General features: G+C 38.0%; 10 protein-coding genes across 19 annotated transcripts in view; 8 read left to right on the forward strand and 2 right to left on the reverse strand.

Moving 5' to 3' along the window:
- Positions 1–650: 650 nt before the first annotated feature.
- Positions 651–19,392, forward strand: slc6a16a (solute carrier family 6 member 16a). Of its 4 annotated transcripts, XM_079612968.1 has the most exons (14): positions 5,251–5,565; positions 5,640–5,805; positions 6,017–6,248; positions 8,108–8,265; positions 10,739–10,865; positions 11,477–11,652; positions 11,969–12,079; positions 12,187–12,428; positions 13,146–13,326; positions 13,463–13,664; positions 13,750–13,909; positions 14,008–14,170; positions 14,771–15,096; positions 16,601–19,392. In XM_079612968.1, exons 3-14 carry the CDS (start codon positions 6,017–6,019, stop codon positions 16,872–16,874), a joined length of 2,352 nt encoding a protein of 783 aa, XP_079469094.1. In that variant the 5' UTR covers positions 5,251–5,565; positions 5,640–5,805; the 3' UTR covers positions 16,875–19,392. The 4 variants fall into 4 exon arrangements, with proteins under 4 accessions (XP_079469092.1, XP_079469095.1, XP_079469094.1 ...); XM_079612966.1 differs by lacking the exons at positions 5,251–5,565; positions 5,640–5,805 and adding an exon at positions 651–1,070 and having other exon boundaries at positions 16,601–19,391; XM_079612967.1 differs by having other exon boundaries at positions 5,251–5,805.
- Positions 19,393–22,228: 2,836 nt separating this feature from the next.
- Positions 22,229–45,686, forward strand: slc17a7a (solute carrier family 17 member 7a). 3 transcript variants are annotated; one of them, XR_013800316.1, is made up of 14 exons: positions 22,229–22,367; positions 34,515–34,767; positions 36,366–36,484; positions 36,896–37,010; positions 37,630–37,717; positions 37,895–37,981; positions 39,426–39,568; positions 39,701–39,850; positions 41,951–42,083; positions 42,637–42,747; positions 43,431–43,558; positions 43,657–43,726; positions 43,865–45,246; positions 45,423–45,686. XR_013800316.1 is itself a non-coding variant. In XM_079636110.1 (13 exons), exons 1-13 carry the CDS (start codon positions 22,306–22,308, stop codon positions 44,152–44,154), a joined length of 1,749 nt encoding a protein of 582 aa, XP_079492236.1. In that variant the 5' UTR covers positions 22,237–22,305; the 3' UTR covers positions 44,155–45,686. The 3 variants fall into 3 exon arrangements, 1 of the variants encoding a protein (XP_079492236.1); XR_013800317.1 differs by having other exon boundaries at positions 22,237–22,367; positions 43,865–45,234; XM_079636110.1 differs by having other exon boundaries at positions 22,237–22,367; positions 43,865–45,686.
- A 1,619-nt stretch (positions 45,687–47,305) lies between these two features.
- Positions 47,306–53,669, forward strand: LOC307009131 (GTPase KRas). Its single transcript, XM_079632617.1, has 5 exons — positions 47,306–47,681; positions 48,323–48,434; positions 49,596–49,774; positions 50,154–50,313; positions 51,679–53,669. Exons 2-5 carry the CDS (start codon positions 48,324–48,326, stop codon positions 51,790–51,792), a joined length of 564 nt encoding a protein of 187 aa, XP_079488743.1. The 5' UTR covers positions 47,306–47,681; position 48,323; the 3' UTR covers positions 51,793–53,669.
- Positions 53,670–53,681: 12 nt separating this feature from the next.
- pold1 (polymerase (DNA directed), delta 1, catalytic subunit) lies at positions 53,682–67,204 on the reverse strand. 2 transcript variants are annotated; one of them, XM_079632598.1, is made up of 28 exons: positions 66,970–67,038; positions 66,166–66,197; positions 65,840–66,037; positions 64,814–64,927; positions 64,581–64,721; positions 64,363–64,488; positions 63,425–63,593; positions 63,196–63,310; positions 62,974–63,103; positions 62,225–62,391; positions 61,293–61,397; positions 60,992–61,132; positions 60,793–60,903; positions 60,476–60,667; positions 60,296–60,384; positions 59,327–59,443; positions 59,071–59,184; positions 57,798–57,945; positions 57,622–57,717; positions 57,399–57,536; positions 56,658–56,833; positions 56,305–56,457; positions 55,038–55,140; positions 54,827–54,959; positions 54,484–54,597; positions 54,341–54,393; positions 54,137–54,234; positions 53,682–54,012 (listed from the first exon to the last, which is right to left on the reverse strand). In XM_079632598.1, exons 3-28 carry the CDS (start codon positions 66,024–66,026, stop codon positions 53,925–53,927), a joined length of 3,318 nt encoding a protein of 1,105 aa, XP_079488724.1. In that variant the 5' UTR covers positions 66,027–66,037; positions 66,166–66,197; positions 66,970–67,038; the 3' UTR covers positions 53,682–53,924. The 2 variants fall into 2 exon arrangements, with proteins under 2 accessions (XP_079488724.1, XP_079488723.1); XM_079632597.1 differs by lacking the exon at positions 66,166–66,197 and having other exon boundaries at positions 66,970–67,204.
- A 1,023-nt stretch (positions 67,205–68,227) lies between these two features.
- On the forward strand, positions 68,228–82,562 carry gys1 (glycogen synthase 1 (muscle)). Of its 2 annotated transcripts, XR_013799964.1 has the most exons (17): positions 68,228–68,357; positions 69,739–69,857; positions 70,974–71,155; positions 71,702–71,893; positions 72,786–72,971; positions 73,574–73,718; positions 73,969–74,086; positions 74,183–74,303; positions 76,084–76,190; positions 77,318–77,377; positions 77,456–77,648; positions 77,750–77,876; positions 78,320–78,415; positions 78,516–78,679; positions 78,844–78,924; positions 80,629–81,352; positions 81,597–82,562. XR_013799964.1 is itself a non-coding variant. In XM_079632633.1 (16 exons), the coding sequence occupies exons 2-16, from the start codon at positions 69,740–69,742 to the stop codon at positions 80,839–80,841; spliced, it is 2,103 nt and encodes a 700-aa protein (XP_079488759.1). In that variant the 5' UTR covers positions 68,228–68,357; position 69,739; the 3' UTR covers positions 80,842–82,562. The 2 variants fall into 2 exon arrangements, 1 of the variants encoding a protein (XP_079488759.1); XM_079632633.1 differs by having other exon boundaries at positions 80,629–82,562.
- Positions 82,181–85,481, reverse strand: aspdh (aspartate dehydrogenase domain containing). 2 transcript variants are annotated; one of them, XM_079632658.1, is made up of 8 exons: positions 85,140–85,481; positions 84,709–84,759; positions 84,192–84,336; positions 83,960–84,044; positions 83,685–83,834; positions 83,301–83,524; positions 82,981–83,120; positions 82,181–82,689 (listed from the first exon to the last, which is right to left on the reverse strand). In XM_079632658.1, the coding sequence occupies exons 2-8, from the start codon at positions 84,755–84,757 to the stop codon at positions 82,652–82,654; spliced, it is 831 nt and encodes a 276-aa protein (XP_079488784.1). In that variant the 5' UTR covers positions 84,758–84,759; positions 85,140–85,481; the 3' UTR covers positions 82,181–82,651. The 2 variants fall into 2 exon arrangements, with proteins under 2 accessions (XP_079488784.1, XP_079488785.1); XM_079632659.1 differs by lacking the exon at positions 85,140–85,481 and having other exon boundaries at positions 84,709–85,052.
- Positions 85,482–86,005: 524 nt separating this feature from the next.
- On the forward strand, positions 86,006–88,365 carry tmem86b (transmembrane protein 86B). The gene is made up of 3 exons (XM_079626364.1): positions 86,006–86,173; positions 86,449–86,692; positions 87,489–88,365. Exons 1-3 carry the CDS (start codon positions 86,123–86,125, stop codon positions 87,941–87,943), a joined length of 750 nt encoding a protein of 249 aa, XP_079482490.1. The 5' UTR covers positions 86,006–86,122; the 3' UTR covers positions 87,944–88,365.
- A 915-nt stretch (positions 88,366–89,280) lies between these two features.
- On the forward strand, positions 89,281–90,756 carry lrrc3cb (leucine rich repeat containing 3Cb). Its single transcript, XM_079627997.1, has 2 exons — positions 89,281–89,384; positions 89,816–90,756. The coding sequence occupies exon 2, from the start codon at positions 89,817–89,819 to the stop codon at positions 90,615–90,617; it is 801 nt and encodes a 266-aa protein (XP_079484123.1). The 5' UTR covers positions 89,281–89,384; position 89,816; the 3' UTR covers positions 90,618–90,756.
- Positions 90,757–105,418: 14,662 nt separating this feature from the next.
- LOC307006744 (uncharacterized protein) lies at positions 105,419–107,235 on the forward strand. Its single transcript, XM_079628011.1, has 2 exons — positions 105,419–105,466; positions 106,045–107,235. Exon 2 carries the CDS (start codon positions 106,092–106,094, stop codon positions 106,974–106,976), a length of 885 nt encoding a protein of 294 aa, XP_079484137.1. The 5' UTR covers positions 105,419–105,466; positions 106,045–106,091; the 3' UTR covers positions 106,977–107,235.
- A 17,413-nt stretch (positions 107,236–124,648) lies between these two features.
- stk17al (serine/threonine kinase 17a like) overlaps positions 124,649–131,052 on the forward strand; it is a 16,715-nt gene continuing 10,311 nt past the window's right edge. Inside the window, exons 1-2 of one of the 2 annotated variants that reach the window (XM_079618146.1) lie at positions 124,649–124,766; positions 124,987–125,133. In XM_079618146.1, the coding sequence (XP_079474272.1) occupies positions 125,036–125,133 (98 nt within the window). In that variant the 5' untranslated portion in view covers positions 124,649–124,766; positions 124,987–125,035. Of the gene's footprint in view, positions 124,767–124,898; positions 125,134–131,052 lie in introns of those variants that run through there. The other variant, XM_079618147.1, reaches the window with a different exon arrangement.

Below are 131,052 nucleotides of genomic sequence, written 5' to 3' on the forward strand. Positions count from 1 at the left end.
AACTGTAGATGTAGACCATTGCTGTCTTATTCAGTGTTGTACTATGTTATTGTTTTGAACTTAAGTTTAACAGTTTTGAAAACAGTATATAAGCATGTGCAAATTGGCCTGTAGGTACACAGAGTTTTGGCGGTTGTTGTGTCGAAGTGAGAAATGAATGAATCTAATTTGAAAGATGTAGTCATTGAATGCATTTTGTGCCAAAGCAATGATAAATGATCCACAGTTTAGCCCACATATACTTCTGTTGTGCTCACTGTGTTAAGAGTTTTGAAAAAGTGACCTAAGTATTAAGAAATGTGTCCTCCTAGCGACTGTAAAATGTAAGAACATTAGGTCCTCGGGCGATGGCGCCCTCGAGTGTTAAGAAAGTGCAAATAGGTCTTCTAGGCAGAAACTAGTTATTTTATGTAGGCCTAACTGTCACGTCACGTGTAGAACCATTTGTCACTGCTCTTTATTGTAGCAAATGCACTATATTTACTTACCCACAGCCTATCTATAGTCCAGACTCGAGCTCTCAACGCACGTGAAGAGCAGTGCGCTTTCGCAAAATATAAACAGGAGGCGGGGCGCGAGGTGGAGCCTAGCAGCAGTCATGCATTACCATGCATAACTCTCGTTTTGCTCCCCATAATACGTGATATAATAAAAGTTTAGGAGGCTTTATACACATCAATCATTATTTTATAAACCAGATATTAAAGGGACGAGTGCAGAGACCCCAAAAGGAGAGCTCCGCGTGTTCTGTAATGTGACAAAGAGCTGTCAAGAAGGGGGAGGGGCCTCGTTCACGCGTAGGTAAAACAGCTGGCGAGGTGGTCTCCAATGACAGCGCGCTTAACTGAAGGGTCTGGCGTTACATTTGCCTTCTTACCAAAGTTGTGGACTCGGAGCCCTCCAACGTGGCGATCTCCTAACCACCCGAAGAGTGGGATAAATATCGCAGTTGGTCTGAACGACTGGATTGCCAGCAGAACCGATAACGGTGCAAAGCCTGTCAGTTTAAGATTAGCGATTTAAACAAAAAACTACAACAGGGCAACTCCCCCCTGAAAAGGGCTGCCAAGGTAAGACTCGAAGAATTTGTTGCTGGCTGCAAGTTTTCTTCTCTTGAGCTGCAACCGAAAACTTTTCAACTGAGTTTCAGGAGTTACTTTTACATAGGCTAATGCATGTGCTTTAGAGGTTCTAGTTATATCCGAAAACAACAACAACAACTAGCAAACTGTGTCCTGTTGCAGTTCTTGCCAAGTATGCCAAGGCTACTTGCCTTGGCATAAAAGTTTTAACTTGGTCAATGCATTTTGTCCTGAATACATTCAATTGGTCATATGTTTGTTTATCTGATCAATGTCCTTTAGTTTAATCAGGTTTGACTGTTTATTTACAGTTGGATCAATGAATGTAAATACATGGGGCGGGTTGTGAAATATATATTCATGGTTGATTGGCATGACATGTTCCTAAAATACTGTCAGCTGCCAAATTTACACCAAGCGGGTGATGTTGCATAAATTTCAGCCAAAAATATACCCTGGGTATTAGTTTACAATTAAAGCTTATTGTAACATTGTTAAACAATCAAGTGCCAAAACGTATTAAACGTAACCAATTGTCAATTTATATAGCACTATGTATAAATGCCACATAAATGTGTGTGTGAGCAATAGACATAAATGCTTTATATTTCAAAAAATTTCATAGCATTAGACTTGTGTAGTTTGGGAATAAAGTGTTTCAGGGTAAGTTAGAGGAGATAGGCTATACACAAACCTCTGCTTCTTTCAAGGTGACATGAATATAAACAGCAATATACTCCGGCATAATTTGCATATTTTTAAACTCTCTTGACGTCACATGATCCAGAACCTCACAGCGAGTGGCTGCCGTCCGACCGCGTTCCCAGCAAACACATTTACGCTGTGCCAACGTCTCTGGCACGTTGCATTTCTGCTATGGCAACGTTGCTGTATACGTGCTCGCAACATTGTAACGTAGAATTGTAACGCGACAGGGCTCAGGCTGTAGCAACGTTGTTACGCGACATTCAGCAACTGAGAGACGACGTTCTGACTATTTTTTTTACAAATTCATTTAGCATTTTGTTAGATAATTATTATACTTTTTAAATATTGTTTATCCTTATTATTTAACGGGGCTATCAGTAAATTAGCCTGATTATAATCAACACCTGCAAGTGTACACTTTGAAGAGTAAAAATTACAGGAGGTTTCGTTAATTCAACTTTATTAAAACTGCATATGGTAATCAAATTGCACTTCCAAAAGTCATACATTTGTGGGGGAAAAAAAAGAAATAAACGAATATACACATTTATTTTCAGTATAATAAATAAAACATAAAAAGCAAAGGCAGATCAGAACATTTAAAGAACAAAACCGGGCAGACAGTAGCCTAGTTGAAAACAGGTGTTCTGACGGAACACCATACCCATCAGAATGGGATACCTTCGGTTAATGCGCATGCGCAGCAGTGGAATTAGTGGAATTGCGCATGCGTTAAATTTAAACCATCATTTCAGCATACCAGATTACAAGCGGTAAGTGTTGGTGTATTATATCGCATATTATATACACATTACCTAATTGCATTTGTATTAAACCAGGGGCCATCAAAACAGCATACCCCTTTATAAACTGTATTTTTTATTAATATACCCCTTTATAAACTGTATTTGTATTAAACCAGGGGCCATCAAAGAAGCATACCCTTCACAAACACTGGTATGCAGTTTTGACAAAGTAGGCTAAATTGACAGACCCCGCTATAAAACTCAACTTCCGGTATGCTATTCTGACAAAGTATGCTACATCGACAGAACACCGGCCGATAAAGGTCGGTAACCGGGGAAACATCGGACAAATCAAAAACTAAAACAGTGCGAGCGAGGCTACATAGTCACATTAAATTAAAGTTGTAGGCCTATGTTGTGTTTGATAGCTGAGGCTAAATTAAACGCAATACTCACGTATCCTTGCTCGATTATGAATGAGAACACAACAGGTGGAATTTAGAAAGCTGATTTTCCCGCTTCAGGGCAGTGATGAGTGACGAGTACATTGTGTAGTCCAGTGGTAGACACCCTAAAGGCACAACCTTAAAGGTGGGGTATGTGTGATTTGCAAAATGGCTGGCAGATTTTGAAAATACACAACTCAAATGGTCCAACCTTCTTTCCTTTGACTCCACCCGTTCAAAGAACATGGATATGGATGGGGGGAGGGGGGATGGTACAACTGTTTGATTGATGCACTTACTGTCCAATGATTCTAGGTGGTCTTGGAAATGATTGGCTGGAGTTTTTTGAGTCCAATAAAAATTAAGCAATTTAATCATCTGTGGAACGGGCAGTTCCACAGATGATTAAATTGCTTAATTTTTATTTCAGTGCTTCTAACTCAGTGGCTGTAAGTGGGTTAAGTGGATTTTAAGTGATTCTGAAAAAATGGCCAAAAAAGAGAATTACATACCCCACCTTTAAGCAATGGCCCTGAACGGTGGTTTAATGTCAACATTGTGACAACGCTGTAACAACCTTCACCACACAACGTAGTTAAAGCAACCTTTTGGTCATGTTGATAAAACGTTGTTAGAAGGTCGGGTAACAGTTACGTTGTACCAGCAACGTTCTGTGTTTGCTGGGTTTTTCGGTTGATATTTGGAACTGCCCAATCTTTTGACGCTCTCAACGCTTTCTCCGGTCCGCTTTCAATCCCAAAATGCACTGCGCGAGCCTGAAGCTCGACTTCCATAGGAATGAATTGAAAACGCCATGTGGACACGCACCGTCATAATAATTTTTATAACCGCGGCGAAGAGCTGTGCTCGTTCTTCGCCGCTACTAGAATCGCCTGCGATTTGCCTCTGTGTGCCTCTCGTCTCTTTGAAAATAAACTATTCCTGAGAGAGCTATATTTCAATGAAATAATCAGTGGCTTCGACACTAGATTCTGTCTGCATGTAGGCTATAGTCATGTGTTCTCATGCTTAGTGTGGCATAAGTGAAATCAAAAGAGAAGCACAGCCAATCAAATAACGGGATGAGTGGGAAGGTCACTGGCACTGTGAAAAGGCGTTTGTAGAATAACAGAGGCAAAGAAAATCTGTTCACTTTCCCACTACTTTCAGTTGTCTTTTTGTCTTTGTGTAATTTGACAGTAGCCTATATTGCCATTACAAACAACTTCCTAGACAGGGCACAGAGATGAGAGAGATAAGAAACATGTTTATTTTTCACCTGTCACAAGATCGTCATAGAGGCATCGGATACTTTGAAAACTTTCCAGCTCACAATGTCCCCGTCAGTCAACTAAGAATGACTATCCGCTCCAGCTCTGACGCAGTAACACACCTCTTTCTCCTTCTCTCACATGCTCTCTCACTCTCTTTTTGCTAGAGAGGGTTCCGGACGCCTGTACTTTTCCACTTACAGTGGAGAGCAGACCCCTGAGCTGGGCCCTTCCTCACTGACGGTGGGCAAATACTGCTGGACCCGAATGTTTCAAGTCTGCATTATTTACCCACATGGCCTCTTTAGCTGTGAAACAGACGCATGACGTTATTTCATGCCACAATTCAGGGGTTTTCAACCTTTTTAATGCCTTTTAATACTTGCAAATATGATCCCCTTTCATAAAGGCATGCTATTTTCCAACCCGATCTCACGGCAATTTGTAGAGTTTTACGAGGTGGCTAATTCGTACCAATTCACACGACCTCACTCGTACGAATTTGTAAGATTTTTGCTAAATCGTACATATTTTACGAGTTGCCAAATTCGTACGAATTACCTACCCCTGACCCTGCCCCTAAACCTACCCATCACGTTGGTTTAGACAAATCGTACGAGTGAGGTCGTACAAATTCGTACGAATTAGCCACCTTTTAATCACTCGTACAAATTCATATGAATTGGTCGTGAGATAGCGTTGATATTTTCATGTATACAGACAGACCCGTTTACACTTTTTGTGTAAATCATTGAATTATAAAGACATGTCTTTTAATTTCTTAACTGGCCTAAAGATTCTTGTACAGGCCTGGTTGTGTGTTTCACAATCACAAGGAGCTCCTCTGTATGTTGAAAAAATGTAAATACAATTTTTTTTGGGTCAAAATTAGTTTTGAACCAATGGGACTCTGGTGCTGTAGTTGTGGTTGCCCTCTGTTTGCTGTTAAAATTTGAGTGAAAGTTTGCACGAAAAATTAAATGAAACAAAAATTCTAAAATAACTTGTTTTTTTACTAATAAAAGAAAATACGTTATTTAAAAAGTTTTTAAAAATGCAAAGAAAAATAAGTAAACCAGATTTAGATTTGAATTTGTATTTGTACCTACTGTAACATCTTGATGTTGAATAAAACAAGTACGTATTGTGGATATGGCAATAATGTATAAAGACAACTAATTTATTTATTATTTCTACATTCTCTTCACACTGGTTTTCTGCTCTCTGTGTTGTACATTCTACACCACGATCTTCTGTTTACCTTGAAGTGAGAAGAAAAGTGATAGCTGGAAGGAAGGAGGGAGATGGCAAGGTGGACTTGACTTATTGACTTTACTAGCTCCAACTTACATAAAGAACACAATGAAACTATTCACTTCTCTCCAGGGAAGAGGGAGAGAGTTCGAGCGAAACGAGAGAAGTAAATACAGGGAAGCGAAGAGCTAGATAAAGGGTTAGCGGATCCCCGTGGTTTTCTGCGAAATGGGTGTACTTGTCCAAGAAAGTGTCTTCACACACTGTGCACGTTAACTCTGAAACAAGTTGAACACAGGTACTTTTCTATTGCATGTTACTGTTTTAGATCTTATGTTGACATAATAATGGTTGAGAACCTGTAAAGAAAAGTTATAAAAATGAATCGATTCACCATTTACCCATGATGGTTAAAACAAGGCGCTATACTGGAAGCAGTGTTATTACTGATAACTAAAACTTTTCAAATTGTTTGTTAAATCTGAAATAAAATACTGTGCCCGTTCTAGATGGAGAAGCCACCATTGACCAATGAGAATGGGAGTGTGTTGGCCGAGAGCCGATCAGACATGGCTTTGGTGTCGGCAGATGATGAAGTCGTGTCTGCAGGTGTTGCTGGGCAGGAGGATGGCAGGCCAGCGTGGGACAGTAAACTGCAGTATGTGCTCGCCCAGGTGGGCTTTAGCGTTGGCCTGGGAAATGTCTGGAGGTTTCCCTACCTCTGCCACCAAAATGGAGGAGGTGGGTACTTTTATTATTCATTTACACTTAAAAAAAAAAAACGTTTTAAACGTTCCCACACGAACCCTGACATACCATTCCTCTTGTTCTATCTTCTGGCCTTTAGTATGTAACATTGATGTTAAAGGGGTGGTATAATGCCCATTTTTATGTATGTATATGACGGTTTAGCTCAAAATACCCCACAACATTTTTTTTATACTTGTTTTTGAGGGTGAGCAAAAACACGTAGTTTTGTGTGTGTCCCTTTAAATGCAAATGAGCTGCTGCTCCTGCACAGAGGGCAGAGCTTCAAGCTCAAATGACCTCACACAGACACACACTAAAATGCCTTTTATGTTTAAACCGGAGTTGGACAATGATGGAGAGTTCACTACTGCTCACTTGCACCTCTAAAAAGGTTCCTAAACGTAGCTCACGTCCATGGTTCAACCATCATACCCTGTGCTCTCAGGCAGGAGTGCCGTAAAGCAGAACGTAAATGGAAAAAAGATAGGCTACATGTCTCCTTGGAGATTTTCAAGAACTGCCTGTTTGCCTATCAGTGCGCTGTCAAAGCAGCGAAAATGTAATACTTCTCAGATTTTATAACTAAAAATTCACATAATCCAAAAGTCCTGTTAAAACCAACTAGCGGATATTATGTATGATATATTATTTTTAGAGAGCTGTTAGGTGTGATTGGCCCATCTGTTTTGACTATCATGAATGGCTCATTGAGCAGTGGCGTTATTCAATCCTGCTTTAAGCACACAGTGATTAGGCCATTTCTGAAGAAGCAAAGTCTCGATTCGTCTGATTTGAATAATTTTCGACCCATCTCCACAATCCATCTCTGTCAAAAGTGTTGAAAAGATTGTCTTTCTTCAACTCTCTGGATTCTTAACGGACCATCATCTTTTTTCGAGTTTAGGGCCCGCCATAGCACCGAAACCGCCCTCCAAATGACCTCTTGCTCACTTTGGATTCAGTTCCTCTGCTATTTTACTTCTGCTCGATCTAACCGCTGCCTTTGATACCATCACAGGATTCTTTTAGGTCGTCTACAGCAGGAGGCTTTGCTCAACGGCATGGTTTTGCGCTGGTTCTATTCATATCTCTCCAATAGAATGAATGAAGTCATTCATCACCCTCTATATGTTACCTTTGTGGTCTATCTTCAGGAAATATGACATTACATACCACTGCTATGCTGACGACACTCATACAATTGTATGTCCCATCACATCCACTTGATAAGTCCTGTTCCAACATTAAGTGTCTAGAATAGATGATGTAAAATGCTGGATGGTTAAGAATTTTCTCCACTTAAATGAGAGCAAAACTGCTGCTGAGAATTTTTTTTGTTTGTTTTTCGCCCTCTTAGCTCTTTGCCACTTATCTCTATTTATTAGCTTCACATCTAACCAATCATGTTCTAATACTTGCAGTATAAAAGATCGGTACTTAGACATGTCTGAGATGCTGACGCCATCAATTACCTCCATCCTCCCCCAGCACCAGGATGGTCCCTGTCCATACCTCCCAGGGGGTCGGCTGCGCTTACAGGACAGATTCCGTTGCCCTCGGATTGCGAGCTACGGACGGGGCCTACGCCAAAGAACTTTATAAATACTTGCTTTCTGGGCTGTTAATACATTTATGTTTTGTTACGTTATTTTGCCTCATAGAACTAAATATTAATTATATGTTGTTGTGTTTGTATTCTGTTTTTTTGGTTTCCTTGATTGCTTTGTAGAGCACTTTAAGCTGCCCTTGAGGCAGTAGAAATGTGCTTTATAAAAAACTAAACTAAATATTGTATGTGTGTGTGTGAAAATGAATGATTGGCAATGTAATCACACACTCTCTTTCTTCAGGTGCATTTATGTTATTGTACGTGATGCTGTTGCTCATTATCGGGGTTCCTCTGTTCTTTATGGAGCTGGCTGCTGGTCAGAGCATCCGTCAGGGCAGCATTGGGGTCTGGAAACACATCTCACCTCGCCTCGCAGGCATCGGCTACTCCAGCTGCATGGTAAAACACACATACACTCTCTAAATGAGAATTACAAGTATTATTCTTTTGCATTATAACATGGGGCTTATGTTCATTTACATATACAGTACTGGTCAAAAGTTTGGAAACAATACTTATATCTTTTTATGTTTTTGAAATAAGTCCCAAATGCTCATCAAGCCTGCATTTATTTAATACAAAATACAGAGGAAAAACCCCAGTAATATTGTGAAATATTATTTCAATTTAAAATAATGGTTTTCTATTTTAATATACTTTCAAATAAAATGTATTTTTGTGATGCAAAGCTTACTTTTCAGCATCATTACTCCAGTCTTCAGTGTCACATGATCCTTCAGAAATCAGTCGCTGATTTATTATCAATGTTGGAAACAATATTTTTGCTGGAACCTGTGATACTTTCTTTAGGATTCATTGATGAATAAAAACTTAAAAAGAACAGGATTGATTCAAAATAGAAATATTTTCTAACAATATAAATCTTTACTACCACTTTTTTTATTATCAATTTAACACATTCTTGCTGAATAAAATAATTAATTTCTTTAAAAAAAATACAAAAATAAAATTACTGACCACAATCTTTTGAACGGTAGTGTATATTGTTTCAAAAGATTTCTATTTTAAATAAATGCAGTTCTTAAAAAAAAAAAAAAATGTTTTATCCAACAAAGAATCCTGAAAAAAGTATTACAGGTTATAAAAAATATTAATGTTTCGGGGTGGGTTAGTGAAGAAAGTATATGTCAGTCTTCAAGGTAATTTAATTTAATTTATATAGTAAAAAATAATAATTAATGACAGTTTAGTATATTTGTTTTACAATTAATCATTATTCAGCATAATTCATTTGACATAATTTAACATTATGAAGTAGCATTAAGAGGTTCACATCGTTATTTTTATTGCCCGTTTGTTTTTTTCCTTCTGGTGCATACTAGAGATTATAACAAAGATGGACAAAAATAGTGTGTTGACATTTTTTCAGAGATATTATTGGTGAGTTTATATTTAAAATGAGCTGAAAGGTATCATGTTTCGTCTGGTGGTTACATTGCATGGGATTTATGAGCTTCAGCTTCTGTAATGCCACAGGGGTTTCAACAGGGGGAAATGTGTCTTGCACAAGCAAAAAAGCCACAATTTTTTTGTGGCTGACTCAAAGTAAAATTAGACATTTTTGAGAAAATATTTGTATCATGCTGGTTGGAACTGTCAAATCAGAAGTGTCAGTTTTATTCTGAGACTGCCTTAAAGAATGCAGCCAGCTTTTTATGTACTTCTCAGAAATACACTTTATGTACTTCTCAGAAATATACTTAAAATTACACTTAACTGTACTTGACTTATACTGAGAGAAAAGTTCAAGTAGGCTATATTTGGCCTTGTATCTTTTGATCGAAATATACTTAAAAGTATAATTAAGTATTCAAAGTATACTTGGCTTGTAGTTGTGTTAACTAGCCTATTATATAAATATATATATATATATATTTTTTTTTACATAGTTTTTCATATACAGTCTTATGAAACTTACATTGTTTGAAAATATTGATTAGAATATTGGTATAAAACAGATATGTTTCTAATTCTGCGTATCTGAATTTTTTTGTAGGCTATTCCACTGGTAGTGTACATAGGAATTTACTTTAATTCTACTTTACTCTTTCCCCACTATTGACTGAAATTTCCAGCTATCCATGTTTTCACTGTTATACAGTAGGGGGCGCTATGACACATCCTCTAGTACATAATTTCCGGATCAAAACAGAAACACTGGAGAAGAAGAAGCGGCAGAAACAAGTGATAAAAAATTGCTCACGCTAATGTAAAATAACGTGATCATCAAACATTAAACCGTGTGTAAATCAAAACTGCTTAATGTTTCCAAATGAAATGAAGCGAAGCTAATACAATGTTTTTTTAAATGAAAGTACAGTTAAAGGTATAAAAAATAACATTTGAACATAGTAGTATAGGCCTACTGCAAGTGCAAAAATAATATATAAATAATAAAGGCTATATAATGTTAAGTTCACTTAAAGAAACCTTTTGGTTAACCTTGGTTAAAAATAACCAAGCAGTATTAAAATAGTACACTTACAAGTTTACTATACATATTGACATTAGTATACTTAATACATAATCTATACTTAAATATACCTGAACATAAAATGACCTTGAAGTATACTTCTTTTTCGTAAGGGTCTGTATGAGTATAAGAGGATTTCCTGTGAGCATTTGTATATGTGTGCTTGTATGATTAACATTATCAGCTCGTCAGTAAGATCAGATGGCATATATATATATATATATAATTTTTTTTTTTTTTTTTTTTTTTTTTTTTTTTTTGCTTTACACAGTCATGGAACAATCAAAGATATTGACAGTGTGTATTTTATCTCTTTTTGTTTTATAATCATACACCTATATAGACATAAGATGTCATTGTACTCTTTTTCTCTCTCAGGTTTGTTTCTTTGTGGCCCTGTACTATAATGTGATCATTGCCTGGTCTCTGTTCTATATGGGAAATTCATTCCAGTATCCATTGCCATGGGAAAAGTGTCCTGTAGATATGATCTCAAACCAGACAGGTATGTTGTTTACATGCACAAAATCACTTGGAATCAATTTGTTAAAGCAATTAATACTTTTATTCACCAAGAATCCTGAAAAAAATTATGGTTTCTACAAAAACATGAAGCAGCACAACTATCATCAACATTTATAATAAGAAATGTTTCTTGAGCAGCAAATCATCATATCAGAATGATTTCTGAAAGATCATGTGACACTGAAGATTAGAGTAATGATGATGAAAATTCTTTAACATCACAGGACTATATTACTTTAAAATATATTCAAATAAAAAACTATTCTTTTAAATTGTAATAATATTTCACAGTATTACTGTTTTTACTTTGATCAAATAAATGTAGCCTTGGTAAAGGTTCTTTTAAAAACATTACAAAATCTTACCAACCCCAAACTTTTGAACGGTAGAGTAAGTAAAAAAAAAAAAAAATCAGACAAATGCAGAAAGGAAAATTATCCTTCTTTTCAAATAGTTTTTTTACTAGTGTCAAATAACTAGTTCAGAATGAGCATTCCACTTGTCAGTTACTCACGCACATCCCTAATTATTACACACTTTACAGAGATTTACAGTATGTACAGTTGTTTTGATCTTATCTTCCTGTCTTAGTGAAGGAATGTGCCGCAAGCTCCCCTACCTCGTATTTCTGGTTCAGAAAGGCTCTGGATATCTCAGACTCCATCGATGAGTCAGGAGAGTTTAACCCTATCGTGACCGGTTGCCTCCTTGCCGCCTGGGCTATAGTGTGTCTCGCAATGATCAAGGGCATCAAGTCTTCTGCCAAGGTACAAAATACAAACACGTTTGTTTTTCAATCATGGTAGAGATGTTTCTGGTACATCTACGTTTGTTACTGAGCTATTGATATTTTCTATCCCCTAACACTCACAAACCTTTTAACGTTTCTACATAGTAAGCCATTTTCCTCACAATGTAGTGCGTTTCACTATCCTTGTGAGGTTTTACAATTCTTGAAGGGACATAAAATTGTTTCCAAAATGTAAAAATAAAAAAATAAAAAATCAACAGATGTTCTTAGTGAAATCAATACATTAAAAAAAAGTTTGTACAATTTTTGATCTGTCTATTCATTTTCTCCAGGTGATGTATTTCTCCTCCGTGTTCCCTTACGTTGTGCTGATCTGTTTTCTCATCAGAGGGCTCATGTTGGACGGGGCTTTAGAAGGCATCAAATATATGTTTTATCCTAAGGTGACAGCAAGAGCTCACACGACTCCCAAAAGGTGCAATTCAAAGGCATGTCAAATCATGCTTTATTAAAATTTTGTAATCATACATTATTTCTCTGTTTGGATTAGCTGGAGATTTTGGGGGAAATGCAGGTGTGGCGTCAGGCTGCCACACAGGTGTTTTTTGCACTGGGTCTGGGTTATGGCTCTGTGATCGCTTATTCATCCTACAACCCTGTGCATAACAACTGCCACCGGGACGCCATAATGGTCTCTGCCATCAACTTCATGACCTCAGTATTGGCCTCTCTTGTTGTCTTTGTGGTCCTTGGTTTCAGAGCCAAGAACATTGCTCTGGGATGTGTTGCATCGTAAGTAAGAATCGGTGTTCGTTTTCTTTTGTTTTTGCTTGAAATATGATTGTATTTAATTTTCTCTTATACTCACTGAGGCTGCATTTATTTGATCAAAAATACAGTAAAAATGTTAAATAGTAAAATTTTAAATAATTTTGTTTTTTTGTTTTGAACTTCCTGTAATGTCAATTTTCAGTGTCACATGATACTTCACCAATTATTCTAATATGATGATTGATGCTTAAGAAACATTTATTATCATTATCAATGTTGAAAACAATTGTGCTGCTTAATGTTTTTGTGGAAACTGTGATACATTTTTTTTTAATGTATCACAGTCTTTAATGAAGTTCTAAAGAACAACATATATTTGAAAAGTGATAAAACTTTTGTAACATTATAAATGTGTTCACTGCCACTTTTGATACATTTCATACATCCTTGCAATAGAAAAGTATTTATTTCTTCAAAAACAACAACAACAACAACAATTTGACAGACCGGAAACTTTTGAACGATAGTGTAATTACATAGCAGAGATTGTTATATATTGTGTAAGCTTTTTAACAATACATCCATACTATTCATCTTCATCATTTTTGTCCCCTCATCATCATTTTTGTCCCCTCAAACTAAACTGCATATAATAAATCCAGCTAAATGTTACTATAAATTATTCTGTATCAAACTAACATTTTTATCATTTGTATTTCAATTAATGTCACTTTGGAGTAATGTGGCCAGGATGGCAGAAATGGCAACAACAGGTCCATCGCAACATTGGTGGCCACGGTTCAACATTTCTGACCCCAAATCAGTGTCTCTTCATGACTACAGAGAATGGTACAGCCACTATGGAAGCCTTTTAGGGTCAAATATCACTGACTGTGACCTGGAAAGAGAAATGAGCAAGGTAGGGTTAACATATACTGTATGTGTGTTCAGTGCATATTCTATTACATTAGTTAAATGTATCTCACTGTCATAGTGAAATTAGTTATGGTTGTGAGAGTCCATCCATCCATCTATGCTGTTTGTCTTTCTCTCAGGGAGTGGAGGGCACAGGTCTGGCATTTATAGCATTTACAGAAGCGATGTCGTTGTTTCCTGCAAGTCCATTTTGGTCAACTTTGTTCTTTCTAATGCTGCTGAATTTGGGCCTGTCCACCATGTTTGGCACCATGCAGGGGATTCTTACCCCACTCATGGACAACTTCAGAGTGCTGGGGCGCCACAAGACCATGTTGACGGGTACACTCAAATAGACGTGATAATACTAAAGGATATTGTGCCCTAGCTGTCTCATAACTTGGCTGTATCATTGTATAACATGCAGTGTGTTGCTGTATCCTGGGCTTCCTCTTTGGCCTGCTCTTCACTCAAAGAAGTGGCAACTATTTTGTGACCATGTTTGACGATTATTCTGCAACATTGCCATTGATTGTCGTCGTCATCTTTGAAACTTTCAGCGTGGCATGGGTTTACGGTGCTGATCGGTGAGATGAAGTGTGAAGTAATTTATTTAGATGCTGATTAAGTTGTGGTATCAGCTATGTGTATTATTATTATTTTTTTTGTATTTGCTGTTCTGCAGTTTCTTGGATGATGTGGAGGTAATGCTACACTGGCGCCCTCCGGTGGTTTATCGCTATTTGTGGAAGTATGTGTGCCTGTTCGGCATGGTGGGACTGCTGGCTGCTAGTCTTCTCCGCATGGTCTTCAAACGGCCCACTTACACAGCCTGGAACCACACCACGGTATTATACAAACTGAGTACAAAATAAGTTTGGATGCTATGAACTAACTTTGTGTAAAAAAAAAAAGGATGACTGTAGATAACTTAAAGGGTTCACACAAACATGCAAAAAAACATGTTCTGTCATCGTTTACTCACCCTCTTGTTGTTAAAAACCTGTATGACTATGACTACATATTTTGAATGCTTTTGAAAGAAGTCACATGCTCACCAAGGCTGCATTTATTTAATCAATTATACAGTAGAAACAGTAATATTGTGAAATAATACTAACATGTTTTTATTCGAATATATTCTAAAATAAATTTTCAGCAGCTATTTCTCCAGTCTTCAGTGTCACATGATCATTCACAAATCATTCTAATGATGATTTGCTGCTCAGGAAACCTTTATCCTTATTAATGTTGAAAACAGTTTAATGCTGCTTAATGTTTTAGTGGAACTCTTGATATCTTTTTTTCAGGATTCTTTGATGAATAGAAAGTTCAAAAGAACAGCATTTATTTGAAGAATAATTTTTTGGTAGCATTATAAATGTCTTTACTTTTGATCAATGTAATGTGTCTTTGCTGAAAAACATAATAATATTTTTCTCTGTCAGGGTTCTGAAGCTAGCCTCGAGTATCCTGGATGGGCTCTGATCATGCTGTCCATGCTGATCATTATAGCATCTCTCCCGGTGCCCATTGGCTACCTGCTCTCCTTCCTCAGAGGGGGGCGGAGCCTACCAGTGGAGGAGGGTGAAGTTGAGCCTCCAAGAGAGCGATACTCCAAATGCAATTCTGATGAGCCAGAGCCAAATAACCATCACTCCCCAGTGGACGAAGACAGGAATCGGCCCCGATCCAACTTCCTTCCGCTGAGCGCTGAACACTACAGGCTACTCTCGCAACAGGAAGATGGAGAAGAAGAAGAAGACACTGAGGTGTAAGGGAAAAATGGAGATAAACGGGTGTTTGAGCAAAAAACGACAAGACTATTTATCCATCAGTGTTGGAGTTCTTTAATGGAGTGGAGGGAGACCGACTCCATTTATTCTCATTATGCTAATGAACATTCAATGAAAAATATTTGTCAACTGCGGCACTATTTAAGAGGGATACTCTTTGCGAGTGCACCAATCATTGAATTGCTTTGTTCTTGAATCCCTACATGTACTTAGCCTAAGTGAAGTGGCCTGTACCAAAAGTGCCTGAATATAACGAATATCCACACTTAATTATATTAATTAATTATACTTAATAATAAGATTACTGCTTCTCCAAAGCACAGTAATTATACTCGTCATCTAGAATAAAACATTTGTTTTACTACAGTTTCTTAAAGGGATACTCCACTTTATTTGGAAATAGGCTCATTTTCCAACTCCCCCAGAGTTAAACGGTTGAGTTTTACCGTTTTCGAATCCATTCAGCCGAACTCCGGGTCTGACGGTACCACTTTTAGCATAGCTTAGCATAGATAATTGATTCTGATGAGTCCAGTAGCATTTCTTTCAAAATGACCAACGAGTTTCAATATTTTTCCTATTTAAAACTTGACTCTTCTGTAGTTAAACCGTGTACTAAGATCGACGGAAAATGAAAAGTTGCGATTTTCCAAGCCTATATGGCTAGAAACTACTCTCATTCCGGCGTAAGAATCAAGGAACTGTGCGGCCGTACCATGGGTGCAGCAGGCGTAATGATATGACGAAGAAAAAAAAAAGTGGAGTATCCCTTTAAGTAAAATAGGGTAGCACTTTACAATAAGGTCCAATTTGTTAACATTTGGTAATGCCTCGGGTAACATTTACAAGAGCAATATAATTTTACAGCATTTATTATCCTTTGTTAATGTTATTTAATAAAACGTTTTAGGTTACGACTGTAACCATGGTTCTCTGAGAAGGGGAACAAGGCACTGCATCTTGGATTGGCGCTATGGAGACACCGTCAGTATAACTGGTGAACAACACACACCAAATTTCATTGGCCACAGTCCAATACACCATTAGTGGAGAGCCCGTGAATATAAGAGGATGCCGTATAATACAAGTCATCAACTTTTTTGTCTGAAGAAGAGATGTAGGCAAGCCCAAGGCATGACAATGAGGCGCAGTGTCTCGTTCCCTTTCTCAGCCCATGGTTACAGTTGTAACCTGAGACATTCCCTTTTTAAATGGAACTCCAACACTGTGTCTTGGATGATGCTATGGGGAACAAATACCCACTCTGCCATTTTGAGGGAATGGGCATAGCATAAATTGACTCAATGGATTATTTAGCCAGTTATAGCGTCAATCAAGGGCATGCTCACCAAAGACTCACATAGACTGTCTAGAGGTATCCCTCCTTAACCCACTATCTCCCAATAATAGAAGATATCCACGCTTCTGTGCTTTTATAACAAGTCCCGGCCTTTACAACCTTCCTCTCTCCCTCCCTTGCAGGCCATTTCAGCCCCAAAAATGGCTCAGCTATGACAGCCTCTTTTTGCTTGCCACAGCCCCTATAGGGAGTATTCGCCAAGGGAGAATATTTTTCCAACTACGACCTTGGGTATTACCACGACTTCTGGCGGGAGAATTGCAACCCTTATGCGGGACTGGGAGCCTAAGAGGGCTCAATACAAAAAACTTTCCTCACCCTCCTCAACCACATCTGTCTCTTTCTGGGTGGATGGTGCCAGCAACATGCTATCTGCTGGATCAGATGATATTATAGATAGTACATCTTGATCTAACAGATTGCTCGAGCGTGTGACTGAAGAATGCGAAAGAGCCATACCTCAGCCAGCTCGGCCTGCAACCCCCACGACTGAAGCTGATAGCCATGTATTACAGGCGCCCTCTTATATTCACGGGGGCTCCGCTAATGACGTCATGGACGTGCTTCAGACACAGGTTACGCTGATGCCGTCCCCATAGCGTCAATCCAAGATGCAGTGTTAAAGTTCCACTTCAAAAGTTAACTGTTTATATTTATGCTACCTCGCAGTGCATTAACTAATGTTAACAGATACAACATTTGATCTTAAAAATGTATTAGTAAATGTTGAGATTAACGTTAACTACGATTATAGTAAATTCTGTAGGTGTATTCATTGTTAGTTCATGTTACCTAATGTTAACAAATGAAACCGTATTGTAAAGTGCTACTGAAAATAGATGGTGGAAGACTGTTAAAAAAATACCAGTATTATCCCTATTACTAGACTACTAAATTTTTTTAATAATTTCTCCAAAGAAATGGTACATAGAGGTTAAAATGTTTCTTTGAGTATGAAACTGTTAGCCATTAACCTTATTAATAAGTTAGCTGTAGCCATAAATTGGGTGTAAATTAATATCAAAAGAAAATTGTATTGTATATTGTTAATGGTAAATGTCAAGTTATTTCTGACATGCATTAGGTAAATGAATGATTCTTGTAGTATTCAGTGACCATAAAATGCCATATATATATATATATATATATATATATATATATATTATTTTATTTTATTTTAGTAAAGCCACGTAATAGCATAAACAAACTGACTATCGAATGCTGTAGATTGCACAAATATAGGTTAAAGCTTCTTTGTCAAGGAGGAAACACAATTCAGCATCACCCACCCATTGGCTCCAAATCTCTATATCTATATATTTTCAGTTTGTTAGGTTTTTCCCCAACTAGTCCAACACCACAGAGATATTAAAGAAAGATTTTGTCATTGTGTCTTTAAGCTAAGGAGTGAGACATTTGCTAAATTACCCCCACACATGCTGCAATTTAAAACATCAACACTCTATACATGTAATTTTAGTCATGACTCTACAATGCCAAACTATGACTGCACAGGGGTTTGCATTCATATGAAATGACATTGAATTATACTGTGATATTAGAAGATCAATGTAGAACAGATACAAATGAATGACTGTCATATGTAGCCTCAGGTTAAATCAGTAGTGTGAATATAGAAGGCAGCTTAATTTCATGTTTTGTTTTTTTGTGTTTTTTTTTGGTGGGGAAGCTCAGAATACATTGGTCTGTTTCAGGCCGAGCAGAAAGATTTTAGTCTATATTTTAGACTGATCCACAAGATAGGTTTTGGTCGTGTGTGTGTGTGTGTGTGAGATGAGGACACAAATTTGTATAATGACATGTGTATTACACTGCTATTACAACTTTATGAGGACATTTCATGAGTCCTCGTAATTCAAATAGCTTAAAAAACAATATTTTATTAAAAATGTAAAAATGCAGAATGTTTCCTGTAATTGGTATAGGGATAGGGGCAGTGTAAGGGGATAGAATACAGTTTGTAGTATAAAAATCATTATGCCTATGGAGAGTCTTCATAATGTTTCACCAACGTGTGTGTGTGTGTGTGTGTGTGTGTGTGTGTGTGTGTGTGTGTGTGTGTGTGTGTGTGTGTGTGTGTGTGTGTGTGTGTGTGTGTGTGTGTGTGAGACAAATATTTTGTAATTACCATTGCAATTGTTGTGCCATGCAGAAGAATCACTGTATATAGTCTATGTCAAATAAAACGTTATTTGGTCATAGATGTAAAAGCACATTATTATTTTTTCATTCATATTGATGTTGTTTGATAGCAGCATAATAGATTATAAAATTGAACATAGGCCTAAAGTTTTAAGTTCAATTCAAACACATTTCAACAGTTTTCACAATAAATGTTGATCCAAAGGAACAATATACAGAGAACTGGGGCCTGTTTCAATAAGGAGGTTCAACCAACTCTGAGTTAAAACTTGAACTCTGAGTTGACTTACCCTGAGATGGGAAACTCTGAGTTTTCGGTTACAGATCAGCTGAAATTAGTTCGTTCAATCAACTCTAAGTTGACTGACTCAGAGTTAAGCGCGTGCACCACAACTATAGAAAGCCATTATCAATGGAGCCCAGATATTATGAGTAACCATGGCAACAGCGCCAGACAAAAAGAGGAATTACTGTTATACAGTGTTGGGTGTAATTAATTACAATATTTAGTAATCTAAATATTGTAATTTAATTAAAGGGATTACTCTTAATTCTACTGTAATTTAAAATAAAATCTGATGCAATTACATTAAATAGGCTACTGCATAGACTAAAGAACAATTCTGTGTAAAAAAAATAGTGGATTTAACATACATTTTTAAAAGGTATATTTTTAATGTAACCTTCTCCCTCTACACACTTTGGTCAATTCAAGAATAATTCATGCAATTGTATTGTGTTAATTTGAAAGCATTAAAAGTGCAATTTCTTGTCTCTCCTTGTGTTTTTCAAGTGGTTGAGGTTGATATGGGATTTAGTAATTAATAATAAGTAGACCAATACTTTCTAAAGATAGTAATTATTACATTAATCTAATTACACTGTTGAAGATGTCATTTTTAGCTAGTAATTAATAACTATTTTAGAGTAACTTGCCCAATATCAGAGGTGAAACTGGAAGAACAATATGTTATTCAACCTAATTTTAATTTTCATGTAGGCTATAGGTGCAATCCTGCAGGCATTAAAAGAATGTGGCAGCAGATGAAAATAAAAAATATAAAAACATAATCCAATCAGGTATAAGGCTTGAGCATATCATGGGTGATCATGGGAGCAAACATTTGACATATTAAATAACTAAATAGCATCCAGTGTCTAGCAGTGCAGCAGCATTTTTGGCTGAGGGAATTCCTTCATCAGAGTCAGTCACTCCCGGAGATCCAAGGGCCTTCATAAAATGTAAGAGGTCTACATGTGTTATTTTTTATATAGGGCATTTTAAATATTTCCTTTAATTTGACTTTGGGTTGGGTTTTTTGTTGGTCCCAAAAGATTCTGATGTCTGTATTTTGGAGCCTCCTGTCCCAACAGAACCACAGGCAGTTGTAAGTAGCCTACTCAATACTCCAGAAATTATGAGAAATAGTAGGCCTATTATAAAGTGTACTCGACCAAATCCTCATCTTCACCGGACGATGGGGATGAAACAGTTTCTGCTGCCACAGAGACATACAGAGGTAATGTTAATATTATGTGTCTACACATCAGACAATCTACACATTCACATTTGTATGTGGAGTATAGAATCTAAGTTTATATCTAAGTATAAAAAGACATTCTTATATTTCCCCCCAGAGTGTGGAAGAACAGCAGGAGGACGGTCCATCAACTTCTGGTGCACAGATGAACACACTGCAGTGATTTTCAGTAAATGCCACAGTTTAATTCTGTAGAATTTGTTCAGAACTACATGATGTAACTCTAATCTACTGTATTTTCAGTTGCCAGTTAAGGAGTTATATAGACTTCATCTTATAAATGTAAAAAAAAAAACAGCGGTAAAAACAGCAATAAATAAATGTACAGAAAGAATAAATTAAGTGTTTAAACACCGCTTCCTCTTTAAAAAAGGGGAGGAGACCGCAAGAAACTCTGGGTTTACCGAAGAAAACCTGCTCCCGACCAGGGGTGCGTTTCCCGTACAACTATATAGCTAACTGCTTAACTACCATAGTACGATGCATCGTTGGAGAAATCAACTAGCTAGTCACGAGTGTTTCCCGAAACCGAATGTCGTAAAGTATCGTTCAACCACGTTGGTTTATGACGTCTCGCACGTGGTGGACTAATAACTTTTTTTAATTAATCTGTTTGAGATCGAATTAACGCTAGATTTTGTCATATAAGTTACAGACATGGCATCTGAAGACCATTTCTAATTTTTCTCAGTTATTTTGCTTTATTACCAGACTCAATATTTGGCTCGTTCTTACATAGTAGAGCGCGTTCGCACATGCGCAGTCTTCAAAAACGGTGTTTTAAATCTCTTGACAAACTAAAAGACGTAAATTACATTTGTATGTATTCTAAATAAATAACACGGGTTGTACTGAATGTCAGCTTGCTTATTTTGCTAAAGATAATGATTTATTCAGTCTACATCTCATGTAAACTAGAAACTATGCTTCTAACCACAGCTCGAGAGCTGTCGCTCCAACCACACAAGTTTGCGATGCTGTTTGCGAACGTTCGTTGGAACGATGGTTTCGGGAAACACCAAATCGTTGAACTATGCTGATAACGACGGAACTTGCGACCATAGTTGGCTAACGATGCTTTCGGGAAACGCACCCCAGGTTAGGTTCACAGAGTAAGTTACCATGGTAACTGACTCTGAGTATAAGTTATCCTTTGAGAAACGGGCTTGACTTACTCTGCTTTCTCGGGTTTGATATACCTCCCATTCTGAAACAGAAAACCCAGAGTTTCCCTCATTTCAGGGTTAACATACTCCGAGTTTTCACTTAACCTCCTTTCTGAAACAGGCCCCTGTCTCAGATCAATGTTTATAAGAACAACCATAAACAATGTTAAGGGGAAAATCATAAACTTTGACAGCTCTATCATTTTCCTTGGACTCAATAGCCCACGTAAAATATTTAATATGTGAAATATCTATATAAAAACGCACCTGCACAAAGTGAAGCCGTGCAGCTGTTAGCTATACCTTAGGGAGCTATTGTTACCTGATATAATCCTTAATCTTACCCTAAAAATGATGTTTGTTGGTGTAATCTTACAGACCACATTTAGTGTGTTATTATGTTGTTATTATGAAAATAAGAATTCGACTTGAATAAAACTGGTTGATTTGGCTGGTACAGGCCAGCCGTGGTACAGGCTATATGAAGCTCTCTGGTAAAACATTTGCATTACTCAAATTTGCAAACGTCTCGTAGTAAACGCAAGGTGGCGATAGACTGCTCATAAGCTTTCATGCTGAGAAACTGAGCGCTAAACACGACTTTCATTTACAGGTGACAAATTGTGATGCAGCTAGACTAGGCTACTATAGGCTAAGCTATGAAAATATTTTATTGATTATGTACAAATATGTCACTAGACCAGACTTTTAAATAAATATGTGCTAAAAAAAACATCAAAGTAATTAAATTTGAATGATTATATCCTATAGCCTATTCATCAGGACCACGGACAGAGAGAGAAAGAAAGCGTTGAGGGGAGGGATAACCGGAGAGAGAGAGAGAGAGAGAGAGAGAGAGAGAGAGAGAGAGAGAGAGAGAGAGAGAGAGAGAGAGAGAGAGAGAGTCAGGCAGGCACACGGACAGGAGCACACCGGTCGGACTCGGAAGTCGCGAGGATGGAGATCCGTCCGGACCGCTTTAAGGCTCAGGCAGGAAAAACTTTGGGGAAAATACACAGGTGAGGTACCATCTTATTATCCTCAAAGCACGTGTACTTTTAAGAACTTTTTCGTTACTTGTTTTACATTTCTCTCTTGGGTAATAAAGAATAAATATTGCCCAGAGGTGATTTTTGTAGAGGAGGAGGTGTTAAAAAAAACATTGGAGTGCGTTGACTTTATGTCATGTGATTGCATCTGACAGCACGTTTAGTAAGGAAAAATTGCTAGTGGAAAGTTCATTAGCCAAGAAGTGATTGTGTTCCCCTCCCCTTCTCTGTGCGTGTGTGTCCTTCTTCAAGATGTCAGGTGCAAACTCTTGTCGTGACTGAATCTGAGTCAAATGTGTTCTTATGTAATCGGTTTGCACGTAATGCATCCACTCTGTACGATTGAGAAGATTGTCCAGATGGACCAGATTAGTTCCCGGCTAACCCGGTGCCACAGACGTCCGACGCGTGGCGTTAGTCGCTTTCTCTCTCACTTTAGTGTCTGTGCGCGTGAGCGAGTTCATATATTCATTATTCCACCTGAGCGTCAGGTAGTCGCGCGCATCACTGCACAGCTCGCGCTTCCCGGGACACACACAAGTTCTGATTCCACGCCCTAGTTGATAAAGCGGACCGCGCTCAGAGAACAGGAAGTCGTTGACCAAATTTGGTCTTCATACGAGATGAGTAGCCAACTACCTACTACGAAGCGTATTCGATAGAAAAGTTCCGTAAAAAAAAGAAAAGAACAGAAGCCGATGGTAGCCTAAGATGACTTCATTTAATGTGCATTCATAGCGTTTTCAAATATATTATGATGACATATCTTCAATTAAAATATGGTCAATTATTCAATATGTAGCTAAATATTCATATGACTGTAGGCTATATAAGCCATAGAATAATTTTACCTTTCAGATAAATCTCTTTAACTGGATTCTGCTTTGTCTGTCATCGGTTATTCAATTATTCAACTAAATTGTCAAAATTCAATTTTAAATTGAATAGGCTACACTGTAAAAAAAAAGAAAAAAAAGTTGCTGCCCTAAATTTTTAAGTGTACAGTCAATTTGGATGTTTAAGTCATTTCAACTTAAATAACATTAGTGTTAAACATAAATATGCGTGCTAGAGGGGGAAAAACACATTATAGTTCTATAGAATGATACAAAGTAATTTATTTCTGATTTATTTTATTTATTAATACTGAAATGTATTATTTTAAACCTAGTTAAGACCAGGAAGTATTTTGTCATGGCAGATTTGGTGTGGAACTCATTTTGCTGGCGGTGGAGCATTTTAACCTTGTTAAATCTTGTTAATTCGATATCTGTCTTAGGCCCAAATTCAGACAGGATGGACTCTCCCAAAGGTCAAAGTACATCCCTTCCCTTTCAAACAAGTTTGTCTTCTTGGAAAAATGTTTGGTAATCAGCGTTTACTAATAGCCTAGGCTACTGAAAAATTTAATTGGATATATTTTTTTAAAGGTTTTACATTCTATAAAATAAATAGCACATTTGTAGCCTACATTATTTGCGATGTAAACACAGTCATTCACTGGTGAAATAGGTTTTAGTGTTAAAGTTTCATGTTTAGTTTAGTGTTAAAACGCATAGGCCTACTCTTTCATGAGATTTTAGGTAGCAACAAAACATTAAAACCCAGCTCCGAAATAGCCCATCATCAGAAACACACACATATACACACACCCACACACAGCTGTCGGCCCAACAAATCCCTGAACGCCCCCTCCATCACTTCCTCGTCTCTCGCGCTCACCAGTCAGCTCTGTCCGTCCTCAGTGCGCGAGATCGCGGGATTAAATGAAGGGCAGCTTCGCGATGCTGCACGTGCGAGGTAGTTTCCCTCTGGAGGTGAATGTAATAGAACTTTTTTGAATACAACATGCTTTTTTCTTATATTAAAATAATCCATGCCTTTAAGTGTAGTGTGAAACTAAAGGTATAGTATATGTGCAAAAGTTTGTGTTAAAAGTAAACTGCTGATTTGGATTTCTGACTCTCTACTTTAGTTGTGAGACTCTGTGTCCCTGATAATATTTTAGAGAGAGCATCAGCAGCTGATTAATCATTTAAAGCTCAGCAATGCATCTACTTCTCCTACAGTTTCAGCCCCGCAGGCCAGCAAGCAATACACCTCACACCTGCAGTTTTCCCTCTGTCATCCCTACTCCATCTCTCCACCTCAACTCTTCTCATTCTGCCATTCCTCACTGAGCTATTTCAGCCCTGTGGAATTTACATTTTTTATAAAGTAAATTCACTTCTCACTGTTTACTTGCCCACGGACAATGTTCAACAGCCGGTAGATATATTTGCTGTTGGGCATTGTAAATATTTTCCTTCAGATTTCTGGCTCATTCTGATTCCAAGAGAAACATTTAGGTAAAACGTAATAACAAAAATATGACGTGTTCAGCTAATGGTGCAGGTAATTTCTCCTGTAGGCCTACCGTTTTTCCACTCACATATTTTTTATTCTTGTTTGTCGTTTGTATTTTGCATGTTCACTAGGCGACTAATCTGAAAGCATGTGAAGGTCAGGCGGCTAGGATGTATAAGTATGTGTGTGTGTGTGTGTGTGTGTCAGGAGGGGGGAAGTATCTCCCCAGGTGACACGGTCCCACTGAGACCCAATCTGTTCAATAGACGCAGGGGAGGGTCAGAGGAGTTTGGCATAAAAATCATAGAACAACACTGATGGTAGAACAGAAACAAATGTGAAGAGGGGGAGGGGGGAGATTTGTGGATCAGTTTTAATCTGTTACCTTCTATACAATGCCATCAAACTCTTTCATAAAATTAACCAAAGATCAGAGGCAACTAGATTCAGAACACCTCTCCATAACGACAGTAGAGTAGTGAGCCAAGATGTTAAAAGGATGAACAGAACATTGTAGTGATGGTCAAAAAGAGAGGGAGGGTGCTAGAGAGAACTGTAGGATTATGTAATTTTTTTTAACTGTTGTTCCTTTATCCTCTTACAGCAAGATTAAATGGGAAATGTGCATGTGTGTCAATGTATGTTTGATGTGTTTGTGTGCGTTTAGTGTCAGCAGGAATCCACACATCTCACCTCTGAACTTAAATACAAATTTGCAACTGTGATGAATGTGAACTCGCATCATGGTACGAGATGCAGTAGTGCATGATTATTGTTGTCTGTGATTCATCGTCACATTCATCATAAATAATGATATTGCTGTCCTGCGACATTGTTGAAAATTATGTATATGTTGACAGGTGTACATGCTGCAAAACAGTTAAATATGAAAGTCTGTTTTAAGTCAAAATAAAACTTTAATTTTAAAATCATTTTTAATATGTTTTAAATATAAAAACAATTAAAATATTTATTTAAATAATTGTAATTATAGGTAACCCATTAAGATGATTACATGTGATATAATTTAAAATATTTAACAAAGAAATGTTTAAATCAGTACTAGCTAGTCTGAAATCGTTGGTACTTCTTTTGAATAAGCACTTTGTGGCCATTAAAAAAGTATGCTCTATGTATGCTTGTATTATGAATGTAATCTAGATGTTCTACAGTCATCATGAATCTTGAATGCTATCAAAACTTCCCTCATGTGGCCTGATGGGATAGTAAAGTGTCCATCAGATGCACACTTCAGAATCTCGTCGGAAATAGTAGGTCATCCGGGGACTTTTCGCCTACTGTTTTATATGAATACATACTCTTTTCATATAGCCTACTGTTTTATATGAATACATACTCTTTTCATATAGCCTACTGTTTTATATGAATACATACTCTTTTCATATAGCCTACTGTTTTATATGAATACATACTCTTTTCATATAGCCTACTGTTTTATATGAATACATACTCTTTTCATATAGCCTACTGTTTTATATGAATACATACTCTTTTCATATAGCCTACTGTTTTATATGAATACATACTCTTTTCATATAGCCTACTGTTTTATACGAATACATACTCTTTTCATATAGCCTACTGTTTTATATGAATACATACTCTTTTCATATAGCCTACTGTTTTATATGAATACATACTCTTTTCATATAGCCTACTGTTTTATACGAATACATACTCTTTTCATATAGCCTACTGTTTTATATGAATACATACTCTTTTCATATAGCCTACTGTTTTATATGAATACATACTCTTTTCATATAGCCTACTGTTTTATATGAATACATACTCTTTTCATATAGCCTACTGTTTTATATGAATACATACTCTTTTCATATAGCCTACTGTTTTATATGAATACATACTCTTTTCATATAGCCTACTGTTTTATACGAATACATACTCTTTTCATATAGCCTACTGTTTTATATGAATACATACTCTTTTCATATAGCCTACTGTTTTATATGAATACATACTCTTTTCATATAGCCTACTGTTTTATACGAATACATACTCTTTTCATATAGCCTACTGTTTTATATGAATACATACTCTGTTCATATAGCCTACTGTTTTTCATCTACTATATAGTAGGAATTATGCATATGCAGCCAATATTCAGAAATCTGTAGGCGAAAAGTATCTACTATTTTCGCCAAGATTCTGAAGGTCATTAACCCATTTGTGCCCAAATTTTTCTGAATGGTTGAATTCTGAATTCTTAAATCTTAAAACACAACAAACAATAAATACATTTGTCTTAACCCTTGTGTGCTGTTTGGGGTCTTTTTGACCCACATTTCTAACTTTCATTCATGGGGATAACATGGATCATTTGACATGGTTTAGTAAGATTTTTGCACATCTTTTGGAAAATGCAGTTTTTAAAGTAACAAATTATCACTTTAACCAGTAGATGGCTATTTGCTATTTGCTATTTGACTAACTGAAAGACATCTTTTCACAACTTTTTCCAGTTGTATTCATATACATATTATGAATTAATAATAATATGTAGATATGAATCTAACTGGAAAAATTTGTTAAATTATGTCTTTTAGAGCTCTGCAGACATCTATTGGTTAAAGTGATATATTTTTTAAAACTGAATTTTCCGAAATATGGGCAAAAATCTTACACTAAACCATGTAAAATGATCCATGTTATCCCAATGAATGAAATTTAGAAATGTGGGTCTTTTATAAGGTGAATTTGACATAAAAAACTGTTTTTCTTTAATAAAAACCAATATATCAAAAAAATATTTTTACATGTATTTATATAAATTTTGTGGAGTAAAAATGTCCAAATGTGAAGTAAAAACATTAATAAACTGAGTAAAATGACATTGTAAAAACAAAAAACAATATTTTGTTACAAAATTACATTTTGTTGCCTGGGGTCTCTAAGAACAGCCCGACTGTAAACCACAAACGAAACGCGCACAAGGGTTAAAGTGGTGGAACATAGTTCAGAACAAAGTGCAGCCATGCCAGGGCATTGTGTATCAAAAAGTTAAATGAAAATAAATAAATAAATACAAATAAATAGAATGAAGAAAAAAATGATATCTACATAACAAAAAACAAATAACAAAATGGCAAATAACAAAAATAACAGTGCATACAGATGTCATTTAAAGGGTTAAGTTATGTTTATGCACTAACCAAGACCAATAACCTTGATTTATTAACCTATTAACACAGTATACTCCATTTTACCATTATATATGTACTTACAAGGCATTTGCCCACCGGCAACTATAGTTGCCGCTTGCACTTTTGACTAAGTATACAAAAAAACTATAGATCTCTTGTAAGATTTGTTTTGTTTGGATGATTCTAGAGACCTTCATGATTATGTAGATATATATATGTAAAAAAAAATCTTATTGTTAACATGAAAATTACCTTTCTTTGGGAGGGTTTGCCTTCGCCATGCTTCCTGGAAGTAAGGGGTAGGAAGTTGAAAGCCTCATGTGACAGGAAGGAAGTGAATACCTTTTTTTCTCTCTTGAAATCCTTTACTTGGTTGTTTGCTTGCATGTCATTGAGACATTAAACATGGATAACATCTAGAAAAATACGTACAAAAGGAAAATGACAACTATACACTGCGGCAACTAGTTGCGGGTGGGCTTGGAGGCCACAGGTATTTTTAATTAGATTTTATCTTTATATTTTCACTTTAATTTTAGTTAGAGTAATTTTGTTAGTTTTTATAGTTTTAGTTATTTTGGTAGGCCTACTTTAAGTTGAATGAGAAATGCTGACTTAATTGCCAACTAGCTGAAATAAAATACGTTTAAGGTTTTTCATATTTGATTTGATTTTGGTTAACGTTTATTTCAAGTAACAAAAATGCTATTTTTATGGTTTTAATTTGAGTTTTAATTTATTATAAAACGTCTGGATAGAATACACTTTATTAACGGTCAAAAGGTAAAATAGAATAAAAAAAACGGGTAAGTGGCAGTGCTGAAAGTGAACGTGATGTGTGTATACTCAGAGAATCAGAGCATGCTGACCTTGATATAGTCATTTATGTGGAGAGGTTAAGTGTATAATATGCATATGAGATCAATAAAAACTATTCAACATTTGCTGAGATAGTGCTGTTATGATAGGTATGCAAATATATGTTTTAGAGGTTATGATAAAACTTGGTAGTTGGCACCCATGTAAGATATTTATAATATGCTGACATAGAAGTAAATTCTATTGGAAAGGTTTCTGTGTGTGTGTGTGTTTTACCCATATAAAATGTTTAGCAAAGTCCTTGTTAGTTACCTTGTTAGTTACCCTTCTGTGGTAGTTACCCTTCTGCGGTACACCTGTCTCTTAGATGGCCTAAACACACACACACACACACAGGTCAGCTGGTGTGTTATGAACCGTGGAACGAGATGCAGAAGTGCATGATTTGTAATCCTGTTTTTTTTTTTTTTTTTTGGTGCAATGGTCACATGGTAAGATGCAGATAAAGAGAAAGAGCTAAAATACACCGTAAAATAAATATTAATTACAGCCAACAGTCATTCTCATTAGTAGGTAGCATATGTGCCCCTGTTGGCAGCAATCTGTTTTTAACTAGCTTTAACCTTAATTACACATCTTCCTGAGTGAATGTGTGTGCATTAAATCGTGGACAAACACGCTCTTCCCCTCTCTTTCTCTTTTTCCAACTCTTTCTCGTTCCACTCAGTCACTCTTTTTTTCCTTGCTCATATTTATCTCCGGAAGTCTATAATTTCTGTAATCCTAATCTGAGGGTGGGGCTACAGATTATCGGTGGCTAAGAGATGGAAGGGGGAAATTGAAGGGGAGGGACGTCCATGAGTCACGGGTGTGAGAGGTTTTAGTTATAATTGAAACACATAGCTATTTTCCATGAGACACACTTTTTAGTTTCACATTAAAACACATTATATGGCTGCAGAATTAATCGGCTCCTTAACAGTAAACGGACATATGCAATCATCTCCCTTATTTCACTTCGCTTTCTGATTGTATGTTGTTTGAGGTTGAAGGGATTATAAGGGATCTGCTTTTGTAGGAACAGTGACAGAATGAGAGGAATAGAGAGAAAGACGCACAGAGGGGGAGAGAGAGAGAGAGAGAGAGAGAGAGAGAGAGAGAGATTAATATTGTGATACGTGTATATGAGATTTGTGGAGCTCAGAAATGGTTCTCTGTGCTATTCTATTTTATACAACTGTTGTGGGGGTTTTTTTAAAGAGAAAAAACTATATATATATTGTATATAAACTATACTTTATAGGTACATCTGTTAAACGGCGCATTAACACAAATGTGACCCTGGACCACAAAACCAGTCGCACGGGCATATGGCCAATAATACATCGTATGGGTCAAAGTTATCGATTTTTCTTTTATGCCAAAATCATTAGGATATTAAGTAAAGATCATGTCCCGAATAGTTGTATCTCTGCCAAATATTGTCCTATCCTAACAAATCATACATCAATGGAAAGCTTATTCAGCCTTTATATGATACATCCCAAGACGATATGCTGAAGTTCAAACTTTGAGCGTTGCGTGGTTGTTTAGATAGGCTGGCCTGAGAGTTTCAGAAACTGCTGATCTGCTGGGATTTTCACGTGCAACCATCAGGGTTCAGAACGGTTCAGAACGGTCTGAAAAAGAGAAAATATCCAGTGTGCGGCAGATCTGTGAGTGAAAATGCCATGTCTTCCTGGCAGAGGTCAGAGGAGAATAGCCAGACTGGTTCCAGCTGATAGAAAGGCAACAGTAACTCAAATAACCAGTCATTACAACCGAGATCTGCAGAAGAACGCACAACACAGCGAACCTTAAAGCAGAAGGACTCCAGCAGCAGAAGACACACTCCTGTGTCAGCTAAGAATAGGAAACTGAGGCTAAAATTTGGCTCACCAAAATTAGACAATAGTGGATTAGAAAAACATTGCCTGGTCTGATGAGTCTTGATTTCTGCTGCAACATTCAGATGGTAGTGTCAGAAGTTGGCGTAAACAACGTGACAGCATGGATCCATCCTGCCTTGTATCAACGGTTCAGGCCGGTGCTGGTGTAATGTGTGAGGGATATTTCTTGGCACACTTTGGGCCCCTAATACCAATTGAGCATCGTTTAAACTCCTACCTGAGTATTGTTGCTGATCATGTCCATCCCTTTGACCACAGTGTACACATCTTCTGATGGCCACTTGCAGGATAACACATTAAATACAGCCACACTGAGTGTCCATGTAAAGGACATATTTAATGGTGAGCATCAGATAATCTTTGCATTCATTTTATCTGCACATTAAATTCATATATTTATTGTGAGATTCAGAGCATATGTCTGTGAAAGTGTTTGCTTGTGTGCTTGCGTGTTTTTACTGGCTGTAGACGTTGCAGACAGGTTGCATACGCAGATGGTCTCTGCTGGACTCCCATGTACTGCTATCCAGTGAGACACTTCATTCTTGTTCCATGTCCTCTCTCCCTCTGTGTCTTCCCTCTGCATCCCACCTGGTTTTAGGTGTGTATGTGATGTAGTTTTGTGACCTATGAGGGTTCCCTAGTGTATGTGACTTCATATCCTAGCTTCATGCCTTTTAAAGTTAGCATGAAACGGAAGTTACGATAGTCTTTTCTTCCCTATTCCCTATTATCCGGGTGAAACAACTTCCCAAAGAAGAAAAATGCATTTGGGAAATGATTGGGTGGTTGTTGTTTGCTATTGTTGTAAGTAACAGGTTGTCCCAGCCTCGTGCCTGTAAACACTTCATCAGAGAAGAGAAGATGTCGCTGAAGTGATTTTGATTAAAGATTATGAGGGAATATATATATATATTTTTTTTAATAAATGCAAACTGCAATATTCCATAAAAAAACAAGAATCGTCGATTTTGATTTTCTGGCGACTTTGAGTGTATTTAAACATACAGTTCTGATCTGACTTATAACATATTTTATTATTCAAAAGTCAATAATATAAACACTTATAGGGGTCATCGGATGCACAAATTCACTTTTATATGGTGTTTGCATATAAATGTGTCTTTGCAGTGTGGACATAACCACCATACAATGGAAAAAAAAATCATTCACTCCTTTTTTTTAATCCTCAAAAAGCCTAAACATTCCCAATAATCAAGCCGTTTGGATTTTCTGAGCTATATGATGTCATATTGCTCATGCCCCGTACACGACCGCTGACGGACTGTCCCATATTCACATATTTCTGCCCTCAGCCATTTGTATTCTGTCTGCCAAGGCAGCACTTTACTTGTCTTGTTTCAACATGGAAGAGAGGGGTGGGGTGACCAGTTGCTCATTATCATTTAAAGAGACCTGCACTGAAACGGCTCGCTGTGAACAGAGCTGTTTTTGAGGAGGCAACCATTGAGGAATTTTAACCAAAGTATGTTACACAGTGAAGACCCTAAAGAGTCATACCAACTTGTGGAAAATGCATCCGATGAGCCCTTTAAACAGCTGCAGTAGATGACATTTTCCCTATCAGTATCTTTTGGCTTGAGCTGTATGGGTAGAGCTCCGACCTGGTTTGACCCTTTAAGGAGACATGTACTATTATCATTGTGTCCTTGAGTAAGACACTTAACCTCAGATTAATCCAAGACTCCTCGTAATATGCCTGAAAGTTACGTTGGATAAAAGCATTTTTGACCGTTTGGCCCTCTAAGGCCCGGTTTCACAGGGCTTAGATTAAGTAGCTTTCATAAACATGCCTTAAAAAAAACACATTACTGGTGTGCATCTTGAGACAAAACAATGGTAATGGCATTTTAAGATATATGTCAGTGCAAGTTTCTTTCAGTTATAAACAGATCAAATATGCATTTAAGTCTGAGACCAGCTGAAAGTGGTACTATTATGCCCTAAGTCTTGATTTTGTTTTTGGGCTGTACTAGAATATGTTTCCATGCTTGATTGTTCAAAAAACATTATTTTTCACATATTTTACATAATCTCTCACTAGTCTGTTTAAACACATCGTTTTCAATGAAGCCCCTCTTTCCGAAATACGAAATGTGCTGTGATTGGTTAGCTGGGCCATGTGCTGTGATTGGAACCCCTTCATAACCACAAGCTCTACTCAGATGTAAATATGAACAATGGTGTCAATTTCAAACCAATTCGAGCCAGATTCAGACCCTGACAATGTTAATGAGCAAGAATATTGTTTTGAACGGATCTCAAGCTCAAACTTTGCAAGCACAGATTTCAAAGGACATCTCAGATTGGTATGTTTTTATGTAATTTTCTTATAGATACAATGTTATCAACCATTTAATCATATTTGTTGGAAAACTATGGTAATACTAACAGTAATCGATCACAAAATCATGGATCATTTTCCTAAGGGGTGGTGAGCAGTCTTACAAAAGCAAGAGCTTACAAAAGCTAAAGTAAACACTACATCAATACTGTAATGTTAGTTAGCAGGCTAGTGGAGGCAAAGCTTTGCCCTTCGTTTACATAGCTATCATATAAAGCTAATAATTGGATTTGTTAATAGATAACACAACTACAAATAATAAGACATATATTTACAAGTTGGGATCCATAAACAACAGATTGTCCCTATAAAATGGGAATGGCTCCGTCTTTCAGGAGAAGCTTTTGTGTGTATAGCCTGCATTGTACTATCCCCTGGAAGCTGTTCTCCGTAAAATGTGCAGCGCACAGACAAACGTTGAGGTTATAATGTTAAGGAACAGTGTTAAAAATGTATTTCAACCTCTCTGAGTTCGTCAGCCTTTGGACAAACTTTTTCAGGTGTGTAAAAAACAGAGACTCTTCCTCTTCTATAAAGCAGCCCAACATGGCCTCACCGCCTTTGTTGTGAGTTCCCGGGGGCGGGGTTAATGTACATTTTAGGGTTTGTGATGTCACCAACCCGGGACGAAGCTTGTGTAGACCATAGGCCTACCAGCCGTTTGTTGTAGTCCTTAAAAAGCGATTTCTGTAAAATAAAATATCTCCCTTTGCATTGAAATTTGAGCATTGTAACTTTAGATGTGTATGCTCAAACAGCAACATTACACACTAACTAAAACGTTAAAAAGTTAAATAAAGTTAGTTATCAAGGACCCCTTTAATGGGATAGTTCATCCAAACATTTCAATTCTGTCATCATTTACTCACCCACATGTCGTTCCAAACTCGTAAGTCCTCCATTAATCTCCGAAACACAAATGAAGAAAGATCCTGCATAGACTGCAACGGTTTTACCACTTTCAAGGCCCAGAAAAGTAGTAAAGTTGGACAGTAACCTTCACAACACTGAGCATCAGTGACTGACATGGAAGATAAGAAATTGTTGAATAAAGTTTTTTTTTTTTTTTTTTTTTTTTGTGCACAAAAAAACTCTCATCGCTTCAGGTTGACCCACTGGACATGGACTGTTTTAACATTGTCTTTACCTTTCTGGGCCTTGAAAGTGGTAATAACTAATAATCAAAAGCATCTTCATTTGTGTTCTAAAGATGAACGAAGGTCTTAAGGGTTTGGAACAACATGAGTGTGAGTATTTTATGACAGAATTTTCATCTTTGGGTGAACTAACCCTTTAAAGCCTTGTCTTTGAAACCAGGGGTATAAATATTATCACTAATCAGAGACAGTTCATTTGAATATGTTTTTTTTTAATGTTTTTATATGAATTGAGAAATTATTTGTTACTTTTACTCAACTCATGTCGGCCTTATACTTTCTGTATCCACATCCAGACTCCTCGAGAAACGTCAGCAGAATGGCGAGACGATCGAGCTGTCAGCAGAAGGTCGCCCGGAGCTGGTGGAGGAGAAGGAGCTTCCCGTTGTGGACTGCACGTGCTTTGGGTTGCCTCGCCGTTACATCATCGCCATCCTGTCAGGCCTGGGCTTCTGCATCTCATTCGGCATCCGCTGTAACCTGGGTGTAGCCATCGTCAGCATGGTCAACGACCACACGATTTACTCCGGAAAGAAACCTATCATAGTGGTCCGTATGCTGGAATTCAACTTAACTAATAAAGAGCATCCACTCGAGTATAAGTAAATGAATACGAAGAGCGGACAGGAGTTAGACATTATTTAAAATCCGAATGACGAAACCTTGGGCATTTTGGGGTTTATCGTTGTTCTTATTTTAGGCATTTTATGTTGTTGTTTTATTTAGCGTACAAATAAGATGCATTTCGCATGGATAAATACAACACAGATTTATAAGAAATTATAAGAAAAACAACAAATAGCCTACAGCCAGTTTTATAATACGATAAAAGATTTCTAGCTTGAATAGAAAGTATAATGTCAATATCTAAATTCATTCATTCATAAATAAATGCAAATCAATTGGGCCCGCTCAAATCCCAGTTTACCATCATTAGCCAGTTAGTTTTGCATCTTGACCCAGTTTGCAGTGTGAGAGGGGATCGACTTTGCCTGTTAATTCCCTTTAGTATTTCATCAGAAAGTGCAGGGATTCACCCAGCAAAGCAATACAAGCAATTACCCCCACACAGGGATTTGTTTCAGAAACTGCACAGGGAAATAAGATTTGTAGAAAAGGAAGGCCCGGTTTCACAGACAAGGTTTAGATTAAGCCAGGATTAGGTTCAATCAGGGCATTTAAGTAACTTTTATACTGTAAGCGTACCTTAGAAAAAAAACATTATTGGTGTGCATCTTGAGACAAAACAATGACACTGACATATTTTAAGGTATGCCAGTGCAAATTGCTTTCAGTTAAAACGTCTCAAACTTGTATTTTAATCTGGGACTAGGCTTAAGCCTTGTCTGTGAAATAATCATTATTAATTATTTTATGATAAATTATTTTTTACTATTATTATAATAATAAAATATTAGTATTTTATTATATTAGGCTTCTTTATCTTTTACTTGTAGTGATTGATTTTTCTACTTTACACAACAATCTTACAGTGAACCGTGACGGTAAAGTAAAATGACAGCATTCTGAGGTGAATAATGTTAAGATTAAAAAATTAAAACACTCATGGATCATTTGTAATTGTTATATATTTTGTTATAGGATGTAATGGTGAATCAGAATTTGTAAAAATCACATTCATATGAATGTTTTTTATGTGATTTTGACACTATCCCAGTTTGCCAATAGCGTATTGTTAAACTGGGACAGGGTATTACTGGCAAACTGGGACAGCCATTTAAGTCATTCTAATGGGGGAATTGAGTTCCCTTTTTGTATGCCCCTCATACATTTAGTTAGCTAGCTAGATATTTCCACAAAGATTGTAAACTGATTTTAAAAAACAATGCCATAGAATATTATCTTATGAGGGGCTAAGACATTTGGATCATAATAAAACATTATGCAGAAGGTAAATTATCAGAAAGTGTCCCACTTTACCTGTATTCACCCCTACTTTTGTTTTTGCAGATGTAACACAGAAAAAGAGATGGTTCAGGTCATGTGATGCCTTAAAAAATGATGTGTAATCATTTTCTAATATACAAGCAGTGCACTTTGACTGCAATATTCTCAGCTTCTTTGCACAGAATGCTGTCGAATGAACGTTGGATGAGAGGAGTTTGACTTTCTCTTTTTCCTCCCAGGCTGCTCAGTTCACATGGGACCCAGAGACAGTTGGGATGATTCACGGCTCGTTCTTCTGGGGTTACATTGTCACACAAATCCCCGGAGGATTCATCTGTCAAAAGTTTGCTGCTAACCGGTAATGTGATCAGCGAATTGACATGTTTTTCTCACGTGGTCTGAAGTTTTATGAATGAAAATTGTGCTATATAGGTGGGAGAAGTCAGATTGTCACAATTGGCTTTGAGGGGTTTGAGTCAAAAGTCCAGTTACACAATTGTGAGTTGTCTGCTGATACATTGGCTGTTGTGGCAACTGATCCCATATATTATGGCAAAAGACCAGTTTGTGTTAATTGAAATTCGAAAATTTAGTTTTGACTCTGGTGGAAATGATTAAAAGCTATTTTGTAGTAAAGATTTTAACTTATGGTATATACAGAGATTGACTTAAAAAAAACAAAACAGAAATATTCAGTGGAATGACAAATGACTAGTACCTGAGATTTTAGCATGATATATTATTGTGTTGCATGTGTGTTTGGTCTCAGGGTGTTTGGCTTCGCCATTGTGGCCACGTCGACACTGAATATGCTGATCCCATCAGCAGCTAGAGTTCACTACGGGTGTGTTATCATGGTCAGGATCTGCCAGGGCCTTGTGGAGGTATGCCACCTGTGTGCATGCGTGGATTTGTGTGAATCTGATGCAGTCTGTAATATTAGTGTATTATTTATCTAAAAGCATTGCATCATGCTAAGGAAGGATATGTTACCATTATGGTTACATACATATTGGCTGCATCCGAAAACTAAAAAATGCTGCCATCGGAGGACGCAAGGCACGTCCAAATCCAATGTTAGCATCACTTCCTGTCTCCTGAGATACCTTCATCTAAATGATTTTTGAAGGCAGCATAGATGGTATCCTTCGCTGCCTTTGATATCCCACTATCCTGTGCATTCAATTCGGTGTCAGTTGAGCTAGAAAAAAAGATGGCGTCTGAAAGTTGCAGTTGGTGGTCAGTTTGTGTGTAAATGTATGTTTTTGAACAGTGTTTTCAACTACTGATGTCACCTCTAGCGAGAAATTACTATTGTAAAATTAAGTATGTGTTTGGTTCTCACCACTGTACTCTCTATTTTGCTGTAGATCATTAAACTGTTACATTGCCTCAGAAGTCTGTCCGCAATCATTTTTGTGCGGTGTCTCATGCGCAAACGCCTTACGCCTGTTTCAAGTTTTCGGATGCAGCCATTAATTCCTCTTATTTCTCTACTGAAAGGGCGTGTCATATCCCGCATGTCACGGGATCTGGGCCAAATGGGCTCCGCCCCTTGAAAGAAGTCGATTGGCAACAACAGCGTTCTGTGGTGAGATGTCAGTCATTTGAATCCATGAAATATATCTTCCGATATCATCAGTAGAATTTAGTTTGTGATTATTTGAACCTTGAATTGAGAACTGTGAAAATCTGAGATTAATGATAATGTTAATAAATAGTGCTAATAATAAGAAGCATAAGAACTGTATGTTGATGTCTGTTCTAGGATCATATGCTGGTGCCGTTGTTGCAATGCCTTTGGCTGGAGTCTTGGTCCAGTACACCGGGTGGTCCTCAGTGTTTTATGTGTACGGTAAGTAGCATACACATATCCTTTTAATTATATATAATACTATTTAATATACATTTTTTTGTTTATTTAATAAACCAAGTGTAAAATAAGTCTTTCGGTGATGGCATTGTTAAAGGGACTTTGTCTGCAAGCAGTGAATCAAAACTCAATGAATGTACACAAAAGTTTTATTGAACTAAATCACTCACAAACACATAACTAGTATAAGCAAACACATACACACAAATCATGCATTCATGGGAAATGAAAAAGTGAAAATGACTGAATGAAACCCCAAAGGGAAACTGGAAGAAATATCAGTTTAACCATCCTAAAATAACCATCAGTTTTCTTAGTTCAAGCACTTTGGTTACAAGTGGTCTATACTCAGTATACTAAACCTCTGTTTAGTTAGTATGTACAATACTTGCATTGCCTTAGCGGTTGACAAAGCTTCCGCACATGCAGTCTCAGGAGAAAGTCTTGATAGCTTTTAATGGTTCGATGGTGAAGAAGTTGCAATCCTTCCCGGGTTGAGTGAAGGATGTCGAAGCTTCAGGGATGTTAGTCTGACTGTTACTGTTGGGAGAGTCCTCTCTCCAGGCCGGGGAGGTTACACATGGCTTGAGCCGGGACAGTGGCCTTTAACTTCTGTGGAGGTCACTCCTCCAGGGGGTCAGTGAGCCAATGGTAACTTAAACTTTCCGAGGGAAAGTTTACAACCCTTTGTTTTCGAGCATGGTATTTTGCACATGTAACTGGATTGGTGTTGATGCAGAAACTATTAAAGATTCTGGTAAAACAGGTATCAACATGATCATTTAGAATTAGATCATCAAATACAAATTCATAGACACCAAAAAATGGTATAGGTGAGGTTAAATTAACTAGTGGTTCTATCATAAAGCACGCATAAAACAGTATACAATACAAAAGACACTGTAATAATCATACACACAATGACCTGGAGATATGCATCTTCATTCACAGAAGGTTTTCTATGACTGAATGGGGAAGAGTCCTTCTTTATGGGCATTATGGAGTTTTATAGGGAAATGGAGTGAGAGTTAACTTTCCACATTTCTTTTGGTCGTAAACTATCTCACTGGCGTGCCTTTGCTGCCATGGTAACCAGGGGCCTGTTCAATCCTTTTGGTTGGTTTTCACAGACACCTTGGCACCTTGTTTTGTGATTAGGTGAGGGGGCTTGCTGGATTATTCATTAAATATAATGAATAATTGTGTGTCTGATTGGTCCAGACGCTACATATATCACAATATCACTGTTTTTACTGTATTATCGATCAAACAAATACAGCCTTGGTGAACATAATGACTTTCAGATACTTTTTTTCAAAAACATACCTACCCCCGAACCTTTGAACAGTAGTGTGTGTATATATAATATATCATTTTCATTGTACTATATAATAATTCTTATTGCACGTTTCTCTCCGTCTCACAGGATGTGTTGGGATATTCTGGTATCTCTTCTGGATTTTAGTGTCCTATGAGAGTCCAGCTGCTCACCCAACCATCTCACCAGAGGAGAGGAAGTACATTGAGGATGCCATCGGGGAAAGCGCAGGCCTGGTCAACCCCCTGCAGGTACAAACACGGGCATTATTTTTCTCTCTTAATCACTCGTCCACCCCCCCCCCCCCCCTTCTTTTATACACAGACACTTTAAATCCGCTGTGTATGAATATGTTCGACCTCTGGTTTTTCACTACCCTGCAGAAATTTAAGACTCCCTGGCGGCACTTCTTTACCTCCATGCCAGTGTATGCCATCATCGTGGCCAACTTCTGCAGAAGCTGGACCTTCTACCTGCTCCTCATCAGCCAGCCTGCTTACTTCGAGGAGGTGTTCGGCTTTGAAATCAGCAAGGTGAAACACACTCAAATGAATTAATTAACTGACAGGAACCACAAAATAAATCAGATCTGTTCTGAAGGCTTGCGGAAAACAGGAAAAAATAATGCCAAATATAATCAATAAATATATAAGAAAACAACCGGGACTACACTTAATAAAGGTTGCAATGGTTTTTGCACAACCATGCGTTTGTGCTGTTGAGAAATTTAGAAGCCAAAACTGTAGAATGGTTGAATTGTCATGTTGATAATTTAGCGTATTGTTGGACTCATGTAGGTAATATTAATGGATTTCAATGTTTGATCGGTAACACTATTTTGATGGTCCCTCAACAGATATTCTACAAACTATAAGTAACTTTGCAACTACAGAACATGTCAACTAGCAGTCATTAGAGTATTAGTAGACTGATATCTGCTAACACTTTATTTTGATGGTCCCTCAACAATTTTGTAAGTAAATGTCAACTTATTCTATTAACCCTAACCTAACAGTCTAACGGTCTTTCTCTCCTCTGCTCGACGTGTGCGTGAACGCGCTTTTCCGAGAGCAATGCTCATATAAGGAGTTCCACTCTGGTCTACGTCATTAGATCTACGATAGAAAAAAACCAGCCGAAACGTGTTGCAACCCGGAAGTATGATTTTCAGCACAGAAATTCTCTGTTATTCGTTCAAAATAACTTTTCAAACTTTGGCCATTATTAGCATGCGAATCCATCTCTTTAACACTGTAAACAACTCTGAATACATGAAACACCATTGTACCCCCCCTTTAAGAGAACACTCCTAGCTAAAATCTTTTAGTGCGATTTAGGAGTACTCCTAGTGGTAAGATAAAATGCTTTGTGAATACGGCCCCAGGACTACACTTAATAAAGGTTGCAATGGTTTTTGCACAACCATGCGTTTGTGCTGTTGAGAAATTTAGAAGCCAAAGCATTGTCATGTTGATAATTTAGCGTATTAAACTTGATGGACTCATGTAGGTAATATTAATGGATTTCAATGTTTGATCGGTAACACTATTTTGATGGTCCCTCAACAGATATTCTACAAACTATAAGTAACTACAGAACATGTCAAGCAGTCATTAAAGTATTAGACTGATATCTGCTAACACTTTATTTTGATGGTCCCTCAACAATTTTGCAAGTAAATGTCAACTTATTCTATTAACCCTAAACTAACAGTCTACTAATACTCTAAGTTGACATTAAAGGGGTGGTTGAATATGATTTCACTTTTCTAACTTTAGTTAGTGTGTAATGTTGCGGTTTGAGCATAAACAACATCTGCAAAGTTACGACGCTCAAAGTTCAAAGCAGAGGCAGATATTTTATTTTAAAGAAATTGCTTTTTAAGGACTACAACAAACGGCTGGTAGGAACTACACGACATTCCTCCCGGGTTAGTGTCATCATGAACCCTAAAATTTACATTAACCCCGCCCCCCAGAACACCATTTATAGATCATCAAGACAAAATATTTTTATCAATGACTAGAAGATAACTACACAAAAGTTACATAAATTCACCAACTAACCATTCAGAAATGTTGTCCACATGTTGTCACTTCTTCTTGAGTCTCTCCATCTTACTGACTTCGGTTTGAACAATTTTTAGTGCATGTCTGTGTGAGGTAAAAGGACACAAGCTGTTGTAGCTCCGCCGTCTGTGCTGGGAGCAGCAGCTCATTTGCATTTAAAGGGACAGACACTAAAACGGTGCATTTTTGCATGCTATATAAAATAATGCATGCTATATAACAATATATGTGGGATAATTTGAGCTAAAACTTCACATACACATTCTAGGGACATCGAATACTTATTTTACATCATGTGAAAAGGGCATTATACCACCCCTTTAAGTTGCAAAGTTACTTATAGTTAGTAGAATATCTAAAGTGGACTATTGAAACAAAGAGTAACTGTTTGGTTTTAAGAACAATTTGACTTTTGATAGACAGTAAACAGTTTAAGTAAGTAACAAGTAATAAAACCACTGCTCAAGAACGGGGAAATTTAATTTAAGATACGATGCAGTATGATGCATCTGGATTAAATTGTTTTGTTCAATAGCTACTCTTTTTGTTCCTTCTGTGGCTCAGGTGGGGATGGTGTCTGCACTTCCTCATTTAGTGATGACCATCATTGTGCCAATCGGAGGACAGCTGGCCGACTACCTGAGAACACATAATTTAATGACCACAACAAATGTCCGTAAACTCATGAACTGTGGAGGTGAGATATAGACAAAATGATAAAGACAATAATAACAACAACAAGAAACACATTCAATTTCACTCAAACATTTAAATTGTTTACTCAACTTCATGTTGTCCCAAACCTGCAGTTTTTTTTAGCAGAAGGCCTATAGGGCCAATAGCATGACATGACCCTGAATAAATATCCATAATATGACAGAATTTCCATTTTTTTTGGTAAACTTCCCCTTTATAAAAGGTCAAAAATATAAAGAGTAGGTTTGCTACACAGAGTAGAAACTGTTTATGTGTGTGAGTTGCCTATTTTGCTCCGTCTCATCCAGCAACGGCAGCTGGGCCAATAATCACTGAGGCATCAATGCATGACACACTCTCTCTCACACACACAACATACAAACAAACCCCACACAAAGACAGATGCACCACAGCATCCAAGAAATGGACGGCACAAAGCTCAGGTATATACAGGTAGACCATGAGCCACAGTAGACCGTGTACGTTCTCTTTAAATGACAGAGAGATGCTTCCTTATTCAATAGACAACACTGTTGTGTATGTGTGTGTTTTAGGGTTTGGCATGGAAGCCACTCTACTCTTGGTTGTTGGTTTCTCACATACCAAAGTAATGGCCATTTCTTTCCTTGTACTGGCTGTTGGCTTCAGCGGATTTGCAATTTCAGGTTAGTAACAGAAAAGAACAAAGACAAACCAATCAAAATAATTAATTTAGCAATACCGTTCAGAAGTTTGGGCTCAGTACGATTTTTAAATGTTTTTTGAAAGAAGTCTCTTATGCTCACCAAGGCTGCATTTATTCGATTAAATGTACAGTAAAAACAGTCATATTGTGAAATAATATTACAATTTCAAATAACTGTTTCCTTGTGTAAATGTATCTTATTCCTGTGATGACAGAGCTGAATTTTCAGCATCATTACTCCAGTCTTCAGTGATCCTTCAGAAATCGAAATAGGCTGATTTGCTGCTCAAGAAACATTTCTTATTATTTGTATCAATGTTGAAAACATTTGTGCTGCTTAATATTTTTGTGGGATTCTTGATATTTTTTCACACATCCATTGAGGCCAAATATTAACCCTAGTTGTCAGGGATCTTCTGTGGTAGCCTTTTTCTGCATGACTTAAGGCAATTGTAAGAAGTTGCCAAAAATAAAAGTCACATTATGAGATATAAAGTAAAATGTATAAAATTTCAAGTAACATTACAAGAAAGAACGTTACATTGAAATATACAAAGTCGCAATTATGAAAAATCAAGTTGCAATTGTAAGATATAAATTCACAATTTTAAATACTTGTTAAGATTTTTTTCCAGACTTCCGCTCACATTCTTTCCCTCTCAGGGTTTAATGTGAATCATCTTGACATTGCTCCACGTTACGCCAGTATCCTGATGGGAATCTCCAATGGAGTGGGAACTTTGTCAGGAATGGTGTGTCCTCTCATAGTTGGAGCAATGACCAAACATAAGGTACATACAAATAATATCACACATAACCTTCACATGGCTAAAAATTATTTGTACTGTTGAATTTATTAATTTTTTATTCATTGTTTATTTGCCTGTAGACACGTGACGAGTGGCAATATGTCTTCCTCATTGCATCACTGGTGCATTATGGGGGTGTGATATTTTATGGTATGTTGTGTTCAATTAAGGTAACATAATGTAAACAAGTCTATATCTCTTTTTCAGTTCACAAATAATGGATATTCTAAATGACCTTTGTCATATCTTTCATAAAATGACGCATACTTCATTTGAACATGTTCCCAGGGATCTTTGCATCAGGTGAGAAGCAGCCATGGGCGGATGCTGAAAATACTAGTGAGGAGAAGTGTGGCATTCTGGGAGAGGACGAGCTGGCCAATGAAACGGAAGAGCTGTACAGGACTGGCGGCCAGTACGGAGCGATAAACAATCCGCATGCTGGTGGTCCGAATGGGGGCGGAGCTGGCGCTGGGGCAGGATGGGTATCGGATTGGGATAAAACAGAAGAATATGTTCAACCGGTTGGGACAAATAGCTATTTATATGGTGGAGAGGGAGAGAGAGAGTTCACATAGTGGGTAGAAACATATAGCCTAAGAGTTGATGGAATTAATATCAATACAGAATAAATAAAGCGAGTGTGTGTGTGAGCCAGTGAGCGAGTGAGTGAGTGAGTGTGTGTGTAAGTGAGTGTGTAAGTGAGTGTGTGAGTGAGTGAGTGAGTGAGTCAATGAGTGAGTGAGTGTGTGAGTGAGTGAGTGTGTGAGTTAGTAAGTGAGTGAGTGAGTGAGTCAATGAGTGAGTGAGTGAGTGTGTAAGTGTGTGTGTGAGTGAATGAGTGAGTGAATGAGTGAGTGAGTGAGTCAATGAGTGAGTGCGTGTGTGTGTGTGTGTGTGAGTGTGTGTGTGTGTGCGTGCTTGCGTGTGTGAGTTAGTGAGTGAGTGTGTGTGTGAGTGAGTGAGTGTGTAAGTGTGTGTGTGAGTGAGTCAATGAGTGAGTGTGTCAATGAGTGAGTACGTGTGTGTGTGTGTGTGTGTGTGTGTGTGTGTGCGTGCGTGCTTGCGTGCGTGTGTGAGTTAGTGAGTGAGTGTGTCAATGAGTGAGTGAGTTAGTGTGTGTGTGTGTGTGTGTGTGTGTGTGTGTGTGTGTGTGTGTGTGAGTGAGTGAGTGAGTGAGTGAGTGAGTGAGTAAAAGAACAAATGTGTTTCCAAACTGATAATAAGATTATGTGATGATTGTTCTATAAACATACACACTAAAGTGTGTATGTACATGTACGTTTTTTGTGAGTCAGATTGAGAATACGGTGGTGCTCTGTTAATTATATGTTCAGTATTTTAGGCTTCCTGCCAAAATCACTGTAATGCACTTAAAATGACACAGCGATATTAGACATGTTCATGGTTGTCGTGTAAGAGTAAATCAGCTTCTGCGTGTGTGTGCTCATGGTGAGGGTGTATGTGTGTTTCCTTACTGTGCTCACTTCCTTTTGTTTTATCCAGTGCTTTAAATATGGTAAAAAGGTTCAAGCAAATCTATGGATGTGTAGACATTTATTTGATCTTTGGTTTGTGCACAAATACAGAATATTCTTAAAGGGACAGTCACCCAAAAATGTGAATTCTGTCATTAATTACTCTTTCACATGTCATATGTTTTATATGTTGTTTATATATATATATATACACTCTAAAAAATGCTGGGTTGTTTCAACCCAATTTTGGTTAAAAGATGGACAAACCCAGCCATTGGGTTAAATTTTTCAATTATATTTTTAAGCCAACGTTTGGGTTTGTCCATATTTTACCCAAAATTGGGTTGAAACAACCCAGCATTTTTTAGAGTGTATATATATATATATAATTTCAGATGGAGCTGTTCCTTTAAACCATGACTGAATGTGTGTGTGAGTTTAAACGACCCAGATCCTCATCATTGGGTCAGTGCACAAGTGATTTTGTCCTCTTGCGTACTATATTACTCATATTCACACATTTTCACAAGCTTACATACACACACACTTTCAATAAATCTGTGGGTGAGTCTGTTTTTTGCACGTTGAAGGTTTACTTGTATTACTGCCAGGATAATTTAGAGTCGTTTATACATTACATTTACATTTATGCATTTGGCAGACGCTTTTATCCAAGATGTACACATGGGAACCCATGATTTAGGCATTGCTGTTGTTGTGTTCTGCTGTTTCAGCTACAGGAATGCCAAGAGTCAAAATATATATAGACATGAAATACACAAAATGTCAGGTGAATTTCAAAGTGAAAGTGCCGAAATTCTGAGATTCTAGATCTGTGTGAGAAATGAATGGAGATGTAATCTCAGCATGTGCAGATTTTTCCTCATGATGTATATCCATTTAGAGGCTATTCAATCAGAGTGCAGTATGAGCTTAGGGAACCAATCAGAGAACAGCATTAGGGAATGGAGGGAGGATGATGGTAAATTAGTGACTCTCTGAATCTGACACATAATCGGATGTTATTCTACTTCATGTGTTTGTATTTTGTTTTTGTGCTTCTTTCCTTAACATTTAATTTGTTTCTTTCTTATTTTGTTTGCCTAAATGTTACTTTACTTGTCATCAAACAACAAAAAGATTTTAAAAAATTAAGAGAAAAAAATTGAGAAAAATATATATAATTGTAAAAAAATGTGTACAAATTGTATATGTGAAAATTCCCTGTGTACAATAAAACTAATTAAATGTATAAACTGTATTATTTTTTCATTGCACTAATAACTAATCCAAAAAAGATACAAGACACTGCTTTAGACAGCAGACTGGGCAATGTGTTTGTATAAATCTACTTTGTAAAATATGAAAATTCCTTCTTTTTTTTCATCAGCACCACTATGATTACTTGCCCACATGCCCACTCATCAGGTTTTCTGCTTATACCTTTATTCATCTCTCATTTCTCCCCTCATGCTCCTCTCCATCCACAGAGGGCATCTGCTGTCCTTTAATCTTTGCCTAAAATCACCAAGATAATCCCTCTATCCATCTGTCATTCAGATAGGAAGTACAAGAGGGTTTTGTGTCGTGTTGACAGTGACATCTAGTGGTTAAAATGAGTAAACTCTAGATAAATAAGAGAGCTTTAGATTTGACCAGATTCAGATTCAAGTAGCTTTGTAAGGAAAAGGCTTTACATCGCTAAAGCATGGTTAGAGACATACACACATTTAAAAAAGTTAGATGATATAGCAATAAAGGGAAAAGGCAAAAACAGTACACAATTAGTTGTTTTATTACTGTACACAATGATCTTTTTATTTAGATTTGTTTTTGTATAATTTATTAGATTTTACAAATTGACTACGTTAACCCTTGGTGGTTAATACCTTTATCATTGAGGAAGGCGTGACAACTAAATGATAATACAATTACCGGTATTATTATTTGTGAAATGCATAGTTTATAAATCAATGCATTGACAGTCAAAAATAGCACTAACTATATATTGTATGTTCTTTTAAGAGCTAAGTGAAACGTTCAGCGATAACATTATAACTGTATTAACAGATAGATTACTGAGACCTTTGATGGTTTGACGTGCATCTCTGGCCTTTTAATGTGTTAAACGAACCTGATTGGCCCATACTTACGGGGCGGGACATGATGGAGAAATTGGAAAGAGGCATTGCACTGACATTGGTCCACCCGTACTTCCGTTTATTTCTCGCCCAATAGGATTTAAAAACGCGACGGGCCGGGTAAATCTCATTGGTCATCTCCTCCGCTGATCCCACCTCGCTCCTCGCCCTCAATGAATCTGGGAGAGTCTTAGCCGAGAGGAGCTAATGACTCTACGGGCGGATTTATGTGGATAATCGTAACATTTGATTAGAGTGGAGAAACATAGTTCAAATACGAAGCTTCATAGGTTTTTTTTTTCACGGTTGAAGTTCCATCAGCCCGAATAATTCCGTCCTGTCTTCGAGTCTCGGGAGAGTTTAGTTTGTCTGGTCGATCGTAATGAGGCTCAGGGGCTAACGTAATCCTTGGACTTCATTCAATACTAATTCATCTCGAAGCGCTTCGTTTGGGCGAGCCGAACTGATCTAACAACCACACGCGAGGTAAAATGCACAATTAAGCCGATAAATAACTTCTTACCTGTTGATAGCACTTGAGATAAAGGTAAAAACGGCTGTTGTTTCAGTCTGCTAACTTAACGTTACTTGCCGGCTAAGTAAATTAGATAAGAACTGAGTAAACGTTATCTTCAACCTCAGTCTTAAATGTATTTGGATATGATTTGTTGACATAATGCACCGACTTTAAAACCTCAGTTAACCATCTTATGTAATGTGTATGTTCTTTTCCGGTTATTAAAGGGGGTTATTAAAGGGACAGTTCGCCCAAAAATGAAAATTGTGTCATCAACATTTACCCACCCTCATGTTGATCCAAACCTGTATGAGTTTTCTTTCTTCCGTGGAACACAAAAAGCAGAATGACAGCCTAAGTCACCATTCACTTGCACTGCAGTTGTTTTCCATACAATGAAAGTGAATAGTGGCATATCTTCTTTTGTGTTCAGCCCTTTAACTCTGCCATGATGTACGTTATAAGTGTACCAGTCAGAGTAGTTAGCTTGTATCACTAAAGGTTGTGCTTTTCCCAAGTTGTTGCTGAATAAATCCAGTCAGAATATTTGTGTACATTTACCTGCTGTTTCTAACCCCCTTCCCATTCACCTTCTCTCTCTTCCATCCAGAATGACAGAATACAAGCTGGTTGTTGTCGGTGCTGGTGGCGTTGGGAAAAGTGCACTGACCATCCAGCTCATTCAAAATCACTTTGTAGACGAGTATGACCCCACTATTGAGGTAAGAGTACACCTTCTTTAAGATTATCTCTTTTTTTGGCAAAAAGAAATTGACATATATTACTGATGTACAGTAGAATGTACCTTTTAAGGTAATAATAATACAAATATGAAACCTTTTAAGGAATAATCACACAATATTTGTTCTAATTTTAACAGTAAACCTCTATTGTTGTGCAGGCACTTTGTTTGCCAAAAATAAAAGGAATTGCTTAATTTTCAGTTGATTACATTTGAAAAGATTAAACAAATTGTTAATATTTTATGCCTTCATTTGATTACCAGATGTTTTTAATAATAAATTATATAATAAAACAATGAACAACATAGAATTTCTGAATATATATATATATATATATATATATATATATATATATATATATATATTTTTTTTTACAAAAATAGGACCGTATGAAATGCGTAAGGGTTAATGCCCGACGAGGTGTCCATTGTCAGGTTTTAATGGACGACGGCGAGGTGTGAACCGGCCGACGCGCAGCGGAGGACGGTTGCCTCCGCCGAAGTCCATTAAAACCTGACAATGGACACCTCGAAGGGCATTAACCCGCTTATACCATGGTCACTTGCCAAATAATACATTTTTAAAACATTAGTTTATATTTTAATTAGTTTTACAATCGAAATCTAAAGTTACAAGTTACAAACAATAACTTGGTTTCCTTGGTTACGCCTGACAGTTTATTTAGGTGTCCTCTATCACTTTTTAACGGACACCCTGCAGCCAATCAGAATCGAGTATTCACCCAGACCATGGTATAATTTATATTATTTCAGAAATTCTGTGTTGTTTATTGTTTTTTTGTTTTTTTATATATATATATATATATATATATATATATATATATATATATATATGTGATGATAATAATATACATTTGTTTAAGTTTTATGAATTAAATTGATTAGACATAATTTTTTGATTCAAATATCCAGAAAAAAAAAAAACCTTATAAAATTTTATAATATTTATAAACCTTCAATTTTTTTTAAAATTGGATACGTTTCATTAAATTTTCTATTACTAGTGTTGACAACTGAATCAGAGTGCAGAAAATTTTGAATGGAATTTGTGATATAATAATAATAATAAATAATAATTTCATAGGGCCCTATTTTTATTTTTTACATCTATTCCATGCAGGATTCATACAGAAAGCAGGTTGTGATCGACGGGGAGACGTGTTTGCTGGACATCCTGGACACTGCAGGTCAGGAGGAGTACAGTGCCATGAGAGACCAGTATATGAGGACAGGAGAGGGCTTTCTCTGTGTTTTTGCCATCAACAACGCCAAGTCCTTTGAGGACGTACACCTTTACAGGTACATAGTCAAACACACATGGACAGACCAATAGTATATCAAGGAATACTCGTATATTATATTTAAGATTTGTGGACTTAGACTGCATGCTTAAGGGGAATTGGTTGGGTCTGTGTCATCTAACTGCCAATAAAGCTTCTTGCTTTCTGAAACTTAAAATATGATCAAATGGAAAAGTTTTGAGCAAATAATTACAGGTCAGAGATGTTGATTCAGCAGGAAGTCACTACACTGCATTAATGTACTGACTTCCTTTTTTGTCCCTTGAAGTTGAGTAAGGAAACCAGTGTGGCATTAGAGAAGGGCCTAGTAGAATTAAAAAAATTAGCCTGTGTGGAAAACAAACAAACAAAAACCTTGTTTTGTGTTGTCTGTGCAGGGAGCAAATAAACCGTGTCAAAGACAGCGACAATGTCCCGATGGTGCTGGTGGGGAACAAAAGTGACCTGGCTTCACGTACTGTAGAGTCACGTCAAGCTCAAGAGCTTGCCAGAAGTTACGGGGTCCCGTTTGTTGAAACGTCTGCAAAGACACGACAGGTGGGTGAAGCCGATTTTAAAGTTCAAGGGACTTTTAAATGCATTCCACTGCGCTGCTTTTCCGCCGATTTAATATGCAATCATGTGCACGACAGACATTTTTGATGGCATCATGTTTTATGTTTCTAGTGTGTGTGTGTTTTTCATTTCAGGGCCCTGTGTTTCACATGCCTTGTGTTTTTAGATAAAAATTATGTTCTGTGTTAATGGCCACTTACAGTTGACTGTGTTTGGGATCATTTGATGACATAACTGCCAATATTGTGCCTTCATAAGTTACTCAATATTAACTTCTTGTTTATTGAACTGTTGTACAGAATGTGCTGTTGATCTGAACACCATCCTATCATTCAGAACAAGAGCAATATTATGAGGGATTCACACCGAACGCAAAAACCTAGAGACACGTTTAAAAATAAATAAATAATTGAACTACCATGTTTTACCACATTTTTAAAACCCTTAATGCGCGAGACACTGCAAAAGACGCAAGATGTGAGCAAAACATACAAACACATCTGTGTAGTGCATTTTACTTTGAAAATAATGGGAAAGCAAAAATGCGTTCTGTGTGAATGGCTGCGAAAAATGAATGAATGCTGCTGCTGTATTAGACATTAGGGTGGAGAAATATGGCGCACTAATCAAGCAGAATAATTCACAGGAGTTTGTTAAATTTAGATGTTCTAAAAGGCTCACCATAACCCAACCCACCAGAAATATGTCAGCAAACCTGAAGTCACACAATGATGGCGATGACAGGACTAGTGTTACATTTTTCTATTTAAATCAGAGTAAAAGTGTCATGTTTGTAATTTCATAACTAGGGATGGGCATTTTTGTTAATTGTTCAGAACTACTCCCGTTGGGGATGCACTCTTCCCGTAACAACGCGCTGAAACAGGCCACTAAAGCACAAGGAATTCACAACATTTTAAATATTCACATTATATTATATATAAAACGTATATGGCAGATTGGCACTACACATCTTGACTTGCACTTAACTCCATTTGATTCCAGGCATTACTGCGTGCTTTCAAATCCATAGTTTCACTTTATTTCGCTGGTCTGGATGGCATGCTGTCTAACGCTAACCAATCAGACCTCAGGCACTGCTCATAATGCTGTAATAACCAACCAGAAAAAATAAAAATAAAATCTTTAAGTCATGGTGATCATCGTTTTCATTATCTATCGTCGCTGTCACGTCCAAGTACTTGAGTAACCGAGTTACTCGTGCACATCCCTATTCTAACGTGCAACAAACTTTTTGACATGAAAACGACTCAGACTGACCGAAATGAATCAGCTGTTGCAATAAAGCACCATTAATTTGAAATCTATCTTGTTTTCTGTCTACAGGGAGTTGAGGAGGCGTTTTACTCTCTTGTGCGGGAGATCCGAAGATACAAGGAGACAAACCGCAGCAATAAGAAGAGCAAAAAGCACACACAGAGACGTTGCACTCTTTTATAGCGATACACGCGTACAGCCTCACACTGCTCCCCCCGTGATAGCAATGCACTCAAGGTCACACATACTCACATACACGCATACACTACTGTAGCATCACACATACACACATCCTATTTCCTTTTCTTACCGCTCCCTGTGTCTTACACCAACCAGCCTTTGAGGAATAGGAACCTGATTGGCTACTGTATGTGTTTGTTTGTATGTATGTATGTATGTGCGCATGAGACCTCAATGAGAACCATGCAACTGTGGAATTGTTTTGGAAAAGACAGATATTGACCTCGCGTTATCATATTCGGCTGGATAATTTAGTCTTAAGTGGACTCGACAACCTTGCGCTGCTGCTTCCTCTTCTGTGCTAAAAAGATCTGACGTATGTCATAGTTTTACAGTCGTACTTTAGAACCACGACAACAAGGAACTTTGACCATTATAACAAATGAATAAGGTGGTGAAGGGATATACTTTAAGTCGGTAATGGGTAACTGTTTTTAAGTAAGCCTTATGTCTCATCTCTAACTGTGTAAGCCGCGTGCTTCTGTTAGCGGTGGTCGGGAATGAGGAAGCTAAGAAGTCCCCTAAAGTTTCTGTGGCCTGTGGGAAAGCACATTAGAGCAAGTGGTCGCCACATTCAAAACCACTAGCATAATGTATTGCACACCTTAAAAAGTGTTTCCACCTCACGCATTGTGGGATTTATCCAGCAAAGATTTTCAGAACTTGCTAAAAATGCTGTAATTTTGTCATCAAAAGGGGATTTCCATAGTTTTTGCTTTGTCTTTTTGGAGAGTTTGTACAAAACTTTACATTTCATACATTCATCACCTTCCCAAGTCCATTTCTCCCCCTAGGTTTCTGTTGTTGTCATGGCTTGGACTAAAACTTAGCTGTCCTTCACTTAATGTAGCCCTTCCATAATTATGAAATTAAAATAAATCAAGCTCTTTTCATTTTTTTTTTTTTTTTTTTTTTTACCAGCAGTATTTCATGGTAAAGTTCTGTATTTTTACAAAAGTTTTTATTTAGTTTTTCGTTACACATACTTCATGTATTATGATGAAGTGTGTAAAATGCCAGAGATGTTCCCACCAGTGAAGAGGCTTGGTTGAGGAAGGTGAGGAATTTCCCCCCCGTTTCTCACATTTCTTTAGTTTGACAGTAATAGTTTTGGTTCAGATTAAACATGTGACCAAAACTTGTGATTGATGCATTCCTATTGCCACATTGACATCTGTAGTTATATGTTTTGTGAATAAAGAGACTTTTGGCTAGATGTGATTTCCTTAATATTCAAACGTCCAATTGAAACTATACCTTCTCAGTTATTATATTTGCTTTATAAGGTGTTACAACTATTGCAGTTGCAACAGCTTTTCTAAATATTCTCAGAAAAGCTGATACAATCAGATTGTGTAGTTTTGAAATGTTATTCTCAGAATGCCATTATGACCAGGTATCTGCTGTAAATGGCTACGTACAGTAGTAAGTGCTCTAGGTAATACAAGAGACAAAAACAATTCCTGAAGTTAAAACTAGGAACTGTGAGCAAGAAATAGCCCTTTATTTTGTTTGTCCTAATTTAACTTATCCATATGATTAAGTTGCCTGAGAAAGATTCTTGTTCAGGTATGATCTGTGTATTTAAAATACTTGTATGTTACCCTTAATATATCTTATTACTTATAATGACTGAAACCCAAACATGCATGAATGCTATATTAAATATTGGCTAGGAATGATATTTAAATTTTTTTGTTCTCTGCTCTGTTTGTAGTCTTTTTTTTTTTTCTCTTTACAAAAATAGCTTCATGGTAAAGGATCACTATTCTATCTGATGAAATATTTTAGAGCAATGCATTATAAAGAATAATATTGACAATAGAAATGTCCATGACTTGGCTTTTTTTTTATAACTGACATTTAAAATCTTCAAATCACATCTTGTAAGTATAATGTTGAATCAGACAAAATCATTTTTTTTTTTTTTTTTTTTTACAAAAATGCACTATTTATTCAACCACAAAAAAAGAAGAAGATTCTTTACAATTTGGAGTGACAGACTCCTTCTCTGAGGTAAGAGGATGAATGAATGTTGAGAAAGCTGAAGGCAAAAAGAAAAAAATCCCTGTCCATCACCAGCCAAACCGGGAAACGAGCTTCTCCTGATCGTCTAAATCTTTCTGCACTTTCTTTCTCATGTAAAAGATGGGGCAGTCTCGACTGAAAAAGAGAGAATTTATTATTTAGAATCACTGGTATATCAACTATAACCAACAAAATAATTCAAAATATATAGTGAATGTTCAATATATTGTGTAGGCCTAACGTCTATATGTGTAAACACCTGGTACAAAGCACGTCTTCATGGAGTGAACCTTGACAGCGTTGACACTGAGTCCACAGGCGAGAGAATTTCTCCTCTAGTGTTGACAGATGAGCAATCTAAAAGACACACATGGACAATCTTCAGCAACAGTTAGAACATATTTTGCCCCACGTACGGAGATAATTTTGCCAGGATTTGTATATATAAAAAAACAAAACATACCTCTTTCTGATAAAGCTCAGACTCTCTCTTTTTGCAGAAGTCGCATATGGCCACTGAAGAAGAAAACCATCAGATGTAGAGTTTCGTGATTTGTGGTACTACTGAAGCTCCAGTTTAGCCCAACACACACACTTGATACATACCATCAGTTTTGAGCACAGCTCTGCAGCCAATGCAAGTGCTTCTTTTCTGAGCGAAAGCCATGAGACCACCGACCCTGGATGTCAAGACCGTCTTACAGCGTGTGTGATCTCCCTCTGAAACAACAGCAAAAAAACGGTTTATCATCAGCTCTAAGGCACGGTGAAAGAAATTCTATTTTACCACAGTTTGCAGTTTTATTTGAATGTGATGAAATAAAAAGGCTATATACCACAAAACAATAGAAATGACTGACTGCACTAAAACATGAATAAACAGTAGTTTTGCAAATCATGTTCATTTCGAGCCGACTTTTGGACTGTAGGCTTAATAGATGATACTCACTCAGTAACACACTCTCAGCTTTGCTCTCTCCCAGTATGGGCTCAAAGATGCGCAGTAAAGGCTTGGAAAGCTGCTGCTCCAGGTAGTACTGCGTGTCTATTGGGATGTTGTTCTCCAGCACATAGATGGGGTCCTGAGATGCAGAACTCAGCAGTTATAACTACAGTACAGAAAATCAACCACATCAAAACAGACAATACACAATACTGACCTCGGATTTCATATATGCCGCCACTCCCTTTGCTGCTTTGGTGATGACGTACGGAACTCGATCTCCGAGGTTTGGAGCGCTACCGGCATCACGCTTCCGCATCCTAAAACCCATGTTGGTGGAAAGTGGTTAAATGCGCAGTAATTCCATTCCTGCAAAATCTGGTTATCTGAAGGCGCCCCTGTATGTTATGTATAATTGGTCTGAAAAAAACACTACTTTATAAAGCATCATACAGAGGCACGATGGAAAAAAAAACAAACATCAAAAATTTTCTGAAGTCCCGTTCAGATATACATTCATATAACCCTCCCCCACACTAGGGATGTCACGGTACTACAATTCCAGTAGTCAGTACCGTTACCATTACAATTTTACAGTTCTCTGTACCAATTTTATTTTATTTAACTATTTGAAAAAAATATATTAAATTAAATTCAATTACTTTATTATTTATGACGGTAATCATAAGTAAATAATACATACAAGCATTGAAGGCTACATGTTAAACATTAAACAAATCTAGTGAAAATAAGCAACCTTCTATGCACACATTATTATTATTAGTAGTATTATTTTTAATACATGGCTAAATCCACCGTACAGTAGCCTAATATGATGATTTCTGCCATTGTATTCAAGTTAAACCGAACTTTTATGTTGACGGGTTGCCGTGAAGACCTTTGAGTTTCTGTGTGATATGACGATAGTTTTTCTCAAATGAAATTGTAAAATGCTCATGAAGTGACTCTGGAGATTAATTTTACCATGTTATCATATCGTGCGGCAGCAGAGACTGAAAACAGCGCGAGCGTCACTCGTGCTTCAGTGTGTGTGTGTGTGATAAATTAAATTGCGCGTCTGGCCGTCTGCGCAATTCATTCATACAGAGACAAGCAGAACATGCAGGTTTAATATTTAAATAGTCTTTTTGCAGTTTATACACAGACACTATATCATGGTATATATAGGCTACATTGCTCCTAACAAAAAAAGTTAGTCTGGAGCCCCGCGCTTAGATAAACACGGAAGCGACTGAAAGCAGCTGCTATTAGTGGGTATCGAATATACCCGGTACTACAGAAATGCTGGTATCGTCACATTTTCAGTACCGACTTGGTACCGAAGTACCGGTACTTTGACAACACTACCCCACACCAAATACAAACTCCTTGGATTGGCATGTATCATGAGAATAGCAATGTCAGAATGGCGAATTTCGTATGAATTGCAGGTATGAACTAACAGTCAAGATAATAACACACACCTCTCAGCTAGCTCGACGTGGGCCTGTTTGCCGGCATACTCCTGTGCGGTACGTGTCAGCTCTTTAGTTATGACCAGCTGACTGATGTCAATGCGGTTACACAGAAGGTCAGAGATCACCTCTTTAGCATGGGCGACTGCTCCATCAGGGTCTCTGAAACACAACACACATTATTATTCCTGTGAATTAATGTGCATGTTGGTATATGAATGGTGTTGCCCTTAGAACATTAACAAAAAAGGCTTTTAGTAAGGCTTGTAGAGTCATGTCTTCACTATTACGCATGCTAGTATGTGCGTCACTGTTGCGTATACGAGCGCATGGTGGTTTTCTGAGTGTGGCAATGTTTGTACCTGTCAATGAGGATGTTTTGGAGGCATGTATTGATAAGGTTGGCCACTAGAGGGCAGTTGTCTCGTCTGACAGTCTCTATTCCTTTGCAATCCATCTTGTCATGATGTTCAGCATCAGAAGAGAAATACAGCCCGGCATACCTCTTTTTATTGATCAACAGATATGGGTAATAAACCTGAAAAATGTGAATGAGACAGAGAAGTTATTAAGAATAATTAACTTTACAATAAGGTCCCATTCTAGCATTAATTAACAATGAGCAATGCATTTGTTACAGTATTTAATAGTTGATAAAAATACAAAAATAAAAACTGTTCATTGTTAGTTCATGTTAGCTCAGGTCCATTAAATAATATTAACAGATACAACTTTAGATTTTAATACTGTTTTAATAAATGCTGAAATTAACATTAAGATTAATAGTTGAATTTTTCATAGTTAGCTCATGTAAAAGTTGGGGTAGGCGATATTTTGAAAAAACGCTGTTTGGAAGTTAGTCGGACCGACATACGAACAAACAGCAACAAACGTGTAGCCAATCAGCATTAGGGGGCGCTAAGTGGAAAGGTCTGAAAACAGACGCGGATGTTGCTTTGATTCGTTGTCATACGTTCATCATCTGCGCTTTATTTTTCATGAAGCATTATTTTGATGCTATAACTAATGGAACCTTATTATAAAGTGTTACCATATTAACATTAGATGGCATCTATTACGAAATCTTGACCTGCTTCCTGTACCTTTTCAAACTCTAATTTGATTGGTGGAACGAAGTGGGAGGAGACCCAATCAGCTGCCTCCTTTCCCAGATTCATTGCTTCCTGCACTGTGGCCACACCTAGTTTCACCATCACAGAGTCTGTGTCTCCGTAGACAACCTGAAACATTTGATTTGCATCACTACATGTTTTCAGTGCATTGAAACAAAGGCAAAAAAACACACACATTTATGACATTAAATACCTTTGCGTCTGCCTGGTAACCATTAGAGATTGTGTATTTTGATTCCACAAGCTGTTTGGTCTGTTCAATCATCTGCCTACCAAAGCCTGTGACGCTCTACAGATGAAAGAGAGGAACTTAAAGCATCTCTGTCTAAAGCTGACAGTATTCACCCATGTGTGAGAGCTGAAACTGACCTGTGAGATTTCCAAACAGGGCAGTTTGCCCACCTGAGCCCCAGTGAACCCGTATACTGAGTTCGCACTGATCTTCAAAGCCAACTGCCTTCCGTCCAGCACCTGCTTTTTAAAGGGGTCCGTCTCTTTCTTCAGCTCTGTCTTCGCCCTAGAGGCACAACATATAATGGGTACAACAATACCTTTTAATAGGGCTGTCATTTCTTCAGTTTAACGCATTAAAAATATTTAACGCAGCATATGTTTTTGTCGATAAGACACAAAAGAAGAACGAGGTGCAGTAATGGTGCGCATCTGTGAATCTCCTGTCTGTGTGACACACGCAACTCGTGCGCACAGAAAGCCGCTTCAGACAGCGCTTGAATGAACAAAAGCATACAATTATGCAAAAATGCATGTTTTGTCGAGTATCCTCGCAAGCAAATGAACGTAAAATGTTGTGAGAAAATGGGATGCACGTCAGATCTGCATCATTTGCGGCAGGTCTTAAAGTGACAGCAGCCTAATAAACCTGCTGTAGTGTGTGTCATTAATGTTAATCAAAAAACTACAGAAAAAAGAAAACCACTCACTCACTGCTCTTGACTGAATAACTTTTGTAGCTAAATAAGGATTAATCTATATTTAATTTATAATGTATGCAGTGAAGACTGAAGTGTTTGATAACTTTGTTCAATTTCTTTATATCCTACACCTGTTAGACCTACTTGAAAATCTTAAACCACTGTTTACAAGGTTACATGGGTCAGAAACAATGAAAACAATAACTTTTTGTGCATTTTGACAGGGGAAGTAAAATTCTGAACTGGTCTGACTGGGCCAATGGGAAAAAAAATTGAGCCCTGACATACTGAAGGGCATTGGTAAATGTGACATTTATGACAATGGGTTTATGTGAAGGTTGTTTTAAGTTCACTTAAATTTACATGTTGTTATATTTTTTTTAAATGTTAAAATTGATAGCTTTTAATTTTACTGTAATGCTGAATGGCTAAAAATCAGACGCAGTATTGGTATCAGTGATACTGGCCTTCTTTCATAAAAAAATGCCATTAAACAAATATTTAAAATATAGGCATTTGAAATTATTACAATATAAAAAATATATATAAAAACTTCAAAGTTAGGTGTGATTAACCACGCTTAATTACAGAAAAATTTGCAATTTATTTTTTATCAACTGACAGCACACATTTTTAATTACACGGAACTATTTGGTATTGAATATAAGATGCTTATTTAATATTAATTTTGTTGTTGTTGAAATGATCACCTTTTCCTGGCACCCAGCAGGTTTTCCAGGATCTCAGGGAGAAGGCCCTTCCTCACAGAGCTCTTCACAAACAGATCACCAGTGGGGGTCTTGATGAAATCCTCTGGAGCCAGACTAAAAACGTATGCACAAAAAAAAAAAAAAAAATTGTACAGCTTCAATAAGTTACAAAATGGAGGCCAACACAATTAAAATTCATGCAAATCAAAGAAAAAAACTGAACATCACATGATACACACAAACACACTTCTCTCACCCCAGTTTGTCCAACTGGCCCTTCTGCAGGAGAGTCGTGTAACATAAATTGTGAGCCATCATGATGGAGGGATACAGTGAGGAGAAATCCAGAGTTGTTATAGGGACACTGTAATACCTGCAAACACATACAGGTTTTTGCATTTGTGAATCATCTACAAAGGGAATCATCTACAAAATTAAAATGTTGCTTCAATTTAACAGCATTACATAGTACCAACATCAGAGTTAATGTCAATTTTGTTTTTAACTATCAGAAGAAGAAAAAAACTGCATTCTGAAGTCTGTTGTCATTCACTAGAAAGTTTTTGTAATAAATAAATCTCTTTAAGTACTTTTATTTATTTACACTACTGTTAAAAAGTCTGGGGTCAGTAAGATTTTTTAAAATGTGTTTAAAAGAAGTCTCTTATGTTCACCAAGGCTGCATTTATTTGATACAAATTACAGTAAAAAGGTAATAATTTGAAGTATTGTGTACAATTTAATATAACTGTTTTAATATTTTATGTTATTTATTCCTGTGATGGCAAACCTGAATTTTCAGCATCATTACTCCAGTCTTCAGTGTCACATGATCCTTCAGAAACCATTCTAATATAATGATTTTCTGCTCCAGAAACATTTCTTACCATTATCAATGTTGAAAACAGTTATGCTGCTCATGTTTGCGCAAACATAATAAAACATTTCAGGGTTCTTTGATGAATAGAAAGTTTAAAAGAGCAGCATTCATTTAAATATAAATCTTTTGTAACAGTATACATTTTTTTGTCTGTAATGTTTGATCTATTTAATACATTCTCGCTGAATGAAAGTCCATTTCTTAACAAAACTCTTGCTGACCCCACACTTGTGAACAGAACCGTGTTTAAGAACTTTTTTCTTTTCTTTTTTTTTAATAGAACTCAAGATATGCAAGTTACTTATACTTGAGGATGAGAATTTGGTCACAAAAGTGGGTACAAACCCTTTCTCTGGTTCTATGACAGTGGCTCCGGTGTAGTCCTCCCCTCCCTCTGCCCTCACCACTGGCATCACCAGATCCTGCTTCATAGCCTACACAATAAAACAATCATAAAGCCATCCACATTAAATGTTGGCTAAGTTGTGTTACATTAACATATGTTCCAGATAGACATGCGCAGACCTGTCTCAGGAGCTGTGAAACCACTTTAATCTGCTGTCCGCGAGAGAGCAGGTAAGTCAGGGGCACCCCAGTTACTCTGGCCATTTCCATGTAATTAATGACGCACATCAACTTCTGCAGCAAGCGCAGGGGCAGATACGCATCCTTCAGACAGTACACAGCCAAACGCCTGCGGGTCTGCTCATTCCCATTCTAATCAAAAATAAGGAGAGAGCAAAGACAAGTTTTTTGAGGGTTTACTGGACTCCAGATGTCTTGGATGGAGTTGAGGGATCTGATTGGCTATAAGAGTAGAACACAGATCTGATTGTCTGTACCTGTAGATCTGTGATGATTGAATGCTGCACATCCTCCTTCTGCTCCTGCAGAAAATGGAAACTGACGGCGTTTAGTGTGTAAGAGCGCAGTTTATAATCTCTCAGCAACACCTACAACAGAGGAAAAAACTTGGTGAGTCACAGCATGAGCGGTCATGAATCAATCTGATGGAACAATGTTGGGTGTAAGTGTGCATACCTGTAATAAGTCAAACTGCACACGTCCTTCCATATTCACAGTTTTGTTCTCTCTGCGACCCATCTGTTTGCTCTGGAAGTTGGAGTCTTTCAGAACTGATTTGATGCCCCACACACGACCCAGATATGGGAACATATTCACCTACGGAGACAGAAAGACAAGTGACTCAAATCATCATCCCCTGCCTGAATAATAAAAAAAGGCTTTCTGACATGTGCCATTACTGGGTTTGTTCACTTTCCACCAAAAAGACAAAAAGTTGTATTTATTTTTTGAGTTAAAACATACAAAAACACTTTACCTTTAAGGTGGCAGCCCTGTTGAGGAGGTACGGAAGGTCAAAGTTCTGGATATTGTAGCCAGTGATGATGTCAGGATCCACTGTCCTCATAAACTCACCCCAACTCTGATATAAATCACACATATACATTTATTTACATATTCGTGAGTATTTGTGAGTATGTGGGTGTAGATAGACAGATTTTTATTTTATTTTATACAAATGTAGGACATAATTATAATTCTAACCAAGTAAATAAATATACAGACAACCAAAACACTTAAGAGTCCAAACATAATCAGGTCGACGCACAAGCAGCTTAAACATTGAATGAAAACTCAGAGGTCCGAACACAAACAAAATAAATAGGCATTACATAGACACACATAACTGAAATGCTACAACAATGTGGACAATTAGGCTATACCTGACTCACAGTTGCAATTTCTTTGCATTTTAAGAAAAAAGTCAAATACGAGTTTGTCAATGATGTAGGGGAAAATACAGTGAGCTCCGTTGTTTTGCTCACAATGAAGCCAGGCTACGTGGAAGACAAACATGTAGTGCAGGAAGCGCGGTACTAATTTAGCTACCAAACTTGGATATGCGCCTAAAATTAGACCACAATTATTGGTTAATAATAACGTTAACAATAGAGTGACCGGCCATGTAAAGTATAATGTAAAGTGGCTAACGTTGTACTTTTTGTCATGTTTAAGGTCTCATGTCACCTTTTTGTCGTCCATCTCATGTTCCCAGACTTTGGATTTTCTGCCCGACATATTACTGCAAGGACCACTTTTTTTTCTTTCTGCGACTAACCGACTGATTAAAATTTAGTTGAATTTTAGGGGGCAGCCCTGAAGTGGCACTATGTATATTTAAATATTTTGAGAAAATACACACGTAAACATTTCCAATTAAGTATAGTTGGAGAATCTGTGAGTACGTACCTGCAGTAGCTGCCTCTCCTGAGTAAAGCAGAGAATCTGGGAGCCCACTATACTGGCACAGCTCTGTAAGGTGAAGACTGTCCGGATAAACGGCTCCTTCTCTCCCTGACGCTGCACCATAGAGGCGATCTGAATCACAGGGTCGATCTCCGGCTCTGGAAACACACCTGTAACACACACACAAACAGTTCAGTTAGCTACACAGCAAGATACGCAGGCAATTACAAGGCAGAGAACAAGCACACTAATTGCACATGGTGGCAATGACACAATAAGCTTTTTGTTAATGTTAGTTTGGTAATGCATTACATAGACCAGTGGTTTGGTATATCAAAAATCTCTAAAAAGATGCAGGACAAATTTGACAAAATCCATTTAATAGTATTTTTTGTTGTTGTTGAAAACAATTATATATACATATTACAAAAAACAATTGTAATATGTATATATATATATATACACACATATTACACACACACACACACACACACGTATATATATATATATATATATATATATATATAAATAATATTAATGCCATTTGATATTTAGTTTTTTTTTGTATATATTAACTAAAACAATGAAAAGTTTAACTTGAGGGGGAGCTGAAGAGTTTGATTGATCCCAAAATTTCCAAATTAAATTTCACAACTTTCTACCAAATGGTTTTATGGGAAGTCAAACAATCCAATGCAGCAAAATTAGAATAAGCTAAGCTTAAACAGAAGGTATAATGCCTAAACAAACACCTTTTCTGCCAGCACACTCAATGTCAAAGCTCAGGACCCTGAGTGGAGCGATCCTCTGCCATTCTCCTTCAGCTGGATGACTGACCAGATCATTCCACGGCACATCCACCTCATACTGACACAGGGAAACCTGAGAGACAAATCAATTAAAGACAATTCGATGGATCAATACCTCTAATACCTTAAGTGACTTAAGTGACTTGTTGTTGTTTTTCTTTTTACCTTCCCTGGATATTTAGAATCGGTCTGTCCTTCACGTCTCTCTTCCCTCATCCTGTACTTCCCTTTTGGAAGCTCAATCCAGCAGCAACCGACAACATCACTGTCCACCATGAACCTGCCGTCACATGCACATACAGCAGACCTTACGTGCTTTATCAAGTCAAGCAAACAATGTCTACCACACATCACCAGCAGTTTCAGAAACTTTCAAGTACACACAAACACACACCTGATCTCAAAGTCAATGTTGGCTTCAAAAGCCTGGTAGCTCTGGGTGGCGAAATTGGCAAATTTAAAGCCCTGCTCCAGGATACGCTTCGCTGGGGCAACCAGACGTGGCATCGCCATGGTAATGCGCAGAAAGTCATGAGGTCGGTTTCCGTGGTAATGATACATACCTTAGTGCAAATATGGAAAAGACAGTCAGCTACAAACAAGTCATACAAACAGTTACATTTTTCCATTTACACTACCTTTAAATGTTTGGGACTTCTTTTTTTGAAAAAAAGAGAAAAAAAATCAATACTTTTATTCAGCAAGGACACGTTAAATTGATCAAAAGTGACAGTAAAGAATGACAAAACGTACCATGGTTAAAACATATTACTGTTACAACATATAATAATAATAAGATATTGTTTTTTGAGCAGCAAATCATAATATTAGAATGATTTCTGAAGGATCAATTGCCACTAAAGACTGGAGTAATGATGATGAAAATTCAGCTTTACCGTCACAGGAATAAATTACACTTAAAAAAAATAGAAAACATAGAAAACTAGTTACTTTAAATTGTTATAATATTTTACAATATGTGACCCTGGACCAGTCACAAGTCGCACGGGTATATTTGTGGCAATAGCCAACAATACATTGTATGGGTCAAAATTATCGATTTATTTTTCTTTTATGCCAAAAATCATCAGGATATTAAGTAACGATAATGTTCCATGAAGATATTTAGTAAATTTCCTGCCGTATATGTATATATAAAAATAAAAAAAATTGTGAGTGAATGCAGCACAATTGTGAACATAAATGGACAACTTAATGCAGCATTGGTGAGCAGAAAAGACTTCTCTGAATTTTTTTTTTTTTTAAAATCTTTAAAAACAAACATTTGAATTGTAGTGTATATACACACAAATTTACACTAAAATGACTTACTTTCTTTTGTGGTGATGTCCAATGCCAGCACAGTGACCGCAACGTTGTCTTTATTGGAGCGCATGTCCTTCAATACAGCAGAATTCAGCTCTCTCTGAAACTCAGCCAAGTGTGCATTTGTAAAACCTGAGAGAGAGACAGTGAGAGATCATGAACGATGTGCTTACTACCGGTACATCGCAATGACACGGAGCAGCATCCTGTAATTGGCGGCTCACCGTTGGGGGCAGGAACATAGAAATACGGGGCGAATCCATGAATGTGGCAGCACACGCTATTTCCACTGTCCGTCACACCAAACATGCGTACTATGGGCACTTTGCCCTGTACCTGCCCAGGCATACCTGCTACCGCAGATCCTAAACACCAGAAGACAGCACATTGAGGGAGAGGTCTGGATGAAATCATGAATTTTTGTGTGTGCATCTGTGATAGAGCATGCGTGTCTCACCCAGGTAGTAATCCAGGTCTATCTGCTGAAAAATTAGTGTGTCTGAGTTTGGTTGAAGAGGCGGTGCATGAGGTCGTTTCCAACGAGGATTAAGATCAGCAGAGAACAACTCACCTGGGCAAAAGAAGGTAGATCATGTCGAGGTCAAGGGTACTTGCATATTAAAAACTAAATTAAATTTAAAAAAAGACTAATTTGATCAAAAATAAGAATTATTCTCCAAAACAGGAAATATAACAAAATTAACCATACGATCCAAGGTGCAATACTATGAGTATAAGCTTTTAACGAGATGTGGGAACCTTAAGTTAATACAATATTTGTTTTGTCAATTAGTTTATGATTATACATATAGGGGTGTCACAATATATCGCAATACAAAAGTGCAACAATATGTATCGTGGATAGTGACAATCTGAATTGTGTATCGTTCACCCAAAATGAAAATTTCTTTGAGGAAAAAACTGTAAGTTTACCGAGTTTTATTGTCAGTACTACTGTACATTAAATTACTGTGTATAATGTAATGTATAAAAATGCAATGGGGGAATATGTGTGGGTCCTGATAGTGCCAAATGGCCAACATTATTTTAAATATACCTAGTCAATGACAGAGTGCAAGCATATTCGTCTAAAATAATTATGTATTTTCAAAGCCTATTAGTTCAAGTAGTCCAAGCCTAGTATTCATTTCCACTCCCAATGTAATACGAAATTTAGCATTTTAATCAACAGTATTTTTTTTGTTAACCAGGCTTTTAACACATGCCATGGAGTATCGCAATAATATTGTATTGGGAATTCAGTATCGTGATGTGTATCAAATCGTGACATGAGGGTATCATTACTCCTCAAATATATGTATAATATGGTTCATACATTTTCTGTTAGAAGATTAGGATTTTTTTTTTGCTTGTACTGTAATTGTATGCATCAGTTGGTATGTTGTTTTTAATTTTTTGTAGATATTTGTGTGTATAATAATGAGAATTTTTTTAATTTAAAAAACAGACAAAACATACTTACCCACTGGAATGACATCATGGCCAGCTTGACCCTCCCCAGACTCCACCTCCATTTCCATTTCATCGAATAGAGCCAGTTCCTCTTCAAACTGGGAGGGACTATCCTCCCATTCTGTGCTAATTTTCCCCTTCTTGGCCTGTGAAGCCCCGCCCATTCCAGGGCCTCCATTCCGCCTTTTAAAGTCCATTCTGAAGCAGCCTTGCAAAAACAAGTTAAACTCGTGATGAGCAAATTAAACACTCAAAAACACGTACGAACGTCCTGAGATAACTCTTTAAAATGTTTTCAACTAGATGAAACCAAAAAAAAGCAACAACAAAACTTACAAACGATCACTTCTATCTTGTCAACTGAATTTCTGTGGAATACAGAATATGTAGGCTATATAAAAAAATATTTATAGAGAATAAAGGAATATAATAAAGATATAGTACACGCTACATAATTACACGTCTTAGGTCAACGTCTCAAAGCTAAAGAATATCATCAAAACGTAGAACAATAACATTAAAATGGAGTGCCTGACTGCATCATTTACATAAAAGGGGCGTGGCTAACGAAACAGACGTACAAACTCGTGAAGGAGTATTTCAACAAGCTGCTTACTATTAGTTTGTTCATGCGGTTCGAGAGTTAGACAGACATGCTACTTATAAAACAATCGTGACTTGGAAAACGCACACTTTCACTAGTTCTGTGTCCATTTAGAAGTTGAGGGTCTTTAGGTTGAGTCAGTATAACTTTAGTTACTGAAAATCAATGTGCATAAACATTCATATTTCGTTTACCAAGCATTGTACACAAGTTATAGGCCTATTGTATAACTTTTTCACACGCTTATTATTTTACCTATAATTAATCGTAACTGGTAATTCAGCAATCAAAAGAAACATACTTATATAGCAACAATAAGATCGTATAAACATGATTCAGGCTCATGCTGTTTATTTTCACATTGCGTATTAAATAACGTAATATAACTGTTACTAGGCGAACTGAACAAACAAGAAACGTAGCAAAACATGTTAGCAATATACAAACAATAAAGAAAGTCAGCTAATTCGTGCAAAATGAGCTGCATCAGATATCGAGGTGAACTCTAGCCACGGAACAAATACATAATCTTTCACCTTTTATTCCAGCTCGAGCTTTATTACTCCATGTATGCACTAGATAAATCTCCCGCCACTTCACAGTGTTGAATGTCAGTTTCCACCGGACATGAGCAACATCCGTTTTCCCGGTAAAATTGCGTTGGGTCCAGGGAGGGCTGCAATTGGTCAAAAAGAAGGAAGTGATTCGCCTTCATGGACGACGATAACCGCCATGTTGAGAGGGTCGTGATTAAGAAAAGTGATTTACAGTAAAACAGTTTAAGATGATAGATAGATAGATAGATAGATAGATAGATAGATAGATAGATAGATAGATAGATAGATAGATAGATAGATAGATAGATAGATAGATAGATAGATAGATAGATAGATAGATAGATAGATAGATAGATAGATATTTTGTACTTTATGGATATTTTTTCTTTACTTGTTGTTGCTGTTATACCTGAACATTTAAATCATTCGAAGGATGCGGCGCACGAATAATAAACAAATAATAATTCATACATTATAACAACAAAAACATATAATATTAATAACAATTTATTTTATGAACAGTTATTTGTGGCAAGCCCTCCTCTACAAAAACAGGACTGCCAGTTTGTGTGTATTTGTGATCTAGTGTTGCATTATCTGCAACATCCTTGTTGTAAAGAACTGCACTGCACTGCCCTTTCAATTTCAGCTTTTAAGCACTTTATTGGTATGATTGTGTTTACATACAATATTGCCAAAGCATTATAGCCTACACAAAACAAGTAAAGACAAGTCAAGGAAATATACAATATTACAATGTATACACACACACACACACACACACACACAAACAGACACACTTATATATTAGTGCTGGGCAAAGATTAATCGCGATTATATGCATTACACCTTTTTAATACTATTTTATTCAATTTTTTGTCATTTATGTATGGGTCTTTGATTATTATTGATCAAGTAACGTTAGTCAGTTTGGTTTCTGAGGATGTGCATGTGAAGATGCGCACAAAAGCTTTTTATGCGCATAAAAAGCCAACAGCTTAACTTCCTAATGAGTTGTCTAAGGGAATTGTTTAGCCAATCAAAATTATCCTTCATGTAAACGCCTAGTTCTCTGTGGAAGTGAGTGTTGCGATGGTTGCGACTTGCGACCGTAGTAGACGCTGTACTGCTCTTCATTTACCCAGAGATCAAGGAGGCGGAGGCGGCGTCAGATAAGACACGCCCATATTTTTTTATGACGTACCTGGTCGCGTGCGAGCTGTCACGCTGACGGACAGCCAAATTGTCCAACGGACAAGGTGAATTTGCGCAGGAGACTCCGCCCACTGTCAAATCATCCTCCTGGTGATTGATTTCAGCAGATGCGAAGCTTGCGCCGCTGAGCGAGGAAAAGACGCTACCGCAGGGTGAGTGCATAACAGTTTTTGTGAGTTGTCAGTTTGAAATTAAATGTCCGTGTGTTTTAAAACCCAGAGAGGGAAATTATCTTCTATCTGCAAAGCCCGTGATTACTGTCACGCGCAGTGCTCTTCGTTTACCCGTGTCTAACCCACTTTTGCAGCTTGCTCTTGCCTGGCCAGTCTGTCCTTCCTCAAGCGTGCAAGACGAAATGCTGCAACTTGCGACTTTTTTGATCGTGTCCACCTGTTTATTCTTTGCACGTTCACTTTTATACCCTCGAAACGCTTTATATGTTTTTTTGTTATGGTGACAATGACGTTCTGCGTTTGACTGTTCATGTGTGGTCAAAGCGCACGTACCATTCCAGGGCGCGCGCACGCACGCTCGCAAACTGTATGCGTCCGAGAGAGACTCGATGGTAAAATGCCCACCAGTCATAGATGAGACTTCACCAATACTTCAATATACTATAATGGGGTTTCATAATCCAAGTAGGCTATCCATTTCGCGAGGGTGTGTTTATTATGTATGGAGGACCTTAAGTACCGTTATTTCATTAATGAATCCTGGCTGGGTTTATAGGGACTAGCCTCTTCTCTCAATTACTTTCTGTCCTTCTCGTAAAACATGCCTCATGTTGCTTAATGTATGTTGTAATTGGAGGGTGTGTAAGTGATGGTGTGATTGACTGTCCTGGTATTACATAGTGTTGTGATTGTATGAAAGATCATGCCTAGACTTGAGATGAAGGCATAATGTGTAGACCTCTCACCTGATCTGAACATGCACCTGCTCATAGTTCTTGCTCATAAGTGGCTTTTTCAAATATGTTTCCATGTGCAAATCTGAGAGAGGAAGAGCCATGCTGGAAGATGAGTCATTATAATGAAATGCTGTGGATATAAATTGTTGTAATTTGGGGGAAGTGTGTGTGTTGCATGTTTGAAGGTCATATACTGATGTAGACAGCTCTTGTGTGTCACATAAGGCTACATTTTATGATGGATATATAAGTAACACATTAGTTTAAATGTCAGGAGTTCAATGTAGATGAGACTTAAAGGGATAGTTCACTTCAAAATGAAAATGAGGTCATCATATACTCAATGTTGTTCCAAACCTGAATGTGGGTAACCAGTTAACTGGTCCCATTGACTTCCATAGTAGGAAAAAAAATACTATGAAGTCAGTGGGACCAGTTAACTGTTTGGTTACCCACATTCTTCAAAATATCTTCCTTTGTGTTCAGCAGAAGAAAGAAATTCATACAGGTTTGAAACAACTTGAGGGTGAGTAAATAATGACAGAATTTTCATTTTGAAGTGAACTATCCCTTTAAAAACATGGATAAATTGATTGATATTATCATTGTTTTCCATTACCCAGCATGCCACTGGCACGCAGTTTGTCGGTCACCTCCCTGTCTGGCCTGGAGGACTGGGACGAAGAGTTTGATCGGGAGGATGCAATCCTGTTCGAGATCGCATGGGAGGTCTCTAATAAAGGTGTGCATGTTTCTTTTATCTTGGATAGGATGTTTCGTTGCTAATGTATCGTCATAGACATTTCAAATCATATCCTCAAAAATCTACACTACCATTTAAGTTTGGGGTCAGTAAGATTAAAATGTTTTTGAAAGAAGTCTCTCCAAGGCTGCATTTAAAAATAAATAAAAAATACAGTAAAACTTTAACATTGTGAAATATTGCAGCATCGTTACTCCAAAGTTCAGTGTCACATGATCCTTCAGAAATCATTCTAATATGATGATTTGGTGCTCAAGAAACAAACTCTTCTGATTATTATTACCAATGTTGAAAACCGTTGTGCTGCTTTTTGTGGAAATTAATTTTTCAGGTTTCTTTTGAAAATAATATTTTGTAACATTATAATATGATATGTCTTTACTGTCACTTTTGAACAATTTAATGCACCCTTCTGAATAAAATGATAAAAATACCCCAAACTTCTGAACTGTACTAAATTTAGTTAAGATATTTGTATTGTTTTTACACTGACATGTCATGAATAGACTAACACAAATAAAGTTAGAAATAAAAAATAAATAAAAGAGTTTTAGGGCTGTAATAATTTTATTCAATAAAATATAAATTGAATAAAGGTTTTTAATCTCCAACAACCAGAGCTGGACTGGTAAACAAACCATACGGTACTTTACATAGCCTATTGCATTTTACATAGAAACTGTCAATATATTTGGTAAACACAGAGTATTTTGGTGCAGTACAATGAATTAACCAATAACCAATTGTTTTGAAGAGAGTTATTAGGTAGTCTACAATAATCTACAGTTTTGAAAAGGAGAAACCAGATACTGTTGTTGTTGTCACACCACAAAAACCTATATGCCACATGACTCAAGCGCCAAGCATTCACAGACACTGTATCCATCCACATACCATCATGTGACTCTAGTGCTGGTATTTGCTGCACTCTGTGAATATTATATATTATTGACAGCTAGATTAGATAAAGGTCAAGGAGACATTGTGATAGCCGTCGACAACGTCAAGTTTAAAGGGTTGGGTGGCTGTTTAGGTCGTTTTTGAAGGACCTAAACATCTGTTGACGGTTGACTAACCTCTCTCGTTTTGTGGCAGTTGGTGGCATTTACACGGTGATCCAGACCAAGGCACGTCTGACCTGCGAGGAATGGGGTGAGAACTACTTTCTAGTTGGCCCGTATATGGAGTCCAATGTCAGGACGCAAGTGGAGCTGATCGAACCCTGTAATGCAGCACTCAGAAGAACCATTGATAAAATGAACAGCAGTGGGTGCAAGGTATACAAATGCATGCACATCCTTGCTGGCTAGTTGACTTAATACATATGAAAAAAGAAAGACAATTTCTAGCTCTGGGTTTGTTCACCACCTGTTTATCCACACTAATATGTGCGCAAACATCACACAGCCCGTTTTAATCTGCTCTTATCCTCAGTGAAACCCTAAACCTTCATTCTGGAGTGTGCGTGTGTGCGTGTGTGTGTGTGTGTATTTTTTAAAGGTTAAAAGGCTATATCTGTGTCCTACAGCCAGACTGAGGTCTATTTCGGTTCTTTCAGAAAATTTCCCCCTGAGAAACACTTTGTGAATTGGTGCCAGCATTATTGCCAGGTCACTTTGCTGTCATCCAGGTTTCTCATAGAAAGTATTAACTAAAGATTGTGATCTTTGAATTAATTTGGCAAACCTGTAGAAGACAATATTTAGCAAGTGTGGTAATCTTGGTTATCAAAATACTGTTTCCATGAATGTTTTAATGAATCATTTCAAATCTTTAGCAAAGTGACAAAGTTTTTGACTTAATTCCTCTGCCTCTTTCTCTAGGTATATTTTGGTCGATGGCTGATTGAAGGCTCTCCATATGTGATTCTGCTAGACGTGGGCTTCACGGCCTGGTCTCTGGACCGCTGGAAGAGTGAATTGTGGGAGAAATGTGGTATTGGTGTGCCCTGGTTCGACAGAGAGGCTAACGATGCTGTTCTCTTTGGCTTCCTCACTGCATGGCTGCTGGGAGAGGTGTGCAGCATTGTTTTTGTGTATTTATTAATATTTTTAATTACTGGTAGCTTTTATATTTTCGTTTTAGTCATTTTGCTTTTGTCATTTATTAAGTTTCTATTTAGCTTTAATTTATTTTTAATTCAGTTTTAGGATTTTTTTTTTTACTTTCATTTAAGTTTTTTAATTTCAGTATTTAATCTTATATTTATATGTGACACTGGACCACAAAACCAGTCACATGGGTACATTTTTTGAAATTGAGATGTATACATCATCTGAAAGCTGAATAAGCTTTCCATTGATGTATGGTTTGTTAGGATAGAGAACAATATTTGGTCGAGATACAACTATTTGAAAATCTGGAATCTGAGGGTGCAAAAAAATCTAAACATTGAGAAAATCTCCTTTAAAGTTGTCCATTTATGTTTGCGATTGTGCTGCATTCACTCACAAAAATAAATATTTTCTATATTTACGGTATGATATTTACAAAATATCTTCGTGGAACATAATTTTTACTTAATATCCTAATGATTTTTGGCATAAAATGTATTGTTGGCTATTGCCACAAATATACCTGTGCGACTTGACTGGTTTTGTGATCCAGGGTATTATTGTATTTTAATAGTTTTAGTTAACTAACTACACTGGTGTGTGTCATTCCTTTTTTTAATAATCTATATGAATAAAAATTTTGTCAGTGTAAAGTACTAAAGTTCTTTAATTTATTTATTTTTGGTTAGGATATTCAACAAAAAAATATTTAGATTAAATAACCTATTGTTTTGGTAACCCAGTGAATTCAATATATATTTTTAAAAGATGCATCATCTTATCTTTTTATTTGGAACATGGACATAAAAAATGTAATTCTCATTTATTATGATTATGGTTATGTGTGTTTCAGTATGCAGCTCAGTGTGACGACCCTCCTCACATCGTGGCACATTTTCACGAGTGGTTGTCAGGTTTGGGGCTTGTCTTATGCAGGCAGCGCCAGTTACCCATAGCAACAATCTTCACCACACACGCCACTCTGCTCGGGCGATACCTGTGTGCCGGGAGCGTCGACTTCTACAACAACCTCGCAGAGGTTTGTTTGTGCAAGAGATTGTGTATTTGTGAATATGTGATACTTCCCCATTACTGTTTATTAATCTAACTCCAGATAGATTCGGCTTTCTTTAGAAAACATTTCCTGTTTCCAGCAAATAATAGTTTGACACCAAGATTATTTTCTGGAATCAAAAACAGCAACTGTAATTGAGCTGGTATCCCTAATTTAATAAAGGTGAAATACATAGTTTCTGTGAGAAACATGCTTGTAGGCATGTCTCGAAAGATAACATTTAAATTAGCGTACTTTCAATAAAAGATCAATCATATTAGGAATACTTTTAGCTGTCTTGCAATGTGTCATGAGTAAGCAAATGAGTAGATTAACGCTTTGTCTAGAGCAAACGCAAGTGTCTTTAATATACTTTTTAATACCCATCTGGGTTAATTTTTTGACTCTGTGTTTTGATGGTGCCTGGGAAGCTCGATATTGTTACTTTGGAGAGATAAACCCATGAATAGCATAGTCATACTAGTCAATAAACAAAAAAATGGGTTAAGAGAAAGTATTGTAACATAAAAAATACTTTACCTTTTAAGAAAGTGTTCTGAAGTGTCTTGTTATTTCTCCATGTGTAGTTTAATGTGGATAAAGAGGCAGGTGACAGGCAGATCTATCACCGGTACTGTCTGGAGCGTGCAGCAGCCCGCTGTACACACGTTTTCACCACCGTCTCTCAGATCACCGCCATTGAGGCCGAGCACTTGCTAAAGCGGAAACCAGGTGACTTTAGTTTCTTAAAAAGACTGTTACACTACATTTCTAATGGCGTAATGGCCCTGTCAGATAATACCATTTAAAATGTCATCATGGGCAGATTGATCTGGTATTAGAAGAGATTCTGACCTCATTTTCACTCAGGAGGCTTCTTGATTTAGTTTAGAAATGGAATTTTGTCCTGGAAATTGCTGTTTTTTTTTAAACCTATTTTAACCATTTGCTTAAGATTTCAACTTTCACTTTTCTCTGTCAGATTTTGTGACTCCTAACGGTCTGAATGTGAAGAAGTTCTCAGCCATGCACGAGTTCCAGAACCTCCACGCTCAGAGTAAAGCGCGCATCCAGGAGTTTGTCAGAGGCCATTTCTATGGGTCAGGGTTCATAATACGCACCATCATATTCACATGTCCATATACGATAACACTCTGTCATACATATGTTTTCTTGTTGATTTGTGTTCCCTGCAGGCATTTAGATTTTAACCTTGACAAGACGGTGTTTCTTTTTATTGCTGGACGCTATGAATTCTCAAATAAAGGAGCTGATATCTTTCTTGAAGCATTGGCCAGACTTAATTACCTTCTGAGGGCAAGTATTTGTGTTTTAGGTTGTACACTAGAGATGCGTGGATCAGCTCTAACGTCACCGGAATCCGCTGTTAAAAATAAATAATTCACCCGCCACCCACCCAAACCTATGACTTTCTCTGATTCAGATATCATCACTGTTTCCCTCACTGCAACTTTCCGAACACACACAAGAAATTAAATGCGTTCAGCCCAAACAAAGGCTTGATATAGGCTTTATTAGTTTATTGTCATATATACATACAGCGCTTCACAGCCGTTACATATCACATAGCCAGTACTTAATTGGCCCTGGTTAACTATTTCACTAAAACGCTCCCACACTGTATTTTTCTTTCTTTCCTTCCTTCCTTACTTTTTATTTTTTTTAATTAACCCTTTTTTGAAATTTTACTTCCATTGCTGCTTAAACAAGTAGACGTCTATAAGCTGAGAGTCAGCAAATTAGTGCCTGACGTAAAATTAAGCTTTAAACACATTCATATTTCCATAGACTCTTATCAGAATAATTTCTGTTAAAACGGTGGTTGATTATGATTTCACTTTTCTAACTTTAGTTAGTGTAATGTTGCTGTTTTAGCATAAACGACTTCTGCAAAGTTACAACGCTCAAAGTTCAAAGCAAAGAAAGATATATGCTTTTAAAGAAATCGTTTTTTAAGGACTACAATAAACGGCTGGTTGGGACTACACAAAATTCCTCCTGGGTTAGTGACATCACTAACCCTAAAATTGACATAAACCCCGCCCCTAGGAACACACAGTCCATGTTGAGAAGAGGAAGAGTTGTTGTAGTAGAGCACATTTGTCTGCTCAAGCTGTCGCATCTGTCTTTTCACATGCAATACAGTACGTAACACAAATGCAATAGCATGTCACTCTGTAGGCAACTTGCAACAATTCTCACACGAGTGATTTTATAGATTATTATGACAGAATATGCAAATAGAGGATAGTTAACTCCACATCAGCAACATAAATTCATCAACTAACCATTCAGAAACGTCCTGTTGCATTCTACATGTTGTCACTTCTTCTTGAGTCTCTCCATCATTGTCCGACTCCAGTTTAAACATAAAAGGCAGAACAGTTTCTGACATTTTAGTACTTGTCTGCGGGTACTAACACGCACACAGCTCTTGAAGCTCCGCCCTCTGTGCCGGGAGCAGCAGCTCATATTCATTTAAAGGGACACATACGGTACGAAATGACGTGTTTTTACTGACCCTCAAAAGGGACAATTTTAACATGCTGTTAAAAATTATCTGTGGGGTATTTTGAGTTAAAACTTCACATATACACTCTGGGGACAACAGAGACTTATTTCACATATTGTAAAAATTGGCATTATACCTCCCCTTTAAGCTTGTGTATATTAGTAACTTAAGTTATTAAGCAATATCACATGTAGATTTTTTCCTTTGTATTTCATATAATGACCACTAGAATATTTAGGTATATTTTATCCTTGATTGGTTTTCCCTGAAGAAATCCGCGTTGTTGTTGAAAACAAAGTAAAAGAGTGGCACACATTCGTTGCGTTTTACCGTGAAATAAGAGTTCCGTGTCTTTAATAAAATCAAAACAATATAATTATTTATCTTATTCACCCATAATTAATTGGAATGTTATTTTGTATTACTTGGCCCGCCCGACCCACGGATATAACCACGATCCGCGTATCATTAGTGTATACTATGTGCATTTCATACGAATAATCTTTGTTATAAAATTTGTTTTAAATGTGACTTTGATTTTAAACATTATTCTTGTGGTTCTAGGTGAATCACAGCGAGGTGACTGTAATAGCATTCTTCATCATGCCTGCTCGTACCAACAACTTCAACGTGGAGACCCTGAAGGGCCAAGCCGTACGGAAACAGCTCTGGTAACCATGACAGCTGCACTGTGAGGACTACTGTTGTGAATGACTGTGTAGCAACCTACTTGCTTCATATAAACTCCCAAGATCGCCTAGAATGCCGCCACATGTCTTGAAAGCAGTGCTAATGTAATATTATTTATACTGTATTTTGAATTCGCTTTTTGTTTTTATATTTTCAATTTTCATTTTAGTTTTTAGTAATTTTGTTATGTGCTTCTTTTTTATTTGTATTTATCTATATAGTTGATTTAATTTTTTTTAGCAGTTTTAATACTTTATCTTAAACTTTTACTTCAGTAATTTGCTAATGCAACATTTATAATTTTCCCATGTTTAAATTTTTCATCTAGTATTTATTTTTCATTTTAGTTCAGCTTTTACATTTAAAAAAAAATAGTTTTAGTTAGTTTAACAATAGCAATATTGGTCTAGAGCGTCCCAACACAGCTGTGTCATTCTGCAGTGAAGGATGTATGAGGATGTAGAAAGAATATTTAGTTATTTTAAAAATAAACAGTAGTCATAATGTCATTGAAAGGAATAGTTAAAATTATAGTTATTTATTCATTATTTTACATAAATATAATTAATTATTTACTCATAATTTTGCTCAAAAACACATTTATAGTTTTTTGCTCTCTCGACAGTTTTGGGGTGCTTTCACACTTGGTTCGATTGCCTGGCCCGAACCAGAGTTCGATTGCTCCCTGCTTTGTTTGTTTTTTGTAACTTTGGTTAAATAAAAGCATCAGCACATAACACTTTCCGCAAATGTTCTAAAGAAGGCGGGAGTCCATTACTGTAGAAGGCAAACTGAAATGAAATGTACATTTTCTCAGCTTGTCAGGAAGGTGAGTGAAACCCACACAAACACGGTTTTATCGGGTCATACGTCATCAATTGCGGTTCACTAACCTTTTTAATGCGGATTCAGGTAGAGTTCACGAGTGCGCACCCGAGTTCGGTAAACGGTGTTCACATCATCCAAACGAACTGAACTCTGACGCCAATCGAACACGGGTGCGCACCATAAGTGTTAGTGTGAAAGCACCCTTATTTTCAGGGACTCGGGGTCTGTTGGAACAGTGAATGGATTTTGTTGTGATATTGCATCTTTGTTGTATTGTCAGGGACACTGCACAGACTGTGAAGGAGCGCTTTGGGAAGAAACTCTACGAATCACTTTTAGTGTGAGTTGCCTCTTCGACTGCATCAAAAAAGTGTGTGAATCTCTTTTTCGGAGTGACATTGCTCTCTTTTGTTTTCAGAGGGCAGTTGCCTGATGTGTCTAAGATGTTAGATAAAGAGGACTTTACCATAATGAAGCGTGCCATCTTCGCCACCCAACGACAGTGTCTGCCCCCCGTCTGCACTCACAACATGCTGGAGGACAGCAGTGACCCCATCCTCAACTGCATCCGCCGCATTGGCCTCTTCAACACCTCTCAGGACCGAGTCAAGGTACACAGACACACTGTATATAATTAAAGGCTCACTAATTGATTTGTTTTTCTGTGGGAAAAATACTGAATATGCTTATAAGACTCTTGTTCTTCTGCTAGGTGATTTTCCATCCAGAGTTTCTCTCCTCAACTTCTCCTCTCCTGCCGATGGACTACGAGGAGTTTGTGAGAGGCTGCCACCTTGGAGTATTTCCATCTTACTATGAGCCCTGGGGATACACACCAGGTATAACTACACACACTCCTATATGTACACTACTGTTCATAGTTTTTTTTAAAGAAATTAATACTTTAAAATGATCTAAAGTGACACTAAAGTCACTTTTCAAGATTTTACAAAATACTTTTATAAAAAAAAGCTGTTCTTTTGATCTTTCTATTCATAAAATAATCCTGAAAAAGTACCACTTTACAAAAAAAAATGGTAAAGAAATGTTTCAGCATATCGAAATGAATTTTAAAAATCAACATTTTAAATAAAATAATATTTCACTGTATTGTTTTTACTGAATTTATCAAATAAATGCAGCCTTGGTAAGGAAAAGAGATTTCTTTTTCAAAACCATGAGAAAATCTTACTGACCCCAAACATTTTAACGGTAGTGTATGAACTAATTAAATGTGTATTAATAACTGCCACTCAACACAATGAACCCATCTCTCTCCCAGCTGAGTGTACAGTGATGGGTATCCCATCAATCTCCACTAACCTGTCTGGGTTTGGCTGTTTCATGGAGGAGCACATTGCTGACCCATCAGCTTACGGTGAGAGCTGCTACACAGCAGCTACAAGATTTAAATTTTTTTCCGAATCTCATTTTTGTTTGAATGAGTTTTATTTGGTTCCTAATTCCCTCTCTCTCAGGTATCTATATTCTGGATCGGCGGTATCGTGGGGTGGATGAGTCCTGTAATCAGCTGACGTCTTTCCTGTTTCAGTTCTGTCAGCAGAGCCGCAGGCAGAGGATCATTCAAAGGAACCGAACCGAGCGCCTCAGTGACCTGCTAGACTGGAGATATCTGGGCAGGGTAAGACCACACACACGAACTCAATGAAATGCTTTTCCCAAGGTCATACCACCATACCAGACTGTCAGCCACGAGATGTGTCCAAATAACTGTATATGCATCAAAACAATAAAGCTAACAGGTTATTGATCTTGAACTAATATAACATGTTTTTTTTCTCTTAGTATTACATTTCTGCCCGACATATGGCTTTAGCGAAAGCTTTCCCGGACACATTCATCTATGAGCCTCAAGAACCCACTTCAGTAAGTTAAAACGATGACTTAAGTTTATAAGTCTTAAATTTAATTATCTAAACCAGTGGTTCTCAACCTGAACTCTCAACCCGGATGTCCCAACCGCAGCAGATGTCCAAGGGGGACTTTGGTAGAAAATTTAGTGTAAAAAAAAACATTTTTTATAATGCTTTTAGTCTAGATGGAAGTAGGGGTCCACGCGCACCCCCCGGCTTTTTTTACGACACCTAATTTTTTAAAATCCTTAAAGTGTCTATTTTCAGAATCTGCCAGGTACCAAGCTGAAATAATGTCCCAAAGACTTCATTTTTAACCTTTTGCTGCATCTGACCGGAACCTGAATAATCAAATTATATAGAAAGTGGCATAACATTTGAAGTAAACAACATACAGAGACAAATGAACACATTTTCCCATACAATTCTGACCCCAGAAATTTAATGGAATGGTTATTTTTGACATTTGACAACATACTGACCCTATTTCTGAACAAAAATAGCAAAAAATGGCCAAAGATGTGTAGAGGATCAACAATTTTTTCGTTTTCTCAAGCGCATGTTTTTTTTTTTTCACAACCTATTATTTCTTTATCAATCAAGTGTCTATTTTAAGATTAAATTAGGTACCAAGCTAAAATAATGACCAAAAGTTATTACGTTGGACGCAGCTGCCATTAGACCCTACAGTCTCTGAAACTGTTTCACAGTGAGTGACTGGCCTAGTTTTACCCCATTTACGGCTGAGAGAATCAAAGTAATACGTGTTGGTGACAATTGTGCCCACATCGTTGTCGAATCCCATACCACACCAAGAAAAGTGGTCCTCTGAGACGGTAGGAGCACACTCTTCTTGGCGTTGAGCCTCAACCCCAGCATCTTCATGTGAGACAGAATGACATCTCGATGCCGAACTGCCATCTGCTCGGACTGGGCACTTGTGGAGTGCCCAGGGGCACTTGTGGAGGGCACACCCCCCGATTGTGGAGGAGCCAGAGTGGCGATGCTTTGTTTCTGTTGCACCCTGTGCTGCTAGGAGCTCGTAGGCTGCCGAGACTGCTCCTGTTTAATCCCAGCAGTCTCGGGGACATTAGATCGGCGAGGAAGAATCTTCTGGAGCACCGCTGATTGTTTCTTCGCCTTCTGAAAACTTTCGACGACCGTGCTTACAGCGTCGCCGAATAGACCCAAAGGGTCTATTTTTCCTTGTGTTTCCAACTCTGAAACTTTGTAAGCTCTTGATCTTGGATTTTGCTTTGTCACAGAAAATGCACTGATTGGGAAACAAGGAACCCCTTCTTGGAGCTCCTTCAGATTGAATTGACAGATTTGACATGGTGCAGAGAGTCCTTTGTGTAGATATTGTGATACCGTGTAGATATGATAGCAAAAGGTTAAAAATGAAGTCTTTGGGACATTATTTAAGCTTGGTACCTGGCAGATTCTGAAAATAGACACTTTAAGGATTTTAAAAAATCAGGTGGCATAAAAAAAGCCGGGGGGTGCGCGTGGACCCCTACTTCCATCTAGATTATTTTCAAGCTAGTTACAAACAACTAGACAAGTCATGGGGTTTTTGAATACTGTTGTGGACAATGGGGCGCCTTGGAGTCAAAAAGGTTGAAAACCACTGACTGCTCTAGACATATCTGGTTAATGTCTATGAGCTGAGACGTAAATATTTGTTGACATTTATTCTTTTAATCACGTAATCCAGGCCACAGGCTTCCGTTACCCGCGACCTGCCTCTGTGCCCCCTTCTCCCGCCCACTCGCTTCACTCATCTCCTCATCACAGTGAGGGTGAGGATGAGGAGGAACAGTATGACGAAGATCTGGAAGCAGAAAAAGACCGGGTCAACATCCGCCAACCGCTTAACGTACCGAACCGAAACAAGAATAATGCAGTCGTTCTCCCTGAGAAAAACTAAAACACAGCCCTACATGCATACATACACAAACTGTAGCTTATACTGTGAGGCACTTTTACACACAGACACGCACACACACACACGCGTACGCACACACTTTAAACGCAACACTCCCCTAAAAGTGAACGTAATGCCTGCAAACAGTGTGTTTGCATGTTGTTTTTGTGCAAGAGAAATAAATAAGATATTTAAGTATATGGTGAGCCATAGTTTGTGAAGATTTCACTGGTGTCTTTCATACAAGGCCAATTACAAAAACAACTGAGAGCAAAGGATTTAGTAGTAGCTAGAGTTAATTCAGATGACAATTCCTGTGTGTCTGTGATGCTGGTCTTAAAGGGATAGTTCACCCAAAAATGAAAATTACCTCATTATTTACTCACCCTCAAGTCATCCTAGGTGTGTATGAGATTCTTCTTTCAGATGAATGCAATCGGAGTTATATAAAAAAATGTCCTGGCTCTTCCATTGCTTGCTTTATAATGGCTGTTTATGATTTCAAGTCCATAAAGCATCCATGCATGATAAAAGTAATCCACACGGCTCTGCTGGGGTTAATAAAGGTCTTACGAAAGTGAAGCGATGTGTTCGTATAAAAAAATGATCCATATTTAAAACTTAATATGGATTTAAAACATATTTAAGTTCCAGCCTCGGCCGGTAGCTAGTTATTTTAGTCAATAAAGTTTTAAATATGGATATATTTTTTTACACAAACACATCGCTTCACCTCAGCAATTTATTAACCCCAGCAGAGCTGTGTGAAGCACTTTTATGATGGATGGATGCGCTTTGATGGACTTCAAAACATAAATAGCCATTCACTGCTATTATAGAGCTTGGAAGAGACAGGATTTTTTTATATATATATATATATATAACTCGGATTGTATTAGTCTGAAAGAAGAATGTCATATACACTTAGGATAACATGAGGGTGAGTAAATCATGGGGTAATTTTCATTTTTGGGTGAACTATCCCTTTAAGCGGACATTCAAATGGCCACATTGAAAAGTTAAGACAATACAAATGACAGTGTTAATTTCAAGTCTTCCCGTGATAAACTAATTGAGATGAAGAGCATAATTGTTACAAGCATTTATTTTAAAGAGACCTTTATAAGGAATGAGAGCCTTATCAATTATTTAAAGGAATGGTTAAAAAAAATGCATTATTTATACACTGTTCCAAACATGTATGACTTTCCTCTGTGGACCACAAAAGAAGAATGCTCTTTTATATAGAAAATGAACGAGTCAAGATTCAATATATAAACCTAAAAATAGTCAATATGGCCCAAAATCATGCTTTGACAGTCATTATTACTATTCACTATCATTGTACTAATTTCAAAGAGCTAAACTTCTCCATTTGTGTTTCATGAAAGCAAGAAATTCATACGTTTCAAAGGGCTTGAGTTTGAGTAAACAATGACAAAGTACCGTTATCCGAAAACATTCTTGCAATTCTTTACTCACAGCCAGATTTCCCTTTGCAGTATTATGTACTCTCAAAAACATAGTAAGTATCCAGCTTTTTTATTATTAATATTATTGTTAAAGAACAAAGAATCACAAGCAAGTAATGTAGCAAAAGCTAACCAGCCAAACGAATGCACTGGAGGATCATTGATACTGTATAATACAAATACACATGAGCACTGTTTAAATTAGTCATGTATGTCACGGCTGTACAACTGAGATTAAAGTCTACAACATTATTGACATGACGACAAATTTTTATTATTTCATCATGTGTAACTGTTATTCTTTGGTTAACTTGTACACTTTCTGCAGTAATCCACTGTTGTCAACACAGATATACCCTCCCTCCATGACCCTTGCAAACTGGAAAAAAAAGAAAGAAAACATAATTCAGATATTGTAATATATAACAAGATGTGAGATAAGAGTTATGTAACCGCATTAATTAATGTATGATTTTGGACTTTTCATTCATTTTCAAATTTTAGCTGGACAGAAAGAAAAGAAGAGTTACAAAAGAATGCAAAAGTGTATGATGGAATTGTTTTTTATGGCTATATTATCTGTGTAAAACCAGATTTGGCTTAGGATGTTTAGCACATACTGTGGTTTTTGGCTGTATGCACTCCACCTGTCTTTCTTATGCAAACATACCCAGTAAGCTGCTCCAGAAGGAATTGTATGTGGCATTTCCTGTTACAGCTCCCAGTTTGGCGGGGTTCTGTCTTACTGTTTTCACTGAGAACCCATCTGGACCTATTACTTCAACCTCCACAATATGGTAGTCTGCTAATCTGGAGAGAAGGGCAAGACGAGAAGCTCATACTCAAGGTTCGGGATTTGAACAAAACCCAAACCTGAAGTATAGTGTTTTTTTTACTACTTAGCAACATGCTGAAAAGTCTAGGTATGGAGGCAGTTTTTTTGTGTTTTATGAGGAATGAAGCATTTTAAGGAACCAGTTGGCAACTCACGCAGTGTCTGAAATAATTTCTCCAGTAACCCCATGGAAGCCCAACTTTGATGCGGCTATAGCCGCAGCTGCCATCGTGTTCACATTGTTAGGGGCTATGGGGCAGAGCTCTGCTACTGAGCCGTGGAACAAGACCCGCCTCCCCTCTCCCTCCGTCCAATCAGAGAGCAGGCCACCAGTCAGTCGAAAGCAAGAGGGATGTTTAGACATTCGGATGGAAAGAGCCTACGATAAAGACATTTGAAAATGACTTAATATATTTTAATGTGAGAGGGACAATAAAACTTAAGCTATTAACTTTGCTGACCACCTCTTGAATATAAATATTTTTCATGAGCAATCATTAAAATTTGTGCAGTAAATAATTATAATAAAATGGTCTCACCTGCAATGTTCCGCTGTCGTTCATTTTTTGAATATCTTGGCCACCCCATAATGCACCACTGGGCACATAAAGTGTTTTTCCATGTTGTTTTGCAGCAGTGCGGAGCTCGTGCTCAAGCTGGGTGTCGGAGAGGGCCGAAGGGCTGCCCACCTGAGGGAGGGAAAAACTTGATCAGGGATGGTTCTATAACAATTACGTAATCATTATTAAATAAATGTAAATAATATGGAAAGCAAGATTTCAAGTGATAATATAGAGGTAAACTGTAAAGTTACCAGGAAATGAGCGTGTGACACAAATCTGACCCCAAACTCTTTAACTATCTGTGGATGACACACCTCCACTATTACATCAGTTCCTCTGAAACACACAAAACACTTATACGTTTACATATAAACAAATAGGGTGAATTCAGGTTGATTGGGACACTTCTTGCCATTGATGTGACTGGGGAAAAGTACCCCTATGCAACATGCACCTACATACAAACACATTTGCAATGTTTACCTGCGTGTGAAATCTGAAAGGTCGTGTAGAATGAGCTCTTTGGGCAATGAATCTTTAAGTTTGTCTGGATTTCGGTTCCAAACGAATGCTAAATGCAGCCCCACTTTAGGCCCTTCCCTTTGGATCTTCTCAACAAGAAACTGTCCTGAATGTTGAGAAAAAGATGAAATACAAACTTCATGGTTTGACAAAATCAATTGATACTGAACAGGAGTAATCACAGCGCTTCCACACTTCTTGACCAATACATTTTCATGATATTTTAGTGGTTTGTGGTATGGACAGGTTCACGAATCAATCAAAAGTCCCAGATACTTTTCGATGACAACATATGGTTATTTGCTGATTAACTGAGAAAATGACCTTATTTTAATATTTAAAAATATAACAGGAAGTATAGACTATACAAATTGTTCTTTTGTCAAAGGTAATATGCAATAGTTTAAGTACAAATAAAAAAAAACATCAATGTGTAATACACTGTAGGGAAAGTTGAAGTTTTCACTAGAGAACTCACCTAAATGTCCATATCCCACAACTCCAACCTTTAATGGTCTATCAGCCATATCTACAGAGTGAGAAAGGAGATTCAGAATAGCTTTTGTATAGAATGTTTAATCTCCAGGGTTTGTCTGCTAAACATAGGGTAAGGGAGCTAATTATTATCCACAACTATAACAACAGTGTAGTCTATTTTGTAACTTCTGAAACATGGAAACAAGATGTAGGCCAACAAGATTTGCTTATATTGCTTATATTGTAGGCCAAGCAGATTTGCTTATATTGCATGTACTGGTATATTCCCCACACATGCTCGTGATTAAATATTTGGCCCCTCCCCTTTTCATTTTCTCCAATGTCACCGTCCAACTTTAGATATTCTCCTTTATCTCTAACACATGATCTCAATCGCTCCTCTCAACCTTCACATGCCTGCTTAATCCTTACCTTTTCTCTATTTTCACTCTCTCTCTTTCTTCTCGATGTTCGTCGATCTCTTGTTTCGCTGTTTGAACTTGAGAGATTGTGGATCGAGCGGGTTAAAGTTCATGTTAATGATTAGACTTTGTGTGTGAATCCATTGGCGTTTGGATATTTTAAAGGAGCACTGTAATATTATGTATGGTAGAAACGGTGATCCTGAACCCAGACCGAAGAAACTTCAATAAGTTGCCATGCCTTCTATCTATAGGATAGACTATCTATCACTTCCAAAATATAAAACATTTAATGTATTTAGAATGAATATATAGCCTATATAAAATCTTCCCTTTTTCTTTTTTGCATCATAACACTGCGGCTCAGTGGCGCCCTCATATGGGTGACCATGTGGAAAGATGTAAATATCTCCAGCAGTTTTGATTATACATATTCAGTTAAAACCACTACCATCAGAGAAGTTAATAATCAATAAGAATTAAAAAGATTAGAATTAGAATTACAATGATTATTATAATAATTACAATACTTTGGATAATTGTTTATACCAACCTAAATATCTAGAAATGTAAAAGTTTCTGCTTACTCTGACACGTCTACAAACACAACAGAAAAGCTGATAAAATGAATATAATAAGCTGAAAATACAGAAATCAAAGAGAGAAAGATAATTGTCTAAAATGAATTAAAAAAAATTATCTTGCTGAACTTGTGTCTCAATCATCAAACCTTTGCTCTTACTGATGATGTGACTATAGGGTAATAGGCCATAATGCAGAGAGGAGAGAGAGTGAAGGGTGTACTTTGTTTATGACAGAACAATCTGACGGATAACACATCCCTCATAATGGTCCAAAGTCCAGACTTACCCCAGCCAGTGAAACACACTGGTATACATAGTTCACAGAGACATTACAGATCTCCCAGCTGTGGAATACGTGGCCCACATCTGAGAACGGTGTGTGTATGACTGTTTTGGCAAGAAGAGAGAGATGGACATCCTGGAGACAAGTGCCTTTGACCGCAGACAACGCAGAAACACGGTAATCACAGCACACACACACACACACACCTGCACACACGCAGACACCTGTGTTCTGCTTTTGTGGGATTCACAAACATCCAGTTTATATTTAGATTCACATTTAGTCACAATTATTTTTCTAGTATTATGGCTTCACACTCATGTTTTCATTTCCTCATAACAAAGATATTTGCATTTACTATTTAATACAAACAATTGTGAGACTGTTAGAGCAGAATGTGCAGACTGTGTGTTTTTATAACTGATGCCTGTACTGTTTTCATTCTTTTCCAGTGCTGTGTTCTGTTTCTCTACCTCCTCCCTTTTATTGTATCTTGCACAATATACTTTTATTTGTGGATCCCAGACTCCGCCCCCTCTCTTTTGGCTGCTGGAATAAAGGCTGCTCCCATCCTCTCGTTGGTCCTTCTGGTGTTCAGCTATAATGGGGGGCGGAGTCTAATGGGTGTGGCCGGAGGGTTGCTGCTCTCAGCGGGCGGAGACTGTTGCCTTATTTGGCCAGAACTTTTTATCCATGGTAAAAGTTATTTCTTTCTGTCCCATATCTTAACTTAAGACTATCAGCCAGGGTTAATGTTACAAAATTTACCAAGAACATGTCCAGGCTATATGTCACCCATATATATACACACACATATACATTGGGATATTAGGGATATTATTTTCTTGGCAGTTAGGCACAATTTCTCCATAAAAACTGTCATCACCACAATGCAAAATAGTAATAAAATATATAATTTTAAAAAGTAAAAAGTATTAATACATCATGATACTAATTTGTTCAGTCTTTATTTTAACTTGATAAATACACCGTATTTGTAAGTACTGTCTCTAATGAGAATAAAATGATAATTACCATTCAGAATTATGTAATTATAATTTTTTATTACAAATGTTTTTAATTATTTTAAATTAAAATTTCCATTTTAATATAGAATTAATCACAATTCTCCACAGCAGTGTTATTTTAACATCAGTTTTTATTAATGGCTTGGATTTGTGTTTAATCAAATTTTTAAAGTTCAAGTTTTTGTAATTTTGTTGTGTGATTTTGTCTTTATTATTCAAAAAAAAAATAAGTATATATCTTTTAGTCTTTTTTATTTAAATAAGTATTTCAGTTTTAATTATTTATGTAGCCTATATCGGGTAAAGGGAAATTATAAATCTTTCCTTGTCAACTAAAAAAGTAAATATTTAATTACATTTTGATTGACATTTATTTTACTTCAAGTAACAGAAATATTTTTGTATTGTAGTTAATTACAATAACCCTGCTTCACAGTCCAATCTCTTTCTGTTTTCTTTTTCAGGAATGAGCTGTTTTGCTCTGGCCCACTTGCTTTACTCTCTCTCCTTCCTGTCATCACGATATTCTGCAACATCTTCGTCTTTCTCGTTCTATATCCTCTACCTCCCCCTGTGGTTGATCGGCGGTGGACTTTATGTGTACCTGGTGCCCTTCCTACGGCTTGATCCAGAAGCTGACGTCCTCGTCCCAGCCATAGGGGGTTACGTGCTGCTCATTGTCATCATGGCTACACTGGCTGTTCGTACGCGGCGGCCGCTCGTCCTGCTGGGGAGCCTGGTCTTCATGGCTTCTGACCTCACAATTGCACTGACAAAGTTCAATGTCTTTGATATAGAATACGAAAGGCACATTATTATGACAACATACTACCTGGCACAGCTGATGATTGCGCTAGGTGACGTGAAGGCAGTGCTGGAGGAGGATGCTGAGGATATCCACAAGTGGAAGAGATCATAAAACTGCTGTGAACTCAGGAGATTGGTTCAGTGATGCCACACAAACACTACGTTGTGTATCATCATCATCATCATCATCACTGAAAAGGGTTGATTACGGTATAATATGGGACCTATTTGAATAAACCTGTGTCTGTTTTGCAGTAAATTCCACAACTGTGTGTGGACATGACTTATATCCCTAAATATCTGAAATATTACACAGTCTAACAGCTGAGACTAGTTTCGCTGCAGCAGATGTAAACTCCTCACAACAGACTCTGCGCTTGATATGAACTGATTTTTATTCAATTTATTAAATCAAGTTTTATTTTGTCCAACAACACAAATATTTATGCTTGGATGCTCCACATTATTATGCTATTTCTAGAGCAGAGATGAGTTTGTCACACTTAAACAGAAAATAAAGGAGGTGATGTCGCAGTGTGTTACAGATATGTATTTATTGACAGATTCATGAAACTTTTGTGGTCTAGTTGCTGGCAAAAGACAAATGTAAATATATATATATATATATATATATATATATATATATATATATATATATATATATATATATATATATATATATATATATATATATATATATATATTTATTTATACCTTTATTTAACCAGGAGGTCCCATATATTTATGTAGGCCCATATATTTAGGTCCCATATATTTATGTAGGCCTAATGAAAATATCTGTAGGCATATAGATTCAAATCTCATGAAATTCTTTTGTGTTTTATAACTTACTTTTGTGGCATACAATGCTAAAATCACTTTTAAAAAAAAATGAAAGCAATAGCGAGACTAGATATTTTTTTTTTAATTCAGCTATTATTAGGCTTATCGTTAATAGTTTATATAAAATAAATTGAAAAATTGCTAAATATCAGCAGTTTTAGTCTGTATAAACAAATGAAAATGTAGGCTAAAATGTATTTCATAATGGTATTAATAGGCCCTAAATAACTTGTAAAGTGAACTGCAGTGATTTGACACTAATGTATCTTGTGCTGCGTCAAGTAAGGTCAAACACCACCGACAGATGTTCCCCGTTCACTTATAGCGCCATCTCTCGTTTATCTTGAGTTATGTGTGAGGAAAGCTTCGGTATTTCAAAACCACACACACACACACACACACACCATAACTGAGGAGGAGAAAGATGGGAACTGAAGAGGCTTCTGTACGATCAAGTTGATCTTCAAGACAGGAATGAACTCGCATCCGTTTCATTTGTGAATAATGCCGATGTAATCATCACATGTTGTTTTGGTGATGAGGAGACGTTCACATTCCGAGGGAAAGAGGATATCAGTCAAAATTAGTCAGTTAGGCAAATTATGAATGGAAAGTTTGAAGAAATAAGCCAAAAACGGGAAACACACCGTGTTTATGCGGTAAACACAACATTCGTAACGCGAGATACGACTTCTCATCTACTCTCTCAGGTAAATAGCCTATTTTACATTTTCTCCGCATTAAGTTCCCAAGCTTATCCAAACCATTTTATTGAATTTCTGGATTGTTATAAGTATACATTAACTGACTTGAGGAGCGATATTAGTGATATGTCATATATATATATAAACTGAAACCCAAAATAGGCATAAATATCTGTATCAACCGTTTTCTGTTATTACTATATATCCAATTCGTTCCTCTACAGCTGAAGCACACAGCTAAGTTTATGCCCTAACAAACTAGCAGTTTCTTGATGGTAATTAACCTAACAAGTGCCCATTTATCCTCAAAATAACTCCACAATCAGTAAGCATAATGATAGCAGGGTGCCAGTTGTAATGACTTGTTATTTTCTTCCTGTTTCCTGTTTGTTTTGAGCTGATGTGCTCTTCCTCCTCCTGATGTTCGGGACTGTCAGTATGCCTATGGGCTGTCAAGCTGTGGCCAGCTGCCTTTCTCTCACTTTCACCCTCCTCCTGGACGTCTTGGGTGTGTGTCTGTGCCACCAAGCAGAAAACGGATGCCCAGAGAGCTGTCTCTGCTCGGAGAGTGTCGACAGCGGGCTGGTGGTCCGTTGTAGTGACATGCACCTGATAGCAGTGCCACGTGACCTTCCGAACACTACACAGCATCTATACCTAGACAACAACCTGCTGCTTACCATACCATCGTATGCCTTTATAGGACTCCCACTACTGTTCAAATTAGATCTTTCCCACAACAGGTTGGCCTACCTGGAGCCTGGAGCCTTTCAAGACCTTGCAGACTCGTTGAGCAGCCTGGATCTTTCTTCAAATCAGCTGGAGACCCTGGACCCCAAGGCGTTCGGCGACCTCAGAGCCCAGACTAACCTTTCTCATAACCCCTGGCTGTGTGACTGTCGTCTGCAGCTGGCTATGCCACAGCTGCTCTTGGATCCCTCCTCCCTCACTGAGGTGGTGTGCAACACTTCTGAACCTGAAGCGCTGGAGGCTCAAGGTATGCCCTTCATTCTGGTGGCGACTGATCTTGACTTCTGCACAGCAATCCAGAGGACCACTGATGTGGCTATGCTGATAACAATGTTTGGCTGGTTTACAATGGTTATATCCTATTTAGTTTACTATGTAAGGCACAACCAAGAAGACGCAATTCGCCACCTCGAATATCTCAAGTCTCTGCCCAACAGGCAGGCCAGATCGGAGTCACTGACACTTAACCAGGCTGTAACACAATTATGAATAACAGGGTTAAAATGACATACCTTGTCATCACACCGGTTTTTCTTTTTTTGTTGTTTTTATTGATGTTTCTGTATAAAATATCAAATAAAAAACAACCAAATATAGAAAGAATGTGACAGTAAAGACTTATTGAATATTTCTACCACTTTCTATTTCAAATTAATGGTGTTCTTTTGAACTTAATATTCATCAAATAAATGTATTCAGAAAGAAGTCTCACGGTTTCCCCAAAAAAGCAGAACAACTGCTTTCAACATTGATGACATTGATAAAAAAAGAAAAAAATCAGCATGTTAGAATGATTTCTGAAGGATCAGGTGACACTGAAGGCTGGAGTATTGATGCTGAAAATACAGCATTGACATCAAAGGAATAATGTTTTTTATTTATTTAAATAAGGTAAAATAGAAAGCAGTTAATTTAAAGTGTTATAATCTTTCACAATATTGCTGTTTTTACTGTGTTTTTGATCAAATAAATGCAGGATTGGTGAGCATAAGAGAATTAATACAAAATCTTAGTGACCCCAAACTTTCGAACAATTGTGTAAATCACTCCTTTAAAATGTCATCATATTTGAAAGATGTTAATAATCCAGTGTAATAAAAATAAAAAAGTGATTGTCATTATTTATAGAAATATGCGTTAAAAACGACTGAGAACTTTATATATTGAGACTTGGTAACAATTTCTTTGGGACACAAGACCAATTGAAAATATGTTACTGCCCGGATCAAAAGCTTTTACATTTTTTTTTATTAGAATAGGGTTCATGAGGTTAAAGAGTGTGTCTTTCAAAATGGGACACACATGTTGTACATACAGTATATTAGATTTGAGCCCATCATGGGTTTTTGTGAGACTCCAATAACAATAAGATTATATGCAGTACCTGTATATCATACTGTATCTATTGAAATAGAAATACTGTATTGAAATAGAAATACTGATCTGGGCTTAGGTTGCAAAATTTTGCAGACAATAGGCTCCTATGACTTGAATTACTCAGAAGATGTCTACTTTTAACAAGTAGCGAGAGTTGGATTCAGATTACACCTAATAACACCACATTTGCACTCAAAATTAAACTATCTTATACTGACGGAAGAGCTTGAACCCTTCAGTCTTCAGATGTACAGCACTGTCATCTTTTATTATTGTTGTTCGGGCCTAGGCATGATGGACCAGCACCTGCTCCCCATCATTTGATACTAATATTAATATTAATGTTTGAATATGTTTTTCAAGATCTTCATGATTTTTAGACCCAGTAGCTGTACTCTGAAGATGTTTAATTCAATAAATTCAATACTGAGTCTTTCTGAATGGTTTCATATGTCTCTGCTTTACTAATCAGCTGCTTTAGTGATTCACAATTGTATTGTCAATTATTGACAGCAAGTTCTCAGGTGCCCAGTGTGTATTATATGCTTTAAAGGATTAGTTCACTTTTAAAATTAAAATTCTGTCATCATATACTCACCCTTAAGTTGTTTCAAACCTGTATGAATTTCTTTCCTCTGCTGAACACAAAGGAAGATATTTAGAAGAATGTCAGTAACCAGACAGTTTTTGGTTCCCATTGACTTCCATAGTATATTTTTTTCCTACTATGGAAGTCAATGGGAACCAAAAACTATCTTCCTTTGTGTTCAGCAGAGGAAAGAAATTCATACAGGTTTGAAACAACTTAAGGGTGAGTATATGATGACAGAATTTTCATTTTAAAAGTGAACTAATCCTTTAAAGGGGTCATGAACTGCATTTAAAAAAAAAAGTTTTATAATGTTCGTTGAGGTCCACTTATAATGTTAGCAATATTTTTACACAAAAACCATCCTAATTTAGAAGTAATAGGCTATTTTCTGTCCTATTTTGACCTTCTGTCCTATTTTGACCAAGAAGTGCTCAAAATACAAAGTTCAGGCATTGCTCAAAGTAGCATAAGCCAAACAAGGGAGGATTAAAGGAAAAGTTTTTTATTTTTTTTTATTTAATTTTTTTATGTCAGGTGCTCACGGAAGAGATGAGTTTTCATTTGTCTTTTGAATGTTGTCAGGGATTCTGCATTCAGGACGAGGGAGGGTTGGGAGATCATTCCACCAGCATGGAAACGTGAATGAGAATGTTCTGGAGAGTGATTTTGTAGCTCTCTGTGATGGTACCACGAGCCGTTGCTCATTGACCGATCGCAGGCTTCTGGTAGGGATGTAGACTCGTAGGAGCGAGTGAAAGTAGGAGGGAGCTGAGCCTGTGGTCGATCTGTAAGCAAGCGTCAATGCCTTGAACTTGATGCGAGCAGCGAGTGGTAGCCAGTGCAGAGAGATGAACAGAGGAGTGACATGGGCCCTTTTGGGCTTGTTGAAGACAAGACGAGCTGCAGCATTCTGGATCATTTGTAGAGGTTTAGTTGCACATGATGGAAGACCAGCCAGAAGAGCACTGCAGTAATCAAGCCTAGAGATAACCCAGGCCTGGGCGAGAAGTTGTGTTGCATGCTCAGTTAGGAAAGGCCTGATCTTCCTGATGTTGTGCAGTGCAAACCTGCATGATCGAGCTGTCTTTGTGATGTGGTCTGTGAAGGTCAGATGCTCATCAAATGTTAAATGACCGACCTTGATGGGGTGATTGAGGTAGGGTAGGCAATTTCGGAGTGGCTAGCAATATCAAGTTAGCTTGGAAAACATGAGATCCCACCTTCCTTTCAGAGTGTTCTCCAAAGCCACGCCTTCTTCAAAACACATGAATGCACACAGCAGAGTCTGGAAAGCGTCACGAGAGAAACGCATAAATGCGAGTCTGATGACTTGAACAGCTCCTCCTGGTAGAACATCACGGGTTGCTATCTCTTTATTACGGTAACGGCATGGTGTGAACGCAGCATAAGCTTGTTGTTTTGGTTCACGAGGAACTGTAAAAGGCTGTTGTTTGTGGCTCGCGGTGACTGACGTCTGTCTACAACTCTGCATAGGCTTATTCGGACAGAATACAATGATTGGATGAGCATTTTTTGGTGCTGAGACTTTCACAGATAATACATATTTTAATATTTAGATCACTCCTATTATTGATTGCTACAGGATGTGAAGAGAGTTTTATCCAGTATAACAAAACGTGTTTATAAAAGAAATTGCCTATCCTTCCTTTAAATGTCAAAAGGTCAAGGGAAATGTGATTTCTCTGTTAATGATTAACTTATCAGCACAAATTCCTATATTATTTTGTAACATCTGAAACAAGCTGTGCTCAGCATAGGTTTTGGTGGTTTGTGGCAGATCAGATGCTCTTTTGACCATTTATTGCTCATGACTTTGTTTTTAAATGTGTCATCTGGCAAAAGATGTCCTGCAACGCAGACTGATTAAATACACCGCAAAAAATGTGCACAGTCTCAAGCTTTTGAGTAATTAAAAGTCTTTTTTGCATGCTCAATAAAAGAATCAGGCACTGATAAGACACGACTACATAGAATAAAATAGGTAAATTAATCAAAATAGAAAATAATAAGAAAAGGCAACATTTTTGCATAGGCAAAATAGGCCTTTTTGTGCGCTCAAAATAACCCCTTGCACACATAATGTGGCACAATTACAACAACAAACATAAAATATCAAGACCACGAATCATCCCCAAGAGTCATTTCTCCATCATCAGTTCACAAAACTTGTATAATATTTCTAGCAATCTCTCTAAATGAGGTTATTTTGCTGACTGGTAATTCTGAAGCAAAAGGGCTCTCTGAGATAAAGCGGTTCAATGCAGTATAGTTATCAGAAGAGCACTGTTCAGAACCGACTTCTCAGAAGAGTATAGTGAGATAATACACACAACTGTTTTATCAATTGTTATAAGAGCAACTGTATGTCCAGCTTTACAAAAGGACGTCGACGGAAGTAAAAAAAAAAAAAAAGTTTGATTTGAAAATCATTGAACAACATGTCATGTACAAACAACATGGCGAAAAAAAATAATATATATATATATAGAGAGAAGGGGGGCTAGGGTTTAATTCATAATCTTTTATTAAACCAGTCATGAATATCAAGCCATAAATCCTCTACATACTGTACATACAGTACAATGAAAAAATAAATGATCAGTAGTGTCAGTGTTTTCACAAAATACGTCACAATATACTAGTTTCAATTCGATTTTTTTCATTTTAATTTTTATATATGTATACAAATTCACTGGATATACACCATTTACATTTTTTTAATGGATTTCCTTAGCTTTCGGTGTTGATTGGATTTTTTGGGGGATTTGTTCATAACCTGTGAATTATTTTTTGGAGAACTGTGAAATCAAATTTCTATAGGATCCCATAGGTCGAGAATAAGATGTTATCAAACATATTTCTGATCATTTTGTTTGGAAGTTTAGTTTCTTTGAAATCGCAACCTTCAAAAGTAATGGGATACACCAGGTGGGGGGATTATGAATTGAAAGATATCCTTTGATTAAACATATGATAGTGTTGGGATTAGCTTTAATCATAGAATTGAATGTGTTCTGACTACAGGTTATATCATACTTGAGACAGAAACTCTCATGTGATATATAAACCATCCTCTGACTGCTATTGACTAAATGAAGCACAGAGCAGATACCGTTCTCCATCCAGTCCTGTTCATACAGTGATTTGTTTGTTATTGTGAAATATCTATTATTCCATATTGGGGTTTTGTGTCAAGTCAAGTCAAGTCATTGTATTTGTATAGCATTTAACCGAACAACAGTTGACCCAAAGTGCTTTACAAGTTAAAACAGGAAAGGCAGAAACAATATGCCTTGACAATACATAAAAATGAGTACAAGACTCCTTGAATACACTTAAATAATTGAATAAAACATAAATTATAAAGCTATAGAATATAACATCAAAAAATTTAAAGAGAATTAAAAGCGTGTTTTCAGATCTGTCTTGAAACTGACAATTGTATTACAGGACTTAATATGAAGTGGGAGGGAGTTCCAGAGTTTAGGAGATATTACAGAATGGTAAATGGACTGCATTTATATAGCGCTTTCATAGACCCATGGCCACCAAAGCGCTTTACAATTTGCCTCTCATTCACCCATTCACTCATACATTCATACACCGACGGCGGTGTCAGCCATGCAAGGCGCCACTCAGCTCGTCGGGAGCATCTGGGGTTAGGTGTCTTGCTCATGGACACCTCGACACTTGGTCCAGTGGAACCGGGGATCGAACCACCAACCTTTCAGTTTGTAGACAACCTACATGAACCACTGAGCCACTGCCGCCCCGATAGGAGATATTACAGAAGCTCTGTCCCCTCTGGTTTTAAGACGTGTCTTGGGGATAGCAAGTAGCTGTTGGGTTGTAGACCTGAGTGGTCTGACGGCAGAGTAAGTAGACAAAAGCTCAGAAATATACAAAGGGGCTTGACCTTGTAGAGCTTTAAAAAAGAAAAGTAAGATTTTAAAATCAATTCTGAATTTCACTGGTAACCAGTGGAGCTCAGCTAAAACTGGGGTTATTTGTGCTCACACTTTTTGGTGCCTGTGGGGAGTCTTGCAGCAGCATTCTGGACTAACTGAAGTCTATCTAAATTATGTTTGGTTAGACCTGTGTACAGAGAATTACAGTAGTCTAAGCGCGAGGAAACAAAAGCATGAATTACTGTTTCAAGATCTTTCTTGGATAAAAAAGTGCTTCAGCTTAGCTACTGTTCTAAGCTGATAAAAACTACCTTTAACAACAGAGCTAACTTGTTTATTAAAATTAAGAGAACTATCAAAAATGACACCTAGATTTCTGACCAGATTCTGCAAATTAGATGACCAAGGGCCAAGGGCATTACTCCAGTGTTTTGAAGTGGTGGGGGATCCAAATAAAATCATCTCTGTTTTCTTGGTATTCAACTGGAGAAAATTTTCTGCCATCCATGATTTAATGTCTTCCAAGCAGCTAAAAATAGTTTCGATATCTGAAGTACAACCAGGGGAAATGGGGAAATACAGCAATGTATCATCAGCATAGCAATGGTATCTTAAGTTGTGCTTTTCAAGGATGGAGCCAAGGGGCAGTATAGGGAGAATAACAGGGGACCAAGAACTGATGTGGATTGAAAGAACTTGTGTGGTATTGTGTGGGGTTTTCTTCCAGAACAAGACTTGCTGATGAAACTGGGATAGTTTGATAGGGAAGTAGAAGTAAAAATTCTATGCCTTTTAAAAAAATTTATCTGGGGATATGAAACAAAAAGTTATTGTTATTAAGAAAAGATTTTAACAGTTAATTGGGTTCCGTTTATGAAATCAAAGCCAATGGCTTGTAGACCTCCATCTTTAAAATCTTTAGTCAACTCTGCTCTTTTAATGTACCGTATAACTTTCTTTCTCCAGATATAATCAAAATAACATGATTCATTTTTAATCACTTTATTTGGGATCGCTAATGAGTATGCAGGGTATACAGCTTGGTAAACTATCCATTTTGGTTTAAAAAAAAATCCCAATATCTCTCAATAACCATAAGTTTGGATTGGCATTTATTACTTTCCACAGATTCACATTTTCACATTCAATTAAATCTTTGTAAAGATATATTCCTAAATATTTCACTGTGGATTTTATAGGGATGTTATAGGCCTCGGTTAAATGACATTGGTGAATTGGCATTAACTCACACTATGAAATGACTATTTCAAAACTGTGACTAATGGCTTGTTTTTCATTCTTTTTCTATGTGTCACTTGACAATACAGATTTAAAACAAAAGTTGTAAAACAAAAGGTAGCCTATTTCCCACTGAAAACAAAAACTGAATATGAAACGAATATGATTTACTAAGATAAATTAGTTCTGCAGTTTTGTTTATTTTGTTCATCTGTTTTTTAGCATGCAAAAGTTATTGCTATCAGTTCAAACGTACTCGGTTACTAACGTAACCTCGGTTCTCTCTAGAAGAGGGAACGAGTACTGCGTCGAAGAACGCTACGGGAAAGATATTTCTTTGTCGAGATTGAAGCCTAAAATTAATCCTTAATTTTGTAATAATGTAAAACGCTTTTCTGAAGCATACAACCTAGGCGGAGCAATACAGCTCACCCATTGGCTGCTCTGCCAGAAAAGCACAGCCTATGCGAGGCCAGGACGCTGACCAATGAGGGTGCTTCGCGCCCTTCTGCGTCACCTCCCGCCCAAACAGGCGTGGCCTAGGCCTATAAATACGAGCATAGCTGTCTAACACGCCGATTTTCGTCAATGAAGCGACGCAGCGCGGACACGCACGGCCATGAGACGCAGTACTCGTTCCCTCTTCTAGAGAGAACCGAGGTTACGTTAGTAACCGAGTACGTTCTCTTACGTAGAGTTCTCTCGTACTGCGTCGAAGAACGCTACGGGAACCCCATGTAAAACGCCGTGCGTGCTCTTGGACCGACACAGACACCTAAGGGCGCGCGCGCCCTGGTATACAAGTGCCTACCCCAAGAAGTATAGGGAGAGCGGCTAAATTAGCATCATCCCTTTATAGTAGTGCCTCTTAAGGCATAATAGCATATATATGTAAATATAGATATATATGAGGGGTAAAAGCATGCTCATGGGACACATTGTCAGTGAGTGATGCTTAAACATTGAAGTGACCTGGGCCGCAGCGCGGGGCAGGAACACTTATACACATTAAACATTGAAGTGACCTGGGCCGCATCGCGGGGCAGAAACACTTATACATATTAACATTGAAGTGACCTGGGCCGCAGCGCGGGGCAGGACACTAATACATAGTCTTCTAGACCGAGAGCAGTTTAGCCTGCAACGCAGGAACCTCTAGGTTATAGAACCTAATAAATGTAGACGGGGAGGCCCAGCCTGCCGCCATACAGATATCTTGTAACGAGATTCCGCTATACCAAGCCCATGAAGAGGCCATGCCTCTCGTGGAATGTGCTCTGATGCCCAAAGGGCATTCCAAACCTCTAGATGCGTAGGCTAGCGCAATGGCGTCCACTACCCATCGAGACAGACTCTGTTTCGTCGCGGCTCGCCCCTTGGAGCGTCCGTTGAACGAAACAAAGAGCTGCTCCGTCTGTCGAAAAACAGCGGAGCGGGACACATAAGCTCTTAATGCCCTGACCGGGCAAAGGGGGCTATTTCCGTCCTCTGAAGCCGGCAGAGCCGACAGGGAGATGACCTGAGCCCTGAACGGTGTGTTGAGGGACTTAGGCACGTACCCATGCTTCGGTTTCAATACGACTACAGAGTCGTTTGGCCCGAACTCCATACAAGAAGCTCTCACTGAGAGCGCTTGCAAGTCTCCCACACGCTTCACTGAAGCGAGAGCCAAAAGAAACACGGTCTTGAAAGACAGGTGTTTCATGTCAACTGAGTGAATAGGCTCGAAAGGGGCCCCTTTCATAGCGTTCAACACTGTAGAAAGGTCCCAAACGGGGACTGAGGGGGGGCCTTGGGGGGTTTAACCTCCTGGCGCCTCTAAGGAAACGGACCACCAGGTCGTTCCTGCCTAGTGAACGGCCAAGCGTTGGATTAACGAACGCTGATATGGCAGCCACATAGACTTTGAGCGTGGATGGGGTTCTTCCCTTATCCAATAGCTCTTGCAAGAAGGAGAGAATCTCCGGTTCTCCACACTGAAGTGGTGACAGACCTTGATCTGAACACCATCCAGAGAACACCGACCATTTGGAAGCGTAGAGCCGTCTAGTAGACGGAGCCCTAGCTTGCTCGATCGTGTCTAACACTCCTCTTGGGAGGTTAGCGGGTACCCGTTTATGGCCCATACGTGTAGGCACCAAAGCTCGGGGTGAGGATGCGGGATCGCGCCCTTGGCCTGTGAGAGGAGGTCTCTCCTCACTGGAATCGGCCACGGGGCAGTACTTTTTAGTCGCATCAAAGCTGGGAACCAGGTCTGATTCGTCCAGTATGGAGCAACCAGTAGTACCGAGCATCCGCTCTCCTTGATACGCTCCAGCACTTGAGGCAGGAGTGAGACAGGAGGAAAGGCATAGAGCGGACGGCGGGGCCAGACTCTGGCCAGCGCGTTCGCGCTCTTCGAAAAGAATTCTGGGCAGTGAGCGTTCTCCTGGTTTGCAAACAGGTCTATTTCCGCTCTGCCGAACCTTTTCCACAGCAGACGCACTGTCTGTGTGTGTAGGGACCACTCTCCCGTAGGAACATTGTTCCGTGAGAATCTGTCCGGGCCTACGTTCAAGTGGCCTGGCACGTGTATTGCTCTTAACGAGCGCAGGTTGTGCTGGGCCCACACCAGTATGCGTTCCGCTAACCTGAATAGGTTTCGGGACCTCAGGCCACCCTGGTGGTTTATGTAGGCTACTACCGACACGTTGTCCGAGCGGACCAGGACGTGGTGTCCTTTTATCCGGGGACAGAAACGCCTCAGCGCAAAGTCCACCGCCATCATTTCCAGGCAGTTTATGTGCGGTAGTTTGGCTCGCTCTGCCCATTGGCCAAAGAGCGGTCTGCCGTCGAGCAGTGCTCCCCAGCCTGAGGTGGACGCGTCCGTGGACACCACCTTCAGGCTCGAGGAAGTCCCCAGGCTTACACCTGACCGGTACCAGTCTGACGCTCTCCATGGTGTCAGGGCTGAAATGCATTCCTGAGTGACCTTGAGGCGATAACGACCGTGTAACCATGCTCGGCGCGGTACGCGCGTTCTCAACCAGAACTGTAGTGGGCGCATGCGCAGCAGGCCCAACTGCAGCACTGTAGAGGCTGAGGCCATGAGGCCCAGCATTTTCTGAAATCTCCTGAGCGGCACTATGTGGCCGCTGCGGAAGGATTTCGCCATTTGCAGGGTATTTCGCCTGCGCTGTGATGACAGGCGTGCTGTCATAGACAGTGAGTTCAGATCCAGTCCTAAAAAGGAGATCCTTTGACTGGGAAACAGTGAACTTTTCTCCCAATTGACTCTCAGACCTAAGCACTCGAGGTGATCGAGTATTAGTGTCTTGTGGTGAGCGAGTTCTGACGGAGATTGAGCTAGAATCAGCCAATCGTCCAAATAGTTCAGAATTCGAACGCCTCGGAGTCTCAGGGGTGCCAGCGCCGCGTCCATGCACACTGTAAATGTACGAGGTGCTAGGGATAGGCCGAATGGCAGGACTGTGTACTGATATGCCCGGCCCTCGAAGGCGAATCTCAAAAATCGCCTGTGACGTGACGCAATTTGTATGTGAAAATACGCGTCTTTCAGATCTATCGCCATAAACCAGTCTCCTCGGCGAATTTGCGCGAGGATTTTTCTGGTCGTGAGCATTCTGAACTTCCGCTTTGTTAGCGTTTTGTTCAGACGCCTTAGATCTAAAATGGGTCTGAGACCCCCGTCTTTCTTCGGTACCAGGAAATATCTGCTGTACAGACCCCCTTCGCTCTGAGGCTGAGATAAAGGCTCTATGGCCCCTTTGCTCAATAGCTTCGCTATTTCGGCTCGAAGTAGATGTGCTACTTCTGTTTTTACCGTGGTTTCGACTTTTCCCGTGAAACGGGGAGGGCGTCGATGAAACTGTAGCGAATAGCCTCTTTTTATAGTCTCTAGCACCCATTCTGAGACCCCGGGAAGTCATTCCCATGCATCTGCACGTGTGACTAGGGGTTGAATGTAATCTGGGCCCTGGTCGCGAAATGGCGGCGACACGAGAGCAACCGTGTGCTGTGACATGGACGCCGTGGCGTGTGAGGCGGGGGGCATGTTTAACACAGTATGCATCCCGCGCGCGCTCAGCTCTCTGTGTCGAGAGAGAGCGCGCGGGACGAGTCCCGTAGGGCTCGTGATGTTTGTGAATAAACGTGGGCGCTTGGTGGCGGGCACATTTATAACACCGGGAACACTGTTTTTGTGTACTGACTGACCGTTCGTTAGTTTCGTTTTTACAGAAAACCGCGGAACGTGCAGTGTGTAGTGGTTGTGGGCACTTGGCAGTGGGTCACGCTCACTACATGTAAAACACAATCGGCATGAGCCGATTTTATGTGTGCAGACCCTGCGTTGTTCAGGGCTGTGCTTGCACGGGTTGAAAAACCGGGCTCTGGTCGCGAAATGGCGGCGACACGAGAGCAGTCGTGTGCTGTAACATGGGCGCCATTGCAGCGTGATGCGGGGGCGCGCTTAATCGAGCGGGCAGCCCGCGCGCGCTCTCAGCTCTCTCAGGTGAAAGAGAGAGCGCGCGGTGCGAGCCCCGTACGGCTCGGCATGTTTGAGAATAAATGTGGGTGCGTGAACGCGGGTACATTTATAGCACTGGGAAGTACTGTCTATTAGAACTGACTGACCGTGCATTGGTTTCGTTTCATAGAAACCGTGTGACATGTAGTTTGTAGTGATTGTGGGCGCTTGAAAACGGGCACGCTCACTACCTATAATGCACAATCGAAATGGGTCGATTTATGTGTGCAAACCCTGTATGTGTAGGGCTGTGCTTGTGTGTACGAATGGGCACTAGGTCGTGGGCATTACGGATACACACATTACATCATCGGCTGTGGCCGGGACACCGTGTAGCACAGAGAGTACTGTCTATCAGAACCGACTGACCGTGCATTCGTTTCGTTTTTACAGAAACCACGGGACATGCAGTGTGTAGTGATTGTGGGCACTGAAAAGCGGGCACGTTCACTAACTTACATGTGAAGCACAACCGACACGGGTCGATTTTATGTGTGCAAGCCCTGTATTGTGTAGGGCTGTGCTTGTGTGTACGAATGGGCACTAGGTCGTGGGCATTACGGATACACACATTACACCATCGGCCGTGGCCGGGACACCAGTAAATACATTTTCAGATTTACCTGGGGCGTCGTGAAAACGGCGTCTGTGTGCAGGCAAACGGGCATTGATGCCGATTTGGTGACTGCAAAATACACTGGCACGGTCGCGAATGTTGGGACTGTGCGAGCGAGACATTTTTGTGAAATCCGGCCGCGGCGGGATTTTAACACTGTAGCTTTCCTCGAAGCAGAAATGCGCATCCTGGCTGAAAACGGGGCTTTCCGGGACTCCGCGATTTCCTCGTGAATTCAGGAAGAAAAAGGCGCGGGTCGTGAGGACGGTAACGTACGTTCCTCTGCAGAAAAGCAGCCATCCAGCCGGTAAGCGCATCGATGCTGGTCTTTCTCCGTCGACGCTCAAGAGCGGCGGGGGAGGGGAGATCCTCGGAGCTCGCCCATCCCTCGCTACCCTAAGCGAGGAGAGAACAGCAGTCGTCCTTCACAGACACGGCTTCATCTTCCTCATCCATGACGGACGCGGCGGCACACAGCGGCCCTTGTCCGTCGGTCAGAGAGTCGAGCGAAGCGGGCGGAGAAGCTAGCGGCAGCAGCGGCGAGCACCTCGTGGTGGAGGGAGGTTCCGGGCTCCGCTGAGCACGGCGCTTTTCACGGCGCGGCACTACAGCGGGCGGAAAAGGGTGCAGCTTCAGTAAATGAACGCCAGGCGAGTCCGCAGAGTCACCGTAGGCATCAAATCACAGTGATGGCAGCCGCCATCGACGAGAGCTGAAGCTGCGTGATACTCACAGGCAGGAAACACAAGCACGTGGTCCCCGTCGCTGAGCGGGGCTCTGCACGAGCCACAGGAGGTGCGAGACATCTTGAAAAAGACGCTCGGCTCTTTTAGTGTGGAAAAACTGTGTGACGCGACGGCGAACACACACACAAAACACACACACATAATGTAAAGGATATTCCACGCCGGAGAAGCGCAGCAGGGAACGGCGGCTGAAGGCGGCGATGACCAGCGGCTTCAGGTAAGAGGCGCGTCCTGCTGAGGTGCTTGTTCCAAACGGCTGTGGCGGCTCGAATCCAATCCAACGATGCGTGCAGCTTCGTGAATTTAAGAAAATCGGCGTGTTAGACAGCTATGCTCGTATTTATAGGCCTAGGCCACGCCTGTTTGGGCGGGAGGTGACGCAGAAGGGCGCGAAGCGCCCTCATTGGTCAGCGTCCTGGCCTCGCATAGGCTGTGCTTTTCTGGCAGAGCAGCCAATGGGTGAGCTGTATTGCTCCGCCTAGGTTGTATGCTTCAGAAAAGCGTTTTACATTATTACAAAATTAAGGATTAATTTTAGGCTTCAATCTCGACAAAGAAATATCTTTCCCGTAGCGTTCTTCGACGCAGTACGAGAGAACTCTACGTAAGAGAACTTGATATACTGAGACTTGGTCACCATTTCTTTAAGACACACAATATAAATATATATTTGAAAATATATTTGAAAGCTTTTTTTAGGGCTCCTAAATAATGTCTCTTTCAAAATGCACATGTTTACAGTAGATTAGATATTTTTGTGAGACTAATAACCCTTAGATTATTTACTCTTAATGGAATTCAGGGAAATTCCATGTTCCTCTGACTTTTTAAAATGGTTTTATAAGTCTCTGCTTTACTGATCAGATGCTTAAGTGATTCACACAATTGTTTTTATAAATTTGTTATAGGGGCCAATATTATGCATTTGCATCTATACAATGATTCGTACATGATTGAACTGCTATCAATTTGTATTAAATTGTCTTTTAGGAAGTGAAATTATTTGAGTCAATAAACTGAACAACTTCTGATCATGTTTTTTTTATTTTATATCTAAAACCTGCTGTGCTTATAAAATTTCAGTGGTGTGTGGTAGATCAAATGACAATTTACCGGTACTGTATTGTTCAGGACTTTCCATCAAAATGATAATGCTGTGTCATCTGTCTACAGACATAAAAACTGAAGAAAAAAATATATGATGATTTTAATTCCTTTTTTATGTAAATCACTTAGAATTACCATTGTGCATTAAATGTGCTATATAAATAAATTTGCCTTTCCTATGTATGTTATTTTATACTGTAAAATATTTGTACTGTAAAGGTTTGCTCTATTTTTCTGGACGTTAACCTATCTTCCCCACTTTCTCTTTATTATCATAAAAGTATAAGAAAAGTGATAGATTTTTAACAGAATTCAAAAAGTGCTTTACCGCTGTATAATCTATTACTCTAATGTGTTAATTAGGCCTAGTAAAACATTAGTTATAATAATTTCGCAGAATTCATAAAAACACACCTTCATTTATGCAGAATTCTTGTTAACGGGCAGAACAGACAAATAAAAAGCACAATAAATAGGAAAAATGTACTAAATGCACATCAAAACAGGTAGAGACGATTTTTTACTTTCAAATCATTAGGCCTTTAGGAAACGTATATGTTTATGGCTTGATTTCAGTCAAATGGATTTGCATTGACAATGAGTGATGTCAGCGTACTTCTTGGGTACTTATATATAGGTATAGGATAGGTAAGTACGTTCATGTTCCCATTGGCAAAAAAAAAAAAAAACATTTTAAGGGTGAATGAAACAAAAATCTTCAAATGCAGGATAAAACCACAGCTTTACTGAAAAAATAACACACAAAAAAACCTTATGACAAAAAAATACTGTGGTCTTTTAAGTCACAGTGAGTTTTTGGTGATTTTTCCCCAAGCCCATTCTTTTATTGGAAAAAGTTAGTATCACATGCAAATTTATGAGCAAGCTTGAATCACTGTTGAATTTTGTTTTGATTTTGCACATTGAATTAGCATTGCTATTGCGTCCTTGTTTCTTACTTTTCAACATGAATTTATTTTGTTAACCTTTTTACAACTATTTAGCATTAGATTATTGAAGCATTGAAACAACAACTGACATTATACTTCAACCACAATTCAATGTTGATGGTCAGTCATGTGCCGGCTGGGTTGAGTTGGTTAATGACGATATAACAAGGGGGAGGAGAAGCTGGTTATAGGATATATAAATAAGAGATCATTCATCTGTCTTATACAACACACAAGATCCACGTCCTTTACTGGTAGGGTGGTAATGTATTGATCTGATCTGAACTGAATCAACATTGAGCTTAATAATGGCACGATTGCCTTCTGTAGAGCTGCTTTATAGCTGAATTGATTTTTTTTTTTTTTACATTGACATAACATTGTTATGGAACTAAACTGAACTGAATAATGGCACTGTTGTCTTCTGTATAGCAAATTGAAGTAATTTCATAATTTATAATTTTTGTAACATTAACACTGTTACTTTGCTGTTTATTATTCTGAAGCTGAGGCGCTATATACTGTAAATAAGTTTGACTTGACTTGAACATTGTACATTGACATTTAATATTTTTTCCTACCGTGAGTTACTTTGAAGCAAATATATGAATATATGTCAATTGTAAAGTAAAACATATATATGTGAGGAGTAAATGTCAACTTCTGAAGTTCTTGCATATAAATAAAACATTTTGTTTTATTTATATGTATAAGAAATATTATGCATGTATGACTTTATTAATTCAATCATAAATACAGAATTTATATAGGCTAGTTTTCTTATTGCTCCATAAAGCAATAAATAAGTAAAGTTCCCTTTATTTTTTTGCAGAAAGTTAACCTACTTCCTCTGTGCCGAAAAATTCTGAAGAAACTAAAATGGCAAATGAAAATCTAATAACAAAGCTCGGTGTTTCCACCTCTAAGGACGATGAGGACATACTTGGAGCTCAAGGTTATCAGCTCATCAATGTTGACCTCAATGGAGGTACTGGTAAAAACCGGGTCTTTCTTTGGTTCAAGAAAGAGTGTGGCATGAGACCTGTGACCAGGATACAGTTTTCATTCTTAGATGATATGAGCAAAGGTCTTGATAGCGCCGGGTATGAGAAGATCGACAAGAATCTGAATACGGCTGGTGGAAGGCCCATCAATCTGTGGTACTTCTACGGCAACACTGAATTTGACATCCCTATTATGAACCTCGAGGTGAGCAAAGATGCCAACGAAGAGCCTGCTCTTCTGCAAGACGGCTGGGAGAGACTGGGCTGTGAAATGAACCGCGGTGCGGTGAATAACCTCTACTACCTGTGGGTGAAGAGAGAGAAGCCGAGCTACATCAGTGAGATCGCAGCCACTTCTGACTTCACTTCTGACAAGCAAAAGTTTGATCTGGGCTTCACTCGAGTGGATGAAGACACCAATCGTGGTGCTGGTGGAAACTATGTCTACCTCTGGTATCGGCGCACAACCGACAAGAGCAAAGCTCTCACTGCTCTTAATGTCTCCACTGACTTCCAGGAGAATGTAAGGATTCAGAATGAAGGCTTCAAAAAGGTCAGTGTTAATCTCAACGCCGGAACCTCTGGAAACGATGTCTACGCATGGCACCTGAACGAAGGATGTGAATCGCAGATCAAAGTCATGGTTCTACTGGTCAACTCTGAAGCCTGTGGGGTGTATCAGAAAGCTGGTGTCAGCTTTGTTCACAAAAATCTCAACGAGGGCAACAAAGGCCATGCAATGTACATAGCATACCAATAGCGCTCTAAATAATCAAATGTGTGCCACTATATGGCAACTATAATCACAATTATTGAAAATTGTAATATGCTATTTAAGCATATTTGGGTTTTGTAATACACCCAACACACAATTCAAGTGGCTTTTGTGATTTTGTTATAATTCATGAAATAAAGCATTTTTAACCACAACAAATGTTTGGTGAGGTTTTTACATTTGTGTGCCTGTCTTTGGAACATAGCAATATTCACTGTTCACTCATACCCATATTTCAGAGCCATACTGCTCAAGGACAAAATAAAAAGTTTAATCTTTTCTTTATTTGGTGCTGTTGTTTACTATAAGACCAAGTGCTTAGATACTAATACTATTCCACATTCATAATTGATGTTTCCAGGTGAAGTGCAAATCTAAAAGGTGAAAATAAATGATGCCCATTAGGAACGTGACCCCACCTTGCACTATGTTGACTGTAAGTGTAGGTACTGTGAGCAACTTTGGATATAAAAATATCTACAAAATTACAAATATCCTCATATAACTCTTATAATTTCTTGGGTCATTGCTCATTATGTCCACTAAGTGGAGTAATCACTTTACTTTTGAGTTCATGTCTCTGTGATGAGAACAAAACATGGCAGTCCAAAAAGAGCCACAAAGTTACAACGAGCTGCACAGGTATATCAAAAAGAAGGCCATGCCATTATAAAGCATTTGTTTCTTTTAGCCATTATTCATCTTTGTCGCCCACACACACACACACACACACACAGACACACACACACACACACACACACACACACACACACACACACACACACACACACACACACACACACACACACACACACACACACACACACACACGTACGTTGAGTTTTCATATAGGATTTTTATGCTGCTGTTTATTACCCCTCTACTCCTAAACCCAATCACATAACACTTTCTGCTTTTTTACTTTTTCAAAAAACATCACTTTGTATGATTTGTAAGCTTTTTCCCTCATTGGGGACCAAAAAATGTCCCCACCAGAACAAGGATTTTGGAGATTGCCATCATTGCCATTTTGTCCCTATAATGTAGGGTGTACCTGAACCACACATGTGAATAAAGTGTAATTCGGTCCTGGTCAGACATATTCTGCTGCTGGCATATTCTATTTAAATCGCAACTTGTCCTCCTTTTCTTTTCCCCGAGAGAAATATAGACCTTTTGTTGAAGTCGCTGTACCCTTATGTAACAGCCTCATGGCCTGGTTTTAAAAGCATCTTCTGTGCTGCTGCTGGGAGTTGTTCAAAGTGGAATTTCCTGCCATTTTGCAGTGTTCTCTCAGTATGTCTGAGATCAGATTGGCAGCTGTCCCGCTGTGCTCGGGACAGATAAGAAAAGTTTTCAGACAGCAATCAGCTGCAGGTTACAGCACAAAACAATGGCGAAATCACCACAGTGATGTGAAGCACTGATAATGTCTATAGTGCATTTATGTGGGGCTGCTGGGGCAAATAAGGGCCTGCACTGTATGTATTTTGTTTTTTCATACAATCTTATCAAGCAGACTAAAATTCAAATTTGATCAAGTTTGTGCTCAACCACTCGAGTGACAACCACTCGTCCAGAAAAGCATGATGGTATTGTTCACATACCGGTATATTGTCTGATTTAAACAGAAATTCTAAGAAACGATCAGATGGAGTGGCACAAAGACAACATTTTACTTTGATAATGCTCTTGCAACTTATAATAACTGCCTCGTCAGATGCTTTCCAGCAGAAAACATTTGCTTCATGAACCATAGAGTGAAACCAAACATAAGTTTTTGCTTCCAGTTTGCAACTGTCAGGTGTTGAATGAGTTTTTCTATCTGAGTAGCCTATGTGTTTACCTGCAGACTATGAGGGATGCCGCAGTGATCAGGTTATGCAGATATCTCTGGGTTGTTTGCCACTTGTTGGATAACATCTCACACTTGTTTTTACACCTGGAACTGTAAGACATCAGATTAACACACATACTGTAGACACAGAGCAACACTGGTTGTGTACTGATTGATATATTGCTGATTTCCTGAGTTTAGGGATGATGGGAAGGACTGAAAGTAAAAAAGAGCAAGGGGATGAAACATTCATCAGCAATACACTGAAGCAGGGGCCTCAATTTAGCAAACCCAATGAACAGGAGTATATACCCTTGCTGACAAAGCAGAAGAGGTGTGTGTGTGTGTGTGTGTGTGTGTGTGTGTGTGTGTGTGTGTGTGTGTGTGTGTGTGTGTGTGTGTGTGTGTGTGTGTGTGTGTGTGTGTGTGTGTGTGTGTGTGTGTGTGTGTGTGTGTGTGTGTGTGTGTGTGTGTGGATATATGCTTGGAAATCCTCCAGTGTTGGATTTTTCCAGCATTTGTCAGCACAGGGCAAGTGTGGGTTTCTCTGGTAAAGTCATCAGGGTGAGACCACAGGAGATAGAAGAATTTTGTCCTGACCAGGTAATGTTTTTGTGTGTGCAAGACGAGTACATGTCGGCAGAAAAACTGCAAGTTCAACAGAGAAAAAATGTGTACAATTTTTACCTTTAGGGGTACAACAGCTGGGACAAACCCTTAAAAGGACATATTCTTTTTTAATTCTAAAAGGTGCATACTATTAGTACTTGCTTTCATTCATAATATATTGTTTTGTTTAAGCTATAAGTACACTTTTCTCTATTATATCAAAATCATACTAACATACAGTTTCCATTTTATATTTTGTTTCCCTATTACAAATTGTTTTCAGGATGCAGTTTAAAGGATTAGTTCACCCAAAAATTTAAATTCTGTCATTAATTTACTCATCCACATGTCGTTCCAAACACGCAAGACTTTCGTTCATCTTCGAAACACAAATAAAGATAGACTTTTAATCACATACAGTATATAAACATCATACAAACATCACATTCAAACCTCATTGGTTCTTACACGTCAAGCAATTCATGCTTGAGCTTCCGTTTACCAAATCTAATGTGTGCGTCAATGAATGTTTATGTGAATTTTATGAACTAATAACCCTTTAAGTGAAAAGTAAAAAAAAAAAAAAAAAATCTTATTTGGTTTGTCTCCCTTTTGCATTTTTCTTACTGTTTTTTTTTTGTTTTGTTACCTTCATAGTATTTTTTGTTGTTGTTTTTTTAATCATAAAACCGTCCTTTTGGAGTCCCCTGTGTGTGTATAAAGCAGATGTATAAAAATATACAGAATGTTTGTAGAAGAGAGGTGGCGCTTAATGATTTAGCCTGATAATACAAAGGTCGCAGGTTCAATCCTTGGTAAGGACATTCATGAACTGTGAATTATGCCTTGTTTTATCTCTGTACCCTTGAGCAAAGCAATTAGAAATGTTATAAAAATCCATCTGCTCAATGCCAAGTAGGTTTTCAGCCCCTCTGACAGTTTTACCATCCAACAGTAATGGAAAACACCAAGACTTTGAGGATAGAATGACAGTGTCACATCACTTTCCCTCCTCCATTTCACCTCAGTGATTAGAGTAAAAAAAAAAAAAACGTTCCACAGAAATCATGGACAATGCTCTCTTTTGTGGTTTGGTCAGGCTAGCCCTAAACAATCAACTCAAGTTTTGTTATTTGTTCCTTACTTGTGTTTACACAATCTGACCAGGAATTTACGACCCACTGTACAAGGTCAAAGGTTTTCTCATTGGTTAACCACTTGACCCGGCGGTCACCATCACATACTTCATACTTTGTGTATGTTTGTGCGTTCTTTCAGTGAGTTTGGTCTGTGGGAAGGAGTGTCCACGTCATACATTACCATTAAAGTCATGACCTCGTACCCCTGAGACGCTTTGGAATTCGGCACATCCACTCTGCGCATGTGTGTGTGGAAAGAGCTTGAGAAGTGTGCTGTGGGAACTGTCCTATACAAGCAGCCAAAAAGAACTTCTTAATTTCCTTCCTTGCATCAGCACAAGGAACATCCACTTCCTGCCTCTCTCAGTGCAAACTGCTGTAGTTACTGATGCATGTTTGTGTGTCTGTCTCTGGACAATAAACTTCCACTGTTTATACTGTATTTTTTTTCTAATTGTTGTTTTAACTTAAAAAAGAAAGTGTTTGTTAAAAATGTAAAATTTTAAGTTTAGTCAACTCAAATATCCAAGTTGTCACTTTGGGACCTATCTTACACCCGGCGCAATGCAGCGCCAAGCGCGATGCAAGTGTTTTTTGCTAGTTTCAGTCCGACACAGTTATCATTTCCACGTCCTGTGCCACGTTGTTTAAATAGCAAATGCATTTGTGCCTATTTGTGCGCCCATTGTTGGCGCGTTGCTATTTTGAGGCAACAGAAATATATATATTTTTTTGTTCTTTAAAGAGCGCGTTAGTAATGTGTGCCTATAGGCAGGTCCACAACGCGCGTGCACTCCGCTTATTAAACACACAGGGACGCACAGCAGCACACAAACATGACAAATATTTAAAATAAAAGAATTACAATGTAAAAGATTATTATTGTGTACATAAAGATATGTTGGAATATTTTTCCCGTAGATGGTCTGCTTGCGCACTTTACCTCGCGCACGAGCACGAAACCTCTGTTTGCGCTCTGGATGTTCGGTCTTCCCACTATCAAATTCCGTCATGTAAATAGCGAATCTGCCATGGTGCGATTGCAACTGGCATTTAAAGGGAATGGGAGATGAGACTCTGATTGGTTTAACGCACTTAAACCACAAAACACACCCATTACTCATTAAGAGAATAGGGACAACCCTTTAAGACTCATGCGCCATTCTTCCTGTCGTTAAACTAGGGATTTCGGACACGCCCTAAGTGAACCTGCGCCCTGCGCTTTAGACAGAGACAGTATATAAACTGGACACAGCGACCCCATAGGTTTCAACGGAGAAAAGTGAAGTCAATTAGAAGCACTCACTTCCTGATGGCTGGGCGAACTGCGCAGACTCAAACTGAGCTTGACGACGTAGATGTGAGCAACCTGTAGGTCTTCTAGTAGCTGTGCCGAGGAAATCTGAATCATTCCCTTCCGAATCTCGCAGAGACGGAGAGCGTGAGCATTAGCTGTCCATGAGCTAGCAGCAGGATCAACTTTATCACTCTCTATGGGCTTCTCCCTTGACTTTATGCCTCCACGTCCCCCCGATTGCTTGCGAGCTTCTCTGCATGTCTAGACGGTAATTTCTAGACTTGTGCGACAGAGTCGTGTGGTTATGACACAATCGTTAGCCTCTTTTTACAAAAACTGCTTCTACGGAGCCATAACGTAAGATACAAGGTAATGGAGCCTTTTATACATTTTCGTGTTTCTTTAGAAATAAACAATGGACAAATGGAGTCTTTAAACGCCTCAGATGTAAAGTTATTCGCTGTCAAAGTGACGCCAAAATGAATGGGAGTCAATGGAATGCTAACAGCAGGTGGGGGTCCGCTAATCAATGGCGCGGAAGGATGGATTACTCCCTTGGCTTTAGACCATGCGCTTAGATCGGTAAAATAGGGCCCTTAGTATAATTTCACATTTCAAGTTGACTAAACTTGAAGGCAGCAGGAGTACTTTGTTAAGTTGAAACAATATTTTGTTTTACAGTGTATGCATCACCATTCACAAAGAAGCATCAAGTATACACCAGAAAAAAGTGGAAAAAAATGTGTCTTTAAAAACATAAACATTATTGAATCAGTCAAAATTACAATCAAAAAACCACTTGAAAAGATGTGAAACAGAAATGTTGATGATGATGACCCTCTAGTCACTCTCTTATAACCTACTATATATTTTAGAGAATAAAAATATTGTTCTGTCCTTCTTCTGTTATGTTGGGGTTTCCTATTGGCAATGTTAATTCATGATGGATATCCATGCCCCTAAAATAGCCCACAGTAACGCCATGCAAGATATTACATTTGCAAGTGAAATACTACTTGCAGTTTTATACACATTTATACACACATTTTTGCAGTGGTACTGCTTTTTATACACTAACAAGTATGTGGGTCAATTTAGTCCCAAGTAGTATTGAAATAGCACACTTAAGTATTGCATTGATATTAGTATACTTACTACATGAAGTATTCTTGGAAATATACTTGCGCTTATACATTTAGAGGATTTATTAATAAAAGGAACTTCACAAAATAGCCATACTTATTTTTTTAAAGGGTCTCTATATGAATCCCAAACAGGGAGCTCAGAGAGTTCTAGAGGGAAGAAGCTAAAGCAAAAGAAAGAGAGACAATACAACTTTATGCTAAGAATAAAAGCTGAGTCAGTCCCAGACACCTTGATCATGATACATGAGCGATGACATGTGACCCTTCAGGTTTGGCAAAAGATTTCATCTCAGTCATGTGATTTCTCTCTTATTTTTCTCAGTGGAGATATGAGTATATGTCAACTTTTTGTCTTTTTTTTTGACAGAAAGTTATTTCACCATTTCCATGGGTTTATCTTGGATTTGCTTTATTTTTCATCCAAAGGAACAATGAAGTCCAAAATTCTGAAACCATGAAAATGTTTTTTATTTGTTGCATTATGCATATTAATATCCTTTAACTTTTCAAATCATATTATCATCATAACAATTTGAATGAAAGCTCAATTAATAGGCTTTCACACAAACATCTGATTTGAAATACACACCGGTTAAATGTGTCACTCACCCAATTTAGACCAGATGGTATTGAAAATGGTCTCACTTTTTCAACTTCAAATCTATACTGAAACTGTTCATCTGTTAGCTCACTGAACCGTGTTACCTTTCTTTCTCTCACATCTAATTTTTGTTCCGAATTCATTCTCATATTTACTTTTACAAGACAGCAATTATTTTTGACAGGGTGACAAAATCGAAAATACTAAATGTAATTACTTGCGCCATCTTAAATATTTCAACAATCTGACAGAAATTCGTTAGACAACATGACATAATTTTTCTCACACAAGTTCTGTGACCTGTGTGTTTATGGTATGTTTCTCACGTTTTTATGCAATAACAGGTATGGCATGTATGGCTCCTGCTTTCTCAACGTCTTTTTGTTTCCATAGAAGACCTGCTTTCAAAGGAACAGTCATGAAATACTTCATTCCAACTACATTCTTACTGGTCTTGTTGTCTAAATGTTTCTAGACAGCTAAACATAGCCTACATACATTGTTGTGTGTAATGTCACTTGACTACATTCTGTGTACTGTACCACAAAGGTTTCATACTTTCAGTGCAATGAAGTGAAATTTTTTTTATCCAATTATAATGTACATTTTCATTCTCTGCTCTACAAACTCTACAAACACTAAATGCTTTTTGTATATAGCCTACTAGAACTGGGTCATGCTAACCAGCCAAACCTTGACCTCTTAGTTAAATCTACATTTAACAATCTTCTGAATCAAATCTGAATCAAATTCCACTTGTTATACAGAAATATATACCAGATCATTGTGTTTTAATGTGGTAGTGTGATGTTGTGCATGTCAGAGAAACCCCAGACAAAATGTCAAATTACTAATAGACAATAGCATAACCCCAGGCTGCCTTGTCCAGTTGCAAAGACTTCAATCTTTTTTTCCATTGTGTGTTACTAGAATAATTATGAGAAATCCCAGTGTTACATATACTCAAATGTCTACATTGAGACATTCATGCTAGCCCTTGAGTCATGAAATCAGCAAAAAAAATTGTGGTTGTTGCATGAATAGGGTACAGGAGATTGAAACTACTTGAGTCTAATTTCAGATGAGATGGGAGACTGTGAGAATGACTGTTATTATAAATTTTCTAGATCCATCATGTCGTAAATGCAAATGTGCTCTGCAGGGTGAGTGATTTTCCATTCCTCTCTTTCCTTTAAACAATTCATTCCTGCCGAGGACCAGATAGGTGGAAAGAGACTCAACACAGTCGCTTCCCTGTTTCAGGATTTACTTACTTTGCTTTTTTTGTCTTTGTTTCTACTGGCACTAATGCAGTATGGATGATAGCAGCTATGTGTTTGAGTATTTGGTTTCCCTAAATATTAATGTTGCCTCCAAAGCTGAGCTTGCCGTTTTTCCTCATGCGTCAACATTGAGGGCGTTGACTATTTCCCTGGTGACAAACACAGAGGCTAGCACAACTTTCACACAGAGACAAAATCTTGCCTTTTTGGAATATTAAGGTTTAACTTATGTGGTATTGCGTCCAATGTCTGAAAAAATAACAACAACATTATCCTGTACAAACTATATCTTTTCCTGAAGTAAATGTGAGTGGTGCAATTGCCTCCAAACCTCATCACCATATGTTTGGGTGGTTATTATGGCGTTGCTATGGTTGCCTAACCCTCAACAAGCTTCATGAACATGTCTCATTCATGTCCGTAGCAAATATGATGGCATGTGCTTGCGTTAAGGAGGACTGAGATCACAAGATTTAAGAGAACCAATAAAACAGCATTAAAATCATCACCTTGTTTAATGCACCATGATTCAAATGTATACGGAAAAGGGCTGGTGAGCGATAATGTTCTGTTAAGTTATCACTTATCAGGTCTGTGAGATAAGTTCCAGATTTGGATATATTGTTTTACATGTTTGAGCTGTTTTTTTAGTTTCTATTTCAATCCCTTTCAGTTAAAATAACTTCCAAGAGCCCAGTGGTGAAATACATTGTCCCAAATTAAGAATGGAAGAGCAAGGAGAACACTACATAAGGAACTAATTAAGGGGAAAAATTATGACATTGGACTTTTTTTCTGAACGGATGTACGTGCCTCCTGAGCATCAGATCACATATGTTCGCTGATAGCAGTTTATAGCATCTTTTTTTGCGGAAGTAGGACGTGCTGTGTTGGATGGCCCCTGAGCACTGGACAAATTCCTGACTTAAGAGTTTAGAGGATATGACCTCTTCTCCCTCATTGACAATAATTGCATAATGACATCTGCTTTCTCTGTGCCATGTTTAGCTGTGTTCCCTTGCCACAAGAGTAAGGAGCACGCCGTGACTTATGTAAGTTTTATGCAGAGTGAGTAATTGACCGTTCGCAAAAGCCACGCCCCTTAGTTATTGTTACTACGCCCGTCAAACAATTGAGAACCATAGCCATGGCTGGGTTGAGATCCATACATTAAGTGATTGGTTTTGGAGTAATGCAGCAGACATATTCTCCAGTGCACGACAGAAATATAGACAGAATAGCGCACGGGAGCACATGCACAAAACAGTTTTGTAAAATTATATATCAATCATTTTTATTTGATCATTTTACAAAACTGTTTTGCGCATGTGCTCCCGCGCGCGCTATTTCAGTCACAACACTGCAATCAGAGGACGCGCTGAAACCATCAACTCTCGATGCTGTTCTCTTCATTCATAAGTCAGCCGACTGAGAAGGATATATTTGTGTAAATAGTTGTGCAACTGCGCGAACTTTGTTTTGAAGTTTAATGTTTTAGTTCCAGAGGAATTTGTGACTGTGTACCTGTTCAACCACATCAAAGTTTCGTAATTAGTAAGTCCGTGCTTTTTCTCTTTTTTTCCTCTTGTTTGCTGACTGATGAGGGGCCGCAGTGCCGCAGTGAAACGGTGTTTGTACATGTAGCCTATTTTTTTAATAATAGTTGCAAGCAATCATAAAATACAGCAAGTTTTAAGCCCGTGCAGACCTCACTGCCATAGGCGCATCATTGCACTATCTTGCTGAAATCGGAATGTTTGACGGAGGTCCTTCTCCTTAGTTACAGTTGCTGAGCTAGGATTGGACGAGAACCGTTCGAGGGCGGGGTTTTGCGAACGGTCAATTGCCTCAATTGGGAATGTCCCAGCAAGGTTAATTCCCTCTTTAATTGCAATTCCTTGCATGCCAGGCCCAAGGAATGGACAACGCCTTTGGACTTTCTGTAAATGTGGCACTTTTTGTCTTTGAAAGTTTCTGCAAGAGGAAATACCTCTTTATGAGTAAAATAGGTATTTGTTGATGTCATGCTGCCTTAAAACCGGTGTATCGTTCGTTTCTCTAAACAGCCTCTAAACTCAGGTTTCAGGGAAAAGCCATGGCTTGAGCAATGAGACTGCATACAGACGTGGTTGTGTGTGTTAGGCAGACACACCTCTCCCGTGAGAGTATTAACACCTCAGGAGAAAGGATGGTTTTTCCGAAAATGTTACAATTTATACTTCAAATGAATCCCCAAAAATAGTCTCCTACCCAAAATATCACTGGTCTGAATTCATACCAAATCACTGACCTGAATTTGCTCAATTGAATATGAAGATGAATTGCAGGCGTGAAAATGCTCTGTCAGTACACTGTAAAAAATTTGTTGGTTTAAATTAAAAAAGCAAGTTACCTGGTTCGTTGTAATTAAACATTTTTGTTAAGAAGAATGGTTTAATAAACAGAAACTCAAAATAGTATGTTATCTTCACATATTAGTTATCTAAGTTGATTTGACAAAAGATAAAAAGTTGTGATAACAAATCATGAAAATATTTTTTTTACAGTGCAGATGCATGCATATTTAACGGCTGATGTTTCGCACAAAAGCTGTTTGTTTGTTTATCTTTTGTTTTGTTTCTTTTCATCTATAATTTTTGTTTAATACTAGCATTTAGTAAAATTAAGATTAGTAGATTAAATCCAACATATTAAATTAAATGGCATTAAATAAAAAAATAAAAGTAACTTGTATCAAACAGTTTTTTTCAGTTGCAGCTCAGATCGTTTCATATGTATTTTTTTTAGCAAACCATTCCTCTTTAAAGTATACTGTGATCTTCCAGCTATAAAAGTGTTTAAATATTGTTGAACGTGAGTTGTGACTGTGATGTGGTCTACCAGTTGTGTCCTCTGTGTACCCCAGACAAATGCATGTCTCTACACAGTGTCTTTGTCATGCTGTGAGACATTTCTTGTCGTGTGGTTTTCCTGCCATGCAAATCACCCAGCCATGCAGAGTGACATCTGAGGGGACAGATGGTCTGGCTATTTAGACAATAGCATATGAGAAAGAGTGTTATTGTACATCTGTGAAAAATTAATACGGAAAATGTCCTTATATTAATCCAGTACATTCATATATCTTTACAAACTTGTTTGTGGCTAATGCTTTCTCTTCTTTCCCTGTCTTATTCACTCTTTTCAGGTTTGCAAAATGTGACATTTGACATCTTTATTTGATCTATCAACTCTCTAAGGCAAGAGCCAACTTCTCTCCTTCTTTCTCATAGTCATTCAGAGTAAAACTGCCAATATGAATGAGTCGATTGTGTGGTTTGACAGTTAGGTCTCAGCAAAATTCATATCTTGTTTTTTTCCACACACACTTAAAAAAATTCTGCAGCCACTGTGAGCATTTCAGCGTGCTGTGAATGACTGGAAATCATTACATCATTATAGGCTAACGAAGCCCACACACCACTAACATCAGCATTCAAAAATATTATTGAGATGAAAAGACAATAGTTTGCATCAGGGAGAAACACAGTGTTTGAAACACACTTAAGGCCTTAAGGGTTTAAGGCCTCTCTTATCTTTGTTTTGGTGAGGATATGTTTATAATAAGCCTAAAATTAAGCTTCTGACATTTTAAATGCGAGGAGAAAATCTTTGCCATATATCTTTTGTTGCTGACATCAATGGCTGTGATTAAAAATGCTAAATATTTTAGCAGGCTTATGTATCAATTGAATTGTATAATATAATATACAATTGTACAATGAATATATTTCAGTGTTTATTTTTAAGGACATTTCATTGGCTTTTTAAGCAAGATAAGTCAAAGTAATGTTTCTGTGTTGGTTCATCATTTACCCCTGGTTTCAAAAACAGGGCTTAGGCCTAGCCCCAGATTAAAGTGCATGTTTGAGATCTTAAAATATGTCAGTGCCATCGTTTTGTCTCAAGATGCACACCAGTAATGTTTGTAAAAGCTTAAATGACCTAATTGAACTAAGGCATAATCCTGGCCTAATCTAAACCCTGTCAGTGAAACCAGGCCTTGATGTCACAGTTGTTCATCACAATGTAAAATGTGCATCTGAAGTAAAATCAGTTGCGAACCATGGCTTTAGTCTCTTTTATAATTTGATTGTGTGTTTGTGAGCAGCATGAAAACCGTGGGAGAGATGGAGAGAAAAAAAAGGGAAAAAAATATTATCCAAGTCTTTAAAAAGCTACCAAAAAGCCCAGATGTCTGTGAGGTAAAAACACAGGCTCAAAGTCACATTCAGAGTGTTTTACGACTCAATTTAAATGCAAACAACAGTTATATTTTTGAAATGTATTTCTCATTGGGGAAACCCCTGATGATTTTTTTCGTATGTGGACCAGTTTATGTGGAGCCGTTACTTTTGAACCCTGCCGTCTGGTTGGATGCCTTTACAAATGAGGTTTTAAGATGAAGGAACATTATACTTGGAGATTTTCCCTCTCTCTGTTTCAGATGAGACCCTTAGGAGAAGGCGCAGAGCATGGGAGCACTGTTTAGCTCCCTGTCAGAGTCTGCACAGGAAATCTAGGAAATTCCTGACAGAGATGCGGAAATCCGTCCGCTGTGTGGGGAGTTGTGTTATGCTCACAGTACACACACACATACACACACTCAAATACAAATACTTCTGTGTGAGGTGGGACACAGATCCAATAGGATTTTAAAGGATTTTGCTATTGTGTGTATATACTGAATGTAGAGATTATTTAGTTACGTTACGTTATTCAGCTAAACGAAGGTTTATCACATCAAGTCATTCTGAAAAAGTTGGTGTATGCCTGTGACTGCCTGTATTTCAATTTTTTTTATGTAGTTTTTCAGATTTTCCATATGTGCCCATGCCTCACAAAATTGTATTTAATTTAATCACATTTTTTAACAGCTTAAATAATTCAGAAATCTAAACTCCAAACGCTGAAAGTACTGCTGGGTCCAAACCACAAAACCCTCACTGGCAAGTTCACTGGCAGCCTCTTTAACCCCAGAAATCATGTGAGCCCCTTTAATTATTTTTCGCCTGAGCTTTAAAAGTCTAACGTCACTTTTAATATTGTGGGAACAACCGTTTTTTAGCTAAATCATTTCCAAAATGTTTCTGTTCAAAGGAATGAAGTTGGTGAGAATTTGCTGCTTTTTCTTTATAAAGCAGTAATTAACAATATTATTACAATTAAAAAAATATATTAAAATACTTAAAGGGATAGTTCACCCAAAATTAGCCATTTACTCACCCTCAAGTCATCCTAGGTGTATATGACATTCTTCTTTCAGACTAAATCGGAGTTTTATTAAAAAAATGTCCTGGCTCTTCTTTATAATGGTAGTGAATGGCCGTTTATGTTTTGAAGTCCATCAAAGCGCATCTATCCATCATAAAAGTGCTCCACACGGCCCACACAAGGCCTTCTGAAGTGAAGCGATGCGTTCGTGTAAGAAAAATATCCATATTTAAAACTTTATCGACTAAATAGCTTCCGGCAGACGGCCGTACACATCAATTTCCGGCGAAAGACTAACCACTGACTGTGTGACAGTGACTGACCTGACGCACAACGTAATGACGGTTTGCAGAGGATAGAGCAAAACACCAGTCACGAATTAGAAGTCTAAAACGACAATTTTTGAAGAGAAATGTTGGAGGAGCTTGAGTTTGTTGCCCAGCCCTGTTTGTTTGAACCGTGAGAGGCGTCTAAACCATTCACTGCCATTGTAAAGCTTGGAAGAGCAAGGACCTTTTTTTAAATATAAATCCAAATGTATTCGTCTGAAAGCAGAATTTCATGTAATCCTAGGAAGCCTTGAGGGTGAGTAAACCATGGGCTAATTTTCCTTTTAGGGTGAACTATCCCTTTAATGTGTCCATGACTAAAAGAAAGAGGAATAATATATAAGATTGTACAATACAATATAAAGATAAATATAATTTAAAGTTTCAATTATGAGAAATAGTCACAAAACTGAGAAATAAAGTCACAACTTTGACCAAATAAAGTCTCTGTTTTAAGAAATAGTCACAATTGCTAGAAATAAAGTCAGAAATAGCACTTAATTTTTTTGTTTTAGTGGTGTAAATGGGCTTCCAGAGTCAACACCAAGTATAGTAAAGCATTACAAAGCATGATTACCATCTTCATTATAATAATACTGTACATATTTTGGCTTTATATGGAAGAACTGAAGTTGAATGACATCTACTGGAATCTTTTCATGCATGTACGCATGTGTTTCAAAACATTGTCCCTCCTCTTTTGTATGAATCTTTTGTGTCTGTTCTAATCCCATTCTTAACTTGGCTAAAACAATGTTGATTGTGCAACAATCCTTGTTTGACCTAGTGTGACATGTATACCTTCCGTGTATCCAGAGTGTTTTGAACAAACAGTTCTACCTCAGCTGTGCATGTGCGTGCGCTCATCTTGCACACAACAGCAGGATGTGGACAAATCTGTCTCATGCTGCTACCTGTCAAACTGTTTCATCTTTTTTTTCTTCACACGATGGCTTGCGTTCGACTTCTCTATTTTTTTTATGTTTCCTCCCACACAGCGGTGAGCTTCTGGTTGATTGCTCTCAGTATGACACAGGAAGTTGAGCGCTCTGTTGTCACTAACTTTTATCATTATGAGAGATAACTAGGATTTTATGATTCTGAAATGATGTCATTTGTCGTACACCTCCAAACTCGATTAAAAAAAGTCCCATGATTTGTCACGAGTTGTTACTGGAGCTTTATATTAAAACAGAAATGTTACTTACATGTGCAATATGAGATTTTAAGTCCCATTCAAACGCTACAGAATACACACAATTGCAATGTCGAATAAAAACACAGGTTTGGCATTTCATCAAGATTATATATGACCATTAAATAAATGTCTGTTCAGAGAGCTACTTATACTAGCAGCATTGCATTTTAACAACTGCCATTGATGTTGTGTTTGCACGTTTATTCAAAAACTAAAGCAAAAGGTTTAGTGTCAACCTCATGAAACAGCTCCAGTGAAAGCTTGTGTGTGTATGTGGTATAACGGGGTTGTAGGTTGGCTTTAAACAGAAGGCTTTTGTGCTCTTTTAGTGCAGGGACACTGGGCACTGCAAAAGTAGCCTACAAGAAGGTGTAGCTGTAAAAAAAAAAGAAAAAAAGAAGAAAAAAAGAAATAATAAACAAATAATTCCTCACTATAAAAAAGAGACTTCTCCAGATTCAGACTGACACCGAAATGTATGTTTGAACAACAGAGTGTAAATTGCTTCTGCTATGTCCTTTATATTATATACCAAGGTCCAAATGTTTTAAGAATCAATTATTAGATTCACAATTGAATTTAAACCTGAAAATAAACCACAGAGATATATAAAGTTTGAATTTATATATATAATGTATATAATATGTATATAATTCATATTAATGTTAATTTACTGTACTTAAAATTAAAGTTACACAATGCAACTTTTGGCCAAGCGGTTAAAAAACGACGTTAAAAACATTTAACATTAATGTTAATGGTTATTTTAATAATATTTAAATGTTAATATTAATATTGATGATCATATTTAAGATTCTTTGTAATATTTCAGATGAATCAAAAAAAGTGTGAACTCTTTGCATGGAGGGTCAGATGTTCTTGCTTCTGAGCATGAGATGATTCAATTAAAATGACTTTCCCCCAATAATCTTTCATGCTTTCTAACATGATTAACCCAATGAATGACGATTCAACTCATTCTAAATTCTTCTGTTTTTGGTTCCTTTGTTTTTATGCCAATAGATTAACTGAAAAATGATGAACATCTAGTGCCCGTAATCTTCAATGCACTATTTCAGACCTCCTTGTCATATAGCAACACGCAGTCTGGAATCCCCACAAACAGACACACGCATGAATGACAAAAGATGTTTGCTCAGCTCAGACGTCACAATTTTGTGTCCCCTTGTGACCTTTCTAACTAATGTGCACACACACATGAATGGACAGCAAGGCCAAAAATGCAGCCAGAAGCTCCCTGTTTTGCCAAAGCAGCCAGTGGAGAGAAAGAGAAAGAGAAAGTGAGTGAATGCTCAGTCAAGGTACATTGGTCCTGTAGAGCAAAACAAAGCAGCAGAGACTCCATCAGGCATTTCCCGGAGTATAATTTAAGCAGTCAGATGTCCCAGCAGAGTATGTGCTCTGCTGGCACAGGACCCCCATCTTTACTCGCTCACTTCTACAGCCAAACAATTTCTGAATTGGGTAAGAAAAAAAAAAAAACTTAATTCAGTGTGTATACTCTCTGAAAACAACCTTATTATCGTACACAATTTTGCCTCTCAAGTAAGTTTATCTTGTTTTAAGGATGTTTAAAAAAAATTCAAGCAAAACAGCCTTACATAAGCTATTCCCAGAGAGGCAGACAAACAAATGCAGGAATGCCCTTTTCTCATTAAACTCAATCTTCTTCCCATTCCACTCTCTCTTGCTCTCGTACTTCTATTTATGCGGTCACACGGCCACATGGCTCTTTGGTTTTAAACTGATCACACATTTGTGGTTTGAAGAAACACAATCTGGACTGCAGCACATGAACACACTGAAAGCAGAAATGAAATCCATCCATCCATCATAGTCTGCTCTGTATCACCTGGATACTAAACAAAACTGTTTATGAAAGTTATTTCACACGCACACAAACACACACACACTGGATACAGAGTGAATGTGTCAACAGCAATTCAATCTGTTTTTTAATTGATTGAGTTGTGTTTTAGACCACAGCGTAACAAGCAAGTCACCAAGAAACAAAGGGGGAGAAAGTATGAAACTAAAAACAGAGATTAGTGGCAGCAGGGGGAGAGAGAGAGAGAGAGAGAGAGAGAGAGAGAGAGAGAGAGAGAGAGAGAGAGAGAGAGAGAGAGAGAGAGAGAGAGAGAGAGAGAGAGAGAGAGAGAGAGAGAGAGAGAGAGAGAGAGAGAGAGAGAGAGAGAGAGAGAGAGAGAGAGAGAGAGAGAGAGAGAGAGAGAGAGAGAGAGAGAGAGGGTGTGGTTTGAAGCCAGCTGGTATGACAGGAATCCTGACACTCATTAGGTAATTGGTTTTGGCAGATACCAAAGAACTGTGGGCTATGAGGCAAGTCAAGGTAGGGCACTGTGTGTTTGGTTGCCATGTGACAACAAGGGAGTCAACAGACTTCGAGATGAGTGAACAAATTTTGAAAGAATTATTTTTTTTTTTGAGTGTGCAATGAGAGAGGAGGGAAGAAAAATATGTTGTATTGCTCATTTTCTCACAAAGCAATAGATAAATAAATATGGGGCCAACATGTATTTGAAGCATATTACTATATGTTGTAGGCTACATATAATTTACAAAATTTCATATAAAAAAAATATGTTTTCCAAAATGTAGTTGAAACCAACCTTTAAATGTCAATATATATATATATATGGATAATGTTTTGTATTTTACAATATAAGAATGACAAAATATATTTATCTGGAAAAATAAATATAACTCAAATATTCAAAATATGTCTACATTTATATAAATGTATTTTAAATATTTTCATGTATTTACTGTGTAGGTATTTTCCAGATTTGTGCTTTGAATTATTATTCTTTTTTTCATTTATCTGGTAATTTCACAGGGTTTACATACTTGACTTCACTTTGTGAATTTTGTCCATGCCATGAACTCGCCCATTTCACAAATTCTACGCTCCCATTGGCCGCCTCTTTGAGGGCGGGGTTTGTGATGAGCCTTGTGCTTGGGAATGTTTGTCCGCATTCTCAAACTGAGTTACCGCTGCTTGGACGTTGGCACACGGGCGATCTGTCGCGGTTCTTAGCAAGTTCTGTGAGTTTTTTGGAAACTGTACAGTAGCTAGCTTTAGAACATTTGCACCACAGTGAACGCTGTGATAAACCTGTAGTGGCAAGGGAATAATTCGTGTGAAATTTTGCCTCTGCTACAGTTAATTTCTCTAAGCATCATCATTTTTCCCACCGCAATTGGCTTGAATTGCGCTTCTATGATAGTGACCTGATGGACTAAACCCTTTATATTTCTACTCCAGAGAACGCAAGGTATTATCCCGCAGCAGGACTGTAACGGAAAACGGCACAATGATGAACAGGAACGGAATGGTAACAAAGATTCGCACGCGGATAAGGACCGACCCCTTCAAGAACAACTATGACCTGGTCGGCAGAGAGCTTGGCAGGTAAAAAAAAAAAAAAAATCTGCTGTATAAACGAGCTATCGTGTTAAAAAGATAAAAATGTGTAGAAGGCATGTCGTCGTCATAACCCTGCAGGCAGTTTCACAAACTTGGGAACCGGTGTGAGAATTAATTGGGGGAGTGAATCACCGCCAGCTGGAAGCCTAAAGAGGTTTGTTTGGCTCCCGCACGTGTAATCTGAGGATCTACTGGGTGGATTTTTAGGCTTGTCAATACTGTAAACGACCGACATGCATTTATGAAAAAACGAAAATGTTTATCACGCACTTCTACACCTTTGCGTTTATTATAACGGGACAGTTCTATTTCGCCTCGTTTACCTGCAGCGTAGACCAGCAGGAGGAAGTCAATTATAGTGTTTCCTTCAAAAATGAATCGTTGTCGTTCACTTACATGCATGCATGTTTTTTTCACCAAGTTTTAGTGAACTTTTCCACTCTGCAAAAATAACGCAAATCAAAGAGAGAATCACTGATTCAGTGTTAAATCAATTCTTAATGAAGAGTTGTATTTACCTGAAGGTATTATTTAGAATTTAACAAAATAAATATTTTTAATTTGCATCTCTTTGTGTTAGGCTAGGCTACTTGTGTGAGAAAAGCTTATGTTTGTTTTAGTCAATCTGTAGACCAATTTTGCTATTCGGTCGTGAACTAATAGGTTTGAGTAAAAGATTCAATGACTCGAGCATTACACACAAATTGGCTTGTCGACACCTACTGGTAGTTCGTGTAGAAAATGGACACTGAAAGAATCATACTAAATTGCTTAGTGAATGGATTCAAAATATTCTGTTCATTGTGATAAATCAATCAAAAGTGAACTCTGAACCACTTAACATTCTTATTGGCATTTTCCAGGGGTGCCCCTCATGCCTGAGAATAAGACTTGGATCCTTTCAGTGTGTTTCCTCAAGTAAACAAAGAATTTGAAACATGTTAATTCAGAGACGCACGGGGCCCATGTGTGATGGATATAGCGCTGCTTGCCGTGACTGTTCTTTAACGCTCCACTGACTAATTATAGACAAGATGGTTTCGTTTGACCACTCAGATTTGTTTTCTCTTGGACAGATGTGTTCATTTAGAGTTAAACGCATGCTGTGCTTGTTGACAATTGCATGGTCTGTATCTGCTCCCTTTAGGTGAACTTTTTCCAAGTTGCTGGATTTTAATTCTCTCTGCCGTTCCGCATCGTTTAACCCAATTTGATGGGTAATTTGTGGATTGGGTTGTAAAATGTCTCGATTTGGACTGGATTTAGTTGGCATTTTGTTCTCTCTGAAACGTTTTATGTTTTGCTCCACACTAAAAGAGATGTGAGTATTCTAAGGCATGAGTAAATTCTAAGGCATGAGTAAATCCCAAGTTAAATCCCAAGTTTTTCCTGTAATTTAAGTGCACAAAACACTACATGCATGAGTCACAAGGCAAGCTGCTTACCATAGTCGTGAATTGAATGAGCATTGGAGGAATGCAGATGTTGGTGGATATTGATGTTGAGATTAGGTAGGCAGAAGGCGGCGGTCACACAAATATCTTGCATTCCTTCAGCGTAACCTAATCTGATTTCATCCCTTCTCTTCTTTTTCTTTATCATATATTGACATGCATCGTTTTTATGTAAACATGTGACCGTTGCTTTGCAGCAAAGATATTTACATTGAGCTCAGCCGGTCAGCTTGTCTTGTCATTTCTACGGTGGCCTATAGAGCTCAATGCGCTGCAACTAAAGAAAACCAATGCAAATAGAAAAACACCTGCAAATTAAGAAAACATTTTCATCAGTTTCACAACACGCGCGCTCCAAATACTCACAACACAACCAAATACAGAAACGCAAAAAAAAAAGTAGTAAAGTAGACTGAGCTATAAGCATGTCCCATCAGGTTCGTCAATTATTGGGGTCTTCTGGGAACATTTCCGTTGTTGTCTGTGCTATTTGCAGCGTGATTCTGTGTTTGGTTCTGTTGTGAATTTTTGCAGCATGTTTCTGTATTTGGTTGTGTTGAATTTTTGCAGCATGTTTCTGTATTTGGTTGTGTTGAGAGTATTTGGAGCACATGTATTGTGAAACAACAGTTTTCTGTGAGTTTTCTGAAAATGTTTTCTTAATCTGCGGGTGTTTCTCTATTTGCATTTGTTTTCTTGAGTTGCAGCGCGTTGAGTGCGCTCAGGCCCCTGTAGATTTCCTCTTGAGTTTTAAAAAAAATCTTTTTTTTTGCGATAGGCCAGCTTTTAAATGTATGCTTTAGCTCTCACGATGACCATAACATGTTGGCCTAGATTTTTCTTTTAGTATGTGCGCACACTTCCACTCATCCCACTGGAGTTAATGGAGTACAACGTAGACTTTAAAATGATCCTTCTGTGTGTGTGTCTGTCTGTGTTGCTGAATGTACTCGTTTTACTGAATGGCCAAACCATCTGGCCCTGTTGTCAGCACTCCATTCATTTGATACAGAAATCCAACAGCAATTTCTGTGTTATTCAGCTAGATAAAATCCAAAGTTTGTTCCCAGACAACTTGTTTGTTTATTTGGAGGATCAGTTTAGTTATGTCGTGTTTAGGTCAGTTTCCATTTCCAGTCATTTTCTTCCACAATATTTTTGAATCCTTCTGATTTATAACAGTAGTGCTTGTTCTCATTAATGCGTTGTGTATACCCAAAGTCGTCACTGGTGTGGAAATGGACAGTGTGAGAGAACAAAATGCGGGATGCTGAAATCCACCAAATAAACTTGTCCGGTCCACTTGAATATCTGCCAGTTACCCATCAGTGTAGTGGATGTCCCAGTTCATTAAAGTTCTGATGAGTTGTGTCCCAATTCGGTGAGATTAGAGGGTATTTTTAAGCATATCATCTTTGGAGCTCCTCCAGAGTATCCAAAAATGACTTTAACCCCAACCTTCAAAATCCCATCTCAGATCATGCTCAAAAATATAATCTATTTGAGGAACTTCATCCACATATACCTTCATAAACGCATCATCAGTCCTAGCACCCCTTTTCCAGAAGCTTTCCATTGACTTCATTCATGTTTTGAATGAAACTTGACACTTTTTTTTTTCTCTCTCTCTCTCGCTGTGCGGCTGTTTTGTTAATCTTCACTTTTTATCCTCAGGAAACCAATAAAGTTCATGAGTTCAGCTAAGAATTCAGTGATCCTCTATTCGAGGTGGTCTGAGTGAGGAATGTTCTACTGCAGAATTCTGGGATGCTGACTGAGCCTTCTGCCTTACCAGTAGCAGACAGGCCAGCTGTGCATGTGTTGCAGTCTTTCTCTTAATAATGGGGTTGTATGATTTCCCTTTAATAACGGATTGAGATTGTATATATCTTGGTGTCTAAATGGTCTTGTGTTTGTGTCTTCATGCACACGTGCATGGTTTTGGTCTTTAAATATTTATCCATTCTTTGACTCTCAAAGTAGACATGTTTCTACCATCTGGGCACAGGAATGAAACCGAGAGCTGGAGACAGATACTGTAGACAGTGAAAGAGAAGATTTTTTTTTAAATACAGGAAGTTTACAGGAAGTTTAACCCACAGTATATGGGTCATCTTCAAAAATGAATGTACATTTCCTACCATTTGAGAGTCATTGTTTTAGATTGAGTCTGACCATATTTATAAGTAGAGAAAAATAGTTTCAAAGTATTATGGGATTTTTTTCTTTTTCTTTTCTTATTCATCTTTGGTGCTTTGTGGAGTGCTGAACAAAGTTGAATTTTATTGTGAGGGAGGGTGCAAAACTGCAAAACTTTATTTAAATTTAATACATTTTACCTTTTTTATGTATTATGAATTTATAAAAAAATAATATATATATATTTATTTGATTATTAGTTTAACTCCTGACCCTCAGACCTGCTCTTTTACACCCGTCTGAGAAAGAGGCCAAAAGAAATGTGAGCTTGGCAGAATTATGGCAGCTAAGTGATGCCCTTTGACCTTGTTGCCTCTCAGTCTAATGCTTTATGGTTGTTTACAATTCAGAAATTGTACACTTCATTATTTAATGTCTGGACAGTTTAAAAAAAAAATTGTTCACAATTTCCTCCCATGCTGAGTTAATGACCAACAGGGTTGTTCTGGGAGTTGGCATCACATGCGGTTCTTGTACTCCATTTGAACTCTGTATTGTGACTGTTCCGAGCTCAGACGCTGGAACCTGCTCGCCAACCACACTCACGTTTAGCAGGAAAACCACTACAACACTGGCAATGGATGGATTTTGGCTTGTACCCTTGGGGATTTTTCAGAGGATTTTAAGTGTTCTGCAATCATGGGAATTGTTAAAAGCAAGCCCAAACAACAAAAGCTTTTTGAACACCCCATGAAATTAAAGTACATTTTTTGTGGCCACAAAAATATAATGTATATTTAGTTGATGGAGATATTAAAATGGTCTTTTTCTTGTAGGAAAGTTGGCCAATATATTGCAATTTATGAATCATTCATGTTCTCTACAATGTGTTCCCTTCCCTGTATATTTGTTTTTGTTTATTTTAGTTTATGCACATTATTTTTAATCTTGGTTTATGCGTGCATTTAAATTTTTCAATAAATTATTTTAGTGTATTTAAAAAAAAAATTTTTTTGAAGGGTTAACTCCATAAGTCCTTCCCTGACTTTGTTCAGCAGCAAATGTCAACACAGGAAGGACTGCTTCACTTGGGCATTTCATTAGGTCTTTGACATCACAACTTGAAGCTCCATCCTGAATGTTTTATTGTCCACCTGCGTTTTTGCGTGTTCGTGTCAAATTTTAAGTAGGGTGTTAATGGAGACGTAGATGGGAAGAGACAAGCAGTGGACAGAGGAGAGGTCACCGGGGGGCTGTATTTTGTTTGTAAGTGCCGTGTTTTGTCATTGGCTGAACTAGACGGTGGCAGGAGTGGACCCCATTGACACTCAATAGAGGAGTGTTAGAAGAGTGGGTGGTCTGTCTGTTAGGGTCCCTACCACACACACAAACTGGTGTCTCTTTATGATATGGCCTCAAGAGGTGTGGTTAAGAGACATTTGTCCTTCTCGCAGTCAAACAAGAGAATGCCTACGCTGACAGGCCTGTTCTTTCTGTGTGTGCTGCGCCCTGTGTGTCTTGACTGATAGATGAGGCGTTGGGAGGTCAGATGAGAGAGGCAGCAGGAAATCAGTGTGAATGAGCCTGTCTGTGTAACTAAGAGGCCTTGGACAGCTCCAACTGTCAGTCTTATCATTTAGGTGTCAGGCACTCATTGAAAACTAAGAAGGGAGGGAGTGAGTGAAAATTGACGGGTTAAGAAAGAATACATGGATGTTCTACTTTGCATGTAGAAAATGTCACACATTTTTTGCTTCCTTATGTTGTTTCAAACCTGTCGGCTGGTATTTATCAGTAGAAAGATATAAGAATCTTCTTGCAGCTTTTTGACATTGCATCAGATCATGACCAACAGCTGTTAAGCTCATAAAAAGACAGAAAAATGTGATAAAAGCACCATAAAAAGTAGTCCATATGACTTGCACATTAATGTCATTCATTTGAAAATAAAGACCATAATATTCATTTTCCTTGTAAAAGTGGATTGACTTGCTCATTTTGTGTCAAAGATGCGCCGTTTAAAAAAAATGACAGATCAGTGACTTATCAGTCTGCAACACTCTGCAAGACTGCAACCACGTCTTTATCACCATGCTAACTTTATGAACCAGTTTTATAAGTTTAGTACCCTCTGATATTTAATGAATGATAACCAAATAAACTTGTAATATTTAAATGTATAATACATTATAATTTTTATTTATTAAACTAAACATTTAATTTGCTTTTTTCTTGCATAATTTATAAAGGTTTTATTTAATTAAAATATATTAAATAGATTTAATTAAATGTAATATATATATATATATAT

This window comes from Phoxinus phoxinus (assembly GCF_949152265.1).
Source record: "Phoxinus phoxinus genome assembly, chromosome: 1".
NCBI lineage: Eukaryota > Metazoa > Chordata > Actinopteri > Cypriniformes > Leuciscidae > Phoxinus > Phoxinus phoxinus.

What these genes read in the sequence shown, in the direction of transcription:
- lrrc3cb (XM_079627997.1), top strand. Translation starts at nt 89,817, where the DNA reads ATGCCTATGGGCTGTCAAGCTGTGGCCAGCTGCCTTTCTCTCACTTTC.
- tmem86b (XM_079626364.1), top strand. Translation starts at nt 86,123, where the DNA reads ATGGACATCCTGGAGACAAGTGCCTTTGACCGCAGACAACGCAGAAAC. An exon ending in GCAGACAACGCAGAAACACG is followed by an intron (nt 86,174 to 86,448) that starts GTAATCACAGCA and finishes ATTCTTTTCCAG; the next exon opens with TGCTGTGTTCTGTTTCTCTA. An exon ending in GCCAGAACTTTTTATCCATG is followed by an intron (nt 86,693 to 87,488) that starts GTAAAAGTTATT and finishes TTTCTTTTTCAG; the next exon opens with GAATGAGCTGTTTTGCTCTG.
- LOC307006744 (XM_079628011.1), top strand. Translation starts at nt 106,092, where the DNA reads ATGGCAAATGAAAATCTAATAACAAAGCTCGGTGTTTCCACCTCTAAG.
- gys1 (XM_079632633.1), top strand. Translation starts at nt 69,740, where the DNA reads ATGCCACTGGCACGCAGTTTGTCGGTCACCTCCCTGTCTGGCCTGGAG. An exon ending in CTTGCTAAAGCGGAAACCAG is followed by an intron (nt 73,719 to 73,968) that starts GTGACTTTAGTT and finishes TTTCTCTGTCAG; the next exon opens with ATTTTGTGACTCCTAACGGT. An exon ending in AGCCTCAAGAACCCACTTCA is followed by an intron (nt 78,925 to 80,628) that starts GTAAGTTAAAAC and finishes CACGTAATCCAG; the next exon opens with GCCACAGGCTTCCGTTACCC.
- slc17a7a (XM_079636110.1), top strand. Translation starts at nt 22,306, where the DNA reads ATGGAGATCCGTCCGGACCGCTTTAAGGCTCAGGCAGGAAAAACTTTG. An exon ending in GAAAGAAACCTATCATAGTG is followed by an intron (nt 34,768 to 36,365) that starts GTCCGTATGCTG and finishes TTTTCCTCCCAG; the next exon opens with GCTGCTCAGTTCACATGGGA. An exon ending in TGGGGGTGTGATATTTTATG is followed by an intron (nt 43,727 to 43,864) that starts GTATGTTGTGTT and finishes ACATGTTCCCAG; the next exon opens with GGATCTTTGCATCAGGTGAG.
- LOC307009131 (XM_079632617.1), top strand. Translation starts at nt 48,324, where the DNA reads ATGACAGAATACAAGCTGGTTGTTGTCGGTGCTGGTGGCGTTGGGAAA. An exon ending in AGTATGACCCCACTATTGAG is followed by an intron (nt 48,435 to 49,595) that starts GTAAGAGTACAC and finishes TATTCCATGCAG; the next exon opens with GATTCATACAGAAAGCAGGT. An exon ending in CGTCTGCAAAGACACGACAG is followed by an intron (nt 50,314 to 51,678) that starts GTGGGTGAAGCC and finishes TTCTGTCTACAG; the next exon opens with GGAGTTGAGGAGGCGTTTTA.
- slc6a16a (XM_079612966.1), top strand. Translation starts at nt 6,017, where the DNA reads ATGGAGAAGCCACCATTGACCAATGAGAATGGGAGTGTGTTGGCCGAG. An exon ending in GCATCAAGTCTTCTGCCAAG is followed by an intron (nt 11,653 to 11,968) that starts GTACAAAATACA and finishes CATTTTCTCCAG; the next exon opens with GTGATGTATTTCTCCTCCGT. An exon ending in AATATATGTTTTATCCTAAG is followed by an intron (nt 12,080 to 12,186) that starts GTGACAGCAAGA and finishes TGTTTGGATTAG; the next exon opens with CTGGAGATTTTGGGGGAAAT.
- pold1 (XM_079632597.1), bottom strand. Translation starts at nt 66,026, where the DNA reads ATGGACTTTAAAAGGCGGAATGGAGGCCCTGGAATGGGCGGGGCTTCA. An exon ending in TGAGTGTGCTGGCAGAAAAG is followed by an intron (nt 62,392 to 62,973) that starts GTGTTTGTTTAG and finishes TGTGTGTTACAG; the next exon opens with GTGTGTTTCCAGAGCCGGAG. An exon ending in AGCTGAGAGTGTGTTACTGA is followed by an intron (nt 54,598 to 54,826) that starts GTGAGTATCATC and finishes CTGTTGTTTCAG; the next exon opens with AGGGAGATCACACACGCTGT.
- aspdh (XM_079632658.1), bottom strand. Translation starts at nt 84,757, where the DNA reads ATGGCTGATAGACCATTAAAGGTTGGAGTTGTGGGATATGGACATTTA. An exon ending in TGTCACACGCTCATTTCCTG is followed by an intron (nt 83,835 to 83,959) that starts GTAACTTTACAG and finishes TCCCTCCCTCAG; the next exon opens with GTGGGCAGCCCTTCGGCCCT. An exon ending in CTTCTGGAGCAGCTTACTGG is followed by an intron (nt 82,690 to 82,980) that starts GTATGTTTGCAT and finishes TTTTTTTTCCAG; the next exon opens with TTTGCAAGGGTCATGGAGGG.